At 43.9% G+C, this 144,179-nt stretch overlaps 1 protein-coding gene and 1 pseudogene across 1 annotated transcript; one reads left to right on the forward strand and one right to left on the reverse strand.

Annotated features, from left to right (window-relative positions):
• Positions 1-23,530: 23,530 nt before the first annotated feature.
• LOC120936626 (U2 snRNP associated SURP domain containing) lies at positions 23,531-116,521 on the reverse strand. The gene is given in 28 exon segments (XM_040349111.1): positions 23,531-24,360; positions 26,812-26,979; positions 28,584-28,696; positions 31,883-31,933; positions 31,935-31,994; positions 37,880-38,036; positions 40,718-40,784; positions 40,968-41,063; positions 41,180-41,308; positions 41,311-41,338; positions 41,684-41,803; positions 44,645-44,732; positions 47,889-47,968; positions 48,425-48,587; positions 53,805-53,968; positions 54,059-54,125; positions 55,142-55,246; positions 61,806-61,849; positions 66,284-66,495; positions 68,611-68,776; positions 70,245-70,327; positions 70,456-70,491; positions 70,954-71,048; positions 72,603-72,670; positions 74,997-75,157; positions 82,228-82,342; positions 99,008-99,109; positions 116,413-116,521. Coding segments are annotated over 28 exon segments (2,922 nt in total). The 5' UTR covers positions 116,458-116,521; the 3' UTR covers positions 23,531-24,221.
• Positions 116,522-119,920: 3,399 nt separating this feature from the next.
• Positions 119,921-120,024, forward strand: LOC120938675 (annotated as a pseudogene).
• The last annotated feature ends 24,155 nt before the right edge of the window (positions 120,025-144,179 follow it).

A 144,179-nucleotide genomic window follows, 5' to 3' on the forward strand; every position in this document is an offset into this window, starting at 1 on the left:
AAATGTCTCTATAGCCGCTAGAGATGATGAACCCTTGTGACGCATTACTTCTTGTTTTATCTTAGTGCAATGTGACTTTTCTATGTCCATAACACGTAATTGAACCATTTCTTTATAGAGATGTGCCCATGTGATGCCAGGAAAACCTTTTTTTTCTATTGCTACCCTTACAGATGTTTCAGTTGTCTGCAGCGGATAACACTGATCTACATGTCAGCAGGAATTCTCAGATGTGCTTTGCCCTGCTAAACCGAATTTGCCATGAATTGTGATTATGCAAGCCTGCCATTCTGCATTTAGCCTATCTTCGTGAAATGGAATAAGTCTTCACATTGTGTCCTTGTAAGAGAACTTTGTAAATACTAATATGATGTACGTTATATCTGTATGCAATGTACATCTAAGAGGAATTTGTGTTTGTTTATTATAATTCAAATAATGCTATTTATCAGCTGCATTCAGATGTTGGTAGTTATAGAGTAATAGCTAGATTCAGAGAGATGGCCGCAACTTTGCGGCGGCGTAGCTTAGCGTGTTTAGGCTATGCCGCCGTAAGTTAGCGAGGCAAGTACTTGATTCTCAAAGTACTTGCCTGCTAAGTTACGGCGGCGTAGCCTAAAGCGGGCGGGCGTAAGGGCGCCTAATTCAAATTTGTCTGAGGGGCGTGTTTTATGATAATGAGGCTTGACCCGACGTGAGTGACGTTTTTTTAACTGTGCATGCGCCGGGCGCCTACATTTCCCAGTGTGCATTGCGGCTAAGTCCGCCACACGGGCCTATTGATTTCGACGTGGACGTAAACTACGTAAATCCCTATTCACGGACGACTTACGCAAACGACGTAAAATTTTCGAATTTCGACGCGGGAACGGCGGCCATACTTAACATTACTATTCCATCTATTTGATGGAATAACTTTAGGCGGCCTATATCTTATGTAAACGGCATATCTGTACTGCGTCGGCCAGGCGTACGTTCGTGAATAGGCGTATCTAGTGATTTAAATATTCTATGCCGACCGCAATGGAAGCGCCACCTAGCGGCCAGCCTAAATATTGCACCCTAAGATAGGACGGCGCAAGCCGTCGTATCTTAGATAGGTTCAAGTGTATCTCTGTTTGAGAATACACTTAAACATAGGTCGGCGCACATTCAGAGTTAGGTCGGCGTATCTACTGATACGCCGACCTAACTCTTTCTGAATCTAGCTATAAATATCATTTTTGGATCAGTTTCATTTAAAAAAAATAAAAAAAAATCATATAATCTTCATTTCCCAAGTAAATAGACAACAAAGCAGTGACTGCTTGCTTTGAGACTATTTTGGTATGTCTAAGCCCTACCATAAGTCACGACTAATGAGTCATTCAAGCAGTTGGGGACACTGAGCAAGGGGGAGTGGTCAAGAGCACTGGCAGGGGATCCAAGAAGAGGAGGATCAGGGCTTCTCTGTGTAAATAAAAAAAATTAACCTTTACAAACACTTTAACTATGGGAAAAGCAGTCCAACTGAGGGGTGTGCAAAATGCCAAACAAACACTAACAGGCCCATGTAACAAATAGATCAAAACGGGCTAGACAGAACTCAGAGAACAGCTTGAAGCACTTTATGCCCAAAATTGCAATTAGAAAAGGCCTGAAGATCCACCTAGTAAAGCTTAACAAATGTCTGAACTAAAAACCGGGTGATAGCCTTCCAAATATGGGAAACAGATGCCTGATGCTGAAAAGCCTATGAAGCAAATCTGGTACACTTAGCATTAAAAGAGTAGTATGGCAAAAGCTTTTTTGGCCATACAAATACTTCTCTGCTGGGTCACAAGAGTACTCTTATTTCTGCACTCTAGTGACCCACATTCAGCTTGCAGAGGGTAAAAGCCTTCCGTTGGCTGACATCACAGAGCCAGTTCAGGCTCCAGAAGGAACCTAACTTTAATGTCAGGATTCACCCCACCCAGATGCCTGACAGTCAGCCGGCTCAGCCTCTTAGTGATCCACTGACAGGCTGAAACAGCTGCTTCTGCCCCCTCCACACCCCAACGCTGCATTGAGCGAACATTGTAGGGGAAGAGCAGAGAGCAGTGATTGACAATCACTGCTCTCTGCTCAGTGAAGACTGAGAACTGAGCAATCAGCAGTCATCCCACACCTTGTTTATTGTGGAAAAGAGGCATGCTGTCCTTTAGACCATAAGCTTAAAGTGTTACTTAATACAGGACCCTGCATTCGCTGTATCTGGTCTCCCACAGTACACAGAACATGAAATGCAATCATTTTAGTAAATAAAAACTGCTAAAAACCCTTTCACATAATCACTATATAGCAGTCTTGTGATTTCTATCAGTTCCTGGTTAAAGCTTGTAGGAGGAGTTTTCATACTGTACTGAGCTATCCTATCAGGATCCAGGACCCCTGACCCTCTGTCTAAGCAGTGCTAATTGACCCTGTGCTGATCACGTGCACTCTTCTAAGAAAGAAAAAAAACCTCTCTAGCAATACACACCAAACTGAGCATGTGCAGCCTGACTCCAGTAACTTTGTCTTATCCGGACCTGTTCTGGAGTCAGTGGAAGAAGAGGAGGATCTGTGCATACAGGATCAAACAGCCGTTTTACACAATGCAGAGGATTAACGCCTTGGGTCCCACAGCGAGTATAACAAGCATGCTTTACTGCATATACAGACTGATTTTACTGTTGTGGGTTTAGTAACACTTTAAATGATCACTTGTCAAATCCACATAGCAGTGGTGGAGCAAGAAGTAGTGAGAAGTTCCCTGCTGGAATCTTCAAGAAAGACAAAGAAGTTGGAAATCCTTGGTATGTTTTAGAGCAGGACATAAGGAGGGGAGGACATTGTTCAGGTTGATTACGAAGGAGGGAGAAAAGAAGCTTTAGGCCTCAGGACAAACTTGTCATTGTGTAACACCAGGAAAAGCTCTTAACAGAATAAGGTTGTTAACTTAGAGGCCCTTCATGCAGAGGTGATAGCCATGAGAACGGCCACCTTGAGAGCGAGGTCAGCAAGGAATATCCTTAACAGGTTTGAAGGGCCACCTTTAAAGGGCAAAAGAACCAGGATAAGGTCCCATGGTGTCACAGGGAGATGTACGGGGCGAAGAATGTGTGAGACACCATAAAAAAAGAATGAAAAGCCAACAATCTTCAAGAAGGCAGGGGTGACTGAACCTGCCCCTTTCCCTTTGGACCTAGGTTTCAACAGCCATACCATTAAAGACTGCAACTTAGAAGTTTGATTTGGTCCTGGGGACAGAAGGTCTTGACAATCTGGAGGGGTCAATAGTGAGCCTGCCAGGAGTTAGAGTACAAGGTGGAATCAAAAATGTTCAAGACTAGTTTTGTAACATGCCAACAGATGGCAGCACAAGGCTGCACACACAGACACAGGGAGCAGCAACCTTCTTAAGTCGGTTTACTAAAAGACATTATCCTGTGTACATCGGGAGCTGTGCAACTGGTGCTATTCTGACCACGTCTGCTATTTTACCATGGACAGCAAGTTAAAACAAACATGAGTTTCTGTCTGGAAACAACATGATCTCACTTCTGCACCCACCCTTCTTGCCAGATTTGGCTCCTGTGGACTTTGCTCTCTTTCGGGAAGATGAAGATCTAGCTCCATGGTCGCCATTTTAAATCCATTGCGCACCTTGTGCGAATCGCACAAGGTGCGTGACACACTTTGAAAAGAAGACTTCTAGGACACATTCCAGGAGTGGCAGGAATGCTGGGAGTGCTGCATTGCTATGCAATGGGACTATTTTGAAGATGATAGTGTGTAAACATAGATCATTAAAGTACTTTGTTGTAAACAGAGCTAGTCTCGAAACTTTTGTTTTCCACCTCATATGTCTGAGAACCACATTCTCCTGAGCCATTTTTCTGAAATGAGAAAAAAGGAATATCCTCCAGTTTAATCCTGTGAAGTTGCAGAGAAGGAAGAGCATAGATCAGCTGGAACGGATTCCCTAAAGTCACCAGAGCCTCCACTACAAAAGTCTAAGGATCCCTGAATCTGGCAAGAAACCTGGCTAGTTTTTTGTTGAACCTGGTTGCCAGAAGATCCACTTCTGGCATCCCCCATCTGTGGTAAAGTGTTTGGACATTCTCCAGGAGGAGAAACGTTGCTGGATCTGGCGGCAGAAGAGTGGCAATTGTGAAGGATCATTCCTGGAGGGTTCCCACAAGGCGTTATTGAGGATCATCTGCATCTCTGCTGAGCCTATCTTGACCCCCCCTGAGAAGGGGCGGTCACAGGCTAGTCGGTAAGCCACCGTTTCTTCCATTGGTGGTGGGTTTCTTCACAGTTTGGATTATAACACTGAAGAATTACAGGAACACACCGTACCCCGCTTTCCTCACGGGATCTGTTTCTTATGAACTTTCAGAATTTCATTGGACACTTATGAGTTTTTTTTTCATACTTTTTTCACATTTATTTATTTTTGAACCATTTGGTAACATATGATTTATTTTCAGCGCTACACTTATTGTATCCACTGATTGCTGTTTGTCAGACATCCATTCAGCACTATCTCGGTCATCCGACACCCGTGCTTCGAGCTTTGCATCAGGAGATCGTCACAGAGGATCCGCTGCAAGGACATCGCTCAGGAAGCTGCCATCCAGAAGGCATTGAATCGGCCTGGTTGTTGGTGAGAGGGCAATTGCCCACCTTTCAAACCTGTTCTTATTCCTTTACTGGGACACTGTGTACAGACAGCTTTACCTTGGGAATACTTTACTGCGCCTATCTTTGAACACTGTACATAGACATACTTAGCTTCAGCCATTCCAAGAAATACCATTGATTTGTTATTGCACCTTTTTGGATATAGTAATGAGCTCTATCTGCTGGTGAAGACCATCAGGCCTGCAACGTGGACATTGCTGTCATTACTGCTTAAGGGTCCTCATATCATTCTTATTAAACTTGATCTCTTCTCATTAGGATTAAGGTTAAATAGGCCGGCCTGAGTTTCCCCTTTAGAGGTTTTTCCAGAATTAATGATTATCTCTTGCTTATCCTTTCAGGTCATGTTCCAGTGGTATTCCTTTGTACATATATGTATATAATATACTGCTACAACCAAATTATCTTAACTTGTGTTATTGTAGAGGAATTCCTCTGCTGAGCTAGGTCTGTTACCCAAAGTTCAATGGATCTATTACCTCCTCTGTGTAACAATATTCTCTCTTTTAGTTATTTCAGTAAAGTTAATAGAATATAAACACATTACTTTAGGGTGGTGAAAAGATGTCTGAACCCAGAATGTCAGGGGGTTGGAATGTTCACAAGGTCATGGAGGTGCACATGAGCAGTTAAATCCAAGCAGTCCCCAAGAGGGTGGTGCTACATCTTTAAGACACCACAGGCTCTACACCATAGCTCGGCCACCAGAAGAAAAAATAAATAAAAAACACCAATGAAATTTCAGAAAATAAGTCCTCTATGTGCTACCTGTAGCTTTTATGTATCTAACAAATAACTCTCAATATAACGTACACGTGTCCCTCTAAAGTTGGTTTTATTAAGTGATTTCGGCAAATGCATTTTCCATTAAACTAGAATTCTTTAATATGCCTCCTGTATTTGTTCTACTGTCACAGTGCGGGCAATATTTCCATACAAAGGAAATCTGCAGAGAGCTAAGCAGCTCTCTTTAATGTCCTATACCATGTACCTCATTTCAAGGGAAACATTAACCTGCTTTAAACCTTGGCTACATCCCTAAAGGTGCATATTTTGTAAATCAAAGCCAGCTTTCATGTTCATCAGCAGTGTGCCCACAAACACAAGAAAAAAAAAAAAAAAAGCAAAACACCTAAAACAATAATCGCAACACATTAAAGCCTAAAGTCTGAGGCACCAAAGCCAGGTGCCTAATTGGACCCTCGAGGCTTAAAATACAAACTATTGAACAGGGAAATCAATAATTAAGGGTAACTGTATACACAGTGCCTTGCAAAAGTATTCACCCCCTTGGCTTTTTACATATTTTGTTACATTACAGACTTTAGTTCAATGTTGTTTTTTTAATCTGAATTATATGTAATGGATCAGAATACAATAGTCTAAGTTGGTGAAGTAAAATTTAAAATATTTACATAAAACAATTTTTCAGAAATAAAAAACTGATAATTGGCATGTACGTATGTATTCACCCCCTTTGTTCAGCTATGAGTAAACACTGAAGTTAGTGTGAAATGCGTCAGCTGTCCTAGGTTCTGTTGCTGGACTTGTAGTGCCTGTTTCCAGTTTTTACATTAAAGTTACGTTGGATTGGAGTGCGGCTGTCCTGATCATCTTTTGTTCCCCTTTGTTATGAAGCCCATAAAAAGCTCTGGTGCAACCAATTAACTTCAGAAGTCACATAATTAGTGAAATGATGTCCACCTAACACCTAAGCAAGAGTCACCACTAACCAAACACTACCATGAAGACCAAGGAACTCTCCAAACAAGTAAGGACAATGTTGTTAAGAAGTTCATGTCAGAGCTAGGTTATAAAAAAATATCAAAATATTTGATGATCCCTAGGAGCACCATCAAATCTATCTGATCCAAATGGAAAGAACATGGCACAACAGCAAACCTGCCAAGAGACGGCCGCACACCAAAACTCACAGACCGGTCAAGCAGGGCATTAATCAGAGAGGCAGTACAGAGACCTAAGGTAACCCTGGAGGAGCTGCAGAGTTCCACAGCAGAGACAATAAGCTGCATGCTCCATAGAGTTGGGTTTTATGGCAGAGTGGCCAGAAGAAAAAGTTTTGAGTTTGCGAAAAGGCTGTGGGAGACTCCTAAATGTACGAAGGACGGTGCTCTGGTCTGATGAGACTAAAATTTCACTTTTTGGCCATCAAAGAAAACGCTATATCTGGCGCAAACCCAACACATCACCCAAATAACACCATCCTTACAGTGAAACATGGTGGTGGCAGTATCATGCTATGGGGATGTTTTTTAGCAGTCAGGACTGGGAAACTGGTCAGAGTTGAGAGAAAGATGGGTAACATGCCAGTGGAAAGGTATTCTTGATCTATTTCAGGAGTCACTAACACTAAATTACTGTATACATTTATTGGGTATCCCTTAAACACTTCAGCCGAGGACCATTTTGCTGGTCAATGACCGGCGCACTTTTTGCGATTTGACACTGCGTCGATTTACTGACAATACGCGGTCGTGCGACGTGGCTCCCAAACAAAATTGGCGTCCTTTTTTTTCCACAAATAGAGCTTTCTTTTGGTGGTATTTGATCACCTCTGCGGTTTTTATTTTTTGCGCTATAAACAAAAATAGAGCGACAATTTTTTTAAAAAAATAATATTTTTTACTTTTTGCTGTAATAAATATCCCCCAAAAATATATAAAAAAATATTTATTTTTTTCCTTAGTTTAGGCCGATACGTATTCTTCTACATATTTTTCGTTAAAAAAATCGCAATAAGCGTTTATTGATTGGTTTGCGCAAAAATTATAGCGTCTACAAAATAGGGGATAGTTTTGTGGCATTTTTATTAATATTTTTTTTTTTACTAGTAATGGCATTGATCAGCGATTTTTATTGGTACTTGCGACCTTTTGGTGGACACTTCAGACACTTTGACATATTTTTGGGACCATTGGCATTTTGTATAGCGATCATACTATAAAAATGCATTGATTACTGTAAAAATGCCACTGGCAGGGAAGGGGTTAACACTAGGGGGCGAGAAGGGGTAAATTATGTTCCCTAGGTGTGTTCTAACTGAAAGGGGGGTGGGACTTGACTAGGGGAATAGACAGGATCGCTGTCATGACAATGTATGAACATGCGATCAGTCATTCTCCCCCTGACAGGAGCGGGGAGCTGTGTGTTTACACACACAGCTCCCGGTTCTCGCTCTGTAACGAGTGATCCGCGGTGTGCCCGGCGGTGATCACGACCGCCGGGAATGTCTGTTGGGCACCAGGGGTGAGCAGGGCCGCAGCGCCCCCATTGGCTACAATGCGAAATGATGTATAGCTACCTGATTCGCGCAGCCGAGCCGACCTGCCGCCGTATAACTGCGATTTTCATTATCCAGAAACAAAAACGAAATAATTATTACTCAGTAACAATGGTTGACATGCATGAGCCGAAAATATCTTGTTTCTTCTACAAGTAATGGCATCATTATAAAACAATGAGGTACATGCCGCTGCTTTTATTTTTGTCAATGATATGGCTCTAAATTAACAAAAAATGTATGAAGTCACGTGATGTGACAATACGTAGGGATTGGAGCACCGGGTACAGAAAGAGTCTGAAGTTTTAATACGAGTTCGGCGCTCGTGGATGTTTTTTGTATTTTACTTCACTACCTAAATGTGAGTTTTTTATCTGTTTTTTATGAAATCTATCCATTATATGGAGTCACGCTATGGTCTCTTTCTCGCTCTTCTTAATGCTCCTATGATACATTGAGCCTTGCAATTTGGACGTAAGAGGATCAAATCACACTCTCACCTGTATAGCTGACACTCTGAGGGGATACGAGTTCGGCACTCGTGGATTTATGCCCGCTGTTCTTCCATTCATGTGAGTGTATTTTTTCAAATCTTTACCTGTTTGAGGTACCCTCACAGTGTCAAGCTATATGCATTGCATATATCTTTTCTTTTCCATGACACTTATTGGCCGCTGAGAGCTGTCTTAAGAGTCAGGAGGAGGTGTTTTTTTCAGCTGCGATCAGTATCTCTGTTAGCTGTTTAGACAAACAGCTGTGAGGTGAGCTGCTAGCACACTCAGAGGTGTCATCACTGAAGATTTCATTTTTGCACGTTGCATCTTGAGTGGAGGTGTTTCATATAGACACTGTTCTGTGGAGGAATTACTGGACTGCTAGATCTGAGCCTTATTTATGGACAGGACTTTATCATGTGTGATTTTTGATAGTTTTGCACCTTTTTCCCACTTATTTTATGCTTTTTTGGTGTTTGTATATGTAGTAGCCATTTTACTATGTATTTTCACTGTTAAATCTTTACAGGATTATAGGTGTTTGTTCACTTTCATCTGTATTGTTCATTGTAGTATCATCAGATATACCCCCTTTTTTTTCTTTCACTGTTTAGTTCACCCACGATCCCTTCACTCCTTATTCCCTTTTCACTTCCCCTTCCCATTCCCTCCCTCACAGCGCAGCTACCATACTTTACATTATTATCACTTTTTCTGTTAGGATCAATCAGATCCACAGGTGCTGCTGCTGCAGTCCCCCCCCCCCCCAGTCCATCAGACACCCCCCGAGTTCTCTATTTCTATAACAAAAAATGTTGTTTCCGGCATTTCTGCTAATGTATACAGTACCTCTCTTTAATTATATTCAAACATCATCTGTGCCACACACATTAGAACTCTTCTGTCTGTTTAAACATTTAGGATACATACTGTTGTAACACATGCATGTTAACGTGTGCTGCATGAAGGCAGCCTATTCATTTACCTTTTTAAGTATGGCAGCACAACATAATGCCTGTGATGTATTGAGAATCATGGTACACTGCAACACAGGTGCCTTAGTAAGGGGCACTGGAGAGGCATTAAGAATGAATGGCACTGGGGCGAATAACGCCCATTACCACAGCACAACAGTGCCAACCCAGCCTTGAAGTTGACCAGCAACAGAACCTTTATATGCTTTTATTTCAAGTACATTTTTTTTTTTGTAAATTTTTTATTTAACAGTTTTTCAGTGAATACAACAAAATCCAGAAAAGTTGAAGTAATTAGTGATAAAAATCTAATCAGTACACAAATCCACAGGGTTACAGAAGGAAACACTGGCAGAGCACTACAACCCATAAGTACAGTTATCAGAGAGAAGAGGTCCAGGTAGGAGATCATAGGGAAAGACACAATTCTAAAACGCGTTTTGTGGGATTGCCACGTAGTAGGGTTACACAGATACCGTTTTTTCAATTGGCGGGTACCGATACTTTCGGTCAAGTACTCGCCGATACTGAGTACCGATACTTTTCAGTGAGATTTTCGTCAATACAAAATAAATGGGCACAAATTACACTGCAAAGAAACACATGCAATTTAAACAGGAATGCAGTGCAATTCCTGTCCGAATCGCATGCATATGTGTGTGTATAGAAAGGGAATCATCTAGTGGGCAGCTTATTAAAAATGTTATAACTCACATTAAAGCGGAGTTCCAGCCAAAAATACAACTAGGTCTTAAACAAAAGACAACCTCCCCTCGTTTTTGGATATTTTTTTCTATTTGTTTTGTACCTTTTGAAGTGTACAAATGTGTACTTCCATCCTAATACCACCGCCGCGGCAAGGTACGTCATTTCCGCATCTGGATCGACCCCCTCTTTTTTCCCCCTACTGCCTTCTGGGACCAGTGTGTGTCCCAGAAGACGATGGGGCCATTCAGAAAGTGCAGCGAGACTCGCGCATGCACAGTAGGAAACCGGCTGGCAAGCCTGAATGCTTCACTGTCAGTTTCCCTTAGTTGCAATGGTGGTGCCTGCACCCAAACCATTGGACGAATCGACTTGGGGGGGCAACATAGTGGGATCCCTGGACAGGTAAGTGTCCTTATAATAAAAGTCACCAGCTAAATTATTTGTAGCTGCTGACATTTTACATTTTTTTTTAGATGCTGGAACTCAGCTTTAAGTACATATCTGGTCAAATTTAAAATCTGCATCAGTGTCCCAGTCCCACCAATGATAGAAAATCACATGGAGGTGCTCAGAGGGCTGGAGAAGTTTCGGGACCCTGTAGGTATAGGGCAGAAGTGATGTCATCTTGGGGGCAAACCGGCTAGACATCTCCTGCAGCCCCGATTTTCTATCATCGGTGGGACCAGGACACCATTGTAGATTTTGCATTTAAAGATGTTCTAACATTTTAATAAACTGCCCACTAGATGGCACTTTTTTCCTTTATATATATACCCACCCACCCACAGGAGCAGTGGGGGAAATCTTATGGGGTTCGCACTGCATTCCTGTTCAAATTGCATGCAATTCTATTGATGCTCCACAAAGTATCCTTTTCTGAATCAGGAGCATTTTCATAAGTACTCGTGAAAATGCTCGGCATCAGCAGCGATACCGGTATCGGTGCATCCCTACTATGTAGATAAAATAAAAACACAAAACAAAAAAAGGGGGGGACAACCCCTCTCAGGAGCAAGGGGGAAAAGTAAGGGCATATGTGGGAAAGGGGAAGGAAAAGAGGTAGGGGTTAAAGGCCACCCCTCTCCCAAGCTCAGCAGAGCTAGCCAGGCTCATCTGGGGCAAGTAAAAAAAAACTCAAGCAAAAGTTTGATATTTGGGAGAATACAGAAATGAATTCCATTAAAACCATTTCTGTCTACATTTTTCACAAGTATCCTTTTGAGTGGCTATCAGGTCTTCCATGTGGTAAATCTCATGAACTTTTCCCAGCCATTTCGCAAAGGTAGGAGCCGGTTATTGCTTCCAACAGTCCAGGATACAACTGCGGGCGGCATTAACTAACAGTGGCAATATGGAACAATGTGTATAAGATAATCCAAGAAAGGTACAATGATGCAACAGGAAGAAGACAGCGTCTAATTGGAGCGGTTGGTCTGTAAATTTCTGCGTGAAGTACCTTTGACCAAAAGAGACTTTATCACAAGACCAAAAAACATGTGGTATACAGTGGCGTCTGGTGCTCAATATTTTTAGGGGGGGGGCCAACAAACCTGTCCCCCTTTATTCGCACAACCGCCCCCTCCCCCCAATTTCTAAGACTTCCTGGCAAAACTGGGTCTCAGGAACCGCTTTCTGATTGGCCGGGAGGAGAAGCAGGAAGATATTAGCAAATGTTGATTTCCTAATGTCACACAAGTTGGTGGGTTCAGGGCGCAGTGCTCTGCGCCACAAGCCCATCCTTTTTTTAAGCAAATTAGAGCCTCAATCTCTAATTATGTGCTTAAAAAAAACAAAAACATTGAAATCCATGCGTCCGGCAATCTGCATGTAGATTAGGGGTCGAGCACATGGATAAATGTGCCCCTAATGGAGCGGCTGACAGTCATGTTCCCACTTGGTGGGATATGGCAGTTTATGATCCATTGGGGGCAAGTTGAGCATCCTGTAAGTCAAAGAGATAGCATGTCTAAGCGGGTCTGGGGAATCGCAGAGCTGCACAGAAGGTGTAGGTGCCCATCAATACTGTGTACGCTTACTTGGGTTCAATATATCCGGTAAGCCTCCCCTTCAACTGGTGGTGGGCACCCGTTTTCACACACTAAAGTTATTGTGAATCACCGTGGGTTTGGATTAATTTTCTGCACATGGTCCATTCTTCTATCAAGTTCTTGCATATTTATGGACTTGCATTGTATTGCACTGTTATTTAGTGTTGGACAGAGACTATTAGCTAGATTCAGGTAGGCAGGCGTATCGTTGCGGCAGCGTAGTGTATCGTGTTTACACTACGCCGTCGTAAGTTAGCGAGGCAAGTACATGATTCACAAAGTACTTGCCTGCTTAGTTACGGCGGCGTAACGTAAATCGGGCGGGCGTAATGGCACCTAATTCAAATTTAGCTGAGGGGGCGTGTTTTATGGTAATGGGGGGGTGACCTTACGTGATTGATGTATTTTACGAACAGCGCATGTGCCGTCCGTGTACATATCCCAGTGTGCATTGCGGCAAAGTACGCCGCACGGTCCTATTGGTTTCAACGTGGACGTAAATCCCTATTCACGGACGACTTACGCAAACAACGTAAAATTTTCGAATTTCGATGCGGGAACGACGGCCATACTTAACATTACTATTCCAGCTATTTGATGGAATAACTTTAGGCCTGATAATGCATTACGTAAACGGCGTATCTGTACTGCGTCGGCCGGGCGTACATTCGTGAATAGGCGTATCTAGTGATTTACATATTCTACGCCGACCGCAATGGAAGCGCCACCTAGCGGTCAGCCTAAAAATTACACTTTAGGATACGACGGTGTAAGACACTTACGCCGCTCGTATCTGAGCCTAATTTAAGCGTATCTGGTTTCCAGAATACGCTTAAATTAGCGCCGGCACAAATTCAGACTTAGGCCAGCGTATCTACTGATACGCCGGCCTAAATCTTTCTGAATCCACCTATATCAGTGTCTTTTTGCATTTTTTCAATTTTATTTTAGCGCTACAATTTTTTGTATACCCCATGAATACTGAGACTGGAGGCAATAAGGAAAGGAAATGTGTAAATTATGCCTTATTTCTGAAAGCAAGGTTGGTTAGCACCAGGTGAGAGGACAATGGGGCCATTGAATCCCAGACACTGGTATGCCCAAAAGAAATTATGATCGTGAAGGATTCAGAAACACAGGTCTTGGAAAGAAGGGTTTCCTATGATAGAAACGAATATAGGGGCTTAGGGACATGGCTTAGTTCAGAAACACTTTTTGGCAGATAGTCCAAGTTACTCAGATAGTGGGATGTAATCTAATAGACTGCAGTAATAATGTGGAGCAGCAGGGAGGAGTAGACAAGGGGATCTGAAAGGAAGCCTGTTCGCTTCAGCCAATTGAGGACCCTATTCCGGTGACACAATGCCTGATAGGTATGGACATCTTGAAACACAAGTCTACCACAGAATTTTGGTAGTCATAGGATTGAGTGAGGAAGTTTGAGAGATTTGTTAGCCCAGAGAAAATAATCCAGGGTGAACATCTAGTTTCTGGACAGAGATGCCGGCTCAGAGCTGATGCAGTCATGTAAAAATGTAGTGCTTGTTCTGTTTAAACTGTGATCATAAATTTCAGACAAGATTGGCCTGTGTTTCAGTCTCTCATCTTGTGACGTGTTTAAAACTACAACATTGCAGCCTGGACAACAGGAGTAGGGGGACTTAAAATGGCTGTAAAGTTAGAAGGTCTTTTACCTCAAAAACATTCTGCCTTTAAAACTTTTACCCTAATATATTCTATGCATTAAGATAAAAAACCTGTGTGTAGCAGCCTCCCCAGTACCCCCCTTATTACCTACCTGAGCCCCTTCTCTCCCCAGCGATGTCCACAATCCCCTCAGCCATCCAGGACACTTGTCAGACAGCCAGTCAGGGAAGAGAGGGGGCAGGGCCAGGTCAGGGCTCCATGTCTGAATGGATACACAGAGCTCTGACTCGGCTTGTGGAAATGACAGTTGCAGTTTGGGAGTTGACCACAGGGGGCGCTGAAGGAGTTATGTTTCACCTAATGTGTTTACAACTGTAGGGGGGGTGTGGCTGTGGGAGTGACGTCATCGATTGTGTCTCCCTATAAAGGGGATGACACGATCGATGCAGCCGCCACAGTGAAGCACGGGGAAGCCGTAATAGAAATCAAAATAAGCGTACATTAATTGGTTTGCGCAAAAGTAATAGCGTCTACAAACTATGGGAAAGATTCATGGCATTTTATTTTTTATATTAATGGCGGTGATCTACAATTTTTAAACAGGACTGCAATGTTGTGGTGGACAGATCGGACACTTGACACATTTTTGGGCCCATTGACATTTATACAGCGATCAGTGCTATAAAAATGCTCAGATTACTGTATAATGTCACTAGCAGGGAAGGGATTAACACTAGGGGGCAATCAAGGGGTTAACCGTGTTCCCTTAGTGTGTGTTTTAACTGTAGGGGGAAGGCACTGGCTAGAGAAGACGACAGATCGTGGCTCCTAGCTAGTAGGAACACGCAATCTCTCTCTCCTCACAGAACAAGGATTTGACGCCTGCTATCCTTGCTTAAAGGTCCAACGTACAGGTACGATGGCCCGCAATATGACGGTGGCTGGTCGGCAAGCGATTAAAGTACAAATCAATTTATAACTTTTTTTTAAATGAATTTTTCTGGATATTTTTTTGTTATTCTGTCTTACTGTTAAAATAAATGTACCATTAAAATTATAGACTTATTTCTTTGTCAGTGGGAAAACATACAAAATTAGCAAGGGATCAAATACTCCCCCCCCCCCCCCGTATTCAGAGTAGGAAATTCCAATTGTAGAAAGAAATGTTTGGACAGCGGCACTCTGGAAAAACCTTCTCGGTTGCCTTTTATTGATAAAAGTGTTCAAACACCACACATCACAGCAAAAACAGGGGCATACAGCTGACGTTTCGCACTACAATCAGTGCTTACTCATAGCTCATGCATTGCCGACCCCTGTAAAAGAAACAACAAGAAGAAGCAGGCGCCACTTAGTAAACTGTAAAACATTTACTTGGATATGTAATAAAAGCACTCACATGTAGTTTTGAAGATTCAGGCATATGGTTGTTGTCCTGCGATTCGTCTGAGCCCAGCCAATAGATGTGGATGTCCCTTGGGTCTCTGTCACAGCGCTTGTGTTGTACTGTGTAGCAGATGCAATCCTGCTTGGTCCATGCGATGTGGTGTGAAGATGGAAGCGCACAGATGTGCTGGCAGGGATGCCGGAGCGCACGCTTTGGGACGCTATGGTTGCGGTGGAGGAGATGACGTCATCGCCGGGGACAGCAATTGTAGCTTCTGCTCCCTTTGCATGGCTGCCCAGAACCATGAACTGTATGTAACTCATGCTCAAAGCTCACCTAGCTTACAGGACTTCTACTGAGGACTTTCTTTTGATCCACACGGTACACCACATGCGCTTTATTGCATATATTGCCGACCCCTGGGTTTCTGAGAGGATACGGATTCATCCACATACCTAATTGGAGCGGTGACTATCTTCTAGGGAATTCCAATGCCAGGACTTCTTATAGTGACAAAGACCAGGATTTCAGGATCTCACTTGTTGAGAAACAAGAATAGGAAAAGAGGCATTGTGTTTTTTCTAAGGCTGTAATCTATTTCAGGAAATGCAGAAAACTCTACCCTAATCAAATAGGCTGCTTGTTGCATGCCTGAAATACAGCAAAAATTGAATGCAACGACTGGGCTTATGCCCCATACAGACGGTCATTTTTTGTGATGAAAAAAAAATGACGTTTGAAGTGATGAAAAAAAACGACATTTTTGAAACTTCATTTTCAAAAACGATGTAGCATACACACCATCATTTTGAAAAATGATGAACAAAGTGACGGCACTCTAAAGGGGAAGTTCTATTCGCCTTGAGGCTGCTTTTTAGCTGGTTACTGTTAGTAAAAGATGATTCGTGCTTTTTTGTCTGTTACATCGTGATGAATGTGCTTACTCCATTATGAATGGTAGTTTTACCTCCCGTCTCAAAACTTGCTTCTGGGCATGTGCGGGTTTAAAAACGTTGTTTTGCCCACACACTATCATTTTCATTGACACAAAAAATGACATTTTGAAAAACGACACAAAAAATTCGAGCATGTTCGAATTTTTTTTTTGTCATTTTTCAGAAGACATAAAATGACATTTTGCCCACACACGATCATTTTAATTGACATTTTTAAAAATGTCATTTTATTTCATCACAAAAAATGACCGTCTGTACGCGGCATAAGAGTTGGTTCTTGCAAAGGATTTATCGTCACTCTGATGTTGCCTACAGCAGAGCAAATGTTTGCCTGCAATTGCGACCGTCTTTTGCCTAATCTCTGCCAAAGCTGCTGTTGAAGGTATTATGCAATGGGGCACTCACAGAATAAGGTGCAGCGTATAGGGTAAGGAGAACACAGTAACCCAGGTGTAAACCAATAATCCTGTAACCAAATTCTTGTGGCAGGAGGAAGCGCCTGAATACCTTATTAGGGCGATCGGTGGTATAATGCAACACCAGATCATCCACCGGAGACTGAAAGCTCTGAGTGGTTTAATTTTATTGCCAAGTTTAAAAAAAAAGTTTACACTGTGAGGTGAACACAATTCCAATATAGATTCCGTTTTTACAGCACAATAGCCAGAGATACAGGATAACCCTGTCTTAATATCCATGACATTTTCACAGTGGGAATACTCTCAAAAGGGTGTTCCATAGTGATGAACCACAGCCATGCACTTGTATCGCAACCTGTGGCTAATTCACTGCCATTACACCAAGTTTTACACTTCAGTGCCTGGAGCAACATTAGACTGTCTCTACAATGTGGGGTCTGGATATGGTTCCCAAGGTTTTACACAGGTTGCACCAATCCAGACACACTGATTCTGTGCTGCCATTAGAAAAACAGTGAGGGCTTGACTGAAGAATTGGGACGAAAAAAATTATTCTGAGAAACCATAAACAAGTTCAGCAAAAGGTGGTTTTCTCCATGAAGGAGAAAATCTCCATCTCATGCAACACTAGCCTCATAACTGAAGACTCGTGTAGTCTATTAGGGTGATGGGGGGGGGGGGGGCGGGCACCCAGGACGCATGTCCTCTAAATCTTTGACAGGTGTCCAATAACCCGATGGTGCAATGCCATTAACCATAGTGTATGCATACTCTCCCTGTGCTGTGTACTGTACAATTAAATGCATGGTTTATTTTTTGCAACAGTCCTTTTTTTTCCAGCCATATAACATGCTCTTTCCAGCTCTACCAACCCTGCTGGTAAGGCAAACACCACAAACTATAGCTTAGCAACTTATGTCCTTAGCTTCTAAAATTATACAAAAAGTGTCCAGAATGGTTTAAACATAGTTACAAACCAATGGTAGTAGAATAAAAAAAAAAGGATATGCAAGAAGTACAGGACATTATGATCTTACAACCATACCTATATATTATTGTTATGCTCCTGTTAACAGACCATCTTTTCACAATTTTTTACATGACCGCAATCAGACCTCAGCTCAGTTTTGGCTTTCATGCATGAAAATTCATTTCCCACAGCTAAAAACACCATAAAACTGTGCCCTTGCAGTGTTCATCCTATTCTCCTGTGCAAGTAAAAGTAGTCATGAGGGTAACTTTGGTGTTAAATAATTTACAAATACTAAAAAGGCATTTTTAAGAGCAAAGCTTTAGCCACTTTAAGGTCGAACCCATTTTCTAAATGTTTTTATTTAGATCACTTATTCATGCTGAATGTCTCCAATCACTGTTACAAATGTAGTCAAGCGTGAACAAGCCCTAACGCTTAACAAACGTTGCTATAACATTAGTATGGGCGTTAGACTTGCGTTAATGAGCTATATAGTATAGGCATTAGACTGGGATTTTACAAGCATTAATGACGAGTTAAAAATGCTTCTCAAACGACCTATGGGCAGTTTTGAAGCGTTTGATGAGCATTAAAAACGGCTCCTCAAATGCCCATTCCATTACAGTAAATTAACTAATCTTCATGCCCAGCAACCGCACCGCAGCTGCCTGCCTGAGCATTTGCAAAGCATTAATATAGACTTGAAAGGCTTCAAACGCCTCCTGACTCGACATGAGATTTCAATTTTGACGCCAACGCTTCATGCTTTGATAGTGTGAACAGCATTGTGTGCTGTCTATTGTATGTTGTCCATAGGCATTTAACTGCCTCTCAAAAACACCTGCTTTTAATGCCAGTGAGAACCTAGCATTACTTGGACAATAGTTATTCTGTAATGGTACACTAAAGCAAGTCGTTAACTTTGAAGGCCATATTTAAGCATTTGAGCTAAACATTCATCAACTACTCGTAGTATACTTGCTCTTGAAATATTTAGGCCCCTTTCACACTGGGGCGTTTTTCGAGGGAAGCCTCATCTGCAATCCCAATGTGCTGGTAAAGCACCGCCAAGACCCTAACGTTTAAGGGCGTTTTTGCCGTGCCTCAGTGTGAAAGGGTAAGGCGTTTTTACAGTGCTTTCAATTTATTTCAATGGAGAGGGGCGTTTTTGGAGCGTTTTTTTCAGCACCCAAAAGCTGCTCCAAAGATGCTAGTTGCAGGACTTTTCTCAACGCCCCGCCAGTGCAACGCCTCAGTGTGAAAGGGTAAGGCGTTTTTACAGTGCTTTCAATTCATTTCAATGGAGAGGGGCGTTTTTGGAGCGTTTTTTTCAGCGCCCAAAAGCTGCTCCAAAGATGCTGCTTGCAGGACTCAGTGTGAAAGGGTCCATTAAGATGCATGGAGAGCGTTTTAATAGCGCTATTTTTAACGCTAAAACACTGTAAAAACGCTTAAGAAACTTCGGATTTAGAAAAAAAAAAAAAAAAACATGGGTACCTGAAAAGTATGAAATAACTTAATAAAAAAAACGAACTACAAGCTCCTACAAAGTAAATGATAGATCAGTGTCTTATACATTGGTTATTCTGGAAAAGCGACCAGTGTGATCAGTGCATCAAATGTCCTCTTGCTAAAAGGTAAAATGTTACTCAGTTGTGAAAATACTGTGCATGCCTGAGCCCCACAAATTGGGCAATTGCTTGCAACTCTTAAGTATCTAAGTATGTTCCCTCATGGACCCATGAATCAAATTAAAGGACCACTATACCCGTACCAGACATAGTATGCGTTTTGTGAAAGTGGTACAAACAACATTTACAACTATACAAGTAAAAGGTCAAAAACCTGCACGCAAATCACAGAAATGCCAATGGAGGGAAAAGGTCAAATATATGACAGGTGATAGCATTTAACATAAAATATGCAGCGCTGTAATGATTTTAAAACGCTAGTTACATAAACATAACAAAAATATTAAAAAGTCCTTCTGTGTTAAACAAATAAGTCCTTTTTTCAATCGGCCATGAACTCATTGTGATTCTTTGAGAGTGACTGGGGATAGACCTAGATCGATTGGAGACATCTGACATCGGTATACAGAGACCGAGGCTGGGGTACAAGTTTTTTTTTGGGAACATAGATCCCTGGTAGGGATCAGTTTCTGATAAGCTGCAGTTGTTGTGGAGGATCCCCTTTCTATCATACAGCACTGTTCTGGGGTGATTTGTTGTTTGATGTCACCAGACCATCCCTAGGAGGACTTCACTATACCAACATATTGGCATCCACTATTTTCAACCACAAAGTTTGCATAACATGTATACCATAGTGGGACTACTTGAACTATTAATTTTCCAATATATGCTGTGATTGGTGTCATTAATTTGACACAGGGTGCATTTTTATATTTCATTTTTTATTATTGCACTTATTTTCGACCATTTCTAGCAAGTATTGTCGTTCATTTTTCAGTTCAGCATCATTGAGCACATCGGGATCATCATTTTTGCACAGCTTTTATTAATTACAGTCTTATGATCTTCTGTTCAGTGAGTGTGCACTGCATTGGGGTGAAAGTTGGTGATCTGCATGTGCACTTATAAATTATACCCAGGTGAATAACACTCCATGCATAAATATCAGAGTGGTAACAATATTACACCATATTCTTTTTTTTTTCCCCCTTTCTTTTTTCGGCCTATCGGAAGTTCCAGAGATTAGGATCAAAGGATTCATCATACTCCACATGAGTGGAATTATCAAAGCACGTTTTCTGCACTTAATTGTGTACCCACAAAATTCTGATAAGCCTTCAATCCTTATGGTGGTCGGACACCTTCTTTTGCACTTACATAGTGGGAATATTGGACTTTTTTGTTTAACACAGAAGGACATTTTTATGTTTAAGTAACTAGTGTTTATAATCATTGCAGCGATGCATATTTTATGTTTATTGCTTTGGAGGATTGGATATATTGCATTTTTTTTCTAGCAGCTGTTATTTCATTATATTTTTCTGTTTAGCACTTGCTTTATTTTTTCAGTATCATTTAACATAATCTGTGTTGCAAAACATAACTCTCTGCTTAGCCTTTCCAGTATGCCATAAATCTGCTCACATTCTTAACACTTTTATATATTTATCCCCAAATATCTGTATTTATGGCAAACAAAATCCAATATAATGTATAGGTACCTGCAATAAGCACTTGAGCAATGAGCAAAAAAACCCCGCAGGAGCACCCTGAGGCTGATATGCAAGATACTCCCTAGGTGGGGATTCAGGAAAAAGAGATTTACATATCACATTAAGAGTAGGAAATTCTGGAGCCAGGACTTCTGCTCCAACACTGATTGAGGCACAAAAAGTATATCTTCAGTGTTGGAAGATCCGAGCACAAAAAAGTGATAAAGCATCAGTGGAGACACCTTTTTCCATAACAACTCTTACAGGAGTAAATTTCCCTTCCTAGGGGTAGATTTCCTCTGACTTCCCATTTGTCTCTCTTCGTTCGTAAGTAGGAGATGTTTGTAACTAGGGGACTGCCTGTACTAGCATTAGGCAGACTTTAAGGTCTCAATGGTTTTCCCAGCACTTAAGGCCAATGTATTGTGAAAATCTCCTAAAATTTGCAATTTTTTTAAATGATTAGGTACTAGCAACTCCTGATGCTTGCATTTGACACCTTTTACCATTTTCATTTTCTGCGTAAAAGGGTCTTCTACAAAAAAAAAAAAAAAAAAAAAACTATTTACGAAAATTATGCACTCTCCATATTTTAAATCTATAAAACGTCAGCCCTTACAAAACAGATTAATATCTGCTCTTTACAGTGAAACTGTCCAGGTACATTAACATTTTAAAAATAAAATACATCCAAGTTACAGGCAGCATGTAGTGCCTTGATAATTCTGTTACAATTTTGTCCTACCTGGAAGCCAAGAATCAGAGGAACATTCTGTCCAACCTAAAGCTAATGCCTAGTGCACACCATCAGATTTTTTTTTCATTCAATCCAGTAAGCTGAACACAAAAAATGAAGAGGAGCTTGCTGTACCAACTATCCAATGTTAGTACAGCCCCCCCTCCGGAACACACCGGTCAGCGCTCATAGCCATTGGCTTCCAGTGCTGATCAGATCTCGATCGGCAGCATGTTTGTTTGGCTGGCTTCTGTCAGACAGGCTGGTGTACACACAGATATCCATATAAGCTATAACTGCCCCAGTGTGCAAATGGATCCACAGCATTCAAAAGACAGCGATGACAGAAAAGTGCCTCCACCGGCATAACACACTGTCGCTTACCAGATGAATGTGATCTCTTGGTTATAGGAGATCGATTAGCGCATATGGCCATTAACCCAGCCTGGGGTTTCTGTATGATGAGATATGTGCCTCAGCTTGCATAGAAGATGTCTCACATATCACAACGATTCGGGGTACACCACATAGGACAAAATAGACTTGCATAGCATAAAACCCTTTGAGTTTAGTAAATGTCATAAAAATGCACTTACATTGAGTAATAGAATACTGGCATATAAAAAAAAAAAGTGTGCATTTTTATGACATTAAACTCAAAGGGTTTTATGCTAATCGATCTCCTATAACCAAGGGATCACATTCATCTGGTAAGCGGCAGTGCATTATTCTGGTGGAGGCACTGTTCTGTCATCACTTTCTTCTGAATGCTGTTGATCCATTTGCACACTGGGGAAGGTATAGCTTATATGGACTCTGACTTTGCCGTTTATGACACAGTTTGTCAGTGTCATTCTCAAGAATTGCTTTTTCATCCTTGCCTTTATTATATTTTTACATGGACTGAGATCCATTCACTTGATATCTTCTAGTTCTCTATTTATTTTTGGAGATATTATTTATTATTATTTGTATAATATTTTGTGTCACCATTTCGTGGCCTATTGATCAATTTGCATAATCATTTTTTCACCTATTTATTGCTTAGCACTATAACCAATTTTATTTGTGGTTCTATTTAGTATTTATGATCATAAGTGTCAGTTATAGTCCACGTTAGCACAGCTTTTTTCATTATCATTATTATTAGTGTTGTATAACATTTTCAGTTGCCGCTTCACCATTTATTGAATTAGGCAGTACATTTTTTTGATATTGATGATGGCGTACACACAGGCGAATGTTGGCCGGTTTCTGTTGAACCAGTGGATATTCAGCCAGTGTGCATCAGGCTTTACCTCTGCCATGTACGAGTACAGTGTGTGAGAATCTAAATGTCACCAAGAATCTGGCATTGACCTGCTAACAGCAATGGGTTAGCCAGACATCAGACATAAAGTCAACACTCTATATATATTGTGTGTGCAGGGTTCAGAAGAACAGAAATCAACTGAGGGTTATCAGAGTAACATGTAGGCACCACAAGGTTCCTCTAGGTTTGAAAGTATTTTCAGAAAACACAAATAGACCTGACATATTCACCTTTAACTGAGAACTAACGGTCACAGCATACACTTAATTTTATAACATCAGTATTGTAATAGTAGTACAAACAGTATTTGACAACCCAATATAAAAGTTGTACTTGGAAAAAAAACTTCCACAACTTCAGGGATCCCTCTGCATGCTTTACTGCTTCTCTTCTGCTGTAAACTTTTAATTTCTAAGAGAACATATCCATGTACCTTGCTACGTGCAAGCAGTGATTCCTGTACCGATGCCATATCTGAAACTTTCTCCCAGCTCCTCTGTAGCTTAGAAGGCAGGCTCTGAAATGTGTGACACAGCAGTGCCGACTTACAGGGCATAATGAATATATGACACAGAATTCAAGGAAGTAAACGTGAGGATCTTCACAACGTAAGTCTACAAACTTAAAGATCATTCAGAATAATGGGAGTAGTCAAAAAATAATTGAAATACAATGTGGAAAAATAATTTGACTTTATGACCATGCTTTAAGCATACTTGCCATGATAGGGCTGAAAGCCCGCCAAGCAGCTGCATGTAAGCACATATTCAATGTAAAGCCGCCATTCATTTCCTAGACTTTGAAAAAAATTAAATAGTATACAACATTAAATCACAATTTCTACACTCAGATCCAAATAGCTCACACTGATTGCCAGCAGAAGCATCTTTTCCTCTGAGCAAAGGCCCAAGCAAGATAATAATCATTTTAGATTTTATTTGAAACCTAACGCAAATTCTGCAAAGCTACAAAAATGAGGGCAAGGAAACAAGTTCACATTTTAAAAACAAACAATGATAGGGGAGGCAGAGAAAAAAAAATTATGTTTACTACCGCCAGCAGATCATATACAGACAGTGGTGGAGAAATTCCTAGCACGAACAGTTCATTTGGTGGAAATACATAGTCACGGTGGACAGGGCTTTCTTTGTACAATATAAAACAGTGACAAGTTCTACAGATGCAGTTACTTACATGCATTCACAGAAAATGTAGGAATGCTGCCTTATTGGGTTTTTGATATTTTTTACTGTTTTTTTTTCCGGGTTTTTTTCCCTCTCAAATGTCTCAGGCACAAAGAAAAAAAAAAAAAGCAATTTAAATGACATCTTCATAAAAAAAAAAAAGGTGGTGGTAAGAAGTCCTGTCAGTGTTTGCTTTTCTTTGACTTTTTGTGAGATCTGTGTGGGGATCGGGACTGGGATCTGGACTTTTTCATAGATTTTTTAGGGGATCTTGATCGTGACCGTCGAGATCTTTTAGGCGTTCGAGATCCAGATGGTGACCTGAAACACAATGTTTGTGCTTGTATGAGACATTTGTGTGTAAAAACTGTTGCATACCAATTATAATATCAATTCACATGTCTAAATTCACAAAAGACGACACAATAGCTTCAATTTACCTTTAAAAAACAAACAGTCACGAAGAAAGGGTATGCAAGAACCTGAATAATTTGTTTCAAATATTTGTACACATATGCTTGTTAAATATGTACACTTCCCCCTTACCACCTTTTTCTTGCACGGGCAACTCAGTGTGTACAATCTTGGCATGCCGTGGGTGCAGAGATTAATTAACACTGATGTACGTACACAGGAGTTACGTTTTTTTTTTTTGGCCCAGTCAATCAAGACAGCTGCAGACTCTGAACCCAAAACAAGACCAAACGATGAGGGGGGAGTATAGACATAGTTGCTTTATAGCTGACCTTAAAGTGGTTGTAAAGGCAGGTGTTTTTTTTTTTTTATCTTAATGCATTCTATGTGCATGTGTTCAGTCAGCACAGCACACAGGCACTGTACCAGAATGTAAACTGAGCGGGACATGCACTGGCCAGTGTACATTTTAAAGAACACTGCATGCAGGCAGGTTTATTTTATTGCTGAAGACACACTGTACGTCTCTTCTGCAAAATAAAGGCGGCCTGTTTTTAGCAGAGACCCTAGAGAATACAGAGGAGGCTGTTGCAGTTTTTTTTTTATGTCACATGGTATTTGCATAGTGTTTTTTCAAACTTTTTTTTGGGCAAACATACACTTTAATTTTAATGTAAAAAAACACACACACACACACACACACACACACACACACACACACACACACACACACACACACACACACACAAATATATAACCGTTTGCTAAAATATAAATGTTATGCCGAGTAAATAGATACATAACATGTCAAGCTTTAAGATTGTCACCATTCCACAAGCATGCGCAAACTAAGATACTTTAAAAACTTCATAGGTGACACTTTAAAACCCTTTACAGGTTACCAGTTTAGAGCTACAAAGGAGGTCTAGCTTTAGCATTATTGCTCTTGCTTCAACGTTTGCGGCGCTACCTCACATGGGTTGTGCCGTAAACACTGTTAACATATGTGTAATATATATATATTTTATTATATACATTTTTACACTGTTCCTTATTTTATTTTTCGTCACTTAATTTAATTTCCGAGAAATCCCTTGTGATAGAAATAAAGCATGACAGGTCCTCTTTATGGAGACATCTGGGGTCCGTGAACTCATTGGCTTTCGAGTAAGAAAAGCCTGGAGAGGCACCAGAAGGTGGCAGGACAGGGGGGCCCCCCTTTTCCGCAGTCAGTATAAGCAATCCAGTGGCTTATTAGCTGCTAGGATTTCTCTTACTTTGCCAGCTGAAGACAATGATAAAGGGTTATGACCGACCCCTGTACTGCATCCATTACCGCAGTATAACCACTTGAAGTCAATCATGTACATGATTTGATGGCAAGTAGTTAAGAAAAACAGAATGTGAGCCATTAAGGCAGTTGACGCGGCAGCAACTGTCAAATGTCACAATGATCTCTAGCCTCTAATTAATGCACTGAAAAAATCACAGGAAGGAAACAAAATCTGCTCTTAAAGTCCACCCTAAAAATAAAATCCCTGCATCTACAGACATCTGCGATCAAACACTAACCCATCTACCTGTAACAAAGAAATCAGTAAACATACCTTTTTTGAAGCTGATCCGACCCGATCTCCAGCGGCAGAAGCTCTGCAGAGGACACAGACAACAACGGCTGTGAAATGAATGGGGAGTGACGTCACTCATGGGACGTACTATGGGGCTTTCGTTGTTGACAGTGTCCTCTGCACCCGCCTCCACAGCGAAGCCGCGGCTGACAGCTCAGCATGGATCGTCGAATTGGCTTCCAAAAAGGTATGTATAGTGATTTCTTCTTTACAGGGCTAGGTAGGGTTAGTGTTAGATCGGGGATGTCTGTAGATGCAGGAAATTAAGTGTTAGGGTGGACTTCTACTTTAAGCTAAATTCCTGCTTTCCGAATGCTGCCTTCACCTAACAAGCTGAGAACATCAGATTCTGAACAGGTTCCTTACCACATTTTAAGTAGGGCTGTGGCATTTTTTTTATTATAATATATAAAAAAAAGGATTTAGCCTGGTAACAGGCGCCTTTTAAGAAGTATTCAAACTACAATTAAAGCCAGCACAGCCACAAGTGGAGAGGTGTCAGGCTCTTCAGCACACAACACAAATATAGGTTTTACACATTTTCCCTGCAACTGTGATTATGCCAGAATGGTCATTGTTACAGTGCAAACCAACTGAACAAAATGTCCACATCCTTAACGAATACAGAAGAAATTGTCTTTCCTTTCTCGGTTTGTATTTGCAAAAATAAGTGTATGTGAAAATAATTTATTTAGTAAATTTTAAAATGCATGATGAATTTATAGCTCACCTTTTGGACTTCTTAGTGGCATCTCTGGGAGAGTCTTTATGAGTGGATCGTGATCTGGAGCCATCCTTGTGTGACCTCTCAGATCGTTCTGATTTTGGTGAAGGAGATTTGCCTCGCTTACTACTGATACTGCGTGATGGACTGGGGAACCACTGTGACGTTTTTTTCCTGGAGGAATGTGAACAAACAGAAACCCACCATTTATAAATCCATATTTAGAAGCCTGAAAACTACTCCCATCCAATACTACTTAAACACACGTGTCAGTCAACTCAAAACTGCCTCTCATAGTAAATAAACATAGCTGAACTAAAGTGCAAAAAAAGTTAAAAGTAAAGATTAGAATTTTGCCAAAGACCTTAGGAGAAAGGCCAATAGTGGATTGACAGAAAAAAAATGTAATAAAGTCAAACATGCTGAGATAAAACATAACCAATGTGTATGGACAAATCTGTAAACCCATTGGCAGTCATCAGGTTAATGGTTTTTTTTGTAATCCCAGAGACTCTCTCCTTCCCTATGTTGTATCACCAATAAAAATGACAGATTTTGGACAGGAAAGGGCTGGGGCCCCACACATGTTGCAGTAACTATATCCTGTATCCTTGGATTATACTGTGCTGGCATTTTGCTCTGCTGCTGGCCACATGAAAAGGATTCCCGTTCAGTCCTGACCTTCGAGATTTCACAAGTGCAATTTTAAAAGCATTTTTATGCATACCATAAGTTACCTCAATTCCAAAAAAGTTAGGACGCGGTGAAAATCTACACGAACAAAATAAAACAATCTGCAAATCTCAAACCTTATTGTATTCACAATAGTAAACATCAAATGTTTTAAACGAGAAAATCACCAAGAAAATAAATTGGGAAAATTTAAATTTGATGGCAGCAACAAGTCTCACAAAAGTTGGGGCAGGGCCATTTTTACCACAGTGCATCATTCCCTCTTCTTTAACAAAACTCTAAACATCTGGAACTGAGGAGACCAGTTGCTGGAGATTTGGGAGCAAACCCCATCGTCATTCCTCTCCTAACTGCCTGCATGAGGCCATGACTTGCTGAGGGTTAAGAAATCGTAAAACCCAGAAACGAGCAGCCACCCCATAATACCTATTGTCAAGTCACACCCAGTAGACATGTGTCCCCAATAACGTGCTGGGTCCTCTGTCCCAGAGCAATCACTGACCGTAATTACTGGTTTGTGAACGTGAGAAACATTTTAATGTGATTTTTTTTTAATATTGCCTTGCACTGAGATCTCCATTTTTGTAAGACAATTTGCAAAAGTGAATACAAGACTTGAGGATTGGTTGTTTAGGAGTTTTTGCTCATTTTGTTAAAGCAAAAGTGACAGGATGCAAGCTGGACATAAGTTGTAATAAATAAGTTGACCAGTCGCACATAATTCATTGCTGTGTTCAACAACAGGGAACAGGCAAACCCAGAAACTGTCTTGTATCAAACGTATTGCTCAGAGACAACATATACTTCTTACCTCAAGCTTATTCTGAAACAGAAAAGCTATTGTAAAGTCAAGGTAACAGTGTCGAAATGCAAATATAGGCAAATTATCATCATTAGACATTGCAAAAAAATACAGCTTCACCTTAGTTTGTTCCATCAGGAAAACTAAATTGGTAACACGAGGAACTGCACTGATTGAAGCCACTTACAAAGCCTTAAACATCCTTACCAAGATTATGCAGATGAGATTTTAGATATTTGAAAAAGGAGTGCTAAAGATAAACCAAAAGGCTCCATATACTGACCTCTCTTTTCTTGTTGGTGTGGACTCGTCTTTGTCTTTTTTGTCTTTTGTTCGATATTCAAACTTTTCCTTATCTTTCTTATCTCTGTCTCTTTCCCTCTCCATCTCTTTTCCCTTTCCTGAAAAAAAAAAGAAAAGGATTAACCGATAATGGACTATTACTGGAAACATACTGTCCACCTAGGTGGTTTCAAAGGTAAACAACTTAACATTAACGCATATGCCAAGGGCAAAAAAAAAAAAACAACATGCAGTAAATCTCTGCAATACATGAACATTTCCCAATGTTTTATCCCTTAGAAGACCCTGCAAGTACAGAAAATGGATGAACGAACAAGGGCAGCTAAATGGGAGACACCCTGTATAAAAGTCTTAGTGCATACAGCCAGAGGACTGTTGGCTTGCTCCTTGGCATGACTCTTGGCGCCAAGAGTCATTACCAGGTTAACATAATACATCAACTGGACCAGTTTGGAGCAATGAGAATTACCAGAATTACCTCAATCTTGATCCTGTCAAGCAGATGAGGAAGGCGTTTAAGAGGGGAAAAAAGGAATAGATCAAGGTGAAATGATTCCACAGAGTTACCAGAGCATTCACTATATCTGCTATAGGATTTCTATATCTAGGGGATACACCTGTGCAGTTTGCTATTGAACCTTTGGGGCCAGGAGGCCGACATTCAGCATCCCTACGCACAACAAAAATCTGGAGCACCACTAGGGCACTACTCTGGTTTCCCCCTGGGTATGCCGTTGACTGTGGAAGTTTGTTTGCCAATTGTCTATACTTGAGATGTGCACTGTGATCAAGGTGGGAATGTCAAGTTCTGCCTAGGTGGGGACTCTTGCTGTGAAGGGACTTTGGCTTCTCAACTTGCTGTGAAGGGACTTTGTTTGACCTGAAGTCCGAGAATGCGGATCGTGAGACCAGACTCCGGCAACAACCAATTTCCCCGTACCGAAAGGATGCCCAGGACACTTCCCCAGCCTGACAAGCTGGCTTCTGTTGGGACGGAAGGAAATATTTCCCTAAATCCAAAGTCAGGATCTTAAACCATCAAGCAGGAACAAGTGGATCCTTAGTGCCAAATGAATCATTATATACAGGGACAGAAGGTCTTAAAAGGAGAAGGTCCAGCCAAAGTTCATTTGACAGAAACTTCTATGGATCACAGGAGTGCAGTTAGTTTTGCACTCCTGTGACCCATTTTCAGCAGAGAGCGGGCTGACGTCTGATCCGCCAGGTGCATGGACTGACACCCGGCTCAGCCTCTCAGCGGAGCCGTTGAAAGCCTGAGCTGGCACCCACACCCCCGCGCTCCAATGAGCGAGGAGAGGGCAAAGCAGAAAGCTGTGGCTGACATTCTACAGCTCTCTGCACACAGAGCTCTGGAAAAAAGAGCGATCGGCGGGGTTCGATCGCTCAGTTTCTCAGTGCAGAGGCACTGGGGGACATATGCTGCATCCACTGAGACTATGATTCTAACAAAATAATTATAATCGTTTATTTCTCTTTTAAGTATAATTGGGCAAACGGCCTCCATTTTAAGGCAGTTCTAACATGAAGCCCAAGGGGCTCTTCATGGAAAACAGAGGAGGTCAGACAACTCCTGGACAAATCTGAGTTTGGAAAGTCTGACATTTGTCCTGAGGAAACTCTCTGGCCTGAGTGGTTTTACAGGACAAGAGCTAGCTACTTAAAATAAAAGGCCGGAGGAGACTAAAGTAGCAGGAGAAGATTGAAGATATTAGTTCTCTGTGGCTCGTGCACTCCACCATCGCTGTGATGCAACCGGAAGTGGGAACTGATACTTGTCAAAACTACGTACCCGCTTGCTCCAACCACCCCTCAGAATCTGGTGCAATTGTGCATGGTAGCCAATCAGCTTCTAACTTCAGCTTGTTTAATTAAGCTTTGATAATAAAACCTGGAAGCGGGTTGTTTCTATGCAGAACTGCATCAAAGTTTGCAATATCCAGTTTTAAGGGTCAGGGTTGAGAGAACCCCACTTTCTCCCCCCTCTCTCTTTTCTGTCTCCATGTCTCCCCTACTCTATTTTTTTGCTGTTTGTTTTTCCCCATTTTTTTTTTTATTGATGCTAATGAGGAGGCCACATTGTCTCTTTCGGACAAACCTATATTGGGATGTAAGGCATAGGCACTTTGTGGTAAAGGGAAACAGTTGGTGTACACTATTTTTCAGGAGAGCTGGGAAATACCTGCGCTGTTCTTTATATGCATTTGTGTAGTCCTGGCTTATCCCGTTTGATTAACTTACTGAGCCTTACACCATTGGAAAGTTAGTTTCATTTGAAAAAATCTGCCTGCCAGAAATGGTTCTTCTACTGTTTTTATGTCAGTGGAGACGGGTGGGACCATCATTTGGTTTGAGGATGCACCCACCCTTTTATACTTGTATGCTACGGTTTTGTATTTTTGCATTTCAAATTTCTTTGAATAAAAACTATTGAAAAGAAGAAGCATAAAATAATTTTTTTGTACAATGCAGGAAAAAAACAACAGTACAATCATTCAAAACGGCTTACGGTATTGCAGGCAACACTGAAATAATCCAAATTGTTATTCAACACTAGGTAATTCATTCTAGTGAGGAAAGTACTAAGAAAGTGCATGACCTGACAGACATTTGCATAACAGAGCTTTTCTATCTAGAAGAATCAATTGGCCACTGTGGAAAAGGGCTCCATTTTCACACAGGTGATCAGAAAAATCATGACTTTTGTAAGTTGAAAGACACAAGAGACCCTAAAGCCAGTGGGTTATCTGATAAGGAAGAGACTACAGGCTAGCATTTGTTACCGACACACTACACCCTCCATGCTATTCCTTGGAATATTTTACTTAACTACTAATCTGATGCACTTCAATCTGAGGGCTTGACTTGAGTTCACTTGGGCATTCTCCCTGGGTAAAAGATAATATGTGGCAGGAGATAGAGATTGATGATGTTCAGGTATCTGTACTGACCATAAGCTTCTCTATTCAGGTTTCTGACCTAAACCGGCAGTGAGGAATAAATATCAAAGTGCAGATCAAGTGCAACCAAAATGACCTTTACACCTCCCTAATTTGATGAACAAATACCTAAACGTGTGAACTCGTTACATTATTTTACCAGGAACAAAAGTCACTTCCGAAACCCAACACTTCTGTCTAAATGGAAGCGATCTTAGAAAACTAAGAAAGATGGGTGGTGACCTCTCAATGTAGCCTGTAAGCAGACAATGTGCCCCAAGGCAAATAGGAGATGAAAACTTAAATAAGTAAAAAACAGTACCCTTTGCAGAAGCTTGTCTCGATAGTGTTCAACTTGTTCCTGAATATTCTGGTCCTGGACTTCTTCGCCTTTTTCCAGATTCAATTTCATCTTGAAACTTCATTACTTTGAGCTAAAGAGGAAAAAGTAAGCAATGAACATAAAAGTAGAACTATTGACAATTTTCTATTCGTTAAAAAGGTGTATTTGAAATGGTAAACTACCAAATCACATATATAAGAATGTTATGCTGAGTAAATTGATACCCAACATGTCACACTTGAAAGTTGCACCCGCTCGTGGAATGGCAACAAACTTTTACACTTAAAAATCCCCATAGGCGACATTTAAAGAATTCTACAGGTTGCATGTTTTGATGTTACAGAGGAGGTCTAGGGCTAGAATTATTGCTCTTGCTCTAACAGCCACAGCTAATACCTCTACATGTGTGGGTTGAACACCATTTTCATATGCAGGCACTGCTCATGTATCCATGCGCTTCTGCGCTTTAAATAAAAACTGCCCTTTAGAGAGCAATGAGCGGAAGTGAAGTTTGACGTCGCTTCCATCCTGCAATGATATGGAGATGGGTGGGGCCCATCTTCCCCTCACTCATGTCAGCCCAGGGACAGGGCCCTCTCCCGCGCCAATAAAAATGATGTGTTCGCTGCGAATCCGCTCTACATGTTTTGCGTATCATTACGCTTCTTCAGGCGCATGATAGTAAAACAGGTCATATTGAGTAGTATAACACGGACCTAGATACCAAGGCACTGACATATATCTAGAGTAGATAGCCAGTCAGGATTGTAAGTATAGTAATAAACAGCGGAGTAGTAAAGAAAGCACTGTCTGCTGGTAAGCAGAGAAGGTTTTTTTTTCAGATGTAGTTGACTAAACCCACTAGGGTATGCACAAGAATAGTAGGACTATTGCGTAGACTGGGCAAGGACAACCTGTCCAAAATGGTGCCCGAAGATGGAAACGTGTCCAAGGTCTTAAAACCTGGGTAGGTGGCGTAGTTAACGGTCCTGTTTAATCCCTTCCTGTGAGCTGCTCAGTTTATTAAATAACTGTAGTTGTTGGAAGTGATAATAGAGCATGGGCATTAAGTACCCATGTGCCGTTTAAAGTCCAATTTCTTAGCGTAATTAGTGTCTATTTTTTTTAAATTGACTACTATACAGGTCTACAAAAACTAGCTAAATATCACACAATGGTCAGACATGGTGACTAGGGATGAGCTCCAGCGTGTTTGCATCATACACGTGCAGAGCCCGCCAGGAAGTCTGCACGGCGCTGCGCTAACCACATCCAGGGAGAGAGATCAGGAAATGACTCCCTGGCTGTAATTATCACAGCGCCGTGCAGACTTCCTGTCGGGCTCTGCATGTGTACGATGCAAACACGCTGGAGCTCATCCCTAATGGGACACATTCCAATTGCACACAGTACACTGTCATCCAGCGCTCATGGACACAAAGAGCAGTCTCTTGGAGGTTGCAAAAAGCCAATTCTTTATTCAACCAAAATTAAGTTAAAATGCAGTCTGAGTGAATATAAAAAAAAAAGAAAACTTGCACTATAACCTGGATCCTCTAAGCAACGAGAGGCCGACAGTTTCCAGTGAAGGTCAATAGTCACACAGCATGGAGTGTTCTACGGCGCATCCATTCCATCTTGCGGCTGTGTCTCCGACTTTTGTGTCAGTGTCTCAGTGGGACTGATGTCACTGACACATATGGGACTTCCTGGTTCTCTTCCCGCTGATGCGCTCCAGGTTTAGCTCGCCGCACGTCCCTCCACATGCTGACCTGCGTGTTCCAATGTGACTCTCTCCACAGGGTGTTGGTGGCCGCCTCCTCCCCTCTGTTCCATCGTACACTCCACCATACTGTGTGACTATTGACCTTCACTGGAACCTGCTGGCCCCTCGTTGCTTAGAGGATCCCAGGTAATATTGCTAGTTTTACTTTTTTTAGATTCACTCAGGACTGCATTTTAGCTTCATTTTGGTTGAATAAAGAATTCGTTTTTTGCAACCGCCAAGAGACTGTCTGCTCTTTGTGTCCCATGAGCGCTGGATTACTGTGTATGGTTTTTTGTACCTGTAGTTTCCAGTCACGTTTTTTATCCAGCAGCACTGGGCTCACATCCCTCGCCATTGAATTTTGCTCCCGCCCCATTTGACTTTGTTATTCCCCATACAGGGTCTACAGTTTTAGCGCTGGTGATAATGCTGTTCTATATTTTCCAATTGCACACTCATGTTTGAGCATGTTCCAAATATCATCGAAGTATATACATATCATTGCTTGGGAAAACGTTCTACAGTCTAAAAGAATGTCCCTGCTACTAGGTTATCCTGAAACAAAAAAAGCTTTTGTACAGTCAACAGTGCCTATAAATGCAAACAGGAATTTACTTGGCAAATACAGGGAATGCTTAGTAGAGAGCATGGGCCGGTACAAGGGGGGGGGGGGGGGGGGCAGAATGGGAGGGGTGCCCTGGGCGCTACTTATTTACTGGAGGAAGGGGGGCGCATGTGAAGTGCTAGCTGTAGTGCTTAAAAACTGTCTGCACACACCAGCCGCTAATACCTACACCTGCAATGATGTGCCGAGTGCGCTCCTGCACCCGGCAGAAACGTAGAACAGACCAGCGGTTCACTTATTGACTCCCCCTGTCAGTGAAGAAACCACCCCCCCCCCCCCTTGCAGGCGCTTGGTATTCCCTACCCAGCGTCACACACTGAGAGGCTGGCCGGAGGCGGGATGGGAACAGTGCGAGGAGGGGTGGTTAGCAGCGTGGCTCTCCCTCCACCCCCATCATTGAAGCTGTGATGGCGGCAGTGTGAGCGGGGGAGAGGCGAGCTACAGGATCTCAGAATGTTTCGTCCCCCCTCCTCCTCCCTTCTCCTGTCAGCAGTGCGGGAGGAGAGACAGCGCTCTCTCATTACTTTCACCGCGTTGTTAATCTTCTGGAACTACATGTCCCATGATGCTCCAGACTAGTGGAGCATCATGGGACATGTAGTTCCAGAAGATCAACAACGCGGGGGAGTCAATAAGTGAAGCGCGGCGAAAGTAATGAGAGAGCGCCTGTCTCTCCTCCCGCACTGCGACAGGAGAAAGGGGTGGGGGGGGGGCGAAACATTCTGAGATCCCGTAGCTCGCCTCTCCCCCACTCACACTGCCGCCATCACAGCTTCAATGATGGGGGTGGAGGGAGGGGCTTGACAGCACCCACTACAACTGCCAGCTTTCCTTTATGGTGTCACCTGGGTGCTGTCCGCCACCCCTCCTTGCACTGTTCCCATCCCGCCTCCGGCCAGCCTCTCAGGAAAGAGACTACAGCTCCCAGCATGCACTCTGCTTGGGGAAAAAAAGAGAGAGAAAGAGATCCCATAACCCAGAAACAAGCCGGGGGAATGAATGATATACTTAACTGCTCCAAAAGAGAGGAGTGTACCGGGGAAGCCAAAGAGGGAGCCATGCTGCTGCTGCTAACCAGCACCACCAGAGAGAGCCACGCTGCTAACCAGAATCACCAGAGAGAGCCACGCTGCTAACCAGCACCACCAGAGAGAGCCACGCTGCTAACCAGCACCACCAGAGAGATCCACGCTGCTAACCAGCAACCACCGAGAGAGCCACGTTGCTAACCAGCACCACCAGAGAGAGCCACGCTGCTAACCAGCACCACCAGAGAGCCACGCTGCTACCAGCACCACCAGAGAGAGCCACGCTGCTAACCAGCAGCACCACCAGAGAGAGCCACGTTGCTAACCAGCACCACCAGAGAGCCACACTGCTAACCAGCACCACCAGAGAGCCACGCTGCTAACCAGAACCACCAGAGAGAGCCACGCTGCTAACCAGAACCACCAGAGAGAGCCACGCTGCTAACCAGAACCACCAGAGAGCCACGCTGCTAACCAGAACCACCAGAGAGAGCCACGCTGCTAACCAGAACCACCAGAGAGAGCCACGCTACTAACCAGAACCACCAGAGAGAGCCACGCTGCTAACCAGAACCACCAGAGAGAGCCTCGCTGCTTACCAGCACCACCAGAGAGAGCCACGCTGCTAACACAGCACCACCAGAGAGAGCCACGCTGCTAACCAGCACCACCAGAGAGAGCCACGCTGCTAACCAGCACAAGCCAGAGAGAGCCACGCTGCTAACCAGCACCACCAGAGAGAGCCACGCTGCTAACCAGCAACCACCAGAGAGAGCCACGCTGCTAACCACAGCCACCAAGAGGAGCCACGCTGCTAACCAGCACCACCAGAGAGAGCCACGCTGCTAACCAGCACCACCAGAGAGAGCCACGCTGCTAACCAGAACCACCAGAGAGAGCCACGCTGTTAACCAAAACCACCAGAGGGCCACACTGCTAACCAGCACCACCAGAGAGAGCCACGCTGCTAACCAAGCACCACCAGAGAGAGCCACGTTGCTAACCAGCACCACCAGAGAGAGCCACGTTGCAACCAGGCACCACCAGAGAGAGCCACGCTGAGCCACTACCAGGGTACAGACATGCTACACTATGCAGAAGTTTCGCTGGGTCTGGTAAGAGGGCCTGTAGGCAATTATCCTTTTCTGATCCTAGGGACTGAGCCATTAGGAACTGCTAAGCTGCTATCCTCTAGACCTAATACAGCCTCTGCAGGCTAGAGGATAGCAGGTTTAAGCAATTGTTGACTGCCACAATGAGCTCCAATGCTGTGCTGCTGGCCCTAAAATATTGTGTGTGTGTGGGGGCGCAGTTTGCCATGTTCGCCCTGGGCACCAAATTACCTTGTCCCGGCACTGGTAGAGAGTGCAATAAAATTCAAACTTTGTCAGAGAGGCAAGAAAAATAAATATTGCGCTTTGAGTTTGGAATACCAAGCAAGCAACAAATGAGCATTTATAGGAGAGACAAAGAGGCTGCGGCTTATGTTAACCCCTTGCTGCCATCTGCAAATATATATATGCAGCCTCACTGAAGTGGGGCTTTTTCTGTGAGGCCGCATATATATGTGTACATGTGTTTTTTGCTGAAAGCACGCAGCACAGTGCACTCCCAGGACAGACTGGTCCTCTCAAACGGGAGGCTCTTAAAAAAGGTGGCCAGTCTTTCAAAAAGCCTCAGCCTAAGGGGTCTCATCCAGGACCCCCCCAGTGTGAGAAGTCTGACCCGTCTATCCCCAAATACTGCTAAAAATCAGATTACTGGTAAAAAAAAACAAAAAAAAAAAAAAAAACATAAATCTTTACCCATAGTATGCAGACGCTATAACTTTTGTGCAAACCAATCAAACGCTTATTGCGATTTTTATTTAACCAAAAATAGGTAGAATATATATTATCCTAAACTGATGAAGACATTTTATTTTAAAAATATATATTTGTTAGTATTAAATGAAGGGGGAAGTGTGCTAACCCCTTAAAAGGAGTTCTCCAAGCTAAAACTTTTAACCCCCGCTGTGCCCGGGGCTGTAAAACTATACAAAATAAACTTTCACTTACCTGCCTACGATCCCCCGTTGTTCTGATATCGCCGTCCCGTTCTCCGGTCTCTTCCACTTCCTGCGGGTCGGTGACTCACAGTGCGCTCAGCCTATCAGCGGCCGCAGCAATGTCCCGCCGCGGCCGCTGATAGGCTGAGCGCACTGTGAGATCACCGACCCGCAGAAGGTGGAGAGACCGGGACCGGAGAACGGGACGGCGATATCGGAACAACGGGGGATCGTAGGCAGGTAAGTGAAAGTTTATTTTGTATAGTTTTACAGCCCGGGCACAGCGGAGGTTAAAAGTTTAGCTTGGAGAACTCCTTTAAACATGTTGGCTGTTATATTGATCATTAAAGTGATTTGACTCCCTCACCTCTATGCTAGTGTTTTATACTCAGGATCTTTTGGAAATCGTGTTGTAGGAAAAGCTAGTCCATGACAGATTAGTGGTCAATATGAGTAAAAGAGAAAAACTAAAAAAAAAAAAAAAGTAGAAGCAGCCGTTTTTACCAACCTCAATTTCTCTAAGTTTGGCACGTTTTTCTTCACTCATTTCAGAATATTTAAATGATTTAGAATCTGACATATCATCTCTAATTGGGTTGAGTAGTACTGGTCCTCCGATTTAGGAACTCTGTGTATCCTCTTCATCATCACTCTCCTCCTCTTGACTATAATGAAACAAACATATGCATGATTATATAGGTTTGAAAAGACTGTCACGATAGAAAATATGATACAAGTTTAGGTAGAAACAAGGTCCTGAGCTGCATACCTATTCTATTTTGGCCACATTTTTTACTCTGCAATCTTGAACAAGCATGTGCACCGCTGAATTCTTGCTCAGGTTAAAGCCATGTACACAGAGTCCGAATGATGGGAAACAACGGCTGGTTAAAAAAAAAAAGAATAGCCAACATTTGGCTCATGTGTATGTCGGAAATGCCATGATGGAAAACCTGCAGCCGGCCAACTCCCGATCAGTGCTCCCCGCCATTGGTCGGCGTGTTATAAGGGGGCATCAGAACACAACAGCTCAGCAGGGGAGATTGCTGAAACTAACCGTGCATGATTAATACAGATGCTCCGACCGGATCTGTCAGCCCACTGGTTGCACGAAAAAAAAAACTGTAGTGTGTACCTGGCTTTAGTATTCATAAAGTACAAAAGCAATAATGAGGATTTAACAATCGGAACCGCCTTAGGGCATAAACCGTTAAAAACCACAATGACAGATTCCATAACATGTTCGGGGGTGGTAAAAGCACAGTCCCTTGCCTGTTTGAGCTTTGACCACACATCTGCAGTATTAGAAAAAAGCTGCACAAGGTCAATCTCTGCTGAGGTTATGTAACCAATTCACCATCTCTCATATAGAGAGTGCAATTGTTCTTTCCAGCAGGTCTCCCAATGTGGGGACCCAAGGGCCCAGTTACATTACACTAGCTTATGTGCCTGCAATCCTGCCATTTTAGTGTGGCTTGAACTGGGCACTCCACCTGTGCTTCAAGAGGGCAAAAACACTGTGTGCAAAGGAACCAAGAGTGAAGTTTTTCCTCACCAGTTGGTGATGTTATATGTATACATGAGAGAACAGACTTATATACAGGCTGTATAAAAAAATGTTTTGCCAACACTTTTCTGTAGAAAAGATAAAAAAATATTTATAGATAAATAGATGCTTTTACTATACAAGATATGCAGTGAATTTGTCACATCCCTGTATACATAGAAAAGGTTAAGCACCCCACCCAAAAGGGGGACTTTAAAAATTGGCAAACACTAATGAATTGCGTAAAAGATTATTTTATTATACAAAAAAGAAAAAACAAAACTAAAAAAAATATCATCACATCATTACTAAAACATACAAAGATATAAAACACAGTTAAAGTGGTTGTAAACCTACAGGCCACTTTAACCCTACAGGTAAGCCTAGATTAAGGCTAACCTGTAGGTGCAACAAATATCTCCTAAAACTAAAAGATAGACACCGATGTCTATGGCGCATGCTCATGCAGTTAGTGGCAGCACCAAAGTGCATGCATGGGAGTGATGTCATCGCAGCTCCCGTGATATGTGGAAATCAGTCGTGGAGAGATGGCGCTGGATGGAGGAGGTGACCGAGCACCACTGCGGGGGCTTCGATCTCAGGTAAGTACTTCATAATGAGCTAGTATGCTATGCATACTAGCTCATTATGCCTTTGCCTTGCAGGGTGTTTTTGGGGAAAAAAAAGTAATAAAAAAAAAAATAAAAAAAAAATAAAAAGAGGGTTTACTTCCTCTTTAAACATAACATAATATCTTGCAAATAGAATGTGAAGGTACATCTCTCCAGTATGGTCTGCTCTTGTCAGCTTGGATGGCATGCGCCACGGACCCCCTAAATACAGCTTAAATGAACGATGGTGACCATTTCAAAGCAGTTCTACCACTGATGCAGGACTTTGAACAAGAATCCCTAATCGATTTGTACTGTGACATCCCCATTCAAGACTTTAAGCTTCTAGCTGTATATCCTTTCATCGGAGGGACCAGGTTTATGATCCTCCACCATTGGGCTATAATACTCCAAGTCTGTAGGTTGAACCAAAAACCTCCACATGCCACCCATTGGACATCCAATTCTACTCTTGCTTTAATATTTTGTGTGTTTGATTACGGTGCCATTCACCAGATCTCAAATATAAACCCTCCTATATAATTAGACATGATGAAAGGACCTTGAACCTGAAACGTGTTGGGTACCGTTAAGTTTATTCCATATGTTGGTTTACTGGAAAGCATTATCGTATACCGGAGAGAAGTTACTTTGTATGCACCTTCACATTCTATTTGCAAGATAATATGTTATGTGTAACTGTGTTATGTCAGTGTAGGTTTTAGTAATCATCATGTGATAATTTAGGTTTGTTTTTTTACTTTTTTGTATAAAAAAAAAATCTTTTAAGCAATTCATTAGTTATTTGCCATTTAAAGTCCCACCTTTTGGGGGGGGGGGGGTGCTCAACCTTTCTATAATATATATATATATATATATATATATATATAAATAAATAAAATGTGTGTGTATGTATATATATATATATATATATATATATATATATATATACACACACACACACACACACACACACTCTAACATTTTAATTACACATTTAAATAAATCTACAGCTAAATTGATTGACTTTCTGGCAGTTTCTTTACATACATTCTTTGTTAAGTTCTTAATCACACAAATGGTACTAGCAACAAATCAAATAGATTTCCACTTGTGCTTAGCAAGACCGAATCTATGGAACTATTGTTGGCGTAAAGTTAAGTAACTGCAATAAGCCCTCTTTACATACTTTTGATTTTCTTCCTCATCAGACTCTTCATGCTGGTCAAACAATTCCCACTTGGATGTGGTGACCGCTAAAATAAAGCAAAATAAATTTAAATTTAATTTGGAAACATAACTTGCATCCCTACATTTTTTTTTTAGTCATTACATTATCCCATATTTCCGATACATATGAGCATGGAATGATTCTCAATGTAAACGCGTTGGTTACTCCCCTTCATAGCAGTGTAGAGGATTTCCTAAGCTGTAATTACCTTGTGACTCCAGCTCCGCTTCATCTACAGCCTCCCATTTAGATGGTGCCACTTTAAAAATGGGCTCATTCTTTTTAGAATCTTCAGAAATGTCCACTTTAGTAAAAAAAAAAAATAAAAAAAAAAAAAAATTAGAAGAGATTTACATCAGCAGAATCCTGACAAACAATACGTTTGATTTTTGAAGTAGTAGTATAAAAAATATCTCTTACGTGGAATTCCATCCAGATCATCATCAAGAGCTTTTATAGGTACGCCATCCAAGTCGTCAAGTGGAGCTATAATATCAAGTGGTATTCCATCCACATCTTCCAGTGGAGCCCCATCCAATTCTTCTTCATTGGAGCACCATCCAAATCATCTATTACCTCCTATGAGCACAAGAGAAATTAATTGTCTGCTATTGTCTTGTATTATGGACAAAGCAAAGACTTGTGTAGAATCTTGATATTTAGCTTGTATTTTTGCTATTGTGCTGCATACAAAGATTTGCAAGTGTGCACACACACACACGCACACACACGCACACACACGCACACACATTAAAACAGGGTACTTTTTATGGGAATACAAGCAGTATTTCAGCCAATCTTTATCCTGCCACCAGAATTTGTTTACAATTTCAAACCCATGATCACCCAATCTAAACTGAGAAAATCCAGTGAATTTTTATACACTGGCTTACCCTCTGCAAGTGATTATTAAGATGCACTTACCTCAATTTCCTTCTCATCAATATTTACAAGACCAAGGAAAACATTTTGCAGCTTGATTAAAAAGGGTTCAGGATAAATAGTCCAGTCTTCCCAGGCCCGGAAGCAGGCCATAACACGTTGCTGCATAAAAGAATATAGAATATTTATTCAGTGTCCAACAATTCCTGCAATGAGCCAGGAATCATATAATGATACCAACAATGTTCACATTAAGACTCAGGAGAATGTATAAATGCTAAAGTTTTAGTTCCATCTGAACCGCAACATTAAGGGTAGATTGACATTTATGTGGATGTAGGACTGCATGTAAACCGCTCAACTAAAATGTGCTGCTGTTAGTGGTTGTAAACCCTCCCATATTCCCAGTAAAGTCACTGGCCTCAGGTGATGCACAGAGATGAAACAAATCCTCCTATATACGTTGTACCTATCTGCAGCCCTTTTTTCTATACAGCCATTTAAAGCCCAGAATTTTAAAGCCTGTCTGAAAGGTCAGAAAAAAGGAGGCGAAGAGCTAAAGTTACACTGCGGAGCTCAGGGAGAAGAACTCCGAGAACTGAGGGGACAACTTAAGACACACTAGGTGTGCCAATAATTCTTAATGTAACCCGGCGCATTGCAAACTGCAATGTGTTTTCCAGTGCTGGGAAATGCATAGCACCATGCAGTTTCCCTGTGGCTACGATTTTGGAAAAGGTACAAGGACCTTTCGCCCAGCGCAAACAATGCCGCAGGGAAATCTACATAGTGTGAACCTAGCTTAAGAACTACAACAATAATCCAAAATACATATTTAAAGGAGACCCTGTCACCAATAAAAAATTGCAGGTAAAAGGCACAGAAAGTCAGTATTATAAAATGCTTACTTGCAGGGTTTTGCTTACTTAATCATATATTCACTGCAACGTGCCTTTGATCTTTATATGGAATTTGACCACCCCAGGTGGTGTCAATTCCCCAACACCCCCCCCCCCCCCCCCCCCCTACTACCACGTCAGTCCTTTCCATGACTGGTACGATCTAATGACTATCTGTACTGGATGGGCTCCTCTGCTGGTTGAGAAATTCTATGTTTGTTCTGCTTTTAACCCACTTATTTGAAAATACTGATTTTGTTAGTCTGAATTTAACTGGCAATTTATGGGAAATTAGTCAGAGTTTAAATGTCTGATGAACAAAGCCCAGGGTGTCTTATTTATTTTTTGATTCCTGGGCACAGAAACTGCAGGTATAAAAGGCAACAAGGATATAAAGTGACTGGTATTGGGCATCAGTGACTGCACAACATTACGGCTTTTCAACAGGGACACAGACAAACAAAAACCAAAATGCGTATTTTTTTTTTTACTGTTGTCTGTGCTTTCTTGTTACAACCCCACCACACATTAAATTTATTTTACAAGCATCAAAAAACAAAACACATACTTTGGAAGGTTTGAACACTTTTTTTACTACAAAACAAATCCTGAATATATTAACCACATGCTGACTATATAAAACTTACATATATGGTGGCAAAATGGCACTGTTGCCCAGGATCACGTACCTAGTACGTGAATCCTACACGTCTGGGTAGGGTGAACGCATGCGCGCCGCCAGCAGCCCACACCCGCTGTGATTTATACACAGCGGGAGCCGATCGGTGGGTTCTGTGGACACCGATCTTTCGGTACTGAGGGAAACAAGGAAAGATCGCTGTTCTGTCAGTAGGGGATGCCTTCCCCCAGTTAAAAGCACCTCCCACACTACACATGATCACTAGCTAGGCACACAGTTAACCCTTTCATCGCCCCTGTTAACCCCTTTGCAGCCAGTGCCATTACTAGTGACAGCGCATATTTTTTTTTAGCACTGATCCCCATTAAAGTCACTGGTCCCCAAAAAGTGTCAAAGTGTCAGCTAGTGTCAGAATATCTGTTGTATTATCGCAGTTCCACTATATGTCGCTGATCACCGCCATTAGTGGTTAAAAAAATAATATATAAGTTTGTAGACGCTATAACTTTTGCACAAACCAACCAAGAATTTTTAGCAGAACACATATTGGCCTAAATTGATAAAGACATGGATGAGCGAGTTTGGGGTGGAGGAATTTGACTGGCCTGCACAGAGTCCCGATGTCAACCTGATAGTGCACCTTTGGGAAGAATTTGAACAGAGACTGAGCCAGGCCTTCTTGCTTAACATCAGTGCCTGACCTCACAAATGCGCTTCTGGAAGAATGGTCAAACATTCCCATAAACACACTCCTAAACCTTGTGTGCAGCCTTCCCAGAAGAGTTGAAGCTGTTATAGCTGCAAAGGGTGGGCCAACTCAATATTGAACCCTATGAACTGGCATTCCACTAAAATTCATTTGCATGTAAAGGCAGGCGTTCCCCCATACTTTTGGTAATATAGTATATCTAGGAAGTTCCTAAACTGCCAAATTTGTAATTCTGGTAAGCCAGTCTTATGATCTAGAAACCACTGCCAGACAGCACAACCAGGTCATGCTTCCCTGTCCTCTATAAAGTCTACTTCACAGCTAAGAGTACACCCTGGCCTGGGACCCACCCTGGCCCCCTTTTGAACAGTAATAACTGGTACAAATAATGAGTTATAATAATCATATTCAGTGAAAACGCAGTGCTGCGCCTCTATTTCTCAGTCGGAGTGCTACAGAAGGCTGATGTAAAGATAAATTCAGGTGTTTTTGCCAACTTACTGTATATGCAAAAAACACACAGTATGACTTTAATGAAACTTTGAAACTAAAAATAGATCAAAATGTTGGTTTCTACAGCTTCAATATCCATACAAAATTAAATAACCAACTTCAAGAGCTTTTGGAATATGACGAATATCTGTAAATAATATTAAAAAAAAAATCTGCATTTCCATGACAAGAAAAGATCATCTTACACGAGTGAACACACAACGTTCTCACAAGAGTGAACACAGATAAAGTTCATAACTGACCTTAAAATTTTCTGACTGCAAATGTCCTTGTATGGCTCTGTAGGCAGCGTTCAGATCAGCAAAGACTTGGCATAATTTATTTTCAAAGCTAATGAGGTAAACAGAGATGTTAATTTATTTCACATGCCCAGAACAGATGCGCCACATCAAAAATGGTTAAGGATACGGACTACAAATGTATTTAATAATCAATATGGTTTTAAAGTGGAAGTAAACTTCCATCTTTTGTTCTTACCTATAGGTAGTGTAAATATCTCCTAAACGTGCACCATTTAGGAGATATTTACATTGTATGCAGCCAGTGACAGTGACTCCGAAGAAACACACACACCCGTGCTGTTCCTTCCGAGCCCTGTACAGCGGATCCTGCGCATGACGTCATCGCGGCTCCAGCTAATCACAAAGCGTGCAAACCGAAGCAAGACGGGTGAAGTTGGGAGCCCCAGCAACGCTGACTCTCAGCGCGGGAGGGCTTTGTTTTAAGGTGCATACTAGCACATTATGACTTTACCTTGCAGGTTAAAAAAAAAAAAAAAAAAAAATACAATTAAGCCGATCTCTTAAATTACCAAAGGCCATTTTTTTCCTCTTAGTTTTGGATAGTGGAGAGGGATTTGAACACATTTTTTTTAGGTTTTTTATTGCTGTCTTTGTCCCTTTTAGAAAGATTCACCCTCTTTGCCCTGTCCCAAATTTTGGATTGTCTCCAAATTGTCTCCAAAACAGAAATAGAGGGAAAATCTTCTAATTGGGACACTAGTTCTGGTGACACCAGGAATTCCTCAACTTTGCCTTTAGTGGTACTTTAAGGCCCCTTTCACACTTGTGAGACTTGTGCTGCAACTTGGGACTGCAAAGTCACAAGACAAGTCGTTCCCCATGATTACCATTCATATATGTGCGACTTCCAAGTTGTGCCGACTTCAAAAGTAGTCTCTGTACTACTTTGGTCCGCCTTTCATGCAAATTGAGGACCACAGACCAAGTTTACATAGGCATTTTTCTGAAATCACGACAAACTTACAGTAAAATTGTGGCAGTGTTAAAGGGGCTTAAAGTGGTTTAAATAAAAAAAAAATAAAAAAAATCACTGTTAGTCCCTCTCTTTTATGCAGGCACTGTGTAAACCAGGGGTGCCCAACCAGTGGCCCACAACCTCCTGCTCTGGGGGATGTCGGGTTGGCAAGCCAAGATCGCAGGTTGCCAACGCTCCATCCCAGAGCATCAGTGTTGTGAATGAAGCCAGTGGTAGAGGAAGCAAGTGGCTGTGAAGCAGCGCCGCATAAGCCAATGCTTCCCGTAAAGCACTGGCTCCTGTCATAGGCTGAGTGATACCAAGTGTATTTTGCCTGGGACAGCAACAGCCAGGAATACCTGAATAGAAGACTGTTAGGTAAGTTTATTACTAAAGTCAGTGTGTGTAAATATTATATTTATTTATTTATTATATGGGCCCATCTGTTCTGCAATGGTTACTGCGCTGCTTTCAAGCTGATCCACAGGTGTAGCGAAGTGCACCTGCGGGTTACCTGTACTGAGCTATAGACTTCTGTTATTACCTGCAGGTTTGATGCACTTTTAGAAACTGCACCACGCCTGCAGGATATAATAGAGTTCTATGGCAAAGTGCAGCTAACCTTCAGGAAATCCACAGGTGCACTGCGCTGCACTGCACCCATGATGTGGGTAGACTGCAGACCATCAGTGTAAAAAGCAGCCTAAGGCCCCTTTCACATGGTCAGTCCGACCCAATTGGACCTTCCCTTCATTCACCTCTATGGCAGAGGTAAACAGAGGTAAACAGACTTGTGCCCATTTACACTCGCCTACCTCCAATCCGATCTGCTAAAAAAACAGAAGTGGATCTGTCCCCTTCAATCTGATCGGATCAGAGGACCCATAGAGTAGAGTAGAGTGGGCTGTGTATGTGTCCGCTTTGTGAATGCAGAGTGGACACAGACCGGTCATCTAGCCACTCCGCTCATTGTGGCCCGCGACTGGTTATGAAGTCACTTAAGTGGCCCTCGATCTTCAAAAGGTTGGGCACACCTGGTGTAAACGTTTGTGGAAAACGAAAAATCTAAAATATCTTTTTTCAGATCTGTTCTGGCTGGTCATGTGATCTTCGGCCACTCTCCTCCCCTAAGGGTAACTGCGGGAGGGGCTGAGGGGACAAGCACAGTGGTCACGCGACCTACACGGCTGACGTCAGAGGGGATCTCCGCCCTTCCTGCTGCAGCACTTAGATCCCTGTAGGAGAGCGGCCGGAGGTCAGGTGACTGGCCAGAACAGATCTGAAAAAAGGTATTTAGAGGCATCGTTTTCCACAAACACTTACACAGCGTAGGAAGCCTGCATAAAAGAGGGGCCAGCAGCGATTTTTTTTTTCATTCACAACCACTTTAAAGGCTAAAATCAAAGCACAGTGCCCAATTAGAATACATCTTAGATGGATACGATTTAAAGGACAACAGACAGACAGCAGTTGTGCTTTGGTTAAAACCTTGTTACTATAAACTACTGTGTACATAAGTACCTCTCTGCACTGCTGTAATGAAAGATCTGGCATGTTCCAGTAGGGCAGGCTATAAGAACTATTCACTAAACTAATTGGCATGAGTGTGCCGTGGTTGTGACTGAATATCCTGGCGTGTCCAACTCATCAGTAGATAGATCAGCACAATAACATATTAACATAAGATCTCTCTACTGTTTAGCAGCAACTTCAAAGCCACAATGCAAAATGGCATCATTATGAACCTACAACCAATGGAATACATGTAAAGCATGTTACAAAAGATTATCTGGCTAAACACAAACATTCTCATGTGAATAAAACACACATTACATTTCTAAAACCACTCCTTAAATAATAAAAAAATAAATGCATATTTTTTGCAAATAAAAATGCATTCATTATGTAGAACAGCGGATTCTGGGTGTAATGCCATGGTCCTGTCTGTCTGTCTGCCAGCACCTCAGACACAAGCAGGCAGTAATACTCTGACAGGAAGCTCAAAGAACTACCTAAAAGAACTCAACAGCTTCCTGGTAGTTCATTGAAAACTACAACCCGAAAGGCTGTGAATGAATGACGGGGCCGGCCCTCACAACACCCCCAATCCCCTACTAGCTGTCAAACCAGGGGATCAGAGGAGTGTGGGGGCCGGTGCATTTGAATATGAGTGTAACATGTTACAAAAGGTGAACTTGTGCTTAAAAGCAACAAGTAACAATGACTCACAATTTTCTGTAGTATGATGCATTGGCAACTTTAGCAGATGAGTTAAACAAGACATCGGACACCAGGTAAAGTCTGGCAATCTATAGGAAAAAAGAAACAATCGTGAAACTAGTAATTTGGTAAATAATAACAATTCCAGTAAAATGGCAGCCAACAACAATTTGAGACGAGCTTGGACGAACTCCAAAATCTAAACTATTTTTTGTTTTTTAATTAGCTGTGGGCCAAGCCATTCCCACCCCACAAAGACACAGGTGAGAATGACCCAGCCTGCAGCACACTGCAATAAAAACAAAAAAGGAGCACAAATTTGGAGTTTATATAGAGTAGAGTTTTGAAGGCCACCCAAGCTCATCTCTAATATCAATCAGCAAAACTTGAACTTTTCTCAACTGATGGATAATTTAAAAGCTTACACAAACAAAAAGTGGAAAAAAGACCATAATAATAAATAATTTCACTACCCTGCCTGACAAAATCCTGTAGGTTTGAAGGCACAGTCAATAAACATGCATAAGCAATAGACATGGCAATACCTTTTTAGGGAGAGGGGTTTTCAAGATAGACAAAGACTCCGCTATACAGTCTACAATCTCTTCTGCTGCTTCGGCATGGTTAAGACAGAACATCATGGCATCACCAATGTCATTTTTCCGTGGCGTTAATCCTCGCAACACCTCCTCTAATTTGTCTCTTTGTCTAAAAAAGAAACTAAATGTCAAAAGTACTAGACAAAATGTAAAAGTGATGGATAAAACAAAAAATAACTCCAAGTAAAATTGTACCATCGAACAATATGTACTTAAAGCGGAACGTTACCCATAACAATTAAAAAATTATGTTCTATAGCAGGGGACATTCCAATAATTATGCCATCAATATTAATGTGTGTTGTAAACTGCCCCCAGCTTTGTTACCGTTTCTTCTTGACGAAGGGTGCCATTTTACTGCCCCTAAACAGCAGTAAATCATCTTAAAGCGGAGTTCCGGCCACATTATTATAAAAAAAAAAAATATATGTTTTATTGTTCCGAGCATAATTCATTCTTAAATAAAAAAAAAACTATTATATAATTTTAAATATGGATGTTGCTAAAATATAAATTTACTACTTACTAGTTTGTCCCTCCTGTTGTGGCCGTTGCCATCATGATTGTGGGCATGTGAAGCCCAAATCGATAGCTCTTCCTGGATAACCGTAGGAGAGGTGCATGCTGGGCAATCAGCATGCCAGTCTCGATCTCGCACATGCGCGATTCACATAGCGATGATGGTTTCTAAAGTTGCCAAAACAACGGGCGGCGATTGAGGAAGGTCATTCCCCGTTGTTATGGCAACAAACACATATCAGTGCTGTGATCAGCCCTAAATCACATTTCCTGTCAGGAAAAAAACGTGATATTTTATCACAGTACTGCCCATAGAGCACAGGCGAGGGAGGAAGTGACGAAGAGCTCCGGGGACCAGGAAGTGGCAGATTAGGAGCCATCACAGATTCTGGTAAATATAAAAAAAAATCCTCCAATTTTTTTTTTTTTATAGGTTTAGAGTCGTCGGATTCTGAAAAAAAAAATTCAGGGTGGAACTCCGCTTTAAGGCTGTCAGAAGATCAGCCTCTACAAATTCAGCAGTGCCTAAAAATAGCAAGTAACTGAGCATGTGTAGAGTAGTGCATTACTGGATTTTAAACAGTATAGGCCAGGGGTGCCCAACCTTTTGAAGAGTGAGGGCCACTTAAGCAACTTGGTAACCAGTCGCGGGCCACATTGAGCGGAGCGGACGGATGACAGGTCACGGCTACTCTATAGGTCCTCCGATCCGCCCAGATGGAATGGGACGAATTCCCTTTTGTTTTTTGGATTGGAGGTAGGCGAGCGTAAACGGACATCTGTCGCTCTGTAGAGGTTAATTGAGGGTCCTATTTGGTTGGGCTGATCGTGTGAAAAGGGCCCAAGACTGCTTTCACCCTGATGTGCTGCGGTTTACCCACAACGTGGGTGCAGCATAATGCACCTGTGTCTATCCTGCGGGTTAGCTTAACTTTGCCATAGACTAGCTGTAGAGAAAGCATCGGCCTATGGGCCTCTGCTCCACAGCCGCTTTCTTCCTCTACCACCACCATTCACAACACTGATGCTGCAGTATGGCGGGTTGGCAACCTGCGATCTGGGCTTGTCAACCCACCATTCCAGAGCAGGAGGTTGCGGGCCACATCAGAGGGCTCCGCGGGCCACATGTAGCCCCCGGGCTACTGGTTGGCCACTTGTTTTTAATGTTTGACATAGCTATACCTGCAAAAGGGGCCAGCCTGAAGTGATCTAGCAGGACTTAATTTTCTAACTAAAGTTTCCACTTTAATAGGGATTAGTCACTGGAGTTCTGACTGGCTGGATGGCAACAAACGATAAGCTGGATATGATCATTTACTTTAGAGTGCAGGTACAATATATCTAAAAATCAAATTTGACGATTGCTTATAAGTTTCCTTACAAAGACAAGCTGTTGAGATGAGCAGTTAGAGACTTAAGACTTTTTTTGGAATACAGCATTAAACACTAATGGTGTGTATCCCAATACCTGCAGGCAGTGACTTCTGGTAGAGATATTCTCTTCAGGCCTCCTTAGCGGCTGTTTAATACTGCCCTGAGCCGTTATCTACTAGCACTGTGTGAGTAAACAGCAGCACTGCTACTGAGAGAAGTTGCACTGCTTGCAAGCCCCCATCAGTCTTTCACCATTCACAAAATGTATATTACTATCCTTCCACAACAAATCACCTTCTGTGAGTGAAGGAGTAGGATCTTCACTGCCCATTCACAGAATACATTGTGGGAGATTAGCGATATGAGCAATATAATGGCAGAGAACTTTTCTCACTAGCACATGCTACCAACTTTCACAGAGTAGGAAGCCTACCACTCAGGGCAATAATCTGGTGGCTCCAAAGGAGGCAATGAAAAGGTTTGTTACCCAAAGCAGCCTTATGCATGTAATGAAATGCACACCATTGCACATAACTAATGTGTTTGATTGAGTACCGTAAGCTTACGGGGAAATTCAGTATGGACAGACACCTAATAAATGCAAAAATGTTATAGTAAGAACTGTGTAACTGGCCAAACTTCAGGCTTTCATCTGACTGGAGCAATCCAGATAAAAGATATAACATTAAACAGAAAAAAAATTAAATAAAAGAAATAGTACAGCAGTGAACATTAACTTTTTAAAAACATTAAAACTCTGTTATATGCAGCTACCTTCAGGTGATTGGACACATCAGTTTTGTAGCAAACGATAGGGAAATCATAACAGAGGGGAGGGTTCTGGTCTAGAACTGTATGCATGAAAACAGATTTCACTGGTGTGAGTCAATCCTATTTTCCTGATCGTACAGCACACAAGCTTCTTTAAATTATTACGACTGGGATGTCCAAAAAGTAGTCAAACTGAGGGGTGGGGGAACAGAGTAAACAATGCCAACAGGCCCACATAAAAAAAACAACAGCTCATGGAGGGATTGACAGACACAGGAGGGCAGCTTGTAGCACCTTGTGCCAAAACTGGCATCAGTGAAGGCTTGAATATCCACCCGGTGGAACTCATCAAACATAATAACCAATGCCCAGGTGTCAGTTGTTTAATGAGAACAGATGCAGGATGCTGAAAAAGCTCATAAAGAAGATCTGGTAGAATGTACTTTAACAGGGAAGGTAGGAACCCTAAGCCTTCAGACTACGGTCCTTAACGATAACCTGTCTGAACCACCTAACAATGGTGGAGTGAAAACCCTCGGGATGCAAAAAAAAAAAAAAAAACACTGGAAATGTGATTTCCTACAAGTGGCAGCAGCTAAGAGGTAACCCCCTACTGCACGCACAATTAGTAGGCCCATTAGATAACACTACTCCAAGCATCCATATCCTCTAAGTTGTCCCAAGAGCTTGCTCAATGCACCCTTTATCAGAGACATGACTGGCTGCACACCGATGATGTCAAGGAAGTAAAAATCAACTTTGTTGCGGTCAGACAAACATACCAAGCATCCAACCATGAAGCCATTTCAACGTGGCCCATCATTCCTCTCCCTGTACGCACCACTTCCAGATAGAGGATTCCCTTAGCTGCTCAAGGGAAGACATAGGAAGGGAAGGGGCACTATCCTGATTAAAGTGGATGTAAAACTCACATATACCAAATGAAGTGTACAGCCTTTAGATGATACACAGATTGAAAGAAAAAAAATCTCCCTACATAAGTTTTACATGTATATCTGCTGTCTTCAGCTTTATATACTGTTTAGAAAGTTCACATCCAGTTAGAATTTTCTCTTCCCGATTCACCTGTGGGTGTGGATTTTTTCCATACACTGGGAGATAGCCGATTGGGGGAAAAGCACAAACCCACTTTTCCACATAGGCAGAAAAAGGAACAAACAATGCAGAGCTGTGCTGTGAATAGACCAGCTGTCAGCTAATCTATTTCTATGCATTCACCCGACACAAAATTCGGCCTGGTTTTATCTCAGTTGACAGAGAACTTGTCAGAAGTTATCATGCTGAAAACAGAAGTACAGAGCAGCAGAAAGCCATGGGACTTAAGGCTTTGAAGAGAGATAAGTAAACACTACTGATATATGTCAAATTTCGTGAATGGGGCAAAACACCAAAAAAAGCTCCTTACAAGGTAAAGCGATACTTAACGCACACCGTTTAAAAGAGAAGCATGTTTTTTTTTTATAATCATACTTACCTAGGTGGATGGAGCATCAGACCGATTCTGCAGCTGTCCCCCGGCGTCTTTGCACTGTGTACCGAGCCACCAAACACTGCAGATGACTCAGTTCTCTCAGCTCCCAGAGCAGAGAGATGTTGCCTGTCAGTCAGTATCTCTCCGGGTCTGATCCTCCATGCTCATTGGAGCGATGAGCTGTGGAGGGGAGGGGAGCAGCCTTCAGACTGCTCGCCGCTGAAAACCGGTCACAGAAGTGTACTCCTGTGACCCACAAGAGTAGACCAGCCTAAAAAGCTCAGGCTGGACCTATTCTTTAATTTACATCACTTCTATTTCGGATGATGGCAAAAATCTAAATACCTTTTTCCTAATCAATATACAGGTGTCAAATGACCCAGCTCTTTTCCAGCCTGTCTGCAGGGAAACATAAGCAGGAGGAGCTCCAAGTCCTCTGCCGCTGGTCGCATGTTTAAAAAAATTGAATAAAAAAAGCCGCCTCTTCTGGTCTACCCTGTGTGAACAAAATAGTCCCATGGTGGTACTACTGACCTGCAGTGGTGCAGGAGGGGAGGGGAATGCTATGGTGCAGATTCTTCCATCAGTTTGGATACCGTATCCCAAGGCTCAGATACTGAGCGTGGAGTACCATTTAGCTGAAAGCAGCTGCATATACTGTCAGAATAATTTCAAGAAAAACGGTGTCCTGCATTGTACAATTAGGAAAAAACCGATTCCTAGGAAATTAGCTTTTAAACATTTTAAAGTGATTGTAAAACGTTTTTTTTTTTTTTTAACAAAAATATCATACTTCCCTCCACTGTGAAGTTCATTTTGCACAGTGTGGCCCCGAACCTCATCTTCAGGGTCCTCGACGGCACTTGTGGTTCCTCCTCCCAGGGGTTTACAGTTGCGGAGAAGCGCTTATCCTGGGGTTACCTTGCGTGCTGCACTTAAGTCCAGCATTTGAGAGACCCGCGTCATTGGAATTTGATTGACAGCAGCAAGAGCCAATGGCTGCACTGCTATCAATCTATCCAATCAAGAGCTGGAGACCCCAGTCAGAGAGGTCAGTGTCAGAAGTTTTTTCACCTTGATGCAAGGTGAAAACACACAAGGGTTTACGACCCCTTTAAGCAAAATTTTAGAGACTAATCCCACATCTGAAGCAATATATTAGAAACCTACTCTTCTTTAAGGGATCCCTTTTTGATGGGCTCTTCAATAAAAGGCTCAGGTTCCTGTTCTTCAGCCATTCCGTGCAGATAAGGATTTAATGGTGGTGGTCTCCAGAAAGAACCATTTTTAAACATTCGGAAATCTTCTGTCCTCCATTTTGTAGGAGAATCTCCCTAAATGACAAGGTGCAAAGGATAACGTTTATTTTCTATAAAACTACAAAACACACAGTGTGAGAAAGTGTATACCGAGGTATTATTCACCTGTAGTATTGAGTAAAGCTTCCATCTGTAATACACATGGGCAGGGGTCTGGTTTTCAAACAAGAACCTAGAAAAGTGAAAGAAAAAAAAACTTTTCACCAACAGCATTGGAAAAGTATGCACCAGTGTTAACAGATACACAAAAATCTGCAACAGAGCATACCTAGCCGTAAAGCTCTGGAAGCGCTGTACTGCAATTACCAACCAAGCTTTAAATATATGGTAGCCCAATGTATCATACAAAAAAAGCATAGACAAACAAGATCTTGCTTTTAGTTGTCCACACACTGTACAGATGTATTGTTTGAGTAACATTTATATGCACATGGCATAAATGCACCCTTCTGGCCTATGGCACCAATTACATGCTGGCCCTGTGCTGGAGTCTAGATCAACAACACATGCTCTATGGTTGGCTGGTGGTTATGGACAGAAATGGGGCTTGTATATTTCAGGCATCAAGCAGCAGGCAGGTTGGGGATTTGGCTGTTTGAAGTCCCTAAAACAATGTAGTGGGCTTATGGGCTGGCTTACGTCATAGGACAGAGCAAAAGGAAAACACCAGTGATGACAGCAGCAATGACATTGTTTATATACACTTCAGCAGGCATTTAGCCAACAGGCTTCATTAACATTGTACACTTGTACGTATGCTATGGTTCCACAAATGTTAACATGCCTACAGTGCAGTCAACACAGAAAATTACCACCCTGGATGCAGTTGTGCTCTAAATTTTTTTTTTTTTTTTTTAGGCTACTGAATACAGCACAACATCATGGCTCCAGAATCAGCTGTCCGAATGAGCCCATAGACTTGTATATTGCTGAATACATAACTAGACGTAGCATTCATCTCTGCACAGCTTTTTTTAAGCCAATGTAGATAATTCCCTATATGATAGGGAGGGCACACCAGTATCGTGTAATAGTTCATTGCAAATTAAAGAATTGGTAGACAAATGCTTGACACCTCGGAAATAAATTAGAAATTGTGTAGCAAATAACATGTTTTTTCTTTTTCATTATGTGTAATTTGGTACTGTACTGCATTTACCAGGAAACTTAATGCACCATTATTTTTACCTGAACATAGGATTGTTGATTTCTCGGTTCATGATCATAGCTTCAAACATTGGGCCTTCACGCACCACAAATTCGATCATGCGATGAATCAGAGCGAGTAAATTCCTACAACGGACAGTAGAGTTAAAGGAAAATGTATTCAGACCCTACATACTAATTGCATCCATTTTATCAAACTATAGTATAAAGTCTGCTGCTACGTAACAGCACTATTAGAAGATGAATTGTTGCTGCCCAGCTGTCTTGTGTATTAGTAATACATAGCAAGCCCTTCACCTGATAAAGGCTAAGCCCCTCTGAAATGCAGAAAAATGAATATTGGCCATCAGGTAAGAAAAGAAAGAGTGGCATAAAAAGCCAAGTGTCATGTTACATTAAGCTAGTAGGGCAGCAGTATGTAAAAATGTTATACTACAATACATTTTTTTTTAGAATGTAATGTATAAAATTATATATATATATATATATATATATATATATATATATATATATACATATATATATACATATATACATATATATACACACATACACCTTGCGAAAGTATTCGGCCCCCTTGAACTTTGCGACCTTTTGCCACATTTCAGGCTTCAAAACATAAAGATATAAAACTATAATTTGTTTTGAAGAATCAACAAGTGGGACACAATCATGAAGTGGAACGAAATTTATTGGGATATTTAAAACTTTAAGAAATAAAAAAAACTGAAAAATTGGGCGTGCAAAATTATTCAGCCCCTTAAGTTAATACTTTGTAGCGCACCTTTTGCTGCGAAGTACAGCTGTAAGTCGCTTGGGGTATGTCTCTATCAGTTTTGCACATCGAGAGACTGAAATTTTTGCCCATTTTTCCTTGCAAAAACAGCTCGAGCTCAGTGAGGTAGGATGAGAGAGCGTTTTGTGAACAGCAGTTTTCAGTTCTTTCCACAGATTCTCGATTGGATTCAGGTCTGGACTTTGACTTGGCCATTCTTAACACTGGATATGTTTATTTGTGAAACCATTCCATTGTAGATTTTGCTTTATGTTTTTGGATCATTGTCTTGTTGGAAGACAAATCTCCGTCCCAGTCGTGGGTCTTTTGCAGACTCCATCAGGTTTTCTTCCAGAATGGTCCTGTATTTGGCTCCATCCATCTTCCCATCAATTTAAACCATCTTCCCTGTCCCTGCTGAAGAAAATCAGGCCCAAACCATGATGCTGCCACCACCATGTTTGACAGTGGGGATGGTGTGTTCAGGGTGACGAGCTGTGTTGCTTTTACGCCAAACATAATGTTTTGCATTGTTGCCAAAAAGTTCGATTTTGGTTTCATCTGACCAGAGCACCTTCTTCCACATGTTTGGTGTGTCTCCCAGGTGGCTTGTGGCAAACTTTAAACACTTTTTATGGATATCTTTATGGAAGAGTGGCAAGAAGAAAGCCATTTCTTAAAGGCCAGATTTGTGCAGTATACGACTGATTGTTGTCCTATGGACAGAGTCTCCCACCTCAGCTGTAGATCTCTGCAGTTCATCCAGAGTGATCATGGGCCTCTTGGCTGCATCTCTGATCAGTCTTCTCCTTGTATGAGCTGAAAGTTTAGAGGGACGGCCAGGTCTTCGTAGATTTGCAGTGGTCTGATACTCCTTCAATTTCAATATTATCGCTTGCACAGTGCTCCTTGGGATGTTTAAAGCTTGGGAAATATTTTTGTATCCAAATCCGGCTTTAAACTTCTCCACAACAGTATCTCGGACCTGCCTGGTGTGTTCCTTGTTCTTCATGATGCTCCCTGCGCTTTAAACGGACCTCTGAGACTATCACAGTGCAGGTGCATTTATACGGAGATTTGATTACACACAGGTGGATTCTATTTATCATTAGTCATTTAGGTCAACATTGGATCATTCAGAGATCCTCACTGAACTTCTGGAGAGAGTTTGCTGCACGGAAAGTAAAGGGGCTGAATAATTTTGCACGCCCAATTTTTCAGTTTTTTTATTTGTTAAAAATGTTTGAAATATCCAATAAATTTCGTTCCACTTCATGATTGTGTCCCACTTGTTGTTGATTCTTCAAAAAAAAAAAAAAAATTACAGTTTTATCTCTATGTTTGAAGCCTGAAATGTGGCAAAAGGTCGCAAAGTTCAAGGGGGCCGAATACTTTCGCAAGGCACTGTATATACATATACGCCTGCAAAGCACTTCGACAACGGTGCTTTTAACCCCCGCTAGCGGCTGAGGAAAGGGTTAAAAGCGATAAAACATCTGGAAAGCTACGCTAAAACCCAGCAGCGCTTACCACCAACGTTCCCCCGCCCCAGTGTGAAAGGGGTCTTACTGCTTATTCATGCGATTCATTTTTTGTAAAACTTACAAGTGTAATTTTAAAAGAAACCAGGACAATAAGGGCTGCTTAATGACAAAAATTACACTGGCTCAAATCATAATAACTGCTTTAAAAAAGCCACATCCAACAAACTTGAAAACATTTTTAAATATAAAGAAACAGAGAAATAATTAAAACCATGACTCCTACCTAAAACAATATACAGTTGTGCTCATAAGTTTACATACCCTGGCAGAATTTATGATTTCTTGCCCATTTTCAGAAAATATGAATGAACACAAAAACGTTTCGTGTTTAGCTGAAGCCATGTATTAATTAGCTGTGATTACTCTTTAAATCATAATGACAACAAACTACCCAAATGGCCCTGATCAAAAGTTTACATACCCCAGTTCTTAATACTGTGTTGTATTGCCCCCTTTAACATCAAATGACAGCTTGAAGTCTTTTGTGGTATTTGTGGATAAGGCTCTTTATCTTCTCAGATGGTAAAGCTGCCCATTCTTCTTGGGAAAAAGCCTCCAGTTCCTTTAAACTCTTGGGCTGTCTTGCATGAACTGCACATTTGAGATCTCTTTAGAGTGACTCAATGATATTGAAGTCGGGAGACTGAGATGGCCACTCCAGAACCTTCACTTTATTCTGCTATAGCGAATGAGAGGTCGACTTGGCCCTTGCGTTTTGGATCATTGTCATGTTGTAATGTCCAATTATGTCCCATGGGCAGCTTCCTGGCTGATAAATGCAAACGTTCCTCCAGTATTTTTTGATAACATACTGCATTCGTAACGTCACCCTTGGCCATCACGCTTAGTTTGTTTACACACTGCATCATCTTGCACCAGATCTGGTGCCTGGTTTGTACATTTTTTTACTATATTTTTTTATTAAATATCATTCATTTTATACAGAGAGCACCATCTACTTGTCCTTTGTATCCTCATGATCTCATGGTACCTCGGATAACACTGCATATTGGCTTATACTCTCTCCTGGCTCCTGGTCATATTTGGATCCATTTAATTGCCTGTAGGGGAATGTGTGTTTGACCATCCGTAATTAAAGGGTCCCCTTCGTGAAGTGAGCGGCCATTTTTACCATTGGTGAAGGTTTATCGTGCCAGCAGAGTCATCTGCATGTCTTTATATGTGTACCAGCACTGAAGACCTCACGGATGGTGTATTATACATTTATGGACTGTTGTCATTAGCGCTGCACCATCTGCTTTATATTCATCTAAGGGATTTTGATCATTGACCCTGGTGTTCAGCTGCTCTTTATCTCTTTTTCTCTCATACTGCATTCAACATGCCATCAATTTGAGCGAATTTCGTGTGCCTTTGTAGCTCACATCCCCAAAACAGCGATCCAAATGGTGTACCTTTCATCATAGGCCTTGTTGACTCCTCTCCAAATGTAGGGTTTACGGTTGTGGACAAAAAGCGAAATTTTTGTCTAATCATGCAAAATGACTGTGCCAGAAGGTTTGAGGCTCGTCTCTGTGCTGTTTGGCATATTGTAAGTGGGCTTCTTTTTGGCATTTACGTAGTAATGGCTTTCCTCTGGCGACTCCACCATGCAGCCCATCTTTCTTCAAGTGCCTCCTTATTGTGCATCTTGAAACAGCCACACCACATGTTTTCAGAGAGTCCTTCTTTTCACCTGAAATTGTGTGGTTTTCTTCGCATCCCACACTATTTTCCTGTTGTGGCTAAAATTTTAGTTGGTCTACCTGACCGTGGTTTGGTTTCAACAGAACCCCTAATTTTCCACTTCTTGATTAGTTTGAACACTTATTGGCATTCTCAATTCCTTGGATATCTTTTTATATCCCTTTCCTGTTTTATACAGTTTTACTACCTTTTCCCGCAGATCCTTTGACAATTCTTTTGCTTTCCCCATGACTCAGAATCCAGAAACGTCAGTGCAGCACTGGATGAAAGATGCAAGGGTCTGTCAGGAGTCCAGAAACTCATTGACCTTGTATACACACACACACGTATTACAAAAAAACAGATCACAGGTGAGGATGGTTATCTTTAATAGCCATTCAAACCCCTTTGTGTCAACTTGTGTGCATGTTATCAGGCCAAAGTCACCAGGGTATGTAAACTTTTAATCAGGGTCATTTGGGTAAACACAGTTGATTGATAATAAATGGCTTCCGCCAAACACTAACCATGAGTGAAAGAAGTAAAGTGGAAGGGTTTGGTGTGTCCTCTATTGGATACGGCACCTCATCCTATACAGTAGTTACAAAGTAGGGAAAATTTGAGGGGATTATAACGGTGCCAGTTATAATCCCCTCAATTTTTCCCTACTTTGTAATGAGTGAAAGAATTTTTTTTGTGTTATTCATATTCTCTGTAAAATGGGCAAGAAATACAATTCTGCCAAGGTATGTAAACTTATGAGCACAATTGCATATAAAAACAAAACCGTGTAACCAAATTAGGGCACGTAATGCCAATAATATTACATATAAAACTAAGTTAAGAATAAGAAAGGAACAAAAAAATAATAACCCCAACTATGAAAAAGACCTATGGTGTGTTGGTGCACAATTAAATCTGGGTAATTTCCAGTGGAGCACCAATACAATAAAAATAATAGCCATGTTTTGGTATCATAACAGCATATACTACCCTGGCCACTGCAGTAATATCTGAGATGAAATTACTCCATTAATGGGCAACTACCTTTTGTAAAGTGAAAAACCTCATAGAGAAAAATAGTGTAGTACTTGAAGATTCTTAATTGTGGAACTACAGTTTGACCTATAATCATGTTACGTTCTTCAATTATAAAACACAACCACATTTATTGGAGTCGATCGTACCAATGTCTGGTCAAAATACTCTCCCAATCCATCCCTTGATGTTTTCCTGGTCCCCCGCTGCCGCAGACTGTTCAGCTGTGGTGTTGCTCACCAAGGCCAATGTCAAAGGTCAATGGGAATTTGAAATTTGATTCTTCTTGGGTTGTATTTTCTGTCTTGAAAGTAAGACTGTGCTTTTCTGAGCAAGAGTTTATAGGACACCCTCCCTAGCCAGAAGACAACTAAAAGGGTTAATCCAAGCCAAAACTACTACTACTACTACTACAATTTCTGGCTGTGCCCCCACACAGTGGTCAGGCAGCTCCCGCGGAATGCATAACTTCACATTTTCTCCTTTTTTTAATTATTAATTAAAATAAATTAAAAGGAAAAAAAAAAAGGCAGGAAAACACTGCAATATACTTAAAGCTGGGTAGACCTGGAAACTTCACTTCTAATATTAAAAGGCTGGTGTGTGGTTAAGTCAGCATCAATCTAGAGCTGAAATATGAGTGCTGTTCACAGTCAAATCACTCAAATATAGGTGTAAAGTAGAAATATCAAGTAGAATAAAAGTAAATGCTGCTTTGTGTTCTTTTCATGCAACCCTTTAAAAAAAAACAAAAAAAACTCTGCGCATCCAAAAGACTTTACCTGGATCAGTCAAAAATATTGTGTGTATAGAAACACCCCAAGATATCCAGCTACTAAAAGTAAGATAAGGATGGTTACAGGACCTAATGGCCCGTACACATGAAAATATCAGACGGGGGGAAACAACGCATTCGGAGCGAACGTCTGATAATTCGTACACAGCTTTCGAGAGCTGATCATGACAGTTCATACGAAAATATCCGAAAAGACAAGCATAAAAATTTCTTGTACAATAACAGAACTAACGATTTTCGTGTAATTGGTATAGTATTTGAATGGTAAAAAAAAAAATCGTGTGACAAAGACCACGCAAGACTCTGACAGAAAATAATATATTACATCACTTCTATACAAAGTTGTATTCTGTTCGAGAATTTTCATAACTTTAGTAGCCTGCTGTTTTTTATATGAGACTATGCAAAAAAAAAAAAAAAAAAAAACACGGCAATCATTTGCTGGATATGTTAACATGATCGCTGTTGATCACCTGATGCCAACAAAATGTTCACTCTTCTTTCGCACCTTTCCCTGTCAACAGAAGACGCTCGACTGATTGATTTGTATCTGCATGCTCAACTGGTCTCTGAAAGCAGCCTTAGAGAACCAGACAGGAGCTTTTTTCTAAATGTATATTAATGTATAATCCTGCCAACAGATTTTTGACAGGTCAGTTGCTAGCTTAATTGTGTTATGTGCATTTAAATGAACAGGGGAAAAAGTAAAAAGAAAAAAAGAAAAAAGAAACTGTTGCTCAGTGAAGCTCCAATCACCTCCCTCAAGACCATCAACCAATCATTTGTATTTCTGAAGGGGATATTTTCTAAAATCACATGAGTAATAATAAAGAAAAAAAAATGTACCTTTCTGTTGGGATAACCACTTTGACTATGGCTTGCGACAGAGTCTGTATATGAAGTCACATCAGATAATAAACATAGAATATGTGAGTATTGTTAACAAGTAACAAGCAAAAGAAATTATACATATCATTAAACACTAGACATCTAGTACATGTTTATGCAGGCACTTCTTGAAAAGCATAAACAACTAACAAGATACAATGAATGTGCCCACAGAGTGGGTGATAGCTGAAATGTCCTGATATATATTGCACATTAAAAACATCAAAAATAGGTACTACACTGGAAATTGTAAATGCAAATACAGCAATCGGGGGCCACTAACTGTACACTCCTGTATTTCTGAACTTAGCAAACAATACTCTTAGCTGAACTACGCTTTCAATAACATATCAGAAACAACGGCTATTACAATATATACATACAGGGCTTTGTTAAAATAGAGGCACTTTGGGAAAAAAAAAATAATATAAAAAACAAAGGGCCAGGCTCTAGTTTAAAAGTAAATGTTGATATTTGCAGAACAGACCTGAGGATCTAAATTGAAATTACAATTTTTGTACAAAAATTTTACAATTTAAAGGGATTGTAAAGGTTTGTTTTTTAATTTTCTTAATGGGTTCCTTTAAGCTAGTGCATTGTTGGTTCACTTATTTTTTTCCTTCAATGTTTTTTTTCTGTCTGAATTTCTCACTTCCTGTTCCTCTTCAGTAAGCTTGCCCCCATCATCCGAGCTGTTCTGGCTGGGGGTTAGATGCAGTGTTCAACACAGGAATTTAGTCTCAAAAGAAGGGGGGCGAGCACACTGACTAACCCCCAGCCAGAACAGCTCGTTGATGGGGGTAAGCTTACTGAGGAACAGGAAGTGAGAAATTCAGACAAAGAAAAAAAACATTTAGAAGGGAAATTGAAGGAAAAGTTAAGTGAACCAACAATGCACTAGCTTAAAGGAACCTATATAGAAAATAAAAAACAAACCTTTACAACCCCTTTAATACAGTTCCACGATACGCTTTTCTTGCAATTCATTCTGATCAGTGCAAAGCAGAACCTGCCCGATTGGGCCATGCTATAGGCATTATGTACTCTGTCACGAAGGATGTAAAGGTTTCTAGAATAATGAGAAGTTCCACCAGATGGATACCTGTAGCTAGAATACCAAGTCTGTGCAAAGAGCTGTGGCCACTCAGCAATGAGTTACCTGTATCAATGTACCCTTATGGACTTTCCTATAAATAAGGCTGCATTCACACTCATGTGCTGCGGTTTACCCGCAACACAGTGTTTTTCAGTTTCCTGCACTTTGCAATAGACTTCTATTATATTCTGCAGGATTGGTGCACTTTGAGAAAGCTCATCAAACTCGCAGGTAATAACAGAAGTCTATGGCTCAGTGCAGGTAAACTGCTCTGCACCTGATGAGCAGTATGAAAGCAGCCCAGTAACCACTGTAGAACAGATATGGCCATGTGATTTTAGTAATAAACTGACCTTTAATATCAGTTTTCTATTCTATTCCATCCCAGAGCAGGAGGTCGCGGGCCACATCCGATGGCTCTGCGGGCCACACGTGGCCCCCCAGGCCACTGGTTGGGCACCCCTGATCTAGGGGGTTTCATCTTTGCATGTCATAATAGGGGAGGAACCTCCGTTCTCATGATGTAGTAAGAGCATCCCTACATTGACATTGCACATTACATATAGCAATGAGACAGAACAAGTAGGTATAACAATTTTCAGGGTGTCCAGCAATAGGCTGTATATTAAAGTGTTACTAAACCCAAGACCCTGCATTCACTATATCTGGTCTCCCACAGTACACAGAACATGGAAATGCCATTATTTTAGTAAATCTAAACTGATAAATACCTTTTCTCATCAGCAGTATATAGCAGTCTTGTGACTTCTACAAGCTTTGCTAGTAACTGATAGAAGTTTTTATTCTCCCCTGACCCGCTGTCTGGACAGTGCCGATTGGCCCCGTGCTGATCACATGCACCCTTCCCAAGAAAAAAAAAAAACTCTCTAGCAAAACACCAAACTGAGCATGTGCAGCACCATCCCCTGGCTCTGTAAATATCAGGTTATTTTTTGGAGTCAGTGGAAGAAGGGGGGGATCTGTGCATACAAGGTCAAACAACCTTTTTACACAATGCCAAGGTTTCACCCCTTAGGTTCAACAGCGAGTACAACAAGCATGCTTTACTGCATTTACAGAATGATTTTAAGCCCCTTTCACATTGGGGTGACGTCGACGGTAAAGTGCCGCTATTTTTAGCGACGCTTTACCGGCAATTTCGCATCGCTATTCGGCCGCTAGCAGGGCTCCTTTACCCCCTCTAGCGGTGGAGAAATGGTTAAAACCACTGTAAAGCGCCTCTGTTGGCGGTAAACCTGCAGTGCCCCATTGATTTTTTTACCATCCTGCTAGTGTACCAGTGTGAAAGCCCTTTCACACTTGACAGCAGCGGCTGTTTCAGGACGCTTTGCAGGCGCTATTTTTAGCACCTGCAAAGCGACCCAGTGTGAAAGGGGTCTAACTGTTGTGGATTTTGTAACACTTTAAGTGTTCTCACAGTGGAAAAACAGGAGGTAAAAGTCTTTAAGCTTGATGCAATCAATCTGTTGAGTTTTAGTCCTCAAAACAAATCTATTTGAAGCCTTAATAAACACATCTCAAACATGTCCCAAATACAAGCCATTGTTCCCTTAAAATAAAAGTACAGCCAAAGCTTTTCTTTTTAGTTATGGATAGCGTGGGGAAAGCTTAAAGTGGATGTAAACCCGATTCATGAAATTTGAGCTGGGCACATATCTGCAGTGTTTTTTTTTTGTCAAAGCCCTATGTCCCATAGCAGTCTCCTGCTCAGTTCTTCCGTTATCAGCCTGACACCTCCTGACCAGTTCTCAGTCACATATAATAAAAGCAGACAGACTTTTGTGTTGCGGAGGATGCTATAAATAGATTAGCAGCGTGCTGAACGATTCAACGATTGGCTCTGAAAGTCTCTACCTATGAGGAAAAGGGGTGTGTGCCTTTCCTCCAATCAGCTGTCTTGGCCGTTTGCCCAGGCTTCACTGCAGTGCTAACCAAAAAGAGAAAATCTAACGATCTGAACTTTCTAAACAGTATATAAAAAGATGAAGACAGCAGATTTACATATAAAACTTATGTAGGGAGATTGGTTTAATCTCTGTGTATCATCTGAGGCTGCTTCACTGGGTATATGTGAGAGTTTACATTCACTTTAAGGCTAGGTGCACCTGCAACCAAAACGCAACCATTCATGATTAATGGCACCCCCACACATTTAAACCCACAGCCCGTTTGCAGTTATCGTAAGGAAATTGCATGGTGCAAAAGCTAAATTTTCTGTGGTAAACGCAGGTACCACAGCATATTCAAATGAATGGATTACTGCGCACCGCGTAAACACAGGGCGCAAACCCGTAAAAGTGTGAACCTAGCCTAAACCCCGATCGATAAAATTTTTGCTGCTTTTTTCACACTGGAGAGATTTCTCCTAAATTCCTCTTCTAGAGGGGCAAAATGAAGTGCGAGAAAAATGCGACAACGTGAGGGGTATTCCTTTCAGACAGTTGGCATTAGAACACATTGTTCTAGTGACAACTGCAAAACTTCAGATTTCCCATCACTTTTTCTGGACATAGAAAGGGTGAATCTATTTAGCAGGGACAGACAGCAATAAAAATTTAGCAGGGTTTCTACCTATCCATAGTGGGGGGAAAAAGACATAAAAATAAAACTACAGACGTAGGGTTTTTTCTTTAATTTCATTGGCCAGAATAAATTTTCCAATTACCCTTTAAAAAAAAAAAAAAAAGCATTTATAAAAACCCCAGTGTGCATGAGGTCTAAGCGCGAGGAAGCATGTTACAACTGGCTTCCTTCTAAGCCCAACATCTGTATAACCCTTGACTGGTTAAATTTATTTTAACAGCTCCTTGGTCTAAAACAATATCCTGCTTTCTCATTAGAAAAATAGACTTATGCAAACAAAAAGTGTACCAAAATATTCAAGCATGGATTTTGCATATTCTTATATTTTTTTAAAGACAGAGTTTTATATAGGTTTATTTTCTGCAGAAATTCGATAACAAAGTTAGAACTCAAGTTTAACCAAGCCCTGTATATACAAGTTCTATACGCAAACCATGAACTTCCTAGAGTCACATACCTGTAACCCAGTCGACTAAGCAATAACTAAATCACATGTCTTGTCCAATGCAATAAATGTCACACCTTTATTTTTATATTACTAATCCTGGAATGAACATCAAAACTAACCTTTATGGGTTATGTGATCCATGTAGTAATGTTTAGAAGTGTGTGTATAAATATACATATATATACATATGGGGCAGAGAAAATCCTTTATTATCTGCATGTAGAATGTATGAATGTATCCAGCACCACTGGCTATGAGGAGAAAACATTGTTATGCTTCATTAATTACCTTCTCAAACTCCTCCTTATTTTTGGGTGGTGGTAACATAGGAGAATTGGGGTTCTTGAGGCGCTCTCTCGGCTGGGCGTTAAAAGGCAGACCAGATGGAGGCGGTGGTAAAGTGTGCTCCATCATTGATGGGGGGATATATATAGGGTGTGGAGGGATAGGCACAGCTTTTCCCCAACCCAGCTTCATTTCAAAAGACATAACCATTTTTCCTGAAATCAGAAAAGCAAATTTATAAATAATTAACTAGCATGACATAACCTCCCTCCCCCCGATTAATAAAAATACATTAACAGTAAGGCAAGAGGTACCAAGATAGAATAATGCTCAAAAAGGTCTGCAAGCTTGCCTACTGCCTATCTCAGACATGGGTCCTCATTTCAGGAGGAAGATAATGCTGAGAACTTAGAATGCACAGGTTCTTAGGGCCCACTGTCCGACAGCTTAAGGTTTTCCTCTTTTGATCTGGAGCCAATCAACATGGTTTCCAATCATGCAATTAACATGACAGCAAAATTATGCAGACCACCATGCAGGTTTACTAAAACTTCTCTAGTCAAGATGCCAGTGCAGCTTAAAAAGGAGGGCAGTGTCCATCTATTTAATACTGTAACTGCCAGATAAAATTACACTAATGAAAAAAAGTAATGCTGTGTTTTACAAAAATCTTTTTTCGCAGCCTGCAAAAGACAATAAAAAATAAATATTTATTAAACTGGTAGTAAACCCCCTTTTTTTAAAACCTATACCTACAGGTAAGCCTACTATAATAAAGCTTACCTGTAGGTACCGTAACTATCTCTTAAGCTCCATGCACAATGAAGCTGATAAACTGTAGTTTATTGGCGTTTTGGCAATTTTTTTTAAAGCCCATAAACTGAACTCTATTGTTAGCCTATGTGCCCATGCACACCTGGGCATTTTTTAGTGTTCATGAGCTTTGGTGTTTATTGGCTTTTTTCTGAATACCCGAAATTTGCGGTCAAAGTGACGTATTTCGGCAGGGAAAAAACGGTAAAAAATACAAAATGCCGTTTTTTTATCCATTGGAAAAAAAAAGCTACACTGAAAAACGCTGATTAAAGCTATTGCAAAAACGCTAAAAAAACGTTGAAAGGCTCCCTGCAAAGCTACTGGTGTTTTTTTATAGCTTTTTTTTAGCTTCAGTGTGCATGGAGCCTTAAACTTGCACTGTTTAGAAAATATTCGCACTGCATGCAGCTGGTGATATCAATGGTGCATGCGCTCTCAAGGGACAGCATACCCATGCTGTCCCTTCAGAGCTCCGTGCCCCAGTCCATGACTCCCGCGCATGCGTGCAGAAGTGACGTCATTGCAGCTCAGCCAATCAGATGGCCGGAGCATGCGAACGCAGAAAGAAGACGTGGTGAAGATAGAAGTCCTTTCAGCGGTGACAGGGCATCGCTGGAGGGCTTTGTTCTAAGGCAAGTGTTTCATAATGTGCTAGTATGCGATTAGCACTTTATTCATTGACTTGTATTTGTTTTATACACCAAAAGCGTGGGAATGTGTGTGAAAGTGTGCTAACACACACATACATTTTAAAGATTTTTACATTTAAAAGTTTAGTGTCCCAAGTTCAGCTTTACAGCTGAAGTCTAGACAAGCAGCGTGTATGACAGTTATGCACCAGAGGTTTGTCATTTGGTGCAGCTACTCACACCAGAAAAACATTAATAGGTCTTTGACCTTTGCTATAGCACTGGATAATGATACACCTAGCCTGTCAAGTGAATAATAAGAGAGATGACAGCAGGTTGGGGAAATCCTTCTCTGTTTACCGACAACACATGTGCAAGCTGCAAAGCCTTACTGGTGGCTAGTGCCGTTTCTTCCTCTTCCAGTCTAAGTGATGCCATATATGAGATTAAAGATGCTGTATGTTAAGAAATATATACACACACACAGTAGGCATTTACAGAGGTTGTATTTATGTTTGTGTTTTTTAGTCTGTCTGGAGTTTGGCTCACCATACTGTAAGAGCAAGGATAGGCTGTAATAGCAATAAATGTGCAACTATAATCAAATCAAATCATATCATTGTGACAACAAATTCTGTCACAGACTAATTTCTGTAAGACAACCATTTGTGGAGCTTACTGACAGAGGTCAGGTCTGTCTTAGTCTGGAAGCTCAGGGCATGTTTCAAGGACAGACATTCTCCATGCCCAGGCACAGTACCCCACAACTCCAGAAGATGTAAACTAAACCATGCCCAATAATCAAGGGACGATTCCTTGGTCCACATCTGAAGTCTGTTGAAGAAAACATCGGGAAAATCCTCTTCAGAAAAAAAGTAATCTTACCATTCAAGTTTTTCAATGCTCTCTCTGCATCACGCCTATTCATAAAGGCAACAAAGCCACAGTTCCTCTCCCGTGCTCTCTCCTCATCTGTCCGTGGCCACATGATTTTAACACTAGCCAATGGCCCAAACTTTCCAAATTCATGACACAACATCTCCTCGTTCATCTATAAATTCAAGAAACATTTTAAAATCAAAACCTTAACATACATCTTTGATCATTTAGTAATTATCATAATGAAGACTGAGAAAATGTAGTTCTGGTCAGGATGGTAAAAAATTATTATTTACCGTATATACTCGAGTATTGGCCGAGTTTTTCAGCACGTTTTCTTATGCTGAAAAGGCCCCCTAGGGCTTATATTCAAGTCAGGGTCCCACTTACCTGCCGATTGGCCATGTTGCTCCCACGCTGCATCTGGGGGTTGTAGTTTTCAGAGGCAGGCAGAGGCAAGTGACACACTGGCTCAGGCTGGGTGATGGATGACTGCAAGCAGGAGCAGTACAAGGGGTTGGAGGGGGCCCCAGATTGTGAGCAGGAAAATCCGCCCACAAAATCTAGTTATAGCACTTGTATTCCCCTGTTGCCGACCCAAAACAGATTATGCGCCCCTGCTCGTTGCTCCGTGGCAGAAGATTACCACTTTCCAAGCTCCCTTATTGAGTTCCCGAGGCCCCTGAGGACAAGCGATTGCGTAAAATGCGTTGGGAAGGGCATAGAGCGTGATGTCACGCCACCACACCATTACGAGGATGTGGGTTTCTTTCTAGTGTTTTAGCACACTGGGGGTTGATTTACTAAAACTGGAGAGTGCAAAATCTGGTGCGGCTGTGCATGGTAGCCAATCGGCTTCTAACTTCAGCTTGTTCAATTAAGCTTCTACAATAGAACCTAAAAGCTGGTTTCTATGCAGAGCTGCACCAGATTTTGCACTCTCCAGTTTAAATAAATCAACCCCTCTGTACCATGAGATTTTACCATTAAATATTTCACTATGGTGCCTTCATATCTTGTGGCTGTCGGTGACCAAGTACATAGTGCAGAGATTGCCTCCAGTGGAGTAAAGAGGATTTCTATTACACAGGGACCTGCTGAGAGTGAAAGTGGACCAGACCAAGGATATTGAAGCTCATATTGCTGCTCCTCCCTCGGGCAGCATTGCTGTGTGGTGGGTGTGCAGTCTCTATTCCTATGGAAGGAATCTTACAGGTTTTGGTGTACTTTTGGAACTGTGGTGGAGGAAGTCACTTATGTGGATGAGACTAATATTTATCATATTTACAGTATATTAAAATGGACTTACTACACAAATAAGTGGAATTTTGATGAAAATTTACATATGTTTGGTCACGTGATATTTAATTTTTTCTACAAGCTGCAATGTATAAACTCTTGTTCTGTATTTGGTGTTTGTATACCAGCCTATATTACACACGATTTGGTGTTTAAGCATGGACTATAGTTTTATAATTTAAGATCCTAGATACTTGCCCGAGCCTGAAATCCAGAGACTCTCCAATAACACAGAATTAATGACTAACCGGCACGTGCAGACACCACCAGCTGCCTACATGTTATCAGTATTATTATATTAGATGCATTTTTAGGGTATAAAAGAATTACAAGTTAGGTACCTGAGGGTTGATGTTCCCAAGATAAAGATTAGTTGTACTTGGATCACCCACATCATGTGATCCAGGAGCATAGTCATCAAGAGCTTCATGCAAATAAAAACAAAAACATAGTTACCATTAACGAAACGTAAAGTAAAAAAAAAAAAAAAAGGGGGGGGGGGGTTTTTTTAAAGAAAAAGGAAAAATTTTAAAAGTATATAAAATAGAATACCACCAGAGGATCGGTTTCTTCTTGATTGTTGATCCGCTTAAAACAGAAAGAAAATTATTATTACTACTACAGGATCTACTACTAGCACCATCAATTCACGCAGCACTTTTCAGATATATACTGTATTGTACATTCACATCAGAACACATATCAAAGCAGGCAGAATTAGTCAAGGATTAATTGAAAATGTACGGCTTCCATAACAGAAGCAGTTTCTGCTCTCTTCTCCTGAAGTTGCTATCTGGCTGTCATGCCGGTCACCATTGTAACAATATTTGAGTCACTTGTCTAGAACAAGCATGCAGATAAACACTCTGCAAAGGTTTTCCTGGTCAGTGATTTAGTGATTTAGACAACCTTTTTCAGAAGGAGGTCAACAAGAAAAAAAGTATAAAGTATAATATCTATTTCCGGAGAGGGTTACTTTAAATTCAAAATAAAGACTTGTTATATCAATATTTAATTGCAGCTTTACTGCTAAAAAAAAGCTTTTCTTACCTGGCCTTCGCTGTCCATCAGCATCTACTTGCGGAGGTTCAAATCTGCTTGTTCTACCCTTTGTTTTGTGTCGCTCATCTCTCTCTTCTTGAATCCTGCAAAGGATGTTACAGTATAAGAGGACAAAAATAAAATGTGTCCTTCAATTCTTAAATTAAAAGTAGAAGTCCAGCCTGAGTTTGTTTGGATCACAGGAGTGCAGTTCATTTTGCACTCCTGTGTTCTGTTTTCAGCAGAGAGCGGTCTGAAGTCCGCTCTCTGCCGACGTCACTGCGATCAGTCCAGGCACCGCATCATCACGACAACAAAGTCTTGATCCGCCAGGTTCCTGGACTGATGCCTGTCTCAGCTTCTCAGGGAGTCACTGAGAGCCTGAGATAGGTGCACCCCGCCCCTCCACAGCTCAGCGCTCCAGTGAGCGTGGAGCAACAGTGGAGAGCTGCTTGGGGAGCCGAGAGAACCGAGCCATCGGGGGATGTTTGATGGCTCGGTTCTCAGTGCAAAGGCGGTGGGGCACAGATACATTGGACCGATGCTGCATCCACCTAGGCAAGTCTAATTATGGGATAACATTTTTTTTCCCATACTTCTCCTTTAAAGCAGATTGGTTGTAGAAAAACAAAAATATGAGACAAAAATATTAGTGGTGTGTATATTTGGGAACATGACTTTCTATGTGCTTAGACTTTTGGGTGCCTCAACACCCCAAGATAGCACAGTGTCGAAAACTGAACCCTAGGAAAAACTCTGCCTTTGCAGTGGGGCAGTGTCCTCACTGCAAGCGTTAACTGCACCTTAAGCTCTAGGGGAGGGGTGTCGAACTCAATTTCATCGTGGACCGCATCAGCATTATGATTGCCCTCAAAAGGGCCGGTTGTATCTGTAAGATTAGATGTCCAGTGCATCCCCTCCCCTTACATTAGATGTCAAGAGCCACCCCACCATCAGAAGTGGAGTCCCCCACTCTCCCTTATATCACAGTGCACCCCCATTTCCTTATGCTGCTGCAGGGAAGAAGATGGATGCATTGTTTGAAAGCAGAAAGTAAGGGTCTGAAGAAGGACCGGAGGAGTGGAGCTCTCCTGCAGCTGAAGGAGAGGTCCGAGGGCCATGTGAAATGGCTCTAGGGAATTTAGAAAATAAGTTTTCTCTTTGGAATCTCTGCTCCTGCAGGCTCCTCCACATTGCTAGACCAATCCCAGCAGCCTCTTCTCCCATGCAATCTAAGATCCGTTGATGTCAACAAGGCCAATGCAGGGTACATATCCCTGCACTGGGCATGACGCCGCCGAAGGATAGTCCACCACTAAAGTATGAGAGAGCTTGCCAGGGAAGCAGAGAATTAGGCAAGTAGAATTGCCTGAAGTTTGTTCACCTTAATGCATAGGATGCATTAAGGTGAAAGTTTTTTTTACCTTTACAGCCCCTGTAGGTCCATTTTGGGAAAACCTAATGCATGACCACCCTCCCTCTATTCAGCACCTTTTCCTGGCTCAATTGACAATATATAATACATTACTGGGAACATGTTTTCAGAGAACAAAGCTAAGACCAGTGCATGCCTGTGTCTCCAGTTAAATGACATCGCAGGCTAGAAGATAATGTGCTAGAAAATTTCAGTATATATTCATACACACACCAATACTTACTGTTTGAGTTCTTCTTTAAAAAGCTCCAAATTACTTTTCTTCTTTTCTTTCTCCCCTTTCTTTAAAGGCTACAAAAAGAAAAAGTAAATACGCATACCAATAAAATGTCTCATTTAGCCACCCTTCCTAGCAGACAAACATAACCCCCATAATGTAAAGCGCAGACAATATCTTGTAAAGGATTATAAGCATTGCCACATTTTCCTTTCCCCATTTTTAAGGCAAACCCCCTTTTTGTATTTGACAGCAGAGATAGCTGCAGCATTGAAAATGCAATGGGCCACCAAACATATTCTGGCGATTACAGCTACGGGAAACCTTTCCTGCAGTTTCATAAACATTTTGCTGTTAAACAAGGCTCATCTGAAATCTAAGCGTAGTTCAAGTGCTGTATCACAGAATACAATGAATAAAACAATGGTGTACAGGTGGGTTTGCATTTGTCACACTGGCAGCTATTCATAAGAGTCAAAAAGAAGTAGGCAGACAACAAAGCATGTTATTAAGGTGAGCAGCTGCGTGCTTTCTATGCGAGTTGCTAAGTAGCAAGATTAAAAGTCTAAAATTGTACACCCTTAGGCATTTTTTCAGAAATGCACCAGGAGATGCAGGAGAAAGGCCAATTTAAAAGTTATTTATAGAAATTCCCTGTGGAGGTGCAAAAATATATAGTTTGTGTCAAATCTTAAATATACTGCCTAAAACAGACATATCTCCTGTAGGATCACACTGTGTTGAATGCATTCTGACCCGCCCCTCTCAACGTACAGAAAAATATATATTTTTTTTAAATATGAGGCTAACTCCACCCAAAACAAGGGAAAATAAATAAATAAAAATGTTGGGTGGAAATGGTCATACTAAACTATAAGCAGAATACACAGAGTTTGGAGTATTTTTTTTGCGGGGGGGGGGGGGGGGGGGTCGGGGAAGCATGTTGAAAAATGAAGCAGTTAAAGTGGAACTACACTACATCTGAGCACTACAAACCAAATACTATTTAGTTCCTTTTTAATATTTAAAGCAAACCCATCCAGCCATGTCTCTATTTTGTTGAGAAATTACTTTGAAAAACACCCTCTAGCATTTCTGGCTGTGACCATCTCGAGCAAGAGCAGGTGATTCATGTAGCAGTTACTTCCTGAATCCATCTGCCCTTGGCTCCGGCATGCAGGTGTTGTCAGATTAGGTGACCCGTCAAAATGTGTAATGAAAGGAGCGTTTCATCGCCGCCATCTTGCTACACCCCTCCACATTAAGGATACAGTGAGAAGGGGGCAAGAGGGTATCTTATTACACCCATTTATACACTTATTTATAGCAGTAAACTGAGGTTATATAGTGAAATGCAGTACTTAGAAATCAGTCTGACTGTTTACATGTTTAATTTGAAAAGCAGCAGCAGCAAGCCTGCTCATCTCACAGGTTTGCTAATCTGACAGAAGTTAGGTGCTTTTAAAATTCAACATCTAACCAGTCAGACGGAGTTCTAAGTACTGCATTTCACTATATAAGCTGAGTTTACTGTTATAAAGTGTAAATAGCAAAACTCTGGTGGGTGCAACAAGATGTCCACTTGCCCCTTCTCACTGTAGGTGTAGCAAGACGGCGCTGCCAAAACATCACTTCCGTTACACACTCTGACAGGTCGCCTAATCTGAAGAACACAGGCAGGAGGGGCTGCACATTAGTGTTTAGGAATTCCAGTACAAACATAACCCTATGCTCAGCCAGCTTAAAACATAGTTCCACCCAAAAGCCATATTATGCACCTTCCGTGGGGTGTGGGGGGGGAATATTGGGCGGATACCTGGTATCCTGTCCCCACTTGCGGAAGTCCGGGCCACAGTGAATTAAGTCAGTAGCTCGGCTCACTCCTCCCCTCCCCCCCCCCATCTCTGGACCAGTAGGAGAGCGGGTACCTGGCGTGACGCCGCAACGCTACACTGCCGGGTTCTCTTACCCGCAATGGAAACATCAGCTGCGGTGCCGACATCGCTTAACTACAGGACAGGTAAGTGTCCTATTATTAAAAGCCAGCAGCTGCAGTATGTGTAGCTGCTGGCTTTTAATTTTTTGCAGGGGTGGGCAGACCTCCTCTTCAATGAAAGTCAGCGTAAACAAAGCCAGTGTGCTGCTAAAAGCTGTAGTGAGCACTCTTCAGGTCTGAGTTCTATTCCTATTAATGCAAGTCCTGAGGACAAATATTTACTTGCTCCTAGTTTCATTCACACATTACGTTATTCATTAAGGTATCAAAAACAGGAGTTTTTTTTATTTAGAAAGCCCTAAAGCATCCCTTCTATAATGACATGTACAAACATTTTAGAAAGCGATATTAAGAGGCGTTTGAAATAATGTAGATAAAAAAAAAAGATGGGAAAACCACTGTACCGAAATGAAGAGATCATCATTTGTTCTTACGGGTTTCTTCGGTTCCATGGGTATTACTGGAGGAGGTGGTCGCTCAATAGGTGGCAGCTGTGGTTTTGCCTCAGAGAATCGTGAAGATGGTTTATACAGCTTGCCTTTCTTTTCATCTGTCTCATGCTCATCTGCAAAAAAAAAAAAAAAATCGCAATACTTTACATAACAATATATATTCAGAAAATTTCATGTTAAATTTATCTGGGCCGTATCAGATACAAAAAGTACTTGGTGGGAGTTTACATCCAAATTTGTAAAACTGCTTCCCACCTGCAATCTCTAGATAATAAGTGTCCTTTCACATGGGCGTTCAGTTTGTCCAGATGAAAATGGACACCCATGTATTCCTATGGGCAAGCAGATGATCATGCCTTGACATCAGCCTTCGTTAACATCCGTTTTTTGAAACGGAAGAAAGAAAGCTCAATTTTATTCAGTTTAAAAAACAGAAGCAGACCTAAAAACGGATGTCAATGGACAAACGGTCCATCTTTGCATCTGTTAGGAGGCGGCACCCTAACAACTGATGACTCAGCTGTCGGCAGGGTTCCCCGCTGACAGCTGAATGCAAGAATAGCTGGTTGCTAATGAAGCTGGCAGCCTCATTCTTAACAACTGATGAGTCAAACGGTCTGTGTTTTTATTTATTTATGACACTTTTTTGGTGAATGAGTAGGGGGTACGATGTATCCCATACCGATTCACATAGGGAGGGGGGCCAGGATCTGGGAGCCCCCTTGCTAAAGGGGGCTTCCAGATTCCGATAAACAACATGGGGACAAGGTGCTTTTTGGCCATTGCTTTGGCTCCTAGGAAAATGGTTCGCCCTCGTAACGCGTAAGCCGTAATTTTGTGCTGTCTGGACTCCCCGGCGATCTGGTCCCAGTCTAAGGCGTTTGGAGACATCTATTTCCATTGACGGAGTTGTGTAAACGCTAACTTTTTAACTTGTTTGTGAGTAGCCATTATCTCTGTACATATTAATTAAACCTTGCTATTGGTAATGCACAAGGTCGGTGCGCCCTTCTTTTCCTTTTGTTTATTCAATATGTTTTCTGACCAGGGTTGCGGGGTAGAGGCCATTGTCCCCATCAACATGGTGACAAGGTGCTTTCTGACCTGCCAGGCTGCATGCTTGGATAAGGGTCCAATATGGATTCTGGTGGGGACCCCACTTTTATTTTATTTTTTATTAAAGTGGAGGTTCACCTGAATTTTATTTTATTTTTTTAAAGCCAGCAGCTACAAATACTGCAGCTGCTGACTTTTAAAAAATTGACACTTACCTATCCAGATCGCCCGTGACGTCGGGAGCCGATGGCGAGCAACTACTTGGCTTCCCCTGCCGCCATCCTCGGTGAGGGAATCGGGAAGTGAAGCACTGCGGCTTCACTGCCTGGTTCCCTAATGTGCAAGCACGAGTCGCGCTGTGCTGTCCCCTCACTGGTCCCCACTGTGTTCTGGGAGTCGTGTTTCCCAGAACACAACGGGGGGTTTGTTGACGCGAAGGGGTGGGACTCCTATGGGAGTCTATACCCGGAAGTGGTGCAAATGCCTGTATTATACAGGTATGTACACCCCCCCCCCCCTCCCCCCCGAAATGTGCCAAATGTGACACCACAGGGAGGCGGGGTTTCCAAAAAGCAGAGGTTCACTTTTGGGTGAACCTCCGCTTTTTAATGTGGGCGTGTGGCTCCCCTCAAGATCCATACCAGACCCGAAGGGTTAAGGAGGCGACGGCCGGCTTGCTGGCCTGCTCCTTAGCAACCAGCTGTTCCTCAAATAGAATTTAGATCAGTCAATCAAATTTTGACTGATTGAAGTTCTAATCGTACAAAAATTTGAAATTTGTTAGAAAACAGATGTAAAACTTAAGTCCGCATCCATAGTTTATCCGATTTGCTAACAAAAAAAAACATGACAGGACGGATGAAGAAAACAGGACACCCATGTGAAAAGCCCCTTAGGCTACTAGCATGTTGCCCTGCACTGAGCAAATGTTTCCACAGTTCTCACTGTGCCTTGCACAGGTATACCAGCAACTATAGTCTGAAGTACAGTAAGCAAGCATAATTAGTTCCAGAAACATGCTTGTAATCCAAAGCACTTGTATATCAAAGCATTTTTTACAGCGCATAAAAGAGAAGAGAGGAACCTCTAAGTGTAGCAATAAGTTGCTAAATGTTGTACCTACATTAAATGTAACAATATTGCTACACTTAAGAGTCTCCTCTCTTCTTTTTTCTACTCAGTTGTGACATGACTCTTATATCAAGAAATCGCTTGTATATCAAGGCAAAATGTATTAAAACATTTTGCTCGTCTTGCAAAACGCTCTCAAACCAAGTTACTCTCAAACCAAGGCTTTACTGTACAATATAGTTTATGAAAAGTAATTTAAAACAAAGCAGCGTACCAAATTAAATGCTACCAATAGGTTTTATTTTTAGAGCCATAGTTAAGTTAAAGCTACCTGAACGCAAGATCAAAAATGTAATCTATTGTGGCTGAATTGGTTTTCCTTTAATTAAGATTTTTCCCCCTTTATTTTAACCTTATAATCCTGCCATTAACAACCTCTGTCCTAGTGTGACAACACTCTCTATACCAGTGATACTCAACCTGGGGGTCGGGACCCCCCTCGGGGGTCAAATGACAATTTGATAGGGGTCACCGAATCCTGGGCTGTTCCTGAAGCCAGCACCACTCACAGCCTTTTCGCAGCTGCCCAGCAGGGCAGTCCCTGGAGCCTGTGGCATGGCTGTGGGGCAGGCAGAGAAATGTGAAGTGTGAGGGGCTGGAGGACACCCTATCTTCTGATAGGTGTCACTGCTGTAAGACACCACAGAGCTGGAGAATACATGGAAGGGGGAGGAGAAGAGGGAGAGAAAGAACAGGAAAGATGGCTAGAGAGAGGGATATTGGAAAAAAAAAAAAAAACAAGAACTTAAGATATAGATAAAAGGGAAAGAAAGGAGAACATAGAGAGAGTGGTACATCCTAAAAGGTCAAATTACTTGTCTTGCTTTGGGTGCCGACAACCCGTGTTAAGGAAATTCTACTGTTGGGGTCCCTACAACTTGGGAAATGTTATCAAGGGGTCACTGCACTAGAGGGGTTGAGAACCACTGCTCTATACCAAATGGCGGGCCCATGTTCTGTAGTCCACAGAGAGAACTAGGAATAAGGCTAACTGAAGCAGAGCACAAACATTAGCTTACATTTTTTTTTCCCCACTAGGAACAATAGGTATTTATTTGGCGTTTGCATATATCAATGCTTTCACTTGAATATTAAACAGCCCCAAAAAAAAAAAAGAGAACATAAGAGAAGTTCATTGTTGGAGTTTACTCACACTTTATCCAATGCTGGCAAATTTGGTCTGGGTATCTAGACTTCAATGAGGAAAGGTCACAAAAAGCAAGTAGGTTCGCTGTACAGCCTCCAGTTTGCTTCATTAGGAAGCCAACCGTCAGTTTGTGAAGTGTACCCATAACTCCACTCTGTCACCACATATTGCAGTGGCAGTAAAGGGGTTAAAGAAGTTGCAAAGAAGTCACAGAATGTCAACAAAGCATGGTGACGAGCTGTTACCGGGTTTCCCTCATTAAACACTGATTGGAAGAGATTGCTGTAACAGCTCATTATCGCTTACAGTGTACACCCAATCACACCGATTGCACACCCCCTAATAAACAGGACCCGTCACCAGCCCATCTGGAGTAGCCAAGTACCCGTCACCAGCCCATCTGGAGTACCCAAGTACCCGTCACCAGCCCATCTGGAGTACCCAAGTACCTGTCACCAGCCCATCTGGAGTACCCAAGTACCCGTCACCAGCCCATCTGGAGTACCCAAGTACCTGTCACCAGCCCATCTGGAGTACCCAAGTACCCGTCACCAGCCCATCTGGAGTACCCAAGTACCTGTCACCAGCCCATCTGGAGTACCAAAGTACCTGTCACCAGCCCATCTGGAGTACCAAAGTACCTGTCACCAGCCCATCTGGAGTACCCAAGTACCTGTCACCAGCCCATCTGGGGTACCCAAGTACCTGTCACCAGCCCATCAGGAGTACCTATCTGCAGCCCATGCCTCATAGAATATACCTTGGGGTGTTTGCTTTCCAAAAATTTAGTCATTTTGTGGGTAATTACACTGTCCTGGAGCTCCAGGACCTTCAAAAGTGTGATAGGTAAGAATGAAATATGTTCAAGTAGTACCTAGAATGCCCCAAGGTACTACTTCAATGTTGGACCTCTGTATGTGGCCAGGCTGTGTAAAAGCCTCACATGTTGTATTGCCATACTCGGGACGAGTAGCTAAATTTTTTTTGGGGCATAATTTTTGCTATACGTTAGACATATCATAAATAAACCACACTGTGTAAAAAAAAAAAAAAAAAAAAGTTTTCACTTTCTTTTCGGATTTTCAAAGACGTTTGGGAAAAAAATGAACTGTTCAAAAGACTCAATGCCTCAGAGTATAAGTTGGGGTGTTTGCTTTCCAAAATTTGGTAATTTTGTGGGTAATTAAATTGTGCTCCAGGGCCTTCAAAAGTGCGATAGTTTGTTAAAAAATGTCATGTGCAATTTATGCTCCTAGAACGCCTGACGGCGCTCCCTGCATGTTGGGGATCTCTATGTGGCCAGGCTGTGAAAATGTCTCGCATGTGGCATCACCATACTCGGGAGGAGCAGCAGAATGTATTTTGGGGTGTAATTTGAAGAATGCATATGCTGTGTGTGAGAAATAACTTGTTATGATAAATATTGTATTACAATAAATATTGTGTAAAAGAAAACAATCTACCTGACAAAGGCATATTTTTCTGTAACCATGTCAGTTTCTTGAACTATAGAGCCAGCTCTTTCTATGTCTCCAAAAGCAGGCCCCTTTTCCAGCTCCACCATTTTTACCTGTGTCAGATCATGATATACCCAGCTTAGCAAAGATGACATTTGGGTCAAGGTGGGCTCTACCAAACAAAAAGTGTCCCCTTTGCAGATCTGCTCTTGCTTTAAATTTTGAAGTTGTAATTTTTTTGCCACGATTCTTGGGAAATGTATTATTTTTTGCTGTGCCTGAAATGTAACAAGGGTAGGACGCAGAGACAGGTGTTAGGATTTGGTCCTGCTCTGATGCAAGGGAAGCATTGTAACTGAGGCTGAATATTGCGTGGGCCTTGGGCAAACAGCAAATTTGTCTGAGCTTTTAACGTGCCTCCCTTTTGCCTTGTTCTTCATAGCTTTGGATGAGGATGATCCCCTGTAGGGTAACTCAGGAGTAGGGTGTGGAATATAGGGTAAGGGTGTTCAGAAGGAAAAACGCAGCAACCCAAGTGCAGGCTGTCCTGTAGTAAAGTCCTTGTGGCAAAAGTGACTGATTAGCGGATAAGGGTTCTAGGCAGAAGTGCAAAGAGTGGATGAGTTTTAGTTCACGCCACTTTAAAAAAAGTTTACACTGTACGGTGAATGCAATCCAAACTTAGCCCTGGTTTTTATGGTAATTGTCAAAGATAAAGGGGACCCCATCTTGACTGTTCACACTGGCCTGGATTCCAAAAGACCTTTATGGAACCCTGTGGCCGACTACATGCACTGTACAAAGCGCAGAGTTGAGCACCTCTGCAGGATTCAGTGGCCGAAAAAAACATTATAGGCTTTACCACAGGTTGTGCTTCTTCTCTTGTGGTATCAGAAGACAATGGAGAGTTGGATTAAACAGTTGACTGAAGAATCCAGTTAAACTAAGAGTTATTTCCACATAAGAGAGAAGATATCTTCACCTTAAAACACTAGCAAAAAAACAAGGATTCACAGATTTGAGTAGCGTTGTAGGGAAGTTGCCCAGGTGGCATCTCCTTAAAAGCTTTGCAGTGTCCAATTACCTTAAAGTAGAAGCCTACAACCCAGGATCTATGTATACTCTATGTCCTGTACAATTAAGCTATGCATTGTAACTACAGCTGGTGTAAGCACCTGAAGATGTCCTAATAACAGCCTTGTGTTATGCAATCAGAATGGGAGAGGCAGAATGGATGGACTTGTGTCTTTTTTCAACCTAACTATGTAAGCACAACAACAACTAAAGTGTGCTACATGCGCTGACAAGGAACATGCCGAGAATCGTGCTGAGAAGAGAGCAAAGCGTTAGCTCAGTATTCGGCTATCTAAACTGGAAGCAGGGAGATGCCAAGGATAAATTTCTTAACTGCCCAAAAGACAAGTAAGGTCACCAATCTTGCTATGCTATTTGACAGTGCTGTTTAGGACTTTGCACTGGAGGAACATTATTACAAATTCTTTAGCAGGTAAAGCAGCTTTCTATTTCCCTTTAACCTTCTCACTATATTTCCCTTCTCCTCTATTCCCGAACACACATTTTTGCAGTTTAGACTCTGGTGTGACACAGAAGTTCTGAATCATACTCAAATCTGATGTTGTCATTTACTGTCTTTGGCTATTTGATTTGCATGTCTCAACTTGAGTTTTAATGTTTGTAGACATCTTGCCAGTTCTATGCTTTCTACAATGTGTGCCTTCTTGTATTTTCTGATAGAAAAATTTTGAAAACCAATAAAAATGTCAGTTTTCCAAAAAAAAAAAAAAAAAAACATTTTCCCCTATGTATATAGCCGTTTGCTAAATACAATTCTCCTCTAGCCAGGACCAGGAAGCAGCCATCAGCTTGTGCCCACTTTACTCAGCAATAAAGTCAAATGAAAATAAATAACCTTAACTCTGTTGCCTGGCAACCGGCAACCACCCACATCTTTTTATTCTACTGGGCCTTTGCTTTCATAAAAAAACACACATTCTAGGGGTTTTATGCAATTTTAGTGCAAAAATGCTGATTTTTTTTTTTACACGCAAGCAAAAATGGAAAACTTGCTCTAGTGCTGAAGTGGTTAATGAAATTGTGATCTACGCAACACCTATATGGACTTGCAACCTTTCTTTCCATCCTTTGTAAGAATTGCCTCCATGGACTTGAAGCATCAAAACTTGAAGGTGACCGGCTGAATAAATCTGACGCATGAGGGCACAGTGTTTTTAGTGGGATGTATCAAATTTGTTAAAGTTCAAGTTTAAAAATTTCAAATCAAGTATAATAATTTGTTTGCAAAACACATTTATAAAGAAAAGAAAATACCTGAGTAATACAACAATGATGGAGTTCTAGATGAAGACCTTACCTTTTGTGGCATTGACAATTCCTCCCCTCACAAATGTTTTAACTTTGCTGGCATCACTTCCTTCAAAAGCAGCTAAAAACTCTTCATAAATCTCTGCCGCAGCCTTTTCATCTTCCTGCAAAGAAAAAGACAGATCTGTTTTCATGTTCCAGCATCAGATTGAATTCAGCAAGTAACAGCTCCTGATATAATATTATGTATTCTTGTGTTGTCATAGGATCAAGACAAGTTACAGCAGTTCTACAATCTGATCTTGACACTGCTTGTGAACCCTGTAAACGTCTCTCTTCAGAATAAGAACGTGTTCAAAGTATGCAAGTCGCATACTAGAATAGAGCAAGCAGAAACCTGATGCACTGGTACTATTGATGTGACACAGGAAAGTCTTTTTTTATATACTTATGTATATTATGGCCTGCAGTAAGACCCTGTTCAGGAGAGTAATCAGAATTCTTGCATGAGCCCAATAGTGACTTGCTCTCTTTGGGTTGCGGTTTAGAAACCATTCTGCAAGAAAGGACTCTAGCTTTGAAAATAAAATAGAAGTTGGCAACACAACCTGAAATAAATATTTTGATATGAAGTTACAAATAAGCCCTGCTAACAGCCAATTCTTTAGGATTGGTTCCCATCTATGCCGTTTCTCCAGAGCGGAGTTTGCTCGGGCACAGCAGCTCATTAATTTGAATGGGCTGCCGTACCTCCTGAAAACACGGCAGCAGGAAAACCGCATAGCACAGTGCGTAGGGGGGGCCCATTAGGATTAATGGTACCCTCACACACCTAAGTAGCCGTGTGTTTTTCTTTGTGGGTATGGGAAGGCATGCAATTAAGTGCCTTCCTGCCCCCACTCAGATGTGAACCCAGCCTTATTGAATGTTAAAATATATTCAACCACAAACATTGAGATTATAAAATATTAACTTTTTGTAACTTACAGTTGTCTTTCATTTCTGCATTGAAAACGTCAGATTGTGACAAAACGCATCTGGGAGGGCACGTATTGATGTCACCACGTCAATACGTGGTGGAAGGACTCCTGTAATTTGCCTGCCGGCTTTTTTCTGCGAATTCATCTACTGACAGTATCACGCTACGGTCCGCTCCTTTTTTCCTTTGAGTGTATTACTACTTTTTGGCCACTAACTCTAAAGAGACGCCGGTGGATTTAACCATCCAGCTTGATTCCTGTTGGATCAGCTCTGCAGTGCAAGGTAAAGACCATAGCTGGGTTATAGCCAGATGCCCTTTGTGCTTGCTATCTGGTAAGCAGATTTGTATTACGGTGTTCGGCACTTCTTACCTTTGTGTGGAGTCACTGTGGTGTCACTGTGGTGACCTTAGACCACTTTCACACTGAGGCGCTTTCATGCTAAAAACAGCGCCTAAAAAGCTCACGAAAACGTATTTTCCATTAAAACAATGCTTTCACACTGGGGCAGTGTGCTGGCAAGGCTGTGAAAAACTCCTCTCCATTAAAATGAATGGAAAGCTCTTCAAAAGTGCCTGAAAAGCGCTTCAAAAGCGCTTAGTGTTTTTACTGGCAGTTTAGAAGCACCTCAGTGTGAAAGTGGCCTTAAAGATTATCTGGATAAGGACCTTCAGTTTGCTTTTATCCCTACATCATTTCATTAATTGTGGCTTTTGCATATGGACTAAATGGTTTGCAATCTTTTTTGCCTACGTCATCAATTGAGGACTGTTCTTTGCATATGAACTGTCATTTAGATTCAATTCATTTTATTGGCGCGTTTTTTTCCTTTTTGCCTTATCGGTTTATCTCACAATAAGCTGCTGCCTATTTTTTTCTGTTTACTAGTCTAGCGCAGTTTCTCCTTTTATTTTCATTAGTTGTCATTCATCGGTCATCATCGGTCAATACTGAACAGGTTTTTGGGGAAAAGATCATACTAGAAGCAGAGTGCATTCTCATAAGGAGAATGTGCATGCCCCTCACCTATGCATAAGGGACGGGAGAACTTTGGCACCAGCTTATTTTCAGGGGAAACAGTAGTGGGGTCACTTGGGGAAAAGTCTCCTAGTCAAAATCTTCAATTAGGGACATTTGCCAGGGTGGGAGAGTAGCAGAACAAAAGTTCATGGTCATAATTAGCCATCTCATGCTTGAAGGTACTTTTAGAACTACTTTCTTTTGTAACAATACTGGACAATATGCTATATATCTAAAGACGTAGATAAACATGTTTTTTTCACTATAAAGTAATAAGCAATAACATTTAAAACGTTCTGTGGACAAGCAGCATCTTCGGAGTCTGTATCATGAACTACGAAGTACTATGCATGCAATAGATTTAGCGACTGCAAAGCAAGCCTACACACCACTGAAACTATGAAACTGCCCAAAATGAAACATGGCATAACAGGACTGTCGCATTTCGCCAAACATACCTGTTGAGATCTGGAATATCAATCCAAACAAAAGCATGCATACAAGTTCAGTGAAAGTGCCCCTTTTAGCAGTGGCGATCAGTGATACCATGCTGCAGTCTGTGCCTGCCAAAAATGTATCCCCTCAATGTGATCTTTATCATGCCACTGCAGTCTATAAAACCTGAGTGGACCACACAAGTGGATATGTAACAAGCATTGTCCACCCAAGAATCTATAGTGGGACCTGAATGAGGACCCTCCTGCTCTGCTGTGGGAAAGAGAAGAGACTCAGAAACTGGCACATCAAGTGACCATGAATTTAGGCAAGTGACAGGTTTTAATTTACATTTTAAAAATATGTCTACCAGCCAGCCTATTTCATGAACAACAAAAAGTAGTTTGTTTGAATTAAATACATTACTGTGGTCATTAATCCTATCCTCAGGGCCCACTAACAGGCCAGGTTGTATGTATTATCTTGGGGAGATGCAGACTAGAATACTGCAATCACTGAACAGCAAATGATATTACCTGTGATGTATTTCAGTTATCTTGCAAACCTGGCCTGTTAGTGGGCCCTGAGGACAGGGTTGATGACCACTGTAGTAAGGGGTTTCTCCTGGTGGGGCATGGAACTACGTTGAGGTAACCCAAATAAAGCATTTTTTATTAAGAGGTTGGTACAAGATTTAGCAGATAGGAGATACCACAAGCCAATGTCTTTTGAGACTTTGTGATTCTTCTTTTGGAGAGTGTTAAAAAAAAAAAAAATAAAAAAAAAATATATAGGATTTTTTGTACTCACCGTAAAATCCTTTTCTCTGAAGTCCATGGACAGACACAGCTCCTTAAATCTTGACAAGTGGGCTATGTTCCCTGTTTACAGGAGAGGACTAGGCAGAAACATGTTAATGTAACATGAATTTAACTATTTAACAGCCCCGCCCAGGGGGCAGTCCCTCCAGACATAACCCTCCTCACTGTAGCATGCAGCCTCAGTTCGTAACAAGCAGTACAAACCTAAAAAGGAGGGGTGGGAGCTGTGTCCGTCCATGGACTTCAGAGAAAAGGATTTTAGAGTACAAAAAAATCCTATTTTCTCTTATCATCCATGGACGGACACAGCTCCTTAAATCTTGACAAGTGGGACGTCCCCAAGCAGTGTCAAAAAAACAAGGGGTGGGAAATATATCAGTAAAACCAATTTTAACTTCACCCCAAAACAAGCAGAGCTCCTCAACGGAGGAGGTGCAACTTTAAACAGCCGCCGGCAAAAACTAGCGGCTGAAAGAAACATCATAAGATACACTCACAGCAACCATGTAAATTCTGGAAAAAACGTGAACGGACGAGCAAGTCGCCGCCTCGCACACCTGTGAGACTGACGCATGATGTCGAAAAAAAAAAAAAGGAAGCACCAATTGCCCTGGTCGAAAGTGCCGTGACCGGAAAGGGGGGCCCGGCCCTTAGGAGCATAGGCCTGTATCACGACCTGCCTGATCCACCGAGAAATGGTGGTTGACGAGACCGCCAGGCCCTTTTGTGGACCAGACACTGACACAAAAGAGTCAGAAGCTCCGAAACTGAGCCGTAGTAGGCTGGTATACCCGCAAAGCGCGTACCACGCCTAAAGTATGAAAGGCCGAAACCTCCTTCGGAAGAAGGGAAGGTCGCGGGCGCACCATCACCTAATCCTTATGGAGGATCAAGCATGGCGGCTTGCAAGACAAGACCGCCAACTCAGAAACCCCTCTAACAGAGGTAAAGGCCACTAAAGTGGCCACCTTCTGAGATAGTGTCAAGAGAAAATCTCTCGGTTTCCAAAGGAAGGTTCCTGAAGAACCGAGAGCACCAGAGTCAAAACTCGTGGGGGAAGAGATGGGCCAAGAGGGGAAAGTATATGACAAACCCCCTGCACACAAAAAAAGGGGACCCACCAGGGAACGGGCCGCAAAAAGGCCACTGAAAGAACACAGCCAAGGCTGAAATCTGCCCCCAAACGGTGCTTTAAGCAATTTTTAGATCCACTCCAAGCTTTAAAAACAGCAGGACCCTGGACGCCGAGTATGTCCTTGGACGTCACTCCATCCCTTCGCACCAAGAGAGGTGTGACGGTAGATCCTCCGGAAGAAGACTACGGTGCCCTCAGCATTGTTGAGATGACAGAGTCAGACAGACCGCGGTCACCTAAAGTCTGGCTTCCAAAAACCATGTTGAGCAAGTCAGTGACTGTACAACAGGAGGAAGTATGGGACCTCGAGACAGAGGAACCTCCTGCCCTGGCAACCGCCAGGGTACCTCCGCTACCAGGCACCCGATATCGGCGTACCAAGTACGCCAAGGTCAATCTGAAGCGATTAGAATCATCGGGATCTCCTCAGCCTCCACTCTGTGGAGCGGCCGAGGAAGCAACTACCATGGAGGAATGGCAAAAAGTCGCCGATACAGACCCCAGAGGGCCACCAGCGCGACTGACGGGTCTGTACCAGATCACTAGACCTGGCCACTAACTTTGACACCCTTGCGGTGGAGACGAGCGGCCAGGAGATCCATGCCCTGTGAGGCTCACCACCTGCAAGGGAGCTGAAACACCCAAGGAGAAGCATAGCCCGAGGAGAAGCATAGCCTGATCGCCTAAAATAGTAGGACAATGAACAGTAGACAGCACCTGGTATTCCCAGGCGGTCTCCCACCCATGCACTAGCCAGGCCCGACCCTGGGTAGCTACCGAGACCAGACACATTCAGGGAGGTGTAGCCGTAGGTCCACGCAAGTCCAGCGACTCAGGGCCCGACTGGACCCCCCAGTTTTGTGAACTCCCCAGGTTCACAACCCGTGAGCTGGCATCCGTCGTCAACACCGACCACTGGAAGGAAGAAACAACTTCCCGGACCGAAGAGTCGGGGATCTCTGTCACCAACTCAGAGAGACTGACTAGGTGGCGCACCGGAATCTGATGATTTCAGAGACATGAGATCTTTACCACCTGGACAGTATTTGTCCTGGAAAACCAGGGTGTGGAACTGGGCATACAGTACCGCCTTGAAGGAGGCTACCCACAGGCCCTGAACCAGCAGGCGCCCAGAGAGAAGACCGATTGCGTGATGCCAATACCTTCACCGCAGACTGAAGAGTCTGCAATTTCTCCAGGGGAAGAAGGACCTTTGCCACGAGGAGTCTGGATCAACACTAGATACTCCAACGCTGAGTCGAAACCTAGCATGCCCAGGATTTGAGAACCCTGGGTCGCACACATGGAGGGCAGGCTTGCTGCCACTGAGCTACACCTTCTGGCCTAAACGTTGAACACCCACCCGAATCTTCGGAGGGTCTGAATGGGAATAACACATCCACTAGGTCGGAGACAAAAGCTGCTCTCAGAAGAAAGTCGTCCAAGTAGCCAATGAGGCAAAGCCTCGCTGTCCCAACAAAGTTAAGATAAGTGCAAGCTCCTAGCTGAAAACCCATGGTGCTGACGCCAGATCAAAAGGGGCCCTCCCTTTTGATCTGGCGTCTGGCTGACAGAGACCCTCTCTCATCAGGAAGCACAGAAAAAAACACTGACATGCGCAAAACGGGACATGCATGCATGCGTCCCTGATGTCCGAGGAAGTCAGGACATCACCCGGATGGAGCACAGCTACCACTGAACATATGGATTCCATGCGGAACTACCCGACATATACAAAGGTATTTAGGGCCTGAGGCCCATAGAAAACCCCAAAACTCTCGTCCTGCAGGAAAGGTAAAATTACCCCGCAACTTAGCAAATTACACACTGCCCAAGGCAGACCAACGGGCCGGTGGAGGAAGACACGAGGAAAGAACTTTGTTCTGTGGATAGGAGGAAACCCTATCTAGTACTCCGAAGAGACCACCTCGCAGACCCACTGGTCGGAGAGCAGGGAGATTTCACCGAATTGTGAACCTGCAAACCACCCCTCCCACCTAGAGACAGGGAGGGAAGGCTACATACATTGGCAGGATTTGGGTGCCGGCGTGATCGGCTTACGCACCCAGGGACGGATTAGTCCCCCATCTGGGCCTTTGACGGCCTGGGAGGGTTGCCCCTAAAAAATACACACCCATAGTGTGTATGTATATTATGTAGGTGTATGCACACATGCCTTTGAGAGGAAACCGGAGTACCCGGAGGAAACCCACGCAGACACAGGGAGCGACAACGCAAGCTCCAGGCAGATTGGCGTCAGAGTCCGGATTCGAACCAATGACTCTCTTGCTGCCAAGTAATGGAGTTAAGCACTAAACCTCAGGAGAGTAGTGACCACAATAGGCCGCAAGCCAGACCCCAGCATGGTAAACATGGAACGGGTCAGTACTTTGGATCTTCTATTAGGCAGATCCATACAAACGGGGGTTCCCGCCCGGCGGTGAGGGGTTACAAAAGCCCTCAGCGGCTTATCTCATTCCGCATCTCAGAAATGATCAAAGAAGGGCACAGAAGGAAAGAACCTACACATCGGTCCGATTTGTGTGATCCAAAAAAGACCGAGCCCTCGGCGGAAACCCAGCTGCACTATCCAGCTTAGGAGAGTCCCTTGCAGCAGTAAAAAGCGCACCCATAAAATGCCTTATTCTGCTTTTTTTATTTTTTAACTAGGTTCCTGGTCCATGGCTTCATAACAGAGCATTCCCCGGGGGATAACGAGGGAAGGGGGCAGGGAAGGGGGCACTCTTTTACCGCCCGCCCGCAGTCCACCCCCACCCTGGCACAAACGTGTCCAGGACTAACAATAAAAACTCTGTGGGAATCCCAGGTGCTAACACCTGCTGCCACCACCAGCATGTGGGGAAGGACCCAGATACTGACTCCAAATATTAATATTTACATAGTGTGTATTATAATATGCACACCTGTCCTTACAAATAAACAAAAGCTCATAGAGCCCTATTCAGGGCCTCTGACCCACTTACTGCACTGACCAGGGGTAACCAGGGGACTCACCTCAGGAGAAGACTGCCCAGCGTTGCCGTCCGCTCTCAGCACACAGCGTGTGAGAGGAAAAGAACCGTGAGGTAACTGTGCAGCATCTGCAGGGACCTGTGTTTAAACAGGAAAAGCCTCCTAGGGCTTTTTTATTGAAGGATAAGACACAGATACGGCATAAAAAGCAAATTCGTTACAGGTGTCACCAATCAGTCAGCGTCTAACTACTGACTGAATTATAAATCATAAACATCTGTGCTCATCACAGGGCTTTTTAACAGTGAAAAAACCCTCACAGGAAAGCCCAATACAAAAAAGAAAAAAAAAACACAGGCCAGATAACACAGTCCCCTCAGGAAGGCCCCCTCCCCCCCGACAGCGGCAATGTTAGCAATGCAGCAAGGGAAAAGGAGCAGGGAAGGGAGGAGAAGGGACCCCCGAACCCCAGGAATGCCCAGCCATACCAACACACCGAAGCAGGAGGGACTGTACTTACCCGTCCAAGCGAGGACTCGCTGACGCATTCCTGACAGAACTACAACCGCAAAGGAGGTAGCTGTCGGCCCGGTCCACTGTGAGTGAGACAACACCACAGCCCAGTCATATGTGGACCTCGGAGCAAAGCTCACCGGCCACCCCAGGAGTCATAGGGTATAGCGTGGCAGACCCAGCCTCTTTGCAAAGGTGTGTCCACGCTTGCTGGTCGGACTGAGTAGACTACAAGGATCTATATTATCCAGCCTGTCTCTCAGCCGAAAGAAGATTCTTCAAGAAAAAGTAAAATAAAATAAAATTTCTCCTCAGGGTGCTGGGCCCAAAGGGAGCCATACGTCGTCCTCCTTGCTAGACAGAACGAAACTGAGGCTGCATGCTACAGTGAGGAGGGTTTTGCCTGGAGGGACCGCCCCCTGGGCGGGGCTGTTCAACTCTGTTAATGTAACATGTATTTAACATGTTTCTGCCTAGTCCTCTCCTGTAAACAGGGAACATAACCCACTTGTCAAGATTTAAGGAGCTGTGTCAGTCCAACGATAAGAGAAATCCCTTTTACTTATCAGTATAATGACACCAAGCTATGTTTGAGCAACAAAACAACTGTACTGAAAAAACTCCCCAAAAGCACAAACTAAACATACACAAATCACTATCTTCAATAAAACGTCTAAAAAAATAACCTGAAATGTAAGGGCCCATTCACACCAGAAGCTGCAAGTAACTGCGTCTGTTTATTCATTGTACCTATGCATGCATTGGATGCAAATTTTTTTATCTGCATTTGTCCTGTAAGGTCACTTCCTTCTTTCTGTCCTTGGGCTTTAAAATGTGCACTGTAATGCATTTGCATGTGTTCTTGCACGTTTGTGGTGTGAAAAAAATGCAGCATGCTGCACTTTCCTGAATTTGTGCTGCACTGGTGTGAACTATGCCCGCAAAAGGAGAGAGGGAAGGACGTACCAAGTGTAGTATCCCAGGTAGTTTATTACATAAAAAGGGATTAAGTAAACATACAAGATGTAAATAAAATATAGGCTCATCTGTATGTGGATCTCAAAGACCCCTTTCACACTGAAGCACTTTACATGCGCTATAGCGCTAAAAATAGCAGGTTAAAAGCGCCCCGCTAGAGGGTGAAAAGTGCTGCAAAAAGACGGTAAAGCGACAATAAAAATAATAGGATTTTTATAACAGCTTACCTGTAAAATCCTTTTCTTGGAGTACATCACGGGACACAGAGAAGCATAGTAATTACTATGTGGGTTATAGAGTCTACCTTCAGGTGATGGACACTGGCACGCCCTTAAGGCAAGAAGTTCCCTCCCCTATATAACCCCTTCCCATACCGGGAGTACCTCAGTTTTGTAGCAAGCAATAAGTGTCCCAAATACCCCAAAAAGAGGGGCGGGTGCTCTGTGTCCCGTGATGTACTTCAAGAAAAGGATTTTACAGGTAAGCTGTTATAAAAATCCTATTTTCTTTATCGTACATCACGGGACACAGAGAAGCATAGTAATTACTATGTGGGACGTCCTTAAGCAATGCTATGAGGGGAGGGAGACCCCAAGAAATAAGCCGGGCGCCATCAGACATGAGGAATCAAACTGCAGCCTGCAGCACACTGCGCCCAAAGGCGCTCTCCTCATTCATTCTTATGTCCAATTGATAAAACTCAGTGAAAGTATGGACAGACGACCATGTCGCGGCCTTGCAGACTTGAGCCATGGAGGCTTGATGATGCACTGCCCAGGAAGTACCCACCGCTCTAGTGGAATGTGCTTTAACATTAAACGGGGGAACCTTTCCCCTCAAGCCATAGGCTTGAGTAATGACCTGCCGAATCCATTTGGAGATAGTGGACTTCGACGCTGCCTGCCCACATCTGGGACCTTCTGGCAGGATAAACAATGTATCAGTTTTCCGTACCTGAGCAGTAGCCTTAAGATAGATCTTAACTGCTCTTAATACGTCTAGCGTATGTAAAGACTTCTCCCTTGCAGAACTAGGTTCTGAGAAAAAAGACGGGAGAACAAGATCCTGATTCAAATGAAATTTTGAAACAACTTTAGGTAGGAAAGCCGGGTGGGGCCGTAGGACCACTCTATCCTTATGGAATATAAGGTACGGTTCCTTACAAGACAAGGCCGCCAACTCCGAAACCCTCCTGGCGGAGGTTATGGCTACCAAAAATATCACCTTCCTGGTCAGAAGGACCAAAGGAATATGAGCCAAGGGCTCAAATGGTTGTTTCTGTAAGACAGAAAGGACCAGATTCAGATCCCATGGACACAAGGGAATCTTGACTGGTGGACTAAGCCGGATCACACCTTGCAAAAAGGTTTTGATCAGGGAATGTGTAGCTAGTGGCCTTTGGAAAAAAATCGATAAGGCCGAGATCTGGCCCTTAATGGTGCTTAGGGCCAACTTCATGTCTGCCCCTAACTGCAGAAATTCCAGAATTCTGCCAATGAGATACCTCCGGGGATGCCAACCCCTGGTCTCGCACCAGGCCACATAAGATTTCCAAACTCGGTAATAGATAAGTCTGGATGCCGGTTTTCTGGCATTAATCAAAGTAGATGCCACCGCATTAGAGAGACCCCTTTTCTTTAAGATATGGGACTCAATAGCCAAACCGTCAAATTGAGAGACGGTAAGGAAGGATGGAATATTGGCCCCTGGGACAATAGGTCCGGCCGAAGCGGAAGGGACCACGGTTGCCCCACGGACATCCTTACAATGTCCGCGAACCAGGCCCTTCTGGGCCACGCTGGAGCCACCAGAATCACTGGTCTTCCTTCCGACTTTACCCTGCGAAGAAGACGGGGTAATAATTGCAGTGGAGGAAACGCATACATTAGGGAGAACTGGTCCCATGGGAACACCAGTGCATCCGTGCCGTAAGCAAGTGGATCCCTTGTCCGGGACAGAAAGTTGCCCACCCTTGCATTGAACCTCGATGCAAAGAGATCGACATCTGGTGTTCCACACCTCTGACAAATGCTCTGGAAGATGTCGGGGTGAAGAGTCCATTCCCCTGGAAGCACCTGTTGGCGGCTTAGGTAGTCTGCTCGCCAATTGTCTATTCCCGGAATGAACACTGCAGATATGCATGGGACATATTTCTCTGCCCAGGTCAGGATTCGATTCACCTCTCTTTGGGCTGCACGACTTCTTGTGCCCCCCTGGTGATTTATGTATGCCACGGCAGTGACATTGTCTGATTGAACCCTGACCGGAAGACCCTTCAACCTGTCTGACCAAGCTGACAGGGCTAGATAGACTGCTCGAATTTCCAGCAGATTTATGGGTAGAGACCTATCGGAGGCTGACCATTTCCCCTGGAGAGACAAACCTCCCAGGACTGCACCCCAGCCTATTAGACTGGCGTCCGTGGTCACAACCTGCCATGTCACGGGAACAAAGGACTTCCCCTTTAGCAGGTTCCGGGGAACCAGCCACCAACAAAGGCTCTGCCGGACTGACCGGGAGAGAGACATAGGGAGATCCAAGGCTTGAACCTTTTTGTTCCAAGCGGACAGAATGGCATGTTGAAGCTCCCTTGAGTGGAACTGCGCAAATGGAACGGCCTCGAACGAGGCTACCATCTTTCCCAGTAACCTCATACAGAGGCGAATGGGAGGCTGACGCTTTGCTTTGACTAGTTGAACTAGTTCTCTTAAAGCCTCAAACTTCCTTTGGGGCAGGAAGACCCTTTTTAGCTTTGTGTCTATGAGTAGACCCAAATATTCGAGCCTTTGCACAGGCATTAAGGCTGACTTGTCCAGGTTGAGAACCCAACCCATGGATTCCAGAAATGTTACGGTTCTGTGTACCGCTGAGTTTAGATCGGCCACTGAACGGTCTACTACCAATAGGTCGTCTAGATAGGCTACTATGGATATGCCTTGAGACCTTAGATAGGCTAACAGTGGAGCCAATACTTTCGTGAAAACACGAGGAGCGGTGGCCAGACCAAAAGGTAAGGCCACGAACTGGAAGTGGCGCTGATTTACCGCGAAGCGAAGCAGCTTCTGATGGTCGAGAAAGATAGGAACGTGCAAGTATGCGTCCTTTATATCGATGGACGCTAGTAGTTCCCCTCCTTGCAGGGAGGCCACCACTGACCTGATCGATTCCACCCGGAATGATTGGACCTTTAGGAACTTGTTTAAGGCCTTGAGGTCCAGGATGGGTCTTACATCCCCGTTTGGTTTGGGGACGGTGAAGAGATTGGAATAAAAACCCCAAACCTTGTTCTTCCACTGGCAGTTCTCTGAATACCCCTTGGGATAACAGATGATCTAAGGCCAATGCTAAGGACCTTCTTTTGCCGAGGTCCTTTGGGACGTTCGAGGTTAAGAAGCGCGGTGGAGGAAATTCGCTCAACTCCAGCTTGTAGCCCCCGGAGACCGTAGAGAGGACCCACCTGTCTTGGATCCTGTCTAGCCAAGCCTCCGCAAACAGCTGAAGCCTTCCCCCCACCCGGCTGAGTGGGGGAGAACCTTCATAATGCTGACTTAGTTGCTGGCTTGGCCTGTGGCTTACGGTTCCAAGGCTTTTTGGAAGCCTGAGGCTGGCCCTGTGGCTTCCCACCTGCATTGAATCGTCCAGGAGGCCGTCGGAACTGCCTGGTACCGGAAGTACTAGGGATAGGAGAGGAGGATCTCTTAAAGGAGGGGGAACCCCTAAACCTTTTCTTTACTGGCAACAGTGTACTTTTGCCACTGGAAATTTTCTGAATATAAGCATCCAGATCTTCCCCAAACAAACGCTCTCCATGAAAGGGAAACCCCGCCAGTAATTTTTTAAACGGGGCTTCAGCAGACCAGTTCTTCAGCCAGAGTAACCTGCGCATATGAACTAGCGAGAGAGTGAGACGTGAGGACTGCTGAATGGAGTCCTTAATAGCATCTATGGCAAAACATAATGCTCTGGGAAACTCAGCCAAATTCTGGGCCTGTTGTGCCGGCAATTCCTTTAAGACCCCTTTAAACTGGTCTTTCAAGGCCTGGCAAATCCCAATAGCCGCAATTGCAGGCTGGGTTATTCCTCTCGCCGAAGCAAAAGAGGTTTTTAATAAAGTCTCTAATCTCTTGTCTGTCGGATCTTTGAATACCAGAACGTTGTCTACTGGACAGGTCAAAGATTTGTTTACGCAGGACACAGCTGCGTCAACCTTGGGGATGCCCCATTTTTTAGTGAATTGTTCCTCCATGGGGTATAAAACCAAAAACTTCTTAGGAGGAAGAAAATATCTATCTGGATGTTCCCAATCCTTGTAGATAAGCCCTTCCAGCAGGGGGTGAACCGGGAAGGAATAATTAGCTTGAGGAGCTTTTAAGGAGCCTAAAGACGAGACTGCACTTGAAGCTGGCTCTGAAAGTGGCAACTTGAAGGCCGAACGGACCATCTCAGTGAGGGGGACTGGACCAACAATTTTTCGGATTGCGACGCCGAAAAGGGTTCTCCCAAAGTGGAATCCTCAGAGTCCACTACTTCCAGCTGACCTTCTGCCAGATCTCCAGAGGGTAAATCAACCTCTTCTGAGGATGCATGCCCCAAATCGAGGGACTCCTCAGAGGGAGAGGGGGACCTTGTGCGTTTTTCCCTTGAGAGAGAGGATGCAATCAAGGTCGCTAATCTCTGCTCCAGACCCCCCATAGCTGAGGCCAGAGCCTCCTGTGTCACAAAAACTGGAGCAGGTGGGACAAGGGCAGAACAGGCATCTGACAGCCCTGATGGTTCACCCTGGGCCTCCTTCAATTTTTCAGGAGAGGAAGCAGCCGCAGGAGCATGCCCGAGATCCTCTGAGCCAGATGGCGATCCCTTTGCTTTTTTGCTTCTAGTCCCTGAGCCTTTAGCCATGATAAAGCTGAGGTACTCACAATAGTTGCAACTACTTGCGAACCTATAGACCAGCACTGACGCTGCCATTTGATGGTTGGCAAGGTGCAGAGCCCACTATGCGCCTTAAGCAGATGTCACTGTCCACCACCAGTACTAAATACTGAAAGTATGTGCACAAGATCTCTGTGTCCACCGTCAGCCAGAACCAGTTAGGTGGACTGGAGCATATAAGGACTAGGTGTAATCACCTGACCTGCTCTGTCCTGTAATCTCAAGTCTCATAGAGAACAGCTGAGATAGACCCCCTGCGCGCGCCGCTGTTAGGCGTGCACCACGAGGCTACGCGCGCACACGTAGCCGCACGCGTGCACATGTCGTCACACGCATCTCACGGAGCACGCCGCGCACCGAAGCAGCGTACAAAAAATTCATTTGCGCGCGTGCGCCTAAGACACATCAATGTCGCGCGCGCATGACGCTACGCGCGCATGCATGAGGATGGAACACCACAGCTCCATGTGAGGACCAGGTAAGCCAAGTGAAGCCAAACATTTTGGACAACTTTTTTCTGCTTTTAACCTGCACAGGAGGGGCTAACTACCTGACTAGAGATACCCCTCCTCCCCACAACACACAGGACCATATAGGAGAAGCACAGACAGATAGCTTTAGGCAAACATAATGGTTCAAATAAAGGAAGGTTACTCCTAGGACCAAGTCCTGAAGCACCTTCACTTACCTGATCCAACGCTGCAGGACTCTGCATAAACAGACAGTCCAATCTTCACCCATCATGGAGAGCAGCGTCTATAGACCTTCAGGGACCGGGGTCCATGGACAGGAACACCACACCCCTGGACCCATATCGCACCCTGTCAGTAAACTTTTGGTATTAGGAAATTGACCAAAGTACTGAATAACCAGGATCCAGCTCTCAAAGAGAAGCATTACAGGCCAAACCCCGTTCTTCTTAACCGGGGCCCGGGTACCGTCCACTTTGGCTCAGAAGCACTTTGGACGGATCCGGATTTCATGGAGGCTTTTTACATCCAATATGGATCCCTCCAGTGGAGCTCCTTGGAGCACATGTTCACTCGTGACCAACACCTTAGACACTGGCAAAAAACTGAGGTACTCCCGGTATGGGAGGGGTTATATAGGGGAGGGAACTTCTTGCCTTAAGGGCGTGCCAGTGTCCACACCTGAAGGTACTCTCTATAACCCACATAGTAATTACTATGCTTCTCTGTGTCCCGTGATGTACGATAAAGAAAGCATCGCTTTACCGCCGACACCTGCCCGTCTCAGTGTGAAAGGGCTCATAGAAGGGATTATCCTTGTATGTTCTGTGAGGTCTTGGGCGATACGGTTCGAGCCCCTTGGTATGTCCTGGAGCCTTGAGAAATCCAGGAAGTCGCACTGTACCAGCGAGGAACACACCGTGAATATGATGTCACCAGAAGTATTGGAGGTCGGAGTTTGAGGCCCCACCGCCTTGTGACGTCACCGCTCAGGGCATGATGGTGCGGTGACATAAGGGGTGGGGCCTCCAGATGTCACCGGTGGCCATACCCCATGGCTATACAAGTAATGGCACATGGCAGCCCTAGCATTACAGCAGAAGAGAACGCCGGGAGAAGATCGGAGGAAGAACAGAGGGAGAAGACAGTGGAGAGAACAGAACAGGCAGAGGGAGAAGACAGTGAAGGGAAGAGAACCGGCAGCGGAAGAAGACATCAGCGGAAGGAGAAGAAGCGGACATCGTACCATCAGATCACACTTATATGATAATAGTACCTAACTGACACTTATCCTCTATGGCTATTGAGTTTTAGCAAAGGCTTTGTACAGACAGCTTGTTGTGTTTTGATGAGTCATGTTGAAGTTGCTATTCCTCCGACATACACTGCCTCCTATATAGAGGCAGACAAGTGTCAGTTCGGTGCTGCCATCATATCAGTGTGATCTTGTGAAGACTGAAAAGCTGAGATTGGGGGAGGATATACTCATGCATCCAGATCACAGGAAACAGTTTGTGGATTGGTTCTGGTTCCATCCTGCTCTGTGGGAGTTCCAGAGTACACCATTGGAGTTCCAGAGTACACCATTGGTTAGCACAATAATTTCACAACCTTTCCACATGTGCCCTGGTATGGTTCAGGAGGGGGGGCGCTCGCTCCTCCGCACCTGCTTTCCTAACCTGCCAGTCTACATGCTCGTATAAGTGTCCGGCCTTTTTTTTTTTGGTGTGGGGGTTCCCCTTAAAATCCATACCAGACTAAAGGGTCTGATATGGTCTTGGAGGGGGGAGCCTATTCCGCTTTTTACCCCCATGTAGTTTCCCCTTAAGATTCATACCAGACACAAAGAGCCTGGTATTGTCGGGATCAAAGTCAGATCCCGTTCATTGAAGTTGGACTCCAAGTCGCAGGGCAAAGTTGGATCCACAGTCATGTGTACCCAGCCTAAAGGTTTTACATCTGCAGGACAGCTTCTTCTATTGAAAAATAAAACCTGGCTATATCACCAGATGAAAATAAAGGAAAACCTACAAAAAAATAAAAAATCTAACGCATCCATCAGATCTAAAATTTGGTAAGCTACAATAGAACAGATGTTTGCTTTTGGGTTTAAGGGTCAGTTCACACCTTTTATCAAACATGCTGTGTGTTCGTGTGCGATTCACATGTGATCCGAGTGCAGTGCGATTTCAGTTCATACATTTGAATGGGCTAAAATCATGCCAGACCACGCCAAAAGTATGACAAAAAAACAAACAAAAAAAAACAACGCATAGTAACCAGATTGCATGATATTACTGTACCAAGCAATCCGGTGCAAGCAAATGCACTTCATTTGCAAGCCGTGTCTGGGCTGTCAATATGTGAACACTGACACCTGCTGCATGTGCTAGTGCAGCGCGTTTTGAATGCAGTGCAGGAAATGCACACAGAACATAGGTTTCCCACACCACGCTCTGCTGTGAACTGGCCCTAAAATCACAAATAAAAAAAAAAAAAAAAAACACATTCTGTTTGGAAAAAATAATTATTTGACCGACTTAGAGCATATTTAGCCATTCATATTCAGCCTCACCTTTTTCTTGAGCTCCTCCTGTTCTTTCTTGCTTAATGTCCTCTTTGCGGGAGCCATCTTGCCAATGCTGAAAGCTTTCAGTTTACTTTCCATGAGAGGTTGCTACAGGACAAACAAAAAGCATTACATTTGTGTTGCTGTAAATATAATCACAAAAGCTCAAAGTTCTTAAAACTCAACCCAAGCTTGGGCAAAGTAACAAAAATAAAATATTATATATATATATATATATATATATATATATATATATATATATATATATATATATATATATATATATATATATATATATATATATATATATATATATATATATATAAAATTATACACAGTGCTGTGATTTTTTGCATATTTCTCACACTTAAATGATTCAGATCAAACACATTTTTATGTTACACTTAAACCCCATACAACACTATTAGATTTTTGTCTTCAGATTTACCAAAACCATGTAGTGCAAGGGCCTGCCTAATTGCATACAAATTGGAACTCTTAGTGCTAGTTCACACCAGACGCAGTTCCGTGCGTTTTTCCCTGTACAAAATGCATGCACAGTGTTTTCCATGTATTCCAATGGCTCTAGTTCACACCATGCAGTCAGTTTCTGCACCGGAAACTGACTGCATGGTGTGAACTAGAGCCATTGGAATACATGGAAAACACTGTGCATGCATTTTTAAGTGCATAAAAAAAAGCACATGGAACTATGTGCGGTGTGAACTGGCTCTTAGGCCGGTGCAAATTTCAGCTCTCTTATCTCTGCAGAGAGATAAGAGAACTGATCAGAAGATCATGTCTGTTTTAGCTGCGAATTTGGAGACCTGGGAGAGGGGAGAGGGTGGGGGGAAGTGTATTGAGGTGAATGAGAGAAATCCTGAAGAGAAATGAACACATCTGCGAATCAGATGCGTACCCATAGAAGATAATGGGCCTGACTTCACACCTGAGCCGCACCCCAATGCCTATAAAACGCACACGTTTTTTCAGCAATGCGCAGTGCGAATGCATCGCACATATGTGAACCAGCCTCATTGAAATCAATGTATTTTATAATGTTATGCGAATTGGATGCGGTTTAAGCCGCACTCAATTCGCATAGGTGTGAACCCGGCCTTAAGGTTTGATCTCATTATTTGGTTTTGGTAAGTCTGAAGAGTTTCAATTCATATTGAATAAGGCAGGCCCTTGCAGTACATGGTTTTGGTAAATCTGAAGACAAAAATCTGAAGAAAATCTAGTAGTGTGTATGGGATCAAAAGATAACACGAGGAAATCCAAGACAGTTTTTAAATTATCATTTCATTTATTAGGGGAAAAAAGCTGTACAAACCTGTCTGGCCCTATGTGAAAAAGTAATTACCCCCTCCCATGCTGAATTATGAATGAACTGTGATTAACCACAATTTTTTGGAAAGCCGAGTTAAATTACACTTGACACACCCAGGCCGCAATACTGCCAGACCTAAAATCAAGAAATCAAATAGAAGCTGTCTGACAGATCACAAAAAGTCACACAGCATGCCACAATCTAAAAAAACTCAAGAAGAGATTAGAAATAAAGTAATGTACATGCATCAGTCTAGGGAGGGTTTCAAAGCAATTTCTAAAGCTTTGGAACTCCAATGAACCATGGGAGAGCCATTATCCACAAATGGAGAGAACTTGGAACAGCGGTGAACCTTCCCAGGAGTGTCCGGCCTTCAAAAATTACTCCAAGAGCATGACAACGACTCATCCATGAGGTCACAAAATAACTAGGGCTGTAACTAAAAGATTATTTTCATAAATCAATTAGTTGGCCAATTATTCCTTTGATTGATAAGTTAATCGGATAATAACCTTAAAAAAAAGTGTGGTGTATAATGTAGTTAAAGAGGGGGTTCTCCCATAAATGTTTTTTTAACCTTTGATACCCTTAGATGGATGCTCATTTAGTCTAGGGGAATCGGCTAGTTGTTTTAAAACCCTAGCAGTACTTCTCCGCCACTTCCGGGTATGGGTCTTTGGGACTGGGCGTTCCTTCTTGATTGACAGTCTTCCAACAGGCTTCCGAAAGGCTTCCGACGGTCGCATCCATCGCGTCACGAGTAGCCGAAAGAAGCCGAACGTCGGTGCGGCTCTATACTGCGCCTGCGCACCGACGTTCGGCTACTTTTGGAAAATCGTGACGCGATGGATGCGACCGTCGGAAGCCTGTCGGAAGACTGTCAATCAAGAAGGAACGCCCAGTCCCGAAGACCCATACCCGGAAGTGGTCGCCCTCTACAACGGTAAGTAATGCTCGGATTTTAAAACAACTAGCCGATTCCCCTAGATCATGCATCTAAGGGTAAAAAGAGCATATTACCGGTGAACCTCCGCTTTAAAGTGGAGGTTTACCCAAAATATAAATTTTTAACATTAGATTGAGGCTAATTAAGGGGAGCAGAAACGGGTATTTTTTTTTAAATCAACACCGTACTTACCGTTTTCGAGATAGATGTTCTCCCGCGGCTTCCGGGTATGGGCTGCGGGACTGGGCGTTCCTATTCGATTGACAGCCTTCCGACCGTCGCATACAGCGCGTCACGAGTTTCCGAAAGTTGCCGAACGTCGGTGCGCAGGCATCGTATAAAGCCGCACCGACTTTCGGCTTCTTTCGGCAACTGGTGACACACTGTATGCGACCATCGGAAGGCTGTCAATCAAATAGGAACGCCCAGTCCCGAAGATCATACCCGGAAGCGGCGGGAGAACATCTAACTCTAAAACGGTAAGTACTGCATTGGTTTAAAAAATAAATAAAAATAAAATACCCATTTCTGCTTCCCTTAATTAGCCTCAATCTAATCTAACTACTCGCTAAAGTATAATACAGGGTAATTATAAACATCTGTGCTCATCACAGGGCTTTTTAACATAAGTCCCCCTCCCCTGACAGCGGCAATGTTAGCGATGCAGCAAGGGAAAAGGAGCAGGGAAGGGAGGAGAAGAGGACCCCGAACCCCAGCCGTACCAACCCACCGAAGCAGGAGGGACTGTACTTACCCGTCCGAGCGAGGACTGGCTGACACATTCCTGACAGAACTACAACCGCAATGGAGGTAGCTGTCAGCCCGGTCCACTGTGAGTGAGAAATCACCACAGCCCAGTCATATGTGGACCTCAGAGCAAAGCTCACCGGCCACCCCAGGAGTCATGGGGTATAGCGTGGCAGACCCAGACTCTTTGCAAAGGTGTGCCCACGCTTGCTGGTCGGACTGAGTAGACTACAAGGATCTATATTATCCCGCCTGTCTCTCAGCCGACAGTTGAAAGAAGATTCTTCAAGAAAAAGTAAAATAAAATTTCTCCTCAGGGCGCTGGGCCCAAAGGGAGCCATACATCCTTCTCCTTTGCTAGGCAGAACGAAACTGAAGCTGCAGTGAGAAGGGTTATGTCTGGAGGGACCGCCCCCTGGGCGGGGCTGTTCAACTCTGTTAATGTAACATGTATTTAATTATCTAACATGTTTCTGCCTAGTCCTCTCCTGTAAACAGGGAACATAACCCACTTTGTCAATATTTAAGGAGCTGTGTCCGTCCATGGACGATAAGAGAAATTTAACTTTAACCACTTACCGACCGCCCACTGTATATGTAGGTCCTGTTTTTAAAGATGGATATCTCAGTAACGGCAGCAGCTGCTGCCACAACTGAGGTATCCATCTTTACAGTGGGCGGCCGTGTAAACGATAACGGCGGTATCCGCGGCGGATTCGCCGCGCGATCGCCGTTATCGGTGGCGGGAGAGGGCCCCCTCCCGCCGCTCTTCGCCGCTTACCGGAGCCGTCGGTAGCGGCGGAGGAGATCGGATGCTGCCAGCTCGTGTGTGAGGACTTGAGTGAGGGCAAGATGGCCCCCACCCGTCCTCATAGCTCTGCTGGGCGGAAGTGACGTCAAAACGTCAGTCCCGCCCAGCCTCTTAAAGAGACAATTTTTTTGTTGTCATTTTTTTAAATGACAAATTTTCCTTTTTTTTTTTTTCTTGCTTTTAAGTCTAAATATGAGATCTGAGGTCTTTTTGACCCCAGATCTCATATTTAAGACGACCTGTCATTCTTTTTTCTATTTCTATTTCTATTACATTCCTTGTAATAAAAAAAAATGTATCACTTTTATTCCTATTTTTTTATTTCAGTGTAAAAAATAATAAAATCAATAAAAAGAAATAAGAAAACAAAAAAAATTTTTTTTTAAAGCGCCCCGTCGAGCTCGCGCGCAGAAGCATACGCGAGTAGCGCCCGCATATGAAAACGGTATTCAAACCACACAAGTGAGGTATCGCCGCGATCGTTAGAGCGAGAGCAATAATTCTAGCCCTAGAGCTACTCTGTAGCTCAAAAAATGCAACCTATAGAATTTTTTAAACGTCGCCTATCGAGATTTTTAGGGGTAAAAGATTGACGCCATGCCACGAGCGGGCGCAATTTTAAAGCGTGACATGTTGGGTATCATTTTACTCGGCGTAACATTATCTTTCACAATATATAAAAAAATTGGGCCAAATTTATTGTTGTCTTATTTTTTAATTCAAAAAAGTGATTTTTTTCCAAAAAAAGTGCGCTTGTAAGACCGCTGCGCAAATACGGTGTTACAAAATGTATTGCGATCACCGTCATTTTATTCTCTAGGGTGTTAGAAAAAATATATATATAATGTTTGGGGGTTTTAAGTAATTTTCTAGCAAAAAAACTGTTTTAGTCTTGTAAACACCGAATCTGAAAAACACCTTCTGTCCTCAAGTGGTTAAAAAGGCGCATTCCGTTACATCTGGCATAAAACGAATACAGCATTTCATAACAAGAATATCATACCAACAATCAGACGTGGTGGGGGTAGCGTGAAAGTCTTGGGCTGCTTTGCACCTTCAGGACCTGGACGACTTACCATAATTGATGGAACCATGAATTCTGAGAGCTACCAGAAAATCCTAAAGGAGAATGTCTGGCTATCAGTTTGTGACCTCAAGCGCACTTGGGTTATGCAGCAAGTCCACCTCCAAATTGTTAAAATAAAGCAACATTTAGGTTTTGGAGTGGCCTAGTCACAGCTCAGACTTAAATCTAATTAAGACGCTGTATAATGACCGTACACAGGATCCTCCAATGTGGCTGCATTAAAACAATTCTGCAAAGAAGAGTAGGCCAAAATTGCTCCACAGCAATGTGAAAGACTCATTGCCAGTTATCACAAATGCTTGATTGCAGTTGTTGCTGCCAAGGGTGGCACAACCAGTTTTTCGGGTTGGGGTCAATTACTTTTTCACATACAGCCAGGCAGGTTAGGACAGCTTTTTTTGCCTTAATAAATGAAACAATCATTTAAAAACTGCATTTTGTATTTACACAGGATATATTTGTGTAATAATAAAATTTGTTTGACGAATCTATATATCGTATTTATTTATCGCCGTATACCGCGCACTTTTTTCCCCTTAGAAAAGGGGAAAATCGCGGGTGCGCGATATACGCCGATACCCGCGCTCAGTTTGAAGCCTCCGCCGACATATACCGAGTGCAGTACACTCGGGTATATTCGGCCAGGCTCGGCTTCGCTCGTGGTCACGCTCTGACGTTTATGCGTGAGAAGCCGAGCGTGGCCGAATATACCCTAGTGTACTGCGCTCGGTATATGTCGGCGGAGGCTTCAAACTGAGCGCGGGGATTCGACTCTGAGACAGCGCGGGAGAAGCCGGGAGGACACCACCGAGGCCGCAGACAGATGCCGGACCGGACAAGGACGCCGGGCAAGACACCAAAACTGTAAGTATTAAAATCTTTTTTTACAGGAAAAACGGGTCTACATTAGGGGTGCACGCTATACGCCGGAGCGCGCAATACCCTGATAAAGACATATATATATATATATATATATATATATTAAAAAAAGAAGGAGCAAATACTTTTTCACAGCACTTTATATCTCCCCAAAGCACATTTGAGAAGTCTTCCTTCATATTTTGGAATATACACTTTTTTTTAACCCCTTCACGTCGACCGTACGCAAATATGTGGCCCCACTGGACTGGGCTTTTTTCCCTGGGGCCGATATTCTGCATATCTCTCTTTGTTCTGGGTAGAGTACTGCAAGGCGCACTCCCAGCACAGAGACCAGAGTCTTACCGAGAGCTCTAACAATCGGGACCCGGAACATTTGATTCTGGGTCACCTAATCGTTGTGAAAGCCTCCGATTACCTATCACAGTGGTCAGTAACTGTGAAGCCCGCCCCTGTGTTGTCTCTGTGAATGGACGGAAGCAATATATTGCATCACTCTCTATCCTTGAGGAGATATAAAATAAAATAAAAAGTGTGTAGAAAAAATAATAATACCGAGAATCAATGTTTTATCTAGGTCAGTGCCAGGGTTAGTGTTATGGTCTAAGTTCAAGGTTGGAGTCAAGGCGCGGCCGAATGCAGTACTTGGCTGTGCACCCTGTGTCAGGGAATTTGATTAGCAGTGGGAGCCAATGGCTGCGCTGCTATAAATCTATTTAATGAAGAGCCGAGAACCCCTGGGCAGAGGGGCCCAGCGTGTCTCCGCTGAGGGAATGAAGGACTGGTTACTGTCAGAAGTATTTTCACCTTAATGCAGGAGGGTTTTGCCGTTAAAAACAATGAAAGCCCAATTTGTCCTGAAGAAAAAAAAAAAAAGGGGGGGGGGGGTAATACAATACACCTGGATGCACAAATATTAATGATATATACGGTTTTACTTACACATGTCAAAATTGGACTTAGGCCCCTTTCACATGGGGCGGATCAGTAATGATCCGCCCCGTGAACCTCCGCTTGCTCAGCGGGGATCGCTCCGTTGATCCCCCTGAGCTGTCGGGTGACAGGGCGGACCGTCTGTCCGTGTTCACCCGATCCGCCAGACGGATGGAAAAGTAGGTTTTTCCTCCGTCACACTTTGGCGTGTCGGATGTCAGCGGGCATGTCACCGCTGACATCCGCAGCTCCATAGAGGAGCACAGAACGCCCGTTCAGGTCTGCCAAAAAAACTGGCAGGCCGACCCGAATGGGCCGCCCGTGTGAAAGAGGCATTTAAATGTATTTTACCCTTAGGCGCAGCAGGGTTAAATGTATATTTACAATACACCCCGAGAGATATAGACATTCTAAAAATGTAACAAATGCAAACAGGCTCTGTTACAAGGTGATATTCTTGATTTTGAAGCATGGTATATTATGTTAGTAATGTATCATTTATACCAAGCCCTCCTTTTTTCTACGTTCTGTATCTCTGACTAGTCCCAAGAAAGCCTTCAAAAAATGCAGACTGAAAAAAAAAAAAAGTCACCCCTGGCACCTCCATAGAAATAAAAATAAAAAAGCAGCTCTGTCTCCTAGACTCAATCTATGGAGGTTTCCCCAGCATAGAATTTAAAAAAGGAGCCAAACTATGTGATAATAAATGGTCACTTTTCTTAACCACTTAAGACCCGGACCATTTGGCTGGCCAAGGACCAGAGCACTTTTTGCGATTCGGCAATGCAACACTAACTGACAATTGCGCGGTCGTGCGACGTGGCTCCCAAACAAAATTGACGTATTTTTTTCCCCACAAATAAAGCTTTCTTTTGGTGGTATTTAATAACCTCTGTGGTTTTTATGTTTTGCGCTATAAACAAAAATAGAGCGACAATTAAAAAAAAAAAAAAAAATCTATATTTTTTACTTTTTGCTTAAAGCGAGAGTTCACCCATTAAACTATTTTTTCAAACAATCTACTTAGATTAATGCTCGTTTTGTCTAGGGGAATCAGCTAGTTGTTTTAAAATATGAGCTGTACTTACCGTTTTCGAGATGCATCTTCTCCGCCGCTTCCGGGTATGGATCTTCGGGAGCGGGCGTTCCTTCTTGATTGACAGTCTTCCGACGGTCGCATCCATCGCGTCACTAGTAGCCGAAAGAAGCCGAACGTCGGTGCGGCTCTATACTGCGCCTGCGCACCGACGTTCGGCTTCTTTCGGAAAATCGTGACGCGATGGATGCGACCGTCGGAAGCCTCTCGGAAGACTGTCAATCAAAATAGGAACGCCCAGTCCCGCAGTCCATACCCGGAAGCGGCGGAGAAGATGCATCTCGTAAAAACGGTAAGTACAGCTCATATTTTGAAAACTAGCCGATTCCCCTAGACAAAACGAGCAGGAATCTAAGGGGAAAAAGAGTCATGTACGGGTGAACCTCGGCTTTAAATAAATATCCCCCAAAAATATATAAAATGAAAAAAATTTCCCTCAGTTTAGGCCGATATGTATTCTTGTACATATTTTTAGAAAAAAATCGCAATAAGCGTTTATTGATTGGTTTGCGCAAAAGTTATAGCGTCTACAAAATAGGATATATGGCATTTTTATTAATAATTAATTTTTTACTAGTAATGCCGGCGATCAGCGTTTTTTTTCGTGACTGCAACATTATGGCGGACACATGACACCATTTTGGGACCATTGTCATTGATACAGCTATAAAAATTCACTGATTACTATAAAAATTATACCGGCAGTGAAGGGGATAACCACTAGGGAGCGCTGAAGGGGTTAGGTGTGTCCTAGGGATGTGTTCTAACTGTGGGTGGGCGTGGCTACGCGTGACACGACACTGATCATCGCTCCCGATCAGTGTCCTGTCACTAGGAAGAATGGGGAAAAGCTTGTGTACATTAGCATTTCCCCCGGCTCTTCCTCTCCGTGAGACGATCACGGGGATACCCGCAAACATCGAGTCCGCGGGACCCACGGTCAGACTTACGGAGCTTGTGGCGGCCACATTTTAAAGAAAGCGTACTTGTACGTCCATTTGCCCAGCCATGTCATTGTGCCAATGTATATCGTCGTGCGCTGGTCGGCAAGTGGTTGAATTTAAGACAATTCTGGCATGATTAGTCATATTTTCAATATCAAAATTTCTGCCAGGGTATGGAAACTTTTGATAATATTTTTGCATACCCTGGCAGAAATGTTGATATTGAAAATATGCCAAAATGTACAATATTTTAGAGTTGCACAATTAATCGTTAAAAAACTTGTTCTCCATTTAACCCCTTTGACATCTCCAATGCAGAGTTTGCAGATTTCATATAACAAGTGGAGAGAGACTTTATCTGCTCACTCAGCTGTCAAAATATCCGGCAGTCTGCAAAAAGTTTTAACAGGAAACATTGTAACTAATGCTTCCTTCTTAGATCAAAAGGATAAACTTCTGTGTGTAAAGAAAAAATCCAGGCAGTCTGCCAAGTTTGTAACAACATGAAACATTGTAACTAACTTCCTTAGAGCAAATGTCTGTGTAAATGCAGGAAGTTTAACCCAGGGGGTCGACAATATCCGGGCGCCAGGTCGCTATTGCGACATGAAATTGTGACCTGGCGCCGGCCGGTAATTGAGGCCGCAGCTTTGCGGCCTACAAGGCCGCTGCCTCAATTACCGGCCGTGGGGGAGCACGGAGGCACAGGATCCTGTGTCTCCTTGTGCCCGCACCTCCCCCGCCGCGTGATCGCGGCGGGGCCGCGACGGCCGGTAATTGAGGCCACGGCTTTGCGGCCTTGTGAAGTTCCAAGCTCTGCCTTCTGTGAGCTGGCGCCATCTGGTGGTGGCCATTGGCATTACAAGTTAAACAGCAATTCTAATGTCATTTTTCACTATTTTTACTGCCATCTCCTTCCCTCTAATTAAAACCCCCAAAACATTATATATATTTTCTATTCTAACACCCTAGAGAATAAAATGGCAATCGTTGCAATACTTTCTGTCATGCCGTATTTGCACAGCGGTCTTACAAGCGCACTTTTTTGGGGAAAAAAATACACTTTTTTAAATTAAAAAAAATAAGACAACAGTAAAGTTATCCCAATGTTTTTTTTAAATTGTGAAAGATAATGTTACGCCAAGTAAATTGATACCCAACATGTCACGCTTCAAAATTGCATCCGCTCGTGGAATGCCGCCAAACTTTTACCCTTTAAAATCTCGATAGGCGACGTTTAAAAAATTCTACAGGTTGCAGGTTTTGAGTTTCAGAGGAGGTCTAGAGCTAGAATTATTGCTCTCGCTCTAACGATCGCGGCGATACCTCACATGTGTGGTTTGAACACCGTTTACATATGCGGGTGCTACTCACGTATGTGTTCGCTTCTGCGCACAAGCTCGTCGTGACGGGGCGCGTTTTCTGGCTCCTAACTTTTTTAGCTGGCTCCTAGATTCCAAGCAAATTTGTCAAACCCTGGTTTAACCAATTAAAGTCCAAAGAAAAATAGCCCAATTTATTTTGTTTTAATGTGAGAAATGTTATGCCGCAAGAATCGTCTAAGCAAAAAAAATTGTGATTCTCATTTTAGCCAGAATCGTGCAGCTCGAATATATATCACACATACACATATCAGAGCTGCACAATTAATCATTAAGAATCAAAATCGCAATCTTTTTCCCTTCCTGATCTTCAAATTAGCATGTCACAATCTTTCTAACAAGTGCAGAGTTTTGAAACCTGGAAAAACAAAATCCAGGCAGCCTGCCAAGTTTTATTACAAAACACAAATAAGTAGAAACAACGTATCTTTTCCTTCTTTTATCAAAAGGAAAGAAATTAATTTTTTAGGGTTGTCCCGATACCAATACTAGTATCGGTATCGATACAGAGCATTTGCGCGAGCACTTGTCCCCGGGCAAATGCTCCCGATGCTTCACCGATACTTTTTTTTTTGTTGTTATTATTGTAGAGTGGGCAGAGGAGTCAGTGGCTTGGGAGGGCGGGCGGAGTTTGGCTGGAGAGGGGCGGGCAGCAGGGACTACTAACTATGGGGAGTGTCAGGCCGGCGCCCCCTCTCCACAACTGAAGAGGACTTAGTGCAGAGACAGTGGGCGGCATGTCAGTGACAGGGAGGCAGCAGCCGCCGCCGTAACAGTGACACACAGAGGGGGCTTTGCGTCGGCACACCCAGGACCCAGACACGGCTCTGATAGGTGTCGGCTGTGACTGCCTCACAGTCACACAGCCGAGCAGACCAAAGCCGCCTCCCCCTCCTCCATGCACGGCACACTGATCATCTGAGCCGAGGTGCACAACATTACGGATCTGATAGGGGGGTGCCTGTATTGTAAGGGGGGGTGCCTGTATTGTAAGGGGGGGTGCCTGTATTGTAAGGGGGGGTGCCTGCATTGTAAGGGGGAGGGGTCTGCATAACATGCAGGGGGTCCAAAACTGTTAGGGGGGTGTCTGTGTAATGTAAAGGGGTCCAGTGATGCAGGGTGCTGTGTAATGTAAAGGGGTGCTGTGTAATGTAAAGGGGTGCAGTGATGCAGGGTGCTGTGTAATGTAAAGGGGCGCAGTGATGCAGGGTGCTGTGTAATGTAAAGGTGGTGCAGTGATGCAGGGTGCTGTGTAATGTAAAGGGGTGCAGTGATGCAGGGTGCTGTGTAATGTAAAGGGGTGCAGTGATGCAGGGTGCTGTGTAATGTAAAGGGGTGCAGTGATGCAGGGTGCTGTGTAATGTAAAGGGGTGCAGTGATGCAGGGTGCTGTGTAAAGGAGTCTTAGAGGTGCAGTTGTGGAGAGAGGTACACAGTAGTGACAAAGATATATTGAAGGATACAGAGGTATGCAGGGGGCACAGTGGGGTATTTTTACATTTTATCGTGGGGGGGTGTGTGCCAGATATAGGATCCGCCTCGGGTGCCAAATGCTCTAGGTACGCCCCTGGCGGGCAGAGTCTGTGAAAGGAAATGCGGGCCGAGTCTGGCTGGAGAGGGTGGGCACAGTTGGTGGACGAGTCGGCGGGAGGAGAGCGAGTCCTCACCTGCAGTTAAACTTGGTAAGCTGGCAGGGGTGTAGGGCGCAGCTGCATCAGGATCGGTGACACATTCGCTGTCAGCGGCCGAACGTCCCTACGCTCATCTTGGTACACCCTGCACTCGGCTGCAGTAAGCATCAGCACACATCTTGTTACACCCAGCCTGAGCTATATGGGCTGGGTGTAACAAGATGTCTGCTGCTGCTTACTGCAGCCGAGTGCAGGGTGTACCAAGATGGGCGTTGCAGCATATTTTTATTTTTTTTATAGCTTCAGTGTTTTTCACAGCATTTCAGTGCCAGCCACCTGTCAGTCCCCATCTGTCAAACTGCCACATGACATTGAAAAAAAAAAAAAAAAAAAGTAAAGTATCGGTATTCGGTATCGGCGAGTACTTGGAAAAAAGTATCGGTAGTTGTACTCGGTCTTAAAAAAGTGGTATCGGGACAACCCTAGTAATTTTAATGTATAGTTTTGTCATTTGATTTGTACATGGGAGCTATCATATTTGCTTGTTACTAAGGTTCCGATACCCGCTTTGTATGACTACACAGTACTGTGCTGCTCCTTCTCCAAATGCCAAGTCTACAAGTTTGCGAATTCATTAAAAACAACACTCCCCTTTTTGTTAAAGTGCACTTTACCTGGCCTAAAACATTTCTATGGCAACAACAGCGCCTTACAGTCAGACATCTTTGGTGGTGCCTGCAAATACGGTCTACCTTACGTGATATCACAGTAAGAATACGTGCTTCTAGGAAGATGGATCATATCAAATAGCACCATGATGAGTAGGCACTATAAGAATGGGTGCAAGATAAAATTCTAGAGAACCAATGGTAAATCTATTAGAAAATGTGAAGAACATTACAAAATCACCACGTAGTAGCAAGGGCAATCCTTAAAAACTCAGCGAACAGGTAAAGAGGGCATCAGTAAGAATGGCAACAAAGAGGCAAATGGTAACTTAGGGCCCATGGTGTGTGCAAACTACCACCCCAAGTCAGAAAGATTCTATGAGATTTGGAGTCTTATGCAAGCACCCAAATTTCTTGCAGGCCAAGATGTGACACTGGCTATGCCAGTACTTGGGTAAATATCCTGGGTGCTGCCGAGAAACCAATCATTAACACTTGGAATTGCCAGTGTTGACTGCTGTTTGCGGTCTACACAACCAACCCATGATATTGTCGATGAAGCAGGTGTCCTGCAAAACCTCCCCGCTGAGCTACTGTATTCTACCTGCTGTCAAAATACACTGATCAGCGTTGCCAGCAATAGCCAAACATTGGACAGAGTGGTTGTGCAGAAGTCGATCGGTAGACTTCTGTACAACCGCTCTGTCCATACCAAAAGACGTGCCTGAAAGCTAAAATCATGACAGATCAGAAGAAAAAAAACTCAATGGGCAATGGCAGGACTGTGAGGAGAAACTTCACACCCCACCAACTACTAGTGCCCAAAAAACATCTTTAAAGCCAACAGCATAAGGGAAAGAATGATTATTCTTCCAGAAAGGTACATATCCCAGTTACAGGGAGGGGAAGTACTTATTAAAAATGTTGTACCCTAGACATGGAATTCTAGGACCTTTAGAAGCATACACTTGTGCCTGGAGAGCAGCTGGCAGCTTCAGCATTGGTTCCACCACCTCACCTACCTGCGTTCATGGTTATGTTTGGGTAAGGTCCTTATGCCCAGCAGTGGTGCATTCTGTAGCAGCAGGTGAAGTAAATCATCCACCAGACATGACACATTTCCACATGCCACACACTTCCTTCTCTGCAATCAAGGAAAGATGAAGACGCCTGCCTCCGTCATTCTAAGCTGCATGGCGTCCAGTGGGGGAATACAGAACCTCTCTGCACACAACAGAAAGACCAACACCAGTACAGCCCTGTCCTGCCATCATGGCACCCACCTGATGAGGGGGATAACCATAGCAGCATACAGTGGGGATCGAAAGTTTGGGCACCCCAGGTAAACATTTGTAATAATGTGCATAACGAAGCCAAGGAAAGATGGAAAAATCTCCAAAAGGCATCAAATTACAGATTAGACATTCTTATAATATGTCAAAAAAAAGTTAGATTTTATTTCCATCATTTACACTTTTAAAATTACAGAAAACAAAAAAATGGCGTCTGCAAAAGTTTGGGCACCCTGCAGAATTTATAGCATGCACTGCCCCCTTTGCAAAGCTGAGACCTGCCAGTGTCATAGATTGTTCTCAATCATCGTCTGGGAAGACCAGGTGATGTAAATCTCAAAGGTTTTAAATGCCCAGACTCATCTGACCTTGCCCCAACAATCAGCACCATGGGTTCTTCTAAGCAGTTGTCTAGAAAACTGAAAGTGAAAATAGTTGACGCTCACAAAGCTGGAGAAGGCTATAAGAAGATAGCAAAGCTTTTTCAGATGTCAATATCCTCTGTTCGGAATGTAATTAAGAAATGGCAGTCATCAGGAACAGTGGAAGTTAAAGAAAGATCTGGAAGACCAAGAAAAATATCAGACAGAACAGCTCGCAGGATTGTGAGAAAAGCAATTCAAAACCCATGTTTGACTGCACGATCCCTCCAGAAAGATCTGGCAGACACTGGAGTTGTGGTACACTATTCCACTATAAAGAGATACTTGTACAAATATGGTCTTCATGGAAGGGTCATCAGAAGAAAACCTCTTCTACGTCCTCACCACAAAAATCAGCGTTTGAACTTTGCAAATGAACATATACACAAGCCTGATGCATTTTGGAAACAAGTTCTGTGGGCCGATGAGGTTAAAATAGAACTTTTTGGCCGGAATGAGCAAAGGTACGTTTGGAGAAGAAAGGGCACAGAATTTAATGAAAAGAACCTCTGTCCAACTGTTAAGCATGGGGGTGGATTAATCATGCTTTGGGGTTGTATTGCAGCCAGTGGCACAGGGAACATTTCACGAGTAGAAGGAAAAATGGATTCAATAAAATTTCAGCAAATTTTGGATGGTAACTTGATGCCATCTGTGAAAAAGCTGAAGTTAAAGAGAGGATGGCTTCTACAAATGGATAATGATCCTAAACACACCTCAAAATCCACGGGGGATTACACCAAGAGGCGTAAACTGAAGGTTTTGCCATGGCCTTCACAATCTCCTGACCTTAACATAATTGAAAATCTATGGATAGACCTTAAAAGAGCAGTGCGTGACAGACAGCCCAGAAATCCCAAAGAACTGGAAGACTTTTGTAAGGAAGAATGGGCAAAGATACCTCAAACAAGAATTGAAAGACTCTTGGCTGGCTACAAAAAGCGTTTACAAGCCGTGATACTTGCCAAAGGGGGCAGTACAAGATATTAACTCTGCAGGGTGCCCAAACTTTTACAGACGCCATTTTTTTGTTTTCTGTAATTCTGAAAGTGTAAATGATGGAAATAAAATCTAACTTTTTTTTTACATATTATAAGAATGTGTAATCTGTAATTTGATGCATTTTGGAGATTTTTCCATCTTTCCTTGGCTTCGTTATGCACATTAATACATTTTTTTACCTGGGGTGCCCAAACTTTCGATCCCCACTGTAGGGTGCAAGTGTCCTCCCTGCCCCCATAGGGCAACCACCACCTGGCTCTAAAACGAGACCTATGGAGAGAGAAAGGAAGAATGTCCACGAGGACCGGCGCCACCATGATGGTCACTAACCAACTGGCTACCTAATCATTACAACAAACAATGTACACTCATCACACTGTATACGCAGGACAGGGCAATCATCACACTGTATACAAAGACCAGGACACTCATCCCATACGCAGAACACTAATCCTGTCGCGCATGCGCACCAGGACAGTCAGCACACTGTATATGGAGACCAGGACAGTCAGCACACTGTATATGGAGACCAGGACAGTCAGCACACTGTATATGGAGACCAGGACAGTCAGCACACTGTATATGGAGACCAGGACAGTCAGCACAGCGTGCACGCAGACCAGTCAGCACACTGTATATAGAGACCAGCACAGCCAGTACACTGTATATGGACAGTCAGTACACTGTATATAGTGACCAGGATAGTCAGCACACTGTATATGGAGACCAGCACACTGTATATGCAGAACAGGATGCTCATCACACCTCATACGAAGACCAGGACACTCATCCCATATGCAGAACACTAATCCTGCCGCGTACGCAGACCAGGACAGTCAGTACACTGTATATAGAGACCATCACAGTCAGCACACTGTATATGGACAGTCAGTACACTGTATATAGAGACCAGCAGTCAGTACACTGGACAGTCAGTACACTGTATATAGAGACCCAGACGACCAGCACACTGTATATGGAGACCAGCACACTGTATATGGAGACCAGCAGTCAGTTCACTGTATATGGAGACCAGCACACTGTATATGGAGACCAGGACAGTCAGCACACTGTATATGGAGACCAGCACAGTCAGCACACTGTATATGGAGACCAGGACAGTCAGCACACTGTATATGGAGACCAGCACAGTCAGCACACTGTATATGGAGACCAGGACAGTCAGCACACTGTATATGGAGACCAGGATAGTCAGTAAACTATGTATATGGAGGCCAGCACACTGTATATGGAGGCCAGGATAGTCAGTAAACTATGTATATGGAGGACCAGCACACTGTATATGGAGACCAGCACACTGTATATGGAGACCAGGATAGTCAGTAAACTATGTATATGGAGGCCAGCACACTGTATATGGAGACCAGGATAGTCAGTAAACTATGTATATGGAGGACCAGCACACTGTATATGGAGAACAGGATAGTCAGTAAACTGTATGTATATGGGGGGACCAGCACACTGTATATGGGGGACCAGCACACTGTATATGGGGGACCAGCACACTGTATATGGGAGACCAGCACACTGTATATGGGAGACCAGCACACTGTATATGGGGGACCAGCACACTGTATATGGGGGACCAGCACACTGTATGTATATGGAGACCAGCACACTGTATGTATATGGAGACCAGCACACTGTATGTATATGGAGACCAGCACACTGTATGTATATGGAGACCAGCACACTGTATGTATATGGAGACCAGCACACTGTATGTATATGGAGACCGGCACACTGTATGTATATGGAGACCGGCACACTGTATGTATATGGAGACCGGCACACTGTATGTATATGGAGACCGGCACACTGTATGTATATGGAGACCGGCACACTGTATGTATATGGAGACCGGCACACTGTATGTATATGGAGACCAGCACACTGTATATGGAGACCAGCACACTGTATATGGAGACCAGCACACTGTATATGGAGACCAGCACATTATATCGTGGGAATAACACGTGATGTAGAGTGAGTATAGTGAACGAAGAGTAAGGCGGGCTTTGCGGCTCCAATGTCCTGTCTCCTCCAGAGAGGAGTGTGTCTCCATAGAGAAGGCCTCGGCTCCTGCGTACCTCACACACCGGCAGCACACCGCTCTCTCCCATCCCCTGCCCCGGCCTATTCCTCTCTGTACCAACCCAACCATCAGCAGTGTCCTCCACCGAGCCCAGCCCGTCCCCCGCCTGCACCCCGGCCTCACCTTCGATCCCGCTCTGTGCGAGCCGCCAGACATTTTCTCCGCCATGTTGCGTCTCTCCCCCTTGCAGGCTAACCAATCGAGAGCTGAGTCTAAGCAGCGAAAGAAGGCGTGTGCTTGAAGAGGTCAGGTGGGCAGTCGATCCCTGAGCTATCGATCTAGCACAATAGGTAAAACTGTGCGGCGCTAGGAGAGTGATGACGTCACGGCCGCAGATCATCTGTTACTGACTGACGGTCGTCACATGAGCCCATTTCTAAGTCATTGCTTACCCAGTACCCACCAAATAATGTCCTCTATACCCTTTGTGTGCATGTTTATTCATTAATTAACCACTTCATCTCCCACACGTTTACCCCCTTCATGAGCAGCTCGTTTTGGGCTATTCAGCACAGTGGTGGTTATTTACTACCAAAGGCAAACCCACTTTGAACTTAGAAGTGCAGTCGCTGTAAATCTGAGGGGAAGATCTGAAATGAGGGGAAGCTCTGCTGATTTAATCACCCAATCATGTGCAAGCTAAAATGTTGTTTTTTATTTTCCTTGCATGTCCCCCTCAGAGCTCCATTGACTGCACTTTCAGTGCAAAGTGGATTTGCCTTTAGTAAATAAACCCCTTGTTACTTAACCACTTCCATACCAGGCACTTACGCACCTTCCCGCCCAAGCCAATTTTCAGCTTTCAGCACTGTCGCACTTTGAATGGTAATTGCGCGGTCATGCTACACTGTACCCAAACAAAATTGGCGTCCTTTTTTCCCCACAAATAGAGCTTTCTTTTGGTGGTATTTGATCACCTCTGCGATTTTTTTTTTTGCGCAACAACTAAAAAAAGACTGAAAATTTTGAAAAAAAATTACGTTTTTATTTTTTTCTGTAATTTTTTTGTAAATAAGTACGTTTTCTCTTTCAATTACGGGCACTGATATGGCGGCACTGATGGGCACCGATGAGATGGCACTGATGGACATCGATGAGGTAGTACTGACGGGCACAGATGAGGTGGCACTGATTGGCGGCGCTGGTATGCGGCACTGATGGGCACTCATAGGCGGCACTGATGGGCACACATAGGCGGCACTCATGGGCACTCATGGGCGGCACTGATGGGCACTCATGGGCGGCACTGATGGGCACTCATGGGCGGCACTGGGCACTCATAGGCGGCACAGATGGGCACTCATGGGCGGCACTTATGGGTGGCACAGATGGGCACTGTGGGGTGGCACTGATGGACACTGTGGGGCGGCACTGATGGACACTGTTGGGCGGCACTGATTTACTTATGTTGCCAGTCAGTGCCCATTTGTGGGCACAGATTGGCATCTTTTTTTTTTTTTCCAGACCTTTTTTTTTATTTTTTTCAGACTTTTTTTTGTCCCCTTTTTTTTTTTCCTTCCCTGGTGGTCCAGGGTGGGCTTCCCTGGTGGTCCAGTGTGGCGATCCGAGGGGGGGCTGCGCTGATAAACAATCAGCACAAACCCCCCCTATCAACAGAGCCGCCGATCGGCTCTCCTCTACTCGCGTCTGTCAGACGCGAGTGAGGAAGAGCCACCAACGGCTCTTCCTGTTTACATCGTGATCAGCCGTGGTTGGACACGGCTGATCACGTGGTAAAGAGTCTCCGTGAGAGACTCTTCACCGAGATCGGTGTTGCGGGGTGTCAGACTGACACCCTGCAACAATGATCGCCGCGACGCGTGCCCCCGGGGGCGCGCAGCGGCTCAGAATCCTGAGGACGTCATATGACGTCCAGTCAGGATTCTACAACCACTTTGCCGCCGTCAATATGTCATTGGCGGGCGGCAAGTGGTTAACCACTTGCTTACTGGGCACATATACCCCCTTCCTGCCCAGGCGAAATTTCAGCTTTGGGCACTGCGTCGCTTTAACTGACAATTGCGCGGTCGTGCGACGTGGCTCCCAAACAAAATTTACGTCCTTTTTTCCCACAAGTAGAGCTTTCTTTTGGTGGTATTTGATCACCTCTGTGGTTATTATTTTTTTGCGCTATAAACAAACAAACAGCGACAATTTTGAAAAAAAAACTATATTTTTTGATTTTTGTTATAATAAATATCCCAATTTAAAATGTATTTTTTTTTCTCAGTTTAGGCCGATACTTATTCTTCTACATATTTTTGGTTAAAAAAAAAAAAAAATCGCAATAAGCCTATAGTGATTGATTTGTGCAAAAGTTATAGCGCCTACAAAATAGGGGACAGAATTATGACATATTTTTTTTTATTATTAGTAATGGCGGCGATCTGCAATTTTTTATTGTGACTGCGATATTATGGCAGACACATCGGACACTTTTGACACATTTTTGGGACCAGTCACATTTATACAGCGAACAGTGCTATACATATGCATTGATTACTGTATAAATGTGACTGGCAGGGAATAGACGTCCTCCCGGCATTGTAGAGCCACCTTGTGGCCGTCAATGTACAATGCCGGGGCTAGTGGTTAAAGAGGTTGTAAACCCTGGGGAAAGAAAAACCTGTAAGACAAAAGCATAATGAGCTAATACGCATCGCCTACCACCTTATTATGAAATACTTAGATCCAGGGGCGGACTGACAACTCATGGGGCCCCCGGGCAATAGAAGAGTATGGGGCCCCTCTGGGTTACAGATGGCCACCACGCCAGGAAGCAGTGCAGAGGCAGGGCAGCTAAAATCTTGGGATATTCACATCAAAAGCATGTCAGTTTCGGACATATCAGGGACAGATCTAAAAAAAACACAGATTTTTACATACTGTCCCTGGTTTTACTGAGCCTGGCAACCCTGATGGGGCCCCCTAGTGGCATGGGGCCCTCGGGCAGTGCCCGAGTGACTCAATGGTCAGTCTGCCCCTGCTTAGATCGACGCCTTAGATCGGCACACCACTGACACGGCTGATACCTTCCCCAGTGTTTCTTCCGTGTTCGACGGCACCGGCTCTGTGATTGGCCGGAGTCGTGATGACGTCACTTCCACGCAACGCGCGCGGGAGATGCTAGTCACAGCACAGGGCTCTGAAGAAATGAGCGCATGCGCTGATGGCGTCATCAGCGACTTATATAGTAAATTTCTCCTGAACAGTGCAAGTGTAGGAGATATTTACAGTACCTTCAGGTAAGTTTAGTTATAGGCTTACCTATAGGTACATGCAATCATGGTAAATTTACTTCCTCTTTAACTGACAATTGTGTAGTCATGCAACGCTGTACAGAAACTGCATTTATATCATTTTTTTCATACAAACAGACATAGGTGTGCATTTGGGCAGTGATGGTGAACCTTGGCACTCCAGACATTTTGGAACTACATTTCCCATGATGCTGAACTACACTGCAGAGTGCATGAGCATCATGGGAAATGTAGTTCCAAAACATCAGGGGTGTCAAGGTTCGCCATCACTGCATTAGGGTGTGCACCCCAAAGCTCAAACACACACGACTTTCTCTGCAGCCTCAGCTGCATTGGACGAGAAATGAATGAGATGTGCTCTGTTCTTCCCTGCCGCTTCTCGGCCTTTTGGCTAAGATCAAGTGTAGTATCTGTTCTTATCAGTTGTCAGAGGAGCGCTGAAGCACCTCCGTTGGGAGGGTGGATGCAATCCAATGACGTCATTGCACCTGGAAGGGTGGTTTCAGCAGGGGCTATGCCGAGCTGCCCGATAGATACTTGGGGCCGGCCAATGGTCGAGTCTGAGCCATCTGGAAGGGTGCTCCTGGTGAGGATCGGTGGCTGCACTTGGTCTGGTCTTTTTGCCGAGTTCTAGTCTGGCCTTCTGGCTGGCTGGTGTAAGTGCTATCTCTGTCAGCGATCCGGTTGGAGGAGCTGGTAATGCCCTGGGATGAGACGGGGCAGGACCATGCAAATCCGCTGGGTTGACGGGGGGTCTGGAAAGGCTAGTATTGGTGGAGGCCGCTAACTGGAGCGGCAGCTCTCCCCAAGAAAACCTTGAAGGGCTCTCTAGCTGGCAGGGGTGGAGGGCTGAACTGGCCGGTCGGGGGTCGGATTTGGAACGAAAAGCCTATGGTGCATGTGCCCCTGGAGTGGCAGTCCAGGGGTATCTGAAGATCACTGTGTGTGAGGGACACATTGATTTAAGATACCACGGTCACTGCACCAGATACACGCTTTTTTTAGCACCTGCCTCCTGGGCCGGGCCTTTTGGCAAGGACCGGAGGAATTTTTTATTCCTTGCCGGAGGGCCTGGTCATTGTTGAATACAATGACCACTTCTTTCACTCTCCTCTCCACTATCCCTTTCCCCCACTTTCTTTTATTTAAGCCTATGTTTGTCACATTTTTGTCTTATTTTTGTTTGTGCACGTTTTGTCTCACTGTGTGACTATTAGGGTGCCGGTCCTCGGGCCAGCCCTGAACGTCTTGGGAGTGGGTGGACATGGCCTTCTGGCTTAGTCCGCCTGCTCTCATGGGGTCTCCCTTCGGGGAGCCCCACCTAGTACTGGGAGGGTTCTGTTTCGGCAGTCCCTCCGAGGAAGTTGGGTCCATGTCGGCTTCGGTTGCTCGGACCACAGTACCTCAGTCCCCGTCTGGAGCCTAACGCCCCGGGGGATCAGGGTTTTTGGGTCCCTTCTTCACAGGAGGACCACTTGACGTTGCACCCGTCTGCATGTTTTTGTGAACACTCTTTATGTGTGTGTACATTTTTTCTGCACCGGGGGGAGTTTTTTGGGTGTGTTCACACGCCATAGGCTTTTTTTTTTTGTTTTAAAAGTGCTCTGTTCTGGGTGGTTTTCTGTTCATTCACACACTGAAGCATAATAAACACAGTTTACTATGCTTCAGTCATGATTGAACACAGTAAGTGAGTGTGTTCACTGTGTTCATTTAGAAAAGGAAGGGGCCAGTAAATTACATATTGATCTGCCCCTTACCTCCCTCTCCATCCTGAAACATCCCCCGCAGCAGCCGTGGAGAGAAGAGGGAAGCCAGCAGAACTGCGGTGGGGGGCACCGCACAGAGGGAAGCCCAGGCAGTGGGGGCAATTGGAACCACATAGAGAGATTAGGGTGTGCCCAGGCACACCTGAGAACACCCCCTGCGCACACCTATGCAAACAGAGCTTCTTTTTGGTGCTATTTAATTCATTTGTTTTATTTTTTGTTATATAAACAAAAACAAAACAAAAGATTTAAAAAAAAAAAAGCTTTTCATGTTTTCTGTTATAAAATGTGTCAAACTATGATATATACATAGGCGCGCGCACAGGATGTGCCACTCTTTATGATGTGGTGCAGATTCCCCCAGTTCAGACCCCTGATATTTTACCAAAGCTCCTGAAAAAAATTGTAAAAAAAAAAAAAAAAATACAATTATAAAAAAATAATATACAAATAAAAATTACTGACACTGTCCACTGTCCACTGTCCTACTGACACCAATCTCTACCCTACTGATGCCCCGTACACACGAGCGATTTTCCCATCGAAAAAAAAAATGAAGGTTTTCCCGACACAATTCCTCCCAAGCCTGCCTTGCATACACAAGTCCGGTGAACTTTTGACTGCCAAGAACACGGTGACGTAAAGGACTACGACGAGCCAACAAAATTAAGTTCTATGCTTCCGAGCATGCGTTAAATTGTTTCCGAGCTTGCACATTTTTTTTTACCGTTGGAAAAGCATACAGACGACCGGTTTTCCCGCTAAGAGATCATGCTCTTTTTTTTCCGGGAGTTTTCCTGTGGGAAAAAGTCCAATGGAGCATACACAAGGTCAGGATTCCCGACGTACAGCTCTCATCGCAGTTTTTCCGACCGAAAAAACAGTTGTGTGTACCGGGGCATGACACTGTCAGTATATATACACATGCATACATACATATGTGGTTGAGCTTTGGGATGCACACCCTAGTGCAATAGGCTGCGCACACCTTTGGGCAAGAGTAAGGTAGTAACAGGCATTAGGCACAAATTGCCGAGCATCCATGAAGGTAGTACATCCGTGGAGCTGCTTGCTGGTGACTGTGACAGGAAGTCAGGTAAATCTGTGGGTGTTGTCACAGACGGGACATACATTTCTGCCTTGTTTAGACAATACACCAATTGTTATTAGGCGTTGGCTGCAAACGTAGCCAGAAAAGGCTAAAGGCTGTTGAAAAACTTCAGCTGTTCAGAATGAGGCAATTAAGGCCTCTATAAGTAGTCCAGAGGATTACCACTGATTTGCTGCATGCTGAGACTTTCTGAGTGAAAGAGAGCAGTAGCTGAAGGTCTTCTGAGGAGGTGAGGAGGAAATAGATTTTTCTGTGTGATAAAAATCAAAAGACTATTGTTGCTGTATGACCAGCAGTGTCTGCCTAGCACTAGGCTGTGCCAGACTTCATTAGATAGGTTCCTGTGTGGTGAAGATAGACGCCCCAAGTGGCCAGGGTTTATTTTACGTTTGATTTTGTTTATGCTGCTTGGATGCTTGCACTTGTTTCCAGCAAGATGGAAGAATAAACCAAAATCGTTGTTTTCAACCGTCTTCGACTGCCTGTCTGTAAAATTCAGTGTGTAGTGAACCCATCCAAGGGGTCACACACCCCGCTACTGAGCTAACCCCTTACATGACTCAGAGCGGGCTGCGCCGGTGGTCACGATACTTCCTGAATCTGGAACACACAGGGAGCTGAGGGATGATGTCACTTCCGGATTGTGAAGAACCAAAAGGCGACCCGTTTACGGAGCATGCGCTCCTTCTTCAGGCCTAACGGGGGCTCTGTTGGATGAGGGCTGTTAAGCACTGGAGCCGCTGCTGCTGGGTCTTAAAGTGCTGCGGCTATGGATGTATACACACAAATTGCTAGCTTATGATGATGCAACCAAGAATATAAAGCTAAGTAAATGGGATTACTGTATATAGAAGCTACTGAAAGATATTGTAATGTTAGAGCCAAGAGATGCACGGTGGTTGGAAATTAGAAGTGAATTTGGAAGAACAGCAACTTTCCCATTGGAGTGGCATAAACAGTCACATTCAAACGTAGCTAAGCAGTTGTTCCAAGTACCACAATTCGAATGCCCCATACACACGATCGGAAATTCCGACAAGAAAATTCCGATGTGAGCTTTTGATCGGAAATTCCGACCATGTGTATGCTCCATCGGACTTTTGCTGTCGGAATTTCCGCCAACAAAAGATTGAGAGCAGGTTCTCTATTTTTCCGACGGAGAAAGTTCCTATTGGAAACTCCGCTCGTCTGTATGCAATTCGGAAGCGCAAAAGACACGCATGCTCAGAATCAAGCAGAAGAGCCGAACTGCCTATTGAACTTCATTGATCTCGGCTCGTCGTACGTCTTGTACCTCACTGCGTTCTTGACGGTCGGAATTTCCGACAACATTTGTGTGCCCGTGTGTATGTAACACAAGTTTGAGCCAACATTCCGTCAGAAAAAATTCACGGTTTTCTTGTCATAGGCATAGAATAGAAAAAAGATCAATAAAGAAAAACAAGAACAAGAAGTTCATCTGAAAGCCCACTTCCCCTATCCGCCCTCTTCAATCAGCTAGAAGTTGGAGATATTTAATCCAGAGATCCCAGACATGGTCAAACCTAGCAGAGCTATCTTTCAGTATACTAAGGCCTTGTACACACGACCGAACAAGTCCGCTGGAACTGGTCCGCGGACCAGTTTCCGCGGACATGTCCGACCGTGTGTACGGCCCAACGGACAGTTTTCCGGCCTAGCGGACATGTTTCCAGCAGACAAAAGTTTCTTAGCATGCTAAGAAACTTGTCCGCTGGAAACATGTCCACCGGACATGTCCGATGGTTAGTACGACTCATCGGACATATCCGCTGGTTATGACGTATAACCAGCGGCCCGAAATCCCGCGCATGCGTCAAATTGATTGGACGCATGCGTGGAAGCATTGAACTTCTGTGTTAGAGAACGTCGGTGTCTTCTACGTCACCACGTTCTCTGTCCGCGGGGATTTTGGTCTGATGGTGTGTACACACATCAGACCAAAAGCTCCCAGCAGACATGTCCGATGAAAACGGTCCGCGGACCGTTTTCATCGGACATGTTGGGTCGTGTGTATGGGGCCTGACCTGTTTTTCATTAAAGCGGAGCTTTAAAAGTCAGCAGCTACAAATACTCTAGCTGCTGACTGTTATATAAGGAAACTTACCTGTCCAGGCACCCTATGCTGACCCATCCATCAGCTCCGGGTGCAGGCGCCAGTGTTTTGTCGATGTTTCGTCACATATGGCTACCCATCACATTTGGCTACCCGCTGGAGTGCGCATGCGCGACACCGCCATATGCGTTCCAACACTTTTACAAATGTGATGGGTAGCCAAATGTGATGAAGAATATAGCTAGACAATTTAGCTGAAAGGAATTTGTGAACGTTTTAGTTATTGCTCTTCGATGAGAATTTAGCATTTGTAAAAGTGTTGGAACTCCAGCGGGTGGCCAAATGTGATGGGTCGTCATATGTGACGAAACACTGGCAAATTTACTAAGGGAAACAGGAAGCCTTGCGGCTTCACAACCTGTTTTCTGTCACGCAACGAGGGGACATGGAAATCCAGAAGAAAACATACCAAAAAGGTATGAAAAAAATATATATCCAAAAACGAGCTTATATTTTAAAAGGAGTTTTTTGCCTGGAACTCCGCTTTAAGCATGATCCATGTCAGCTTGCATTTCATAACAGCTAGGTCTACCACTGGTTTCTTCCAGGTGGTTGCTATGGTGATTTTTGCCAGAAACATAAAATAGATTAAGGTCTGAGCGTGTCTGGAAACATCGGTGACAGGCTCATTAGGAAGAGTCACTCTGGAGTTTTTCACTACAGTGCCTTGAAAAAGTATTCATACCCCTTTCAAATTTTCCACATTTTGTCATGTTATGACCAAAAACGTAATTGTATTTTATTGGGATTTTATGTGATAGACCAACACAAAGTGGTACATATACCCTGTTCCAAATTATTATGCCAATGATATTTTTCGCATTTACCTAAATAATTGATGTAAACAACAGTAAGCATAATTCTCATGTGATCAACTATTAAGAGTACAATTCAAATTTTATTGAACAGACCTCCTATTGATAACAGTTATTTTTATTTTTTTTTCAAAATAAAAAACTTACAATGCACTGTTCCAAATTATTATGCACAGTAAGTTTTAAAAAACTTTATAGGTTGTAAGAACTGTAATTTGTTGTGTTTGTAGCATATTTACTGAAATCAAAAGCTATTTCAATCAAACTTTGAACAAACATTTTAACTTTTTAAACATTTTAACAGGTCACGTTTAGGGTTGAGCGAACCCGAACTGTAAAGTTTGGGTTCGGTACGGACTTTGTTTTTTTTTTTGATCTCGAACCCGAACCCGAATAATTGGAAAAAGTTTGGGTTCAGGTTCGGAGTTTGGCTATTTTATGGCGCGCTGCAAGGCAGCCAATCGCCATTCGTTTTACTAGTGTGACTAGGAAGCCATCACAGCCATGCCTACTAATGGCATGGCTGTGATTGGCCAGTGCAGCATGTGACCCAGCATGTGACCAGCCTCTATATCAGATAGAGGCACACAGCACAGTTCGTCACTCTGCTTTAGCTAGGGTAGGGACAGGCTGCTGCTGATTGAGGGACAGTGTTAGATAGGATTATCCTGCTTGAGAAATCTACCCCAGCACTGTTTATTTCTGTGAGATCTGCATCTTATCATTTAGGGACTGTGCATTACATTGTTTAGGGCTCGTCAGTCTGCTTTAGCTAGGGTGGGGACAGGCTGCTGCTGATTGAGGGACAGTGTTAGATAGGATTATCCTGCTTGAGAAATCTTTTTCCCATGAACGGCCGCCCACCCTGGTGTGAAAGCCAGAGTGGCAGAGTCCTGCAAGCAGCCCCAGTGTGAAAGCCAGAGTGCCAGAATCCTGCAAGCAGCCCCATTGTGAAAACCAGAGTGCCAGAGTCCTGCAAGCAGCCCCAGTGTGAAAACCAGAGTGCCAGAGTCCTGCAAGCAGCCCCAGTGTGAAAGCCAGAGTGCCAGAGTCCTGCAAGCAGCCCCATTGTGAAAACCAGAGTGCCAGAGTCCTGCAAGCAGCCCCAGTGTGAAAACCAGAGTGCCAGAGTCCTGCAAGCAGCCCCAGTGTGAAAGCCAGAGTGCCAGAGTCCTGCAAGCAGCCCCAGTGTGAAAACCAGAGTGCCAGAGTCCTGCAAGCAGCCCCAGTGTGAAAGCCAGAGTGCCAGAGTCCTGCAAGCAGCCCCATTGTGAAAGCCAGAGTGCCAGAGTCCTGCAAGCAGCCCCAGTGTGAATGCCAGAGTGCCAGAGTCCTGCAAGCAGCCCCAGTGTGAAAACCAGAGTGCCAGAGTCCTGCAAGCAGCCCCAGTGTGAAAACCAGAGTGCCAGAGTCCTGCAAGCAGCCCCAGTGTGAACGCCAGAGTGCCAGAGTCCTGCAAGCAGCCCCAGTGTGAAAGCCAGAGTGCCAGAGTCCTGCAAGCAGCCCCAGTGTGAAAACCAGAGTGCCAGAGTCCTGCAAGCAGCCCCATTGTGAAAGCCAGAGTCCTGCAAGCAGCCCCAGTGTGAACGCCAGAGTGCCAGAGTCCTGCAAGCAGCCCCAGTGTGAAAACCAGAGTGCCAGAGTCCTGCAAGCAGCCCCAGTGTGAAAACCAGAGTGCCAGAGTCCTGCAAGCAGCCCCAGTGTGAATGCCAGAGTGCCAGAGTCCTGCAAGCAGCCCCAGTGTGAAAGCCAGAGTGTCAGAGTCCTGCAAGCAGCCCCAGTGTGAAAACCAGAGTGCCAGAGTCCTGCAAGCAGCCCCAGTGTGAAAGCCAGAGTGCTAGAGTCCTGCAAGCAGCATCTTTGGGGCAGGGGAGGAGCGGTGTATACACTGCTCCTCCACTGCTCCTGCCCATTAAAATGAATGGGCACTGCTGCCGAAAGTGCTTGCAAACCGACAGTAAAGCGCCGCTAAAACTAGCTGTTCAGATAAGTTGGACTTGTAAACACAGAAGTCTGGATTCTGTGTTTACAAACTCTGCATTCTGTATGTAATGCAATCGTGGTATTTAATGCCCCTTTAAGACCCTTCTACTGTTTGTGAAATCTGAACGGGGTCGTGGTTGAGTTCCTGCACCTATTTTTGGAGAAAAAAAGCTCTGCTTTAATCTATTGATCTATCGTAGGCAGGTATTTTGATATCCATTTTTGTAATATAAGTTTACGAGCCATATACATAAGTTCTCAACCACATCACATTTTTTTGCAGTATTTACCAAGTGTTTTTACTTTAGGTGGTAAATACCACATAAAGCAGTACTGAATTGACATTTTCAGGATCGCATGCTGTATTTGGGAAAACACCTAAATACCACATGCGATCTAGTCCTGTGAATGGAGCCCACTATCCTGGGTCACTTGACACTGTACTTTGTCAATCGCAAGTGAATGATCTGGACCTAGCCAATCCCTGGCAGGTTCACCCAGATGATGACTGGGCAGCTGATAAATGGTCTAAAACCCTGGAAAGATTGTCTTTCACCAGGAAGGAAAGTTCCCAGCCTCATGGGGGCTTTTGCCTCTGAGACAGTTTAAAGCGGAGCTCCACCCTAAAGTGGAACTCACGCTGATCGGAACCCGCCCCCCCTCCGGTGTCACATTTGACACCTTTCAGGGGGGAGGGGGGGTGCAGATACCTGTCTAAAGACAGGTATTTGCACCCACTTCCGGCCACACGTCACGGGCAAAAGACGGGTTTTTCCTGACTTCCCGTCTGTCCCCCGTTGTGTGCTGGGAACACTCGGCTCCCAGCACACAGCTTGTGAGCCAATCGGCGGGCGCAGCGCGACTCGCGCATGCGCCGTAGGGAACCGGGTAGTGAAGCCGGAGCGCTTTACTTCCTGGTTCCCTCACTGAGGATGGCGGGGGGAGCAGCAGAGAGACGAGCGATCGCTCGTCCTCTGCTGCGGACGGCGCTGGACTCCAGGATAGGTAAGTGTCCTAATATTAAAAGTCAGCAGCTGCAGTATTTGTAGCTGCTGGCTTTTAATATTTTTTTTTACTGGCACATCGGCTTTAACTGCTTGCTGACCAGACGCTGTCATTATACTGCCACAGATTGGCACGGCTGTGTGAATCGCTTTAGGTGTACATTGGCCGCTTTAAGAGCTATAGGGGCATGGTGTGACGCCAAAGCCGATGTATGTGGCCGGCGGCCACGATGTCTTTCGGCGACCTGTGATCGCTACTTAAGAGGGCCAGAATGGGGATCTGTCAATGTAAACAGACAGATCCCCATTCTGTCAGGGAAGTAGAGAGAGATTCTGCTGTTCCGAGTGATCAAGAACAGTGATCTCTCTCTACTCCCAGTCAGTCCACTCCCCCCCCCCCACAGTTCCGCCCCCCGCCGTAAGCCGGAGCACAGGCATCACTCTCCAGCCTCATCTGCCTGCTCGGAAGGAGGGGAGAGCTCCCTTGGTCGATCTAGTGTTGCGGCACTTGTAGAGGGCTTCCCGACTAAAGCTGAATTTGCTTCTATGTTCCGAGGACTGGAGCGCTCCATTAAGAAAGACCTATCCGCAGTGCGTGGGGACTTGGCGCTAGTGTTAGAATGTGTGGAAGAATCGGAACTCCGTTTGGATCGCCACGCGGCCACCATTAGAGATCTGCAGTCCTCCACAAGATCCCTCACTATCGCACACAGGATGGCCCTCTACAAAATCGAGGACCAGGAGAACCGTGCCAGGAGGAACAATATCCGTATTAGAGGCCTCCCCAAGGCGACGGGAGACGATGACCTTCTCCACTCGGTCCGTGGCATCTTTAACGGAATGTTAGGCCTCCCTGCAGACCACCCGCTCAAGTTAGACCGAGTTCACAGAGCCCTACGTCCCCGCAATCTCTCATCAGACACCCCAAGGGACGTGATCTGCAGGCTCCACTACTATGAGGAAAAGGAGCGAATAATGCGCAAGGCCCGAGACTCTTCCTCCCTGGACTTTGATGGGGCCACCCTGTCCTTCTTCCCTGACCTTGCTAGGGAAACCTTGGACCGCCGTAGAGCCCTGAAACCCTTGACGGAGAAACTCAGGGCCGCATCGATCTCCTACCGCTGGGGCTTCCCGTCGGCTCTCATTGCCCATCATGGAGGTAAGACAGCAATACTCCGCTTCCCGGAGGACTTGGAGAAATTTTGTTCGGATGTTGATTTCTTCCCCCACGGAGCTACCCGGCTGGCAAGAAACTCTCCCCCCTCCTCCTGCAGCACCTACCCCTCAGTGGAAGAATGTGAGCCGCGGACGTCGCTCCGCCACCGCAGAGATCTCACCGCCTCTGGAGTGAGGCCTGTGTCGCCAGATGGAAGCTCTCCATGATATTATTTTAGGCCCGTATGGCTGATTCGGCCTGACCACTCTACCGCATGGGTCTCTCCTGACTTCCCTGATACCCTTGGGCTCTGTTAGTCACCCTATCTCACCCGAGATTCGATTGATCCATTACTCTAGCTGGAGTGACTTGGGTGGAGTTTTTCTTTTGTTTTTTGGTTAATTATGTTTTTAGTTTTGCCTACCTCGCCCAATGGGTCCTATGTGAAATTTGTGTTATATGTAGCAGGTTCTAAACTAATGTTCCGTTTAATCTACATTGCTAGATTTAAGTTTAAGTTTTAATGTACTTTTGCTGTGTTTGGTGTCGACGCTGGGGTTCCCTGACGGCGATCATTGCTTTTTCGATGCTCGCCGCCAGCTCCTGGCGTGGTACCGCCCCCCTCCTGAGGGTGTGCGGCGCGACCCTGCACTCCTGTGTCCTGACCTCTTCGGGGGCCGTGGGCATGGGGGTGTTGGCCCGCTCACACTACCCTCCCTTGCACCGCATTCAATTGCGTGCATTTACTAGGTGCATCCCTCTTGGGGTCAATGTAGTTTATGATGTCACTTTTCTCTGTCTATTTCTTCTTTCTCTCTTTCTGCCCCTATGGTGCTCTCCCCCCTTGCCCTTCCCCTCCCTGTCCTTTATTCTTTATCCCCGCCGCAGGTGCTACCTTGCTAATGATGAGGATACGTGTCCCCTCCCTGAAACCCTATGGCTACGCTGAATTTGGTCTCCCTGAACGTCCGGGGTCTACACTCCCCAGGTAAGAGACATAACCTCTATAGAGAGCTGGGTCGTCTGCATGGGGACGTTGTGCTCTTGCAGGAAACCCACCTTACACACACCACCTCTGTGAAACTCATCTCCCCTCAATACCCATTATGGTATTATAGCCTGTCAGATGTACACAAATCTAAGGGTGTGGCCATTGGGTTTCGCAGGGGGACCCCTTTTAAGCTCGATGCTATGCTTAGTGACGATCTGGGTCGCTTCCTATTCCTTCGAGGTAGCCTGGGTAGTATGCCATGCACAATCGCCACCTTATACGCTCCCAACCGAGACCAGGTCTCCTTTATAGCTTCTACCCTTAAGAAATTGGGGGACTTCGCCCGGGGCTGTATCCTCCTTGCTGGAGACTTTAATGTGTCCCTAGAACCGTCTCTGGATACATCCTTAGGTCAGTCCTGTATCTCGCAGAGGCGCCTTGCGTTTTTGCGTAAATGTTTACATAATGCTCAATTGATGGACATTTGGCGGATCATGCACCCCCGGGTGAAAGACTATACCCATTATTCCCATCTACACCAGACTCACTCTAGAATAGACCTTTTCTTCATTAGTCACCACCATCTTTCCCTCCCGACGGCTTCCTCAATCGCTGCCACTACCATCTCAGACCATGCCCCGATCGTCCTCACGGTAGCTATCCCCTCCATCCCCTGTAGATCCGCGAATTGGAAGCTTAATGACAACCTCCTTTCGGAAGAAGTAGATAGGAAGGTGCTTCTGAGTGACTTATCTCAATACTTCGCTGACAATCAACCCGCTGGTGTCGCTCCTGGCACACTGTGGGAGGCCCATAAGGCCTTTATCCGAGGTAAACTTATTGAACTGGGTGCGAGCAGAAAGAGGGAACACACTTTTAAACAACGGGAGCTGATCAGGGACATTGAGACTTTAGAACGCCAGCACAAATCTACTCGTTCCCAAGCGATCTTCCATGTTCTGACCCAGAGAAGGGAGGAGCTTCGGGCCCTTTATCATTTGGACCAGAAGCAATCCTATCGTATCATTGCCCAACGTTTGCACGAATGGGGCAATATGCCTGGGCGCCTGCTGGCCCGTTCGTTGCAACAAAAGAAGACAGCCACTTTTATAGCTCAGATAAAGACTTCACGAGACTCTTTAGTACATGACACGACGGCCATCGCTAGGGAATTCCATTCATTCTACCAGGCTTTATACCACGTACGTAGCGCAGTCGAGGATGCAGGGATCAGATCCAGACTTATCAATGACTACCTGTCCCAGGCCAACCTACCCAGACTGTCAATGGACAAGTTAGCCGCCTTGGAAGGGGAGATCACTACCTCTGAGATGCGTTTTGCATTAAAAGCTATGGCCTCTGGTAAAGCTCCGGGCCCTGATGGGTTTTCGGTCCTATATTATCGGTCCTTTGCGGATTTACTGATGCCGCATCTGACCAAATACGCCAATTCCATCTCAGGGGATAGTGGCTTCCGACCTGAAACTCTCCATGCACACATCACGGTCATCCCTAAGCCTGGTAAGGACCCCAGTAATTGCGGAAGCTACAGACCCATTTCTTTGTTAAACATTGACGCCAAGCTCTACGCTAAAGTGATTGCGAACAGGCTCCTCCCGCTTCTCCCCCAATGGGTCTCTTTGGACCAAACGGGCTTTATCCCCGGGAGGGAGGCACGGGATAACTCCCTTCGCACCCTCTCACTGATGTCATATGTCCGCCGGTTCTCCCAGCCCACCCTTCTTTTATCTACAGATGCTGAGAAAGCTTTTGACAGGGTGGACTGGGAGTACCTTATGGCGACCCTCTCCCATCTCGGCATCGGTCCCTCTCTACTGTCCCGTATTTCAGCCCTTTACTCTTCTCCCACCGCCCAACTCCACATAAATGGAACCCTGAGTGAATCATTTACGTTATACAATGGCACCCGGCAGGGATGCCCCCTCTCTCCTATCTTATTCGCTCTCTCCCTCGAACCCTTCCTCTCGACTATCAGACTAGACCAGAACATTCGGGGGATCATGGTTGGCTCTGTTGAACATAAATATGCCGCATATGCGGACGATATTCTCTTCTATATACAACGCCCCCTTATATCCCTCCCTAATTTGATGTCCGCCTTCTCAAAATTTAGTGCCATTTCTAATTTTAAAATCAATATGTCTAAATCCGAAATCCTGAACCTCACTGTCCCAAATAAACTCGCCACCCGTCTGAAAGAATCCTTTCCTTTTAATTGGCAGCCCCAGTCCCTTAAATATCTTGGCATCTTTCTGACCCCCAACCCCTCCTCCTTGTTCCGTACTAATTATATCCCCTTATTAAACACTATTAGAGCAGATTTGCAGAGGTGGTCCCAACTTGCCCATTCTTGGCTGGGGAGGATCAGCATTGTGAAGATGAACATACTGCCCAGGCTACTTTTTCTGTTTCAAATGATTCCCTTTAAGATCCCAGTGGGTTTTTTCACTCTCATCCGGTCCCTTTTCGGTAAATACATTTGGCATGGGAGGCGGCCCAGATTAGCTAGATCAATACTTACCAGATCTAAATCCGATGGAGGTCTCACCTTACTGGATGCTAAGAGCTATTTTACAGCTGCAGTACCCACTAGGATATTGGATTGGAGGTATCATAAGCGCTCTAAACTGTGGGTGTCCCTGGAGGAGTCCATGTGCTCCACTGATTTGTTTACACAGCTATGGATCCCCAAACGATGCAGGTCCCTGGCCATATCCACTTCCCCCCTCACGCATTCCACTTTAACGATCTGGGACTCACTGTGTAGATCCTATGGGTGGCTGCACAATTTCCCACTGATGCCTCTTGCTGGACACAACTACTTCCCACCTGGGAATATGTTCATCTCTGGAAAGCCTTGGTCTCTCGGTAATGCAACTACGCTACATCAAGCGATTACTCCCACTGGGGTGGCCTCTTTGTCAGACCTTGTGGGTCCCTCCCCCGTTTGTTACATGGATCATTGGAAATACCACCAACTTTCAGCCTTTGTACGCTCCCTTCCACGACCGCTTCGATCTCTCACGGATCTGTCCCTAATTGAACTAGCCTTTGTAGAGGATCAGCCCCCAGAGAGACCTCATATTTCTACAAGGCATTGACGTCCTTAGCAACCAAAGGCCAACCCATATCAGCCCCCAGGAACTGAAATGCGCGGTACAGGTCTCCACTGGTTGTAGTGGAGACCTGTACCGCGCATTTCAGTTCCGAGGGCGCTTTTGGTTCCCATCGCCGCTGCAGTACGGACCAGGACAACACTGTATGCCAGCATGAGGACATCTCGTCATCTCCGGGACCCCCGCGGATGAATCTTTTATAATCGGTTATGCTTCTACCTACATCAGAATTGTGAGTAGGTTATCTATATGTTTTAACAATTTTCCAATATTAAATACACCTGCTACGCTCAGAAGGCGCTGCATTGTGTCTCCTTTCTTAAGGTTCCAGGAGCTGCAGTGCTGGGACCCAGAAACAGCCTGGGTCTGACTGTAAGCTTCCTTAAAGGGATCTGGTCTGGAGACTGATTGTCCCCCTCAGGCCCCGTACACACGACAGAGGAACTCGACGTGCTTGGCACGTCGAGTTCCTCGTCGAGTTTTGGGATGAAGCCGCCGAGGAGCTCGGCGGGCCGGCTTCTCCCATAGAAGAACGAGGACAACGAGAAAATAGAGAACATGTTCTCTATTTTCTCGTCGAGTTCCTCGGCGGCTCCATCGAGCCAAAACTGTACAGACGACAGAGTTTCTCGGCGGAATCCGGGTTTTGACCGAGTTTCTCGGTGAATTCTGCCGAGAAACTCTGTCGTGTGTACGAGGCCTCACTCAGCGGTGTCCAGCAAAAGCTGGAGGGAGTCAGCTGTCTGGGGGACTTGTAAATAGAAACCCTAAAAGTGATCCCTGTGATTGTATAGTGTTTTGAAGATTGCACTAGGTACCTGCTGTTATACTGTACATTGGAACAAGGGGCCAGATTCACGTAGCCCGGGCGCAACGTAACTTAAACGATTTAAGATACACCGTCGCAAATTTCCCAAGTTAGTGCCCGATCCACAAAGCACTTACCTGGAAATTTGCGGCGGTGTATCCTAAATCCGTCCGGCGCAAGGCGGGCCCAATCGAATGGGGCGAGGCCCATTTAAATTAGGCGCGCTCCGGCGCCGGACGTACTGCGCATGCTCCGTCGGGTAAGTTACCCGACGTGCATTGCGCTAAATGACGTCGCACCGACGTCATTTGCTTAGACGTTAACGTAAATGGTGTCCAGCGCCATTCACGGACGTCTTACGCAAACGACGTTAAGTTTTAAATTTCGACGCGGGAACGACGGCCATACTTAACATGGCTTAAGACAACTAGGGCTCAGCCCTAGTTTTACGCGGCGTAACTCGACAGAAACGACGTAGAGTTAGATCGACGGGCCGTTCGGACGTTCGGGGATCGCCGTAAGTATTCATTTGCATATTCTACGCCGGCCGCAATGGCCTCGCCACCTAGCGGCCGGCCTAGAATTGCATCCTTAAGATCCGACAGTGTAATTCAATTACACCTGTCGGATCTTAGGGCTAGCTATGCGTAACTGATTCTATGAATCAGTCGCATAGTTAGAAACAGAGATACGACGGCGTATCAGTAGATACGCCGTCGTATCTCGTTTGTGAATCTGGCCCAAGGTAACTAGATACCAGTTCAATTTGCCACCATGGTCTTCAGCTGTGAGAGAACAGTCTGTTCACTGTTCACATTTACTTTGGGAGAAGACTGTCCTCTAACTGTTGCCTGCTAACCATTTTGAAGTATCCCGTTACCCCACCCCTTCTCCTGTTACCAATTCTTATCAGCAATAAATCACTAAAGGACAATCCCTAGACTGTTGGAACCGGAGTTAAATTCTGTGGCCCCTGCGGGGGTAGTACTACACTATGCAGGGAAAAGGTCCCTGCATCATTGGGTGCTGTGAACGATAAATATAAACAGAATCCTCCTACTGGTCTCCCAGAACTCTCACCTCCTCAAGATGGTAATAAGTCTGTAAGTATCTCTTATGGGTCAGCCTCAAGCTCTATTATCTGTCATTCTCTCCTCTTTCTTTTCCAAATCTGTGTGCAAGTACAGCTTCAGCCGATTTGTCTCTCCTGGCTTGGGGCTATGTCTATCTCTCCGTTCTTGTTGAACAGACCTCAAACATGGGGGAAAGTGAGAGAGAGAAAGAGGCCTGCAATATCGTTAAAAATAAATAATTTATTCAAGCTAAAAGGTGGTCTCTTACAATAAGATAAAAGAGTGCAAGCCAAACAATGAAAAACTGCGTTCTAGATGCCTTCTCAGATAGATTTCAGCCACTTCCGGTTTGCGCCAGCCTCGCACGCCCTACGTCGTTACGTCACGCTCCTCGTGACTTCATCAGAGGATTCTGTTTATATTTATCGTTCACAGCACCCACTGGGTGTGTATTATTCTTCATGGACTAACTACAAGGCTACCATCATTGGAACACTGAGCCTTTGGGACAGACACCCATATAGCATTTGCACTTTAAGTGGACTTTACGTGCACTCTTAGTGGATTTTTTCTCACCTTCACATTGATGGACTGTTGATATTTATTTATATTTTTTTGAGCAATCAATATAATATTTTTGTTCACTATAGATACACTTGTTAGTGTTCACATTTTATAGTCTACACCTTTCACACCAATCTGGTATCTTATGTTGATATCTTGTATGTAAGTATTATCATTTGTCTTGAGCGCGATATCACTGTCATAAAACTCTACCCACCTGGCGCTTTGCGTCCATGCCAGACTTTTTCAAAGTTTATTATTTTAGTTTTTTCCTGTAACATATTATTATTTAGATTGTATTGTGATGGCTCAAATTAGTGGTAGCAGCTCCCTGTAAGCACTTAGTCCACTTTGTGAAGCACTTGGCAGGGTGCCTTTTGTATTTGGTGGTTATTGGGAGTTTTCAAGTAACACTTGAATTTACTATATTCTGTATGTGAGACCTGGCTGGCAGGCTTGTGGGCTGTATATATATATATATATATATATATATATATATATATATATATATACATACAGTAGCTTACAAAAGTGAGTACACCCCTCACATTTTAGTAAATATTTTATTATATAATTTCATGTGACAACACTGAAGAAATTACACATACTGTACATTTATTTCCCAAAGACAACCTCTGGATATGATGCCAAGCACATGTAATCATTTTCTTTGGTCGACCATGGCGAGGCCTGTTCTGAGTAGAACCTGTTCTGTTAAACCGCTGTATGGTCTTGGCCACCATGCTGCAGCTCAGTTTTAAGGTCTTGGTGATCTTCTTATAGCCTAGGTCATCTTTATGTAGAGCAACAATTCTTTTTTTTAGACCTTCAGGGGTTCTTTGCCATGATTTGCCATGTTGAACTTCCAGTGACCAGCATAAGAGTGAGAGCGATAACACCAAATTTAACACACCTGCTCACCATTCACACCTGAGACATTGTAACACTAACAAGTCACATGACACTGAGGAGGGAAAATGGCTAATTGGGCCCAATTTGGACATTTTCACTTAGGCGCGTACTCACTTTTGTTGCCAGCAGTTTTGATATTAATGGCTGTGTGTTGAGTTATTTTGAGGGGACAGCAAATTTACACTGTTATTCAAGCTGTACACTCTATATATATATATATATATATATATATATATATATATACACACACAGTAAATTGCCTAGGTTTCTCACCTTCACATGATTAGGGGTTCCACGGTTGATCATTGATGTAGAGAAAACAAGACGTATATCTTTTCTTTTTGTCCTGTTCCAGACTCTGGAGCCTGGAAACTTTGAAGAGCTTTGGATAGGAAGTGTCTCCATTCCTAGATCTGCAACTTACCTGGTAGGCATACTTGCTGTCCAAAGGGCTTTTTATATGTGGGGTGACTGATGCTTAGAGCTCTCTCACTCTCTTGAAACGTAAGGGTGCTGCCTATTTCTTTTCAGGAAGAGATTAGGGGTACTCTGTTAGTTAGGAATGGACATGAGATGGCTCATAGTGGCTTGGAAGAGCAGATGTTTTCTAGTTTTATGCTATGAACTTGGTGTACAAAGCCCTCCTACATTGAAATTGTTTGCTCTCTTGCTTAAAGTGGGGTTAAATAGTCCCCAAAACATATTAATAGCTCCCCAGTCATTCCAGAAATCATTGCAAACACTTGCCTTATATCCTCCAGCTCATGTTGTGGCTGTATCCATCATATGTGTGGGCATGTGAAGCCCAGTTCCTTTTTCTTCCTGGTTTTCAGGGAGAGGTGCATGCTGGGTGATTTTCGGCACAGTAATGCCCAGAGACTTCTGGGAAATGAGTGTCATCATTTCCCAGGGGGCAATGGGGTCTTAGGACAGGAAGTTGAACCACCTAGAACCAGGAACTAGGCAGATTACGAAATCTGCCTAGTAACAGCCAGATAGAAGTGCGTAAAAACATTGGGCCAGATTCACGTACATCGGCGCATATATAGACCGGCGTAGCGCATCTCATTTCCGTTACGCCGGCTCAACTTAGAGATGCAAGTACTGTATCCACAGAGTATTTGCGTCCAAATATGCGCCGGCGTAACGTAAATTACGAGGCGTAAGGCGGGGGAATTGAAAGTGGGAAGGAAGTGGGCGTGTTCCATTAAATGAGCCGTGACCCCATGCAAATGAAGGGCCGGACGGACTGCACATGCGCGCATGACGCTGACAATGATCAGCGCCTCTCTGCGCATGCTCAGAACTCGGCCCGCCGTAATCAGTGAGATAGGAACTAGGCCCGGTGTACTTAGTGAGATACGCCCAGTGCATAAATAGGCCCAGACATACGCCCTTCCATTGCAAAAGTACATCCATTTGTTTCCCTTCCTGAAGCAAGGTGCTTTTGTTCTGTTGTCTGTTGCTGTGTGTTGGTTTGTGTCGGTGTGTTATTGGAAAGTGTTATTGGAGAGTGGTCTTGGAGAGTGGTCTTGGTGTTTGTATTTCTTGTTTGTTTTTTGTGTTTGTATTTCTTGTTTGTTTGTGGTTTTTGTATTTCTTGTTTGTTTTTGGTTTTTGTATTTCTTGTTTGTTTTTGGTTTTTGTATTTCTTGTTTGTTTTTGGTTTTTGTATTTCTTGTTTGTTTTTGGTTTTTGTATTTCTTGTTTGTTTTTGCTGAGTGTTTGTGCTGAGTGTTTGTTGCAGAGATGACAACAAAGAAGAGGAAGTTGAACTTCTCTCTGCGGGAGAAGGAGATTCTTACCAGGGCCATTACCCTACATGGGCGGTTTTTGCATGGCCCTGAGAGTCGGGACACCACCCTGGCCAGGAGGAAGCAGATCCTGCAGGACATCGTAGATGATGTAAATGCCTTGGGGGGTGAGACCAGGAGCCTCAGTGGGATAAAAAAAAAGATCAACGATCTGAGGCACGTGGTCCGTGGGAAGCTGGCAAAGCTAACAGCTCATGCCACGGGCACTGGAGGGGGACCACCTTGCAATATTAGGCTGACTGCTGAGGAGCGTGCAGTGGCCCAGTGCTTCCAGAGGCAGCAAGTGGAGGGGCTGCCTGGCTTTGACTCCATTGAGGAGGCCGTGAGGACAGGTAAGTGTTTTTTTTTTCTATCTGGTGTGTAGCATGTGTGGGGGGGGGCGGAATATGTGACAAGTGTGTGGATCCTCCAACCTGTGTATGTTTTGTGTCATCCACAGATGTGCAGGAGGGTGCTTGGCCATCTGGCCAGTTCGCACCATCCCCCGGACATCAGTCTGAGGAAGACACCCAGGCAAGCCGGGAGTCCTCTATGCAGGGGTGTGGCCACAGCTCTCCCCATGAGGAGGTTGAGGAGGAGGATGAGGTTGAGGAGGAGGAGGTCACCAGTGCCAATGAGGTACTTCTCCATTTGGAGGAGGTTCCCCCTGTGGCTGGCAGCAGTCAGGCCTCCATCAGGGGTAGCCCCTCCCACTCCTCCCCCAACAGGGCTCCCCCAGGGGTCTCCCCTACTCCCAGGCCACAAGCCTCATCTGGAGGCAGGAAGGCGACACGCAAGACCAGGGGGGTGGCAGAGTTTCTGCCTGCAAATCTGCGGAGGGACCACGCCCTTCAGACCCGCCATCTGGGTCAGGTCACCCTGACTTTGGAGCGGATGGAGGAGAGCCTGGCCTCCATCAAAGAAAACGTGCAGGACATGAGCTGTAACTCCCTGGCTGTCATTAACTGTTTAAATGACTTACATAACGCCACAGCAGGTGTGGGTCAGGATGTGCGTGCCCTGACCCAGGCTGTCCAGGCCAACATGGCAACCCTCAATGTGGCACTCACGCGCATTGCCGTGGCCTTGGAGGGCAGGCCGACAGGTGGGCAGAGACCAGGGGATGCTCCTGATTCCCCCCCCATGAGTCTCCCCTGAGGGGCCGTGGCCGCCCCAGGCGGGGGTCACGCCAGCGGCGTTAGGTGTTTGTCTTTTTGTTTAGTCAGTTTTTATGTTTATTTTTTCATTTTTACTGTGTTTATGATTTGTTTTATGTTTGTGAATGATGTATGATTGTGGGGGTGACATTCCTGCCGGAAAAGGGGTGTCACCCTCATTTGTGGTGGAGAAGGGTTCCCCGGGACCAGGGAGAAGTGATCCCCAGGTCCGTGTGAATGGTGTATGAATGTACAGTGACATAATGGCGTTGCTGCTCCCTAGTACCGTGCGGTGTACTTTGGTCTAATCCAATTTGATGAGGATGTGGGGTGTGTGTGTGTGCCATGATTAATGTGTGTGTTTAACGTGCAAAGATGCCTTCTGCGAGGCGTCTCCTGGCTGATGCTCCCTCAGAAGATGGGGTATCCTCGGTTAGGGGGGATTGCGTGGTTCGGGGGTCAGGTCATCACGTAGCTCAATCTCCAGGCCCCTTCTCACGGCGAAGTTGTGCAGCATGCAACATGCCCCCGATGATCTGGCACACAAAGTTTGAGGAATACAACAGGGTACCCCCAGACTTATCCAGGCATCGGAAACGGGACTTCAGGAGGCCAAATGTGCGTTCCACCACTCCACGGGTACATGTGTGTGCTTCATTGTATCTTTCCTCTCCTGGGGTTTGGGGGTTCCGGAATGGAGTCATGAGATGGGGTCCAAGTGCATATGCAGAGTCACCTGGAAGGGAAAAGACAGGAGGATGTTAGTCATGCATGTGCCCCTCGTGATGTCTGCATCATGGGGGGGGGACAGACATGCCTGACATCCATGTCACTCACCAACCAGCCGTCCCCATACATGTTCTGTTGAAATTCCATTGGGATGGGGCTTTGACGGTATATGTAGCTGTCATGGCTGGATCCTGGGTGTTTGGCACGGACGTGCCATATAAGGTATTGGGCATCGACTATCACCTGTACGTTGATGGAATGCCAGTGCTTCCGATTGCGGTATATGTGCTCTGTGTCACAGGGGGGCTGGGGAGCCACATGTGTGCAATCAATGGCCCCCACAGTGCGTGGGAATTCTGCAATTCTGTAGAAATCACGCATTGCCTTCATCCACAGGTCCTCCTGGGTGGGTTTGATGATTTGGTTGGCCATTTGTCTGAGGATTGTGGGGATAATCTGGTGCACACATCTGCTAATGGAGGATTGTGCCATCCCAGCCACCACTCCACTTGTACGCTGAAAAGAGCCACTGGCAAGAAAATGGAGTGTTGCCAGGACCTTGAACAGTGGCTCCACTGCATGTGAGCGGTGTGTTGGGCTGGTGATGTCATCTTTCAGGGTTGTGGTTAATTCCACGATGGCAGTAGGGCTGAATCTGAAGATGCAAAACACCTCAGAATCAGCCATGCCAAAGATGTTTATGCGCAGTCGGTATATCCTCTCCCATGCCCTCCTTCTCCTCCTCCGTTCCCTCCTCCTTCTGCGCGCATCTAAAGCCACTAGTATAGCTATGACCATGGATGCCCCTGGCATGTTGGCATACAGATTGTTGTCCTGCAAGTGTGTGTGCTCAGCTCGTCCCTAACGGTGTTGCTTTAGCTGACCTGCACACGTCTGGTGCAAAGTTAAAGCTGCTTTTATGAGGGGTAACTTTAGACCGGACGTACAGCTGATGCGCACAGCGCGTAGCCTGCGCCGGTCAAACGTACTTTTGTGGATCGCCGTATCTCCCTCATTTGCATATTTGCATAGCAAAACAATGGTGCGTCTAGCATATTGTTGTGCCCCACGATGCGCCGGCGTATCTCGTTTTGGGGATACGGCGCATAGATACGCCGGCGCATATTTACACTTACGCCGTGCATCTCGAGATACGCCGGCGTAAGTGCTTTGTGGATCTGGCCCATTATTTTCGTTAATTTTTGTTACATTAAAGGCAAGCTGTTAATAGAAAGTACATTTTTAGGGTGGAATAAAAGTGTAGAACAAACCTGCTTGCACTGTTCTTGTGCATCGTTTACCACTGTCACTACCAATTGAGCCTGCCCCCTTAAAATATACTGTATATTGAATAGAGCTTATTGCATACATTAATATGCTGTTAGTGGATTATATAATTCTGCTGTGCAAGTAGTATGTGTGAAAGTGTTGACATAAAAATGAATTTACAAAAATATGATTTTTAAATACTACTAATAATAAGGTTTTCAAATACTAAATGCTTCTATACCTGTGAAATATTAAGGTTAGCACTGTGATACACAAACAAGCGCTTGGTGGAACTAACTGTATTGGTTTGCTACATTATTGTTCATTTCTTTATTTTTTTTCATGTGCACAGTACTTTTCCAACCATGGAAGGCAATGGTCTATATTGTGAATTATTCATGGTAATGTCTAGCATCTTTGACAGTTCCTTTGCGAGTACTTTTAGCTAAAGCTGGAAGGCAATGCTTTTATTAATCCTTCTTTGAACTGGATTTACTTTGAAAATCTCTATGCTTTTCGTCTGCCTGTTTAACGGTTTCAGTGTGAGAAAAGGAAGGAAAATTAGATGTAGAGAACAAGCTTTGGCATCTTGCTTGTAACCTTATAGGGTACAGTTATATAATTTTTATCTCACTATATGCATATTTAAATATGATATGAATATTTTATCATATCAAGCAGCATGTAATCCTTTCATTGCACATGCTATTCACAGTTACCTAGCACTGCAGCTATTTGTGCTGTCAGTTGAGATGTCCACAGGGCCGCCATCAGGAATTATGGGGCCCCTTACACAGCTTCAGGCATGGGCCCCCTTGAGCAGAGAACCGAGGGGGGTGCTCCCGCCTCAAACAAATTGAAAAGCGGGGGAGGCCGTGAATTGAGAAGCGGGTGCCACGAATTGGGGTAGCCATCCAGTGCCCTGGGACCTTTGGGCCCTTTAATAAAAACAAAAAATAAATAAAAAATATATATAAAAAAAGGGGGGTTGCCATCTGGGGCCCTGGGGACCTCTGGGCCCTTTAATAAAATAAAATACAAAAATAAAAAATATAATAAATATAATATAATGAAAATTTGTATAAAAAAAAGGGTGGTTGCCATCCGGGCCCCTTACAATAAAAAAAAAAGAAAAAAAAAAGGGGGGTTGCCATCCGGGCCCCTTACAGGTGTACTGCCCCTACCCCCCTAATGGCGGCCCTGGATGTCCACCAAGCTAATATAGGTGTGATGGTTCAATGTCCACAAACATAACGCCATAGAGTGATGCCATCACAGTTTTTTGGTGACTAATCATAGTATGAGTTTAATATGAACACAAAAACACAGCACAAAAGTGCAAACTTTAGAATACTAAAAACACTAGTGGTATGAAAAAAACACTCTGACTTTTCACAATAGCTTAATACAGTATATCCATGGAATAGTACTGTATGCTGTGAACACTCAAGTTACCCTTGTGTGCAAGGGGACAGACACTTAGGGCCAGATTCACAGAAGAAGTACGCCGGATTATCTGCTGATACTCCGGCGTACTTTCAAATTTTCCGCGTCGTATCTTTAGTTTGAATTCTCAAACCAAGATACGACGTCTTCTGCCTTCGATCCGACAGGCGTACTGCTTCGTACGCCTTCAGATCGTAGGTGTAATACTTTGGGGCCCGCTGGGTGGAGTTTGCGTCGTTTTCCGTGTCGGGTATGCTAATTAGCTGTTTATGGCGATCCACGAAGGTACGCGCGGTTGTCGCATTCTCTTACGTCGTCGCTAGTCGGCTTTTCCCGGCGTATAGTTAAGGCTGCTATTTCTTGGCTTATATTTAGACTTGCCATGTTAAAGTATGGCCGTCGTTCCTGCGTCGAATTAAAAAATTTTTTTTTTTGCGTAAGTCGTCCGTGAATAGGAAAGGACGTAAGGCACGTCGCCGTTCAAAAAATTACGTCGGTGCGATGTCATTTCGCACAAAGCACGGCGGGAAATTTCAAAACGGAGCATGCGCAGTACGTTCCATTTGAATTAGGCAGGCTTGCGCCGGACGGATTTACGCTACGCCGCCGCAAGTTTACAGACAAGTGCTTTGTGAATCAAGCACTTGCCCGTAAAACTTGCGGCGGTGTAACGTAAATGCAATTCGTTACACCGCCGGAATTCTACCTGAATCTGGCCCTTAGTTTCGCCTGATATGCCGTCGTATTTCTGAGTCCGCCCGTTGTATCTATGCGCCTGA

This window comes from Rana temporaria, chromosome 4 (assembly GCF_905171775.1).
Source record: "Rana temporaria chromosome 4, aRanTem1.1, whole genome shotgun sequence".
In the NCBI taxonomy this organism is placed as follows: domain Eukaryota; kingdom Metazoa; phylum Chordata; class Amphibia; order Anura; family Ranidae; genus Rana; species Rana temporaria.